Source organism: Cupressus sempervirens, chromosome 1 (assembly GCF_028749045.1).
Source record: "Cupressus sempervirens isolate cs-2001-9-10 chromosome 1, ASM2874904v1, whole genome shotgun sequence".
Taxonomy (NCBI): Eukaryota; Viridiplantae; Streptophyta; class Pinopsida; order Cupressales; family Cupressaceae; genus Cupressus; species Cupressus sempervirens.
In genome coordinates, this window is record NC_143118.1 from 89701050 (window position 1) to 89845228 (window position 144179).

Here is a 144179-nt window from a genome sequence, read left to right on the forward strand (position 1 = left end):
TAACTTAGAAATAATTTTCCTATGTTAACCAAGCGAACTCAATTAACACTGCATATTTACAAAGTTTCTATGGTAACCAAGTGAGCTCGATCGACATTGGTTCTATCCAACATTTTCTTCATTAATCAAGTGAGATCAGTTAACATTCAACTTCTACACAATTTCCTTTAATGACTAAGTGAACTTGGTAGACACAGTCTTCTAAACTTTGCAAACACTAGAATGCTTGGTAGACATAGGAAATTGTCTTCATGGCCCAAGTGAGCTCAGTATACACTAACTTGCAATGATATGACATTTCGTGTAACATCAAAGATAATACACAATTAATCAATTTTTTTCAACAATCTCCCTCTTTGGCATTGATGCCAACAAAAAATGTCATAATACAATGAAATTTTAGAGGGGTAAAAGCACAAACCAGTGTCACCTTTTATAAAGAAATGTGATATCAGAATGTGACAATTCAACATTAGTGACAAAAAAATAGTATTTGTGTTTAAAATATGAAGATGATGTAAACTGATGAAATGTGTAGAATTGGATGAATTTTATGCCTATAATTTTTATAGTTTTTTTGAGTAGGAATTTATTCATTTTATTTTATTTTGAAGTCCTTTTTTTAACTGTAAAAAATATAGGGTGTAGTTCCCATCAAACAAGTATATGCAAATCATGTTTTTTGTTCTGATTTAAAAATATCTTATAGATGACATGTATAGCTAGTGCACAAAAAAAGAAATAATTATTTTTGATGTATATTTTCTTTGTTATAAGTACTCAAGTTTGACCTTATCAGAATCCAACAGTTTTTTCCTCCTATCAAAAATTTCTTATCAAATCTATACCTTCTTGAAAAAAAATTACATGTTCGTGAAGATGATTCTCCCCTCTAGAGATAAATATAATTTTTTAATTTTTTTGATATGATTTACTATTTTTTTCATTTTTGAGTGAGCATCTTTTGAAATGTTGAAATATCGAATTATAATACTTTGAGATTATAAAAAATTATAACTAATCAAAACACTCAAAAACTTATATAATGATGATATTGAATCTGAGATCTATAAAAGGGTATTTTTAGTTTTTGAAAAAAAATGAGTTTTGATAGAGAAATGAGATTTAACCAAAACAAGTTTTGGTATCACAAATGGTGACACAGATCTATGCTTTTACCCAGAGAAAGAGTAAAGTAATAAACATATCCTTATTTTAATTCTAATTCTCATTCATAAGAACTCCCTCTATGATGCAGGGAGGGTAGAGAATAACTAGGGCAAAGGGCACACCCAACAATCCAAACCAACCTTGCAGAGTTAACACAACAAAAATAAACACACAAAGAGGACGACACCATAGAGAGAGAGAGAGAACAATATTCTTTTATTGATTCATCAAATAATCAGCATATGTGCCCAGCTATAAGGCCTTCTAGGTTACAGCCAAATATAATATGCATTCAAGATCTAAGATCCAACATCAAATTTGTAGCTCTAGACCCATATGCAAAAAAACTATCTAAACTTTCACATTCTACTTTAACTCTTCTCCATTTTGCCTAACTCTAAGCATAAATACTCTATTTATACTTGCCAAAACAACTTATAGATCATTCTAGAATGTTATATAATAGCAAGGCTGACCCAATAATGGTCTGGACAAATCCCAAAACAAGATCTTAACATAAATTTCATGAACACAATAAATCCTACAAGTTAGCCCACACAAAAAATATAGAAATCACATCCAAATTCTGACATTTGTCATAAATAGCATAACTCAGCACATGAAGGATCACTCGGCACATGAAGAGTCACTTGGCATACACTAGGTAGCTTGGCACATGAAGAGCAGCTTGACACACACACTGTTGAACTCAACACACACTACAATGATGAGATAACACATGAACCTGAGTGTTAACATGATGTGGGATAACCTTAACTCAGCTTAAACTACAAAATTACTAGTGCTTAGTAATTGCTGCTACCCAACAATGTCTGAAACTCATTAGTAACTGGCAGAGTGGGCATAAAATGAATAGGATAACACATCAACCCAGGATGCTCCTGCATCAGACAACTAGGCCAGAAAGAAATGATTCTCCTAAATCATTGAAATGTCGCAACCTAAGCTAAATCCAAATCCAATTGAGAAATCCATGTAGCATCTTCAATTAGTCTATTTTTCTAGGTCACCAAATATTCATAGTAGTCCTTTCCTCTTGTGTTTTTTCCAATTCTCTGATCTAATATTTATTCAACCTGTTCAATCTACTTCTTAGGATAATCATCAAATACAACAACTTCATCATTTTACTCATGATACTTATATAGATCAGCAACATTGAATATAGAAGAGATATCCATGTCAATAAGTAACTGAACTACAGAAGCATTTCCACTATCAAACTTATTCAAGATCTTACAATGTCCAAACTTCTTCATCTTCAACTTATTATATGTTCCAATCAGGAATCTTCCTTTCTTTAAATGAACCATCACCTCATCAAAAACTTCAAAAACATGATATCTTCTAGACTTATCAACATTCTCCTTGTACTTATAATTACTTTGTTTCAACTTTACCTTCACTTCCTTATGCAAAGACTCCATGAAATTAGAAAATTCTTCTCCTGTAGCACTTCTCTTCTCTTCACAAGAAACATCTCTTAAATTTGATACTCTTTTAGGCTTCATTCTAGTAACAATCTCAAAAGGTGTCTTTCCTATACTTCTATTCATAGAATTATTATATGCAAACTCAGCTTGTGCTAATATCATCTCCCAATTATGTGTTTCATCTTCAACTAAGCATCTCAACAAATTACCTAAGATTTTATTCACAACCTCTCTCTATCCATTATTCTATGGATGGAATGTAGAACTAAACTTCAGCTCGGAACCTATCTTCAACAAAGTTCTCCAAAAATAACTAAAAAACTTACTATCTCTATCAGAATAATACTTCTTGGTAATCCATGTAATCTAACAACCTCTTTGAAGAAAAGTTCAGCAACATGCTCAGCATCTGATGTCTTCTTACATGGTATAAAATGAGCCATTTTAGAAAATCTATCCACAACAACAAGTATAGAATCATACCCCTTTGCTATTTTAGGCAATCCAAGAACAAAGTTCATAATAATGTCACTACAAGGTTTCTCAAGAATAGAAATAGGTGTATACAATCCACTATTTTGACTTACTCCTTTTGAAACTTGACAAACTCCACAACTCTTCACAAATTTATGCACATCCTTATACATCTATGGTCAATAATAGTTCTCTTTTAGCAAAATCAATGTCTTATCAATTTCAAAATGTCCATCCAATCCACCACTATGCTTTTCTTTAATCAAATTCAACCTCATAGAATTCCTAGGGATACACAACTAAACACCTTTAAACAACATACCTTTTTGAATGAAATATTCATCATACTTACTGATGTGATCTGTTAGATTTGGTGTTCTACACTCTTTCCACACCTCAGAAAAATTAGGATCAACATCATACAACTCTTTCATTTCATCAAAACCAAGAACGTCAACCTTCATTTTAGTTAGTAAAGATCTTCTACTCAATGCATTAGCAACTCAGTTAGTAACTCATTTTAGTTAGTAAAGAACATCTTCTACTCAATGCACTAATATTCTTTATAAACTTCTTGTAGAAACTAGCCAAACCATGAAATGATCTTACCTCACCCACATTCTTATGTGTAGGCTATTCCAATATTGCTTTAACCTTTTCTAGATCCATCCTTAAACCATCAACTGAAATAACAAATCCCAAATGCACAATCTCCTCTTGCATAAAAGACCACTTTTTTAGATTAATCAGCAACTTTTCCTCTTTCAATCTCTGTAATACTTGCCTAACATGCTCAAGATGTTCTTCCTTTTCTTGTTGAATATTAGAATATCATCCAAATAAAAAATCACAAACTTACCCAAGAATCATTTTAGAACTTCATTCATCAACCTTATGAAAGTAATAGGTATATTAATCAAACCAAAACGCATAACCAACCATTCATACCATTAGAATTGGTAATCTTTCCTTGGTTGTATTTATTAAATGGGATAAACCAAGGTATCCCTTATGTTGTTTTTCCTCTAGTCCACATGTGAGGACAAGTCTATTTTGTAATTCCTTTATTAAGGAAAATAGTTATTCCTCCTTAAGAGGATTATGACACTTGTTATGCACACACTTATGAATGTGGCAATCATTCACATGGGAGTTACAAATAACTCCTCCTCTCATTCTCTACACACAATCACGATGTAGTTCATGTAATGAGCATTATGGCTCCCCATTGTCTCCTTCTCTCTCATTCTTCATTCTTAGGCATTTGCATCATTCATATAATTCACAAGGGGTTTTCTTTGCTTTTCCCTTTCAAAATCCTTGTCTCCTCTTTTGTGTTAATCTTGGGAAGTTCTTATAAATGATGGTAATTACATTTTTCAAAAACTCTCTTAGATTAATTTATAATTCTTTAATTTTAGTTCATTTCGATTTTATTATTTCTAACACATACAAACCATCTTTTATCTTGAAAGTAGTCTTCCATTCATCACCTTCTCTAATTATGATCTAATGATAGCCACTCTTCAAATCAATCTTGGTAAAATATTTTGCTCCACTCAAACAATCCATTATGTCATACATCCTCAGCATAGGAAACTTATATTTCACTATGATCATGTTAATAGTTCTGGAATTAGTAGACATTCTCCATTCTCCATTCTTTTTAGGTTCTAATATAGCAAGTACAACATGTGGACTCAAACGTTCTCTGATTAAACCCTTCTACAGCAACTCATGCACTTGCCTATTAAAATCTTCATTCTCTATATGTGTCAATCTACATGGTGCTTTGTTTGGCAAACTAGATCTAGGAATTAGATCCATACAAATACTTATACTTCTCTCTAGCGGTAAACCATCAAGAATATCCTTAGCAACAATATCGTTATACTGATTCAACAATTTCTTAATTTTCTCTAGTACTTAGCTACCGCTATCTGCTGCTCAGCCATTACTACCAACACTTGATCCTCTAAGAACTACAACAAAATATACTTGATTCTTCTTCACTTCTTTTACAAATTGTTTCCCATTAACCATGCAAACTTTTCTTGTAATACAACTAACCTCATCTAGACTTTCAATCAATGTTAACAATATTTTCTTCTTCCCATTCACCCAAAGAATATATTGATTCAATCTTCCATCATGTACAACATATCTATAATATTTTCAAGGTCTACCTAAAAAAATATGACAACAATCCATAGGCATAATATCACACAATACTTCATCAAAGTAATGCCCACTATTGAACTTCACGACACATTGTTCACTTACCAATATCTTATGCTCATCTTTGATACATGAAACATGATAGGGTTTGGGATGCTTCACCCTCTGCAATTGCAACTTTGTAACCAACTCTTTTGATGCCAAATTTGTAAAATGTTCACTATTAATGATCACCTTGCAACATTTTCCAGCCATCTTACATCTAGTCTTGAAAAGAATTCTTTTGAGAATAGGTTCCTCATTGCTTCCCTTATTACATAAGGTTCTTCTCACCATTATATTTTCTCCAACCTCAAGTCCACTTGGTGAACTCTCAATGTCCTATTGAATCAAAACATTTCTATTATTGTGCCCACTTTTAGATGATCTGCATTCAAAGGAATGATGCCCTTCTTTACCACATCTAAAAAAATTACCACAAAAACCACCTCTAGAATAAGAATTACCTCTTCCTTGGTAAGAACCAGTACTTCCTCAATATAAACTACCACTTTCAACTTGGTCTTGTCTTTATTATCATTCTTTTATTCAAATTTTCCTTTATCTTGTACAAAACTTTTAGATCTACCACCTTCACCATAAGATCTACCTCTGCCTCTCTAGAATCTAACACCTCTACCTGTTTGTCTTTGTTCATTATTCTTTGTCAAGATCTACTCAACTTTCAAGCCATATCTATATGCTTCTTCCACACTTTCCAACTTCACAAAACTTATTTCATCTTGATTTTTTGATCATAACCCATTTATGTACCTTGTAATTTTCTCAAGTTCATCATCCACATGTCTAGATTTGATGTCCAATCTATAGAATTCCTCAATATACTCTTTCATATTCATGTATGTATACTTCAAATTTTGCATCTTCCTCAACAAGCTAATTTGGTAATCAATAAGAAAGAATTTGTTCTTTACCTTGCTCACCATTTTCATCCAAGTCTTGATCTTCTCCTCTCCTCTCCTTTGTCTGTCTGTTTGCAAATGCTCCCACCACTTCAATGCATGACCTTTGAGCCTAGTAACTGCAATCTTCACCTTCCTATTATCAGGAATGTTTTCATACTCAAATGACTTCTCCATATTAGAGATCCAATCCAACATGGCATTGGTATCCAACTTTCCATTATATGGAACAACTTCTACAGTAGGCTTCAAGTGTGCCCTAGACAATACTCTTAGCAATCTTTCCTCATCTTGATCTTCTTCTAGTTTTAGATTAGGGTTTCATGCTACCACTTCATCATCACTCACATCCTTAAGATGCACTCCTCTCCTTTGGGCTATCTCCACAGTATCTAATCTGGCTATAATTTGTCTCAATTCATCTAGTATAGCATTGTCTGCATTTTGTCTACCACAAACAATCTTTACAAATATTGTTACTACAATATCATAACCCTTTACAAGTTATAGGTCAAATCCATAGATCTGCCACCCTACAACCAAATCCAAATTAGAGTTTTACATGATCCAATCTCCATAAGGATGAACCTCTAGCTCTGATGCCACCTAATGTAAGGAGGGCAGAGAATAACTAGGTCCAAGGGAACACCTAGCAATCCAAACCAACCTTGCAGAGTTAACACAATAGTAGAAAACACACAAAGTGAATAGTGTCATAGAGAGAGAACAATATTCTTTTATTTATTCATTAAATAAGTAGCATACATGCCCAACTATAAGGCCTTTTGGGTTATGGCAAGATACAATATGCATTTAGGATCTAAGATCGTTCATCAAATTCACAACTCTAGACCTATATGTAACGAACTATTTGAACTCTTCTCCAATCTACTAATTTTAAGCATAAATACTTTATTTATATTTGCCAAAATGGCTTATAGATCATTCTACAACATTACATAATGGCTAGTCCAACCCAATAATGGTTTGGACAAATCCCAAGACAAGATCTTAACATAAATGTCATGAAAGAAATAAATCCCACAAGTTGGCCCACATAGAAAATGTACAAATCACATCCAAATGCTAACAACTGGCATAAATAGGATAACTCAATACATGAAGGGTCACTTGGAACATGAAGAGTCACTTGGCATACACTAGGTAACTTGGCACATATAGAGCAGCTCGAAACATACACTATTAAACTCAACACACACTATAGAGATGGGATAACATGCAAACCGGAGTGTTAACATGATGTGGGATAACCTAAACTTAGTTTAAACTACAAAATTATTGGTGCTCGATAGTTGTTGCAACTTGGCAATGTCTAAAACTTGGCAACAACTGGTGAAATGGGAAAAAAAGAGCAAGATGACACATCAACTTAGGATGCTCCTACATCACTCTATTAGTGTGAACTCCATCTACCTTCAATTTCACCCTCTATCAAGAAAACTCTATTTTCAACATCTTCTTCTAATAGCAAACTTTCCTTCTTTTATATCTAACCAAGTTCTCCTTATTTAATATCTCCCTCTTTGTCATTTCTTGAAGTGATAAATTTTTTGTGAGATATGATAGAAAAATTCTCCCTCCTTGACATATCATGCCAAAGATAATATATAGTGAATATCAATGTACCTCATGTACTGATTCATTTGTAATGTGTCTTGTCAATAGTGCATCAACTTGTCTAATCTTCAACATGCTTATGTTGATGCATTACTAAACTACATTTAGTGAGCTTGAGATAGGGGAATGACCCCTAACTTACCTCTTTGATACAAAAATGCATCCTTAGGTAATGGTTTAGTAAATATATCTACAATTTTCTCTTTAGTATTCACATATTCCAATCTTGCCTCTTTATCTTGTACCAATTCTCTCAAAAAATGATATTTTATAGAAATGTGCTTGGTTTTGTTATGCATCATAGGATTCTCTGATATATTAATTACACTAGTGTTATCATAGAAGATAACCATAGGATCATTGATCTCTATTTTCATATCTGCCAATAGTTTCTTGAACTAAACAACATTGAAACAATTACCTATTATTGCCACATATTCTTCCTCTATTGTGGACTAAGAAATACAATTCTTTCTCTTTCTTGTCCAAGATACTAGTCTCTTACCAAGAAAGAATGCTCCACCACTTGTGCTCTTTTTGTCATCAACACTTCTTTCCCAATCAACATCTATGAATGCTTTCAAATCCAAATTGCCTCCTTTTTTGTACCATAATCTAGTCTTTAGTACCTTTTAGATATCTCATGATTCTTTTGATTATGATCATGTGATTTTCTTTGGGATTTGTTGAGAATCTTGCTACCATACCAACTACTAATGCAATATAAGGCCGTGTGTGTACTACATGTTACAAATTTGCAATTATTGATCTATATGTGGTTTGATCTATCTCTTTGGAATCATCATTTTTGGAAAGCTTATGTCTAGTAGACATAGGTGTTCTAGTAGGTTTTGAATCTTCCATTACAAACTTTTTTAGTATGTCCATGATATATTTTGATTGAGTAATGTAGATACCATCTTTCTTCTATTGGATCTACAATCCAACAAAGAATTTTATCTCTCCAAACATGGACATCTCAAATTCTTTACTCATATCTACTAAAAATTCCTTGCATAATTCATCATTTCCTACAAATAAAGTGCCATCCACAAAGATTTTTGCCAACACAATTTTTTTGTCTCATCCTTCTTTGATATACAGACTATTGTTATCATTTTTCTTCGACAACAAATTTTTTTCAAGTCTTTCTTAAGTCTTTCATAGTAAGCTCTGGGAGCTTTCTTGAGACCATACAATGCTTTGTGTAATTTGTAGACCATATCCTCTTTTCTTGGATCTGCAAAACCTTCAGGTTTTTCTTTGTAGACTTCCTCATCAAGAATTCCATTCAAGAATGTAGATTTTACATCCATTTGATAAACTTAAAATCCTCTATGTTCTACATATGCTATTAAAGTACTAACACTTTCTAATCTTGTAATAGGAGGAAAAGTCTCACCATAATCAATACCTTCTTCTTGAGAATAACCTTTACAAACTAGCCTTGCTTTGTTTCTTGAAACTTTTTCATCATTCAACTTATTTATGAATACCCACTTTGTGCCAATTACATTATTATCCTTGGGTTTAGTAACAAGAGTCCATGTTTTATTCTTTTCTATTTGTTCTATTTCTTCATTTATAGTGTTATTCCAACTTTCATTATCCAAATTGTCTTTAACATTTCTAGGTTCAAATTCAGCAAGCAAACATGTACCTTTCAATTTATTTATTGTCATTGTTCTATCTAACCTATCTCCAATGATCTGATCAAGTACATGGTGCTTTCTAACATATCTTGCTACCATAGGCACTTTGGATTTAGAAAATGTTCCACTTGTTGAAAATAGATTGATACAAGTATGATAAATGTGTTTCAATAATTATTTTTTCACTGATGTCAAACCTGCTACTTGCTAGTAAGATAATTGCTTATATGATTTAAGTACTATCATTTGTTTGATTAATGAAGAGGATTTGATCAAATGAGGTAACAATAGCACCTAGAGGAAAGGTTTAGTTATCATATGAAAAGGAGTACAAGAATTAGTTAAGACAATGATATTATAGTGCATTGATAATCTACTTAAGGTTGCAAAGGTTGGTTACACTGAGTAAGATTAGAAAAATAAGCTATAAGAAGTTTTTCTACCAATCTTGACCGAGTGGACAATAGGTGTCAAGAAAAGTTAATGCAAGGTAAGAAAAAAGTTATTTGAAGCTAAGAAAAGTAAATTTTAATGTAAGCCAAGTGAAATAGTGTAAGATGAGTAAAGTTTAGTTGATGGTGAGCACTAGTAAACTTTAGTTTTTGCTAACTGTTTTTTATAGTGGATGTCGAACAATGTAGTATGTGTCGAGCATCAAAAAGAAATTAATGTCAAGTGTAAGCATTATGAGAAACATCAAGAATTTGACGAATCTAAGCTAACAAGTTTCATTTCTTGGATTGTGTGAACCATGTGAAAGATAAGATTGATGAGCTAGTGGTACATAATTCAAGATGAACCATTTTGAGGAGAACTCAAAGAGGATTGAAGAAGAAGTTTCTAGAAGGGAAAGAAATGAAATGAGGGGTAGATTCATTAAATCCTACCTAAACTAACCTAACCCTAAAAAGAATGATGGAGGATGAATGAAAAAAAATCTTAATTCTCTATTTATAGAGATGCCTATTCATAAGCAAGGGTTGTCATGTGCAAGAACCTAAGGAAGACAAAGAGTCTAAGGTATTTTCTTTATTCAAAAACCTAAGAGAAGATACTACATTGGCAAACAAAGCAAGAAGGCTTAAGGGTATGGATGCTTGAAGGGTGAACAAGCTATCAGATTTAAAAAGTGTGAAATACAAGCATAATGGAGGACTAAAACAAAGATCTATAACCTACAAATGAAGTTTTAAGTTGTTGTCATATCAAGCTTTACTATTACTATCTAATCATTGTATCATTCTAAGGTAAATTTTTTGGATTAAGGTTGACCTAATAGTCATTTGTAAATCCTTTAACTGGGTGACATTCCAAGTGAATGATCTAAAGTACTCTAACAAGACTCACTCCTAACAGGGTTATTGAAATCCTTTAACTAGGTCACATTTAATAGTATGCATTGTAACCTTTAATAGGGTTGGCCTTTCATAGGGAATCACTTCAAAAGAGTGGGAATGAGTAGCATGTTACTAGTGGTTTTTTCCCAAATTGGGTTTCCACATTAAATAATTTTGTCAAATGTGTTATTGAGTCTATTATGTTTCATGACTATATTTCTGCAAATTGATTTGATGGTAACATACAAGTTTATGTGATTGCATAATCTAATGGATGCATGCATGATGAAAATGTTTTACAAATAAGGGTTCACTAAGCTATGAAAAGTTTTAATTTTACATTTGGACCTTGGATAACTAATTCACTCCCCACCTGCCCCTCTCAATTATTCTAAAGAATTCCAACACCACTAACCTCTTTATGAGCTTCTATATTAAGATCAAGTCCATCTATCTGTGACTCAGGTCCATCAAACTTGATTTGCTCTAGTGATAGCTTGGTAGCTTCTAACTATGACTTAGGTCCTTTAGATTGAGACTCGAGTTACATTTGTTACAACTCAATAGCTTTTGGAGATTCTGGGAACTTGGGAGGTGAGGCCTCTTAACTTCTAGATACATTAGGCAATTTATTAGGTTCATAATAAACTTTTTGTAATCCTCAAGTTCTTTGTTGCTTTCTTCTTCACTCTTTCTACATCAATTTTGACATGTGCACTTTCTTTAATCTTATGAATAGTTAGATTCAAACACTTGTATTCTTTACTTTGCTAGAAGTATCCTAGAAATATGCCTTCATCATATTTGATATCAAATTTACCTTTCCTAGATTCCTTCAAGTTATAACATTTGCTACCAAATACTTTTAAGTAACTTACATCGCGCTTGTAGCCATACCGTATTTCATAAGGAGTTTGATTTGATTATTTCTTCAACTATACTTTATTAAAGGTATGCACTATAGTACTGATTGCTTCCTTCCAATATTTGATTGCAACAATCTTTTCTATCATTAAGGTTCTTACACAATCCATGATGGATCTATTCCTTCTTTCAACTATACCATTCTTTTGAGGTGTCCCAGAGGATTAAACTTGCCTCTTAATTCATTTTTCAATACAAAATTTATTAAATTCATTTAAAATGAATTCACCACCTCTATCTGATCTCAAACATTTTAGCTTCTTTCTAGTTTCTTTCTCCACTCTTGCTAGATACCATTTAAACTTCTGAAAAGCTTCAGATTTTTCTTTTAAATCAATCACAGTCATCATTCTAGAATAATCATCAACAAATAAAATAAAATACTTATCTCCACTATAACTCTCTATTCCTATAGGTCTACATAAGTTGTTATGAACTAGCTCCAAAAGTTCTTCTAACTGATAGTTTCTACTTTTGAAACTTGTGTTTCCCATCTTACCAATTTGACAATTCTTGGATAGACCCATATCAAGTTTCCTCAGCCTAGGAATACCTCTTACTCTTCTATTTTTTTATTATCTTCACTATATTATCAAAGTTCACATGACACATCCTATTATACCATAACCAACTTTCTTCTACTTGAGCAATAAAACATGAACTTTCACTAAGATCTAGGTAGAATATCTTACCTTCTATTTGTTTGCTAGACCCAACTAGATTTCTTTTTCCATCTAATAGTTTGGCCTTCCCATTCATGAATTCCACCTTGAGTCCAATATTATTCAATTGTGCCACACATAGTAGATTTTTTTTTAGTTCCTCAACCCAATAAGCATTGTCACATCTAAGTACATTGGTTAGTGAGATACAACCTTTTCCTTTTATGCAACAAGGTTCATTATTTCCAAATCTCACACTACCACCATCATAATGTTCCATGTGTTCAAACTTTATTTTATCACCACTCATATGATGTGAGTAGCCACTATCAATAATCCATGTATCATTTTTGTTAACATGATAGATAAGTGCCATTTTATCTCCTTCATCATCAGATTCATCTTTTACACCAATATATACCATTTCATCATCTTCACTACTATCTAAATCTCTAGCTATGAAACAAGATTTCTTACCTTTGTCCTAGTAGTCCTTGAAGTTCTTAAAATCCTTCTTTCCTTTATTCTTCTTCTTCTTCTTTTCATCTTTTTCTTCTCTATTTGCGCACCTAGTAGCAATGTGTCCAACTTCTTCACAAGAGAAATAGATTAAAGGAATTTTACCTTTATACTTTCCTTTGCCTTTGGGATACCTTCTTGCAAGTAATGCTTAAATGGCTTCAAGCTCATTGTCAAAACTATCTTCCTCTTCACTTTCATATTTTTTTCTATTAGACATTTTAGCTTTCTTCTTAAGTGATACCTTGGCTTCAAATGCAAACTCAAGATTTCTAGAACTAGGAATGCAATTATCATAGATATCTAGTTCAAATAATGTCAACCTTCCAACTAGTGCATCAAAATTTATTTTTTTATTTGGATCACATCTCATCTCTTGAATAGTAGATGCTCTAATTGTATACATAGGAAGAAGATTTTTGAGTACCTTTCTTATCATTGTTACATCATCAATTGTATTCCAAAGGCTTTTATAGCATTGATAGTGGCTTTGATTCTATCAACATATTTTGCAATGTTTTCATCCTCTCTCATTTTCATCTAGTCAAACTAGCCTCTCAACCTTTCTACCTTAGACCATTTTACATTGTCATTACCTCCATAGATATCCTTTAGTTTGGTCCACATTTCATGAGTAGTAGTACATCCTTTGACTTCATCAAATTCAAAATAGTTAAGAGTTGATGATATATCAATCATCATAATATTATGACTTTCCTTTTCAACAATTTCTTCTACAATCATTGTACCAATAGGGGCTTTGTAAGTAGTATTTCAGTTTTTCAAACCTAAATCACAGATGGTTGCTAGATGCAATTTCATAAGTTCATGCCATGCTACAAAGTTTTCTCTGTTCAACTTGGGAATCTATCTTTTGTGAGACATCTGGATCTTTAGCTTAGATCCTTGAAACCTTTTCTACAAGCGGCAAAAGCTCTAATACCAACTATTGGAAATATAAGAGGAGTAACTAAGAGGGAAGGGGTGAATTAGTTACCACTAAAATAAATCCCAAATTCCTTCGATGTCAATACAAATCAAAACTCTGATTAAAATATATTCTGTTGTAACTCGAAAAACACACATGCACTCAATTTACACTAGAAAATGTTGTAACTTGGTAAACACTAAAATAACTTGATAACTAATTAACATAAAAATATTTAATATATTATTTATGATTAGCCTTATTTAACTTAGTTACAAATACATAAAATAAATTGACATAGTGCAAATCAAGGAGAATCTCCAAAGGACATGTCCTAGCCCATAGCAATATAACCACATAGCGAGAACACAATAGCAAGAAGCAATAGTGTAAGATCTAATACCAAATTAGAGTAATTTATTCATAAAATATATTTGGTTACATATAATATGCCTAGTTGTAAGGCCTTCCGAGTTAGGGCCAAATACAAAAAACAATTAAAAAGAAAAATTCTACAAGATCCAACTTACAAACCAATTTCAGCTAGTTCAGATACACAACTAGATAAGAAAACCTAAAAGAATCCACACTTGTACCTGTAGGTCCACCAAGAGATGCTCTATTTCCTAAGTTGTAGCTCTAGCTCTTCAAATTTGCATCTATCCTTCATTCCATCCCAACTCAGTCACAATCCTATTGTAAACTACCTCACATTTAGTGCTCTATCTACAGACTTAGGAAAACTCGCCTTTCAGCTCCTCTCCATACTCCAAGATGGATAATCATCACCAAAAGTTGACCTCCAACTTAAATGTCCATTAATTGATATTTGAGAAAAATTGCTATCTCCTAGCTCTAATTGAATTAGAACTCATGCTTTGAACTAAAGGTAGAATTTTAGGTCCTATAGAACAACTTAAATGTGAAAAGTCTAATTCATTAAGGATAAGTGCATACCCATCCCAAAACTCAAGCATAGAAAACTATCACGTAGAACTTTCAAAAATTGATACTCTAGGAGAAATTCCATATCTCCTATCTTATGAGGAATTAGAACTTACACCTTGGATCATAGATATTAATCTAGGACCTCTTTAATCTCTAAAATGTTTAGCATCTCATTCATTGTGAAAAATTAGTTACACGGTCTACAATAGGCACCCAAAAACTAGGAAAACATAGTTCCAACAACAAAGTAAAAATAGTTCAAACTTCAACTCAATCCATCCAATCTCTATTCAATCATGAGGAAAGGTTCTCCAATGTGTTTCCAAAACATCCCTAACCATGAGAAGTGTTACACCACCAATATACAATCTTGATGTTCCTACATCAGACTCCCCAAGTAAATAGAAAAGTATGTCCCATACTTTGATGCCCAAAGAAAGATCCACAACCTACTTCATATTTACCAAAGGCTTCCACTTTGTCAAAGTCAATAGAACCAATATGTACATCAACCATCTATGCTTCATCCACTGAAACATCAAAATCAAATACATATCAACAACGCAATCAGCATGCTCACACCCAAGAACAAACTGAACATAAGGCTTTATCAGCAAACCCTCATCCACATCAATAACAGCATACTCCATATCAGTATTAATATGTAACTTCTCAGAGATATATGCCAAACTCAAAACACCAGCAATCTCATTTCTCACAAAAAGATTCTCTACACTACATAACTCACCACTAGTAGCAACCAGATCATACACAACCAAGTGCTCTATAGTTTTTATGTCAGACGCAGCCAACTGATCATGAAAACCAACCTTTGTCCTAGCATCAACAAGGATAGGAATATCTTCATCAAAAACCTCCAAGTACTCTACAAGTTTTGTATCAAACTTCACAAATAGATCAAAAAAACCAACCTCTTCCACCTTGACCTTGCTATGCCATCGTCTCTCACAAACAAGTCTCTTAACTAGCCAAACAACTCTCTTCCGAATTGGTAGACTCCAGCTCCACAATCATCTATGAAATGCCTTACTCATCCTATACTTATCTTGATTAGCCAAATTAATTTCAAACTAAGAAACCACCTTCTTATTTTGATTAGCCAAACTAGCTTCAACATGAGAAAACATCTTAGAAAACCTCCTTTCTAGCACACCATAGAGATTTACAATCATCTTAAGGTCCAATCCTCTTAGAGATATCTTCCAAGATATTTGAAAACCCTTTATAAAAAATCCTTCCCACACTCCTTGTAACAACATTGAATTATTTACAAGTCAGATCTTAACCTACCACCTCACATGAACAATCAAGAACCACATTACAGTCCAAGACCATAGATCTACAATCCACAAACTCTCTATGATCATGGCTCAACAAGATTAGTCTTCCATCTTTGCATCCATCAATCCATCTACAAGCCCTCTACAATTGCAAGTTAGAACCATGATCTACCACTTTGCAACCAAGAGATCTAGGACTTCAGAAATAAAATCTACCAGTAGATTAAAAACAAATCAAAACTACTTCTCCAAACTAAGTCTTGGTGCAAACTGCTTCAACTTTGGTGATCTATCTACATGCTTAGGAACAACCTTCACTTTGATACCATCTGACATAGTACAAAATAGAAGATAATCCCAAAAGGAGATATCCTAGCCCCCGGCAATATAACCATAGAGTGAAAACACAATAGCAAGAAGCAACAATGTAAAATATGATACCAAATTACAATAATTTATCCATAAAATATAACTGATTACATATAATATGCTTGGCTCTAAGGCGTTCTAAGTTAAAGCCAAATACAAACAAGAATTACAAAACTAGTTCTACAAGATCCAACATACAAACCAATCTAAGTTAGTCCAAATACATAAATGGATAAGAACACCAAGAAGAATCCACACTTGCACTCATAAGTCTACCAAGAGATCCTCTAGATCCTAAACCATAGCTCTAGCTATTCAAATTCTCATCTATCCTTCATTCCATCCCAACTCAATCACAATCCTACTATAAAATGCCTCACATTCGGTGCTCTACCCACAGACTCAAGAAAACTCACTCTTCAGCTACTCCCCATACTCGAAGATGAATAATAATCATCAAAAGACTTCACCACAAGCCCTACTTATACCAATCTAAGACACAAGTCAGCCACAACAAAAATTAAATACCCATACATAAATTAAATACCAAAAGTCAGCCTCCAATAGAAATTAAATGTCTAGAAATTGATATTCAAGAAAAATTGTGATATCTCCTAGCTCCAATTGAATTAGAACTCATGCTTTGAACTAAAGGTATAACTTTGGGTCCTATACAACCCATAAAATTTAAAAAGGCTGATTCATTAATGATAAGTGCACATCCATCCCAATAGTTAAGAATAAAAAACTATCTCATTGAACTGCCCAAATTTGATACTTGGGATATCTCCTAACTCATGAAGAATTAGTACTTTCATCTTGTATCATAGATAGTACTCTAGCTTTTCTTCAATTCCTAAAATTTTCAGCCTCTCATTAATCATGAAAAATTAATTACATAGTCTACAACAGGTACACAAAAACTAGAAAAACATAATTCCAGCAAGAAGTTAAAAATAGTTCAAACTTTAACTCAACCCATTTGATCTCTATGCAATCATGAGGAAAGGTTATCCAATGTGTCTCCAACACATCCCTAACCATGAGAAGCCTCACATCACCAAAATCCAATCTTGATGCTTCTACATCAGAAATATCATGAATATAAGTGACACCAAGATTTAACGTGGAAACCCAATTTGAGAAAACCCACCAATTGCAACTAGTTACTAATTTTCATTCTTCTAAAGTGATCCCTATTAGGAGCCGACCCTATTAAAGTTTACAAAAAAAACTATTAGGTGTGACCCTATTATAAGGATTTTATCACTCTGTTAGGAGTGACCTTGTTAGAGGTCGTTAGACACTTCAATCTAGAAATGTCACCTTGTTACATGATTTAAAAATATTTTTTAAGCCAACTTGGTTAAGAGATTTAGATCACCGATACAATGGTCAAAAATTAACAATGAGATGACCCAATTTTTGATGCAACTATATTGTTGATTAAATATATCAATTCTAGCTCTTATACTTGATCATTCTGATCAATTGTGTCTTTGCAGATCAACAAGGATATTTTGCTAATCCTTCCAATTCACTTACTCTAAGAATCATCAAATCTTCTAATACATTCCATGCATTCAATCCTCAACTTGACCTTATATATATCTTACACATTGTCAAGTTGGCTTGAATAAAAATTAGAACACTTAATATTCATCTCCCTAGTTGGCTAGAACCAACAATTAAATCAATTGAACTCAATATGCCAAAACAAGATAATCCTTTGTTAGCCAACCATGCTCAGTAGACACTATCTCATAAATGATTTTCCTATGTAATCAAGTAAACTTGGTTAACATTGCTTATTCACAAAGTTCCTATGGTAACCAAGTGAGCTTGGTTAACACTAGTTCCATCCAACATTTTCTAAATTAGCCGAGTGAACTCAATAGACATAGTCTTCTAATCTTGGAAAACACTAGAATTCTTAGCAAACACAAGAAACTATCTTCTTGGCCCAAGTGGCTTTGTCATACGCTAACTATAAATGATATGATATTTTGCGTAACATCAAAGACAATACATAATTAATCAATTATTTTCAACAACAAGATGGACATATGAAGATTACTAAGAAGATTGTGTAGAGGGTAACAAAATATCCAACCCTAGATAGGCACAAAACCATGAGAAGTGAAGCAAAAGAGGTTATTGAGAAAAACACAAGAGAAGTGTGGAACAAGAGAGGAATGACAATTGATACCATCATAGATCCCCTAATTGTTATTTTAGTAATATTATTTCACACAAATTCTTTCAACCAACTAGGTTGAATAGTGTGTCTTTTATGGTTGTTGATGTAGGATACAAGATATTAAAACAAGATCATACTTATGACCTTGTTGAGCTATAGTTGTAACAATTATGAGAAAACTTGGGTGCCATAAGAAAAATGAATAGTGTGCAATGAAAGTTTGGATCAATACTTGTATGTATATTTTTATATGTGCAAAACATGTTTCCTTCCTTTGGTAAAGTAGCTTGGAAAAAAAACAAATCTATTACAGTACAAATAGGTGAATTCATTTAGAAAATGGGAGATAATTTTGATTCTATTATGACTAGTTACTTTAAGGACTTTAACAAGTCAATGAGACAAAGACACAAGATTCTAGTGGCACTAGTTGAGAAACACTTTAATGATGTTTTCTTTCTAGTTGATATTGATTTCACATATGTATAGGTTGTAGTTCCAAGGGTAATATGGTTAAGAACTCTAGGATATGAGATTAATGTGGATGAGGCATCTACAACAATTAAAAAAGAAGTAGATACTAAGGCTACTACTTTTGGTAATTATGATGTTGCAAAATCAAAGATAACTATGGACTTGAAGACAACATCAATAATAAAAAAGAAGAACAAAATTATCAAGAAGCTTAAAGAAAAATTATGTGAAGGAGAAATGGAAGATGAAGAAGAGGAAGACAATGAAAATGACGAGGAAGAAGATGTTCCTACTCAAGCACCACTGGCTCTAACCCAAGGTCAAGGAGAAGATCAAGGTGAAGAGGTAGCTAAGCTTGAAGAAGGTGCCAAGGGAGAAGAAGATAGTAAAGCACCTATAGCCACAAAGAAGAAGAAGAAGAGGAAAGCTAAAGGTCTAGTAGTTAGCAAACCAAAGGTTTTAAAACCTAAGACTATAGTACCGACTACCAAAACCAGCACAAAAACTACTACTAAGAAAGCTCAAGAAGTGGCAAAGCCAAAAGAAATAAAGGCTAGGAAAGCTATACAAGTTTATGAGTGTGAGAAAAGACAAAGGAGAAATTACATTTCTCTAGCTACATTAGATGAGGAGAGGACATAAGCTGATGAAAATATCCAATTCCAAGTGGTAAGTCATAAACTTTCTTCTGATTTAGATAATCTATGTGAAAATATGAAGAATAATGTAGATTTGAGTGGATTTTCACATATTTTATTTGATAATCTTGGAAAGTTAGACATCGATAAGGTAGAAAAGTTAGTATATGCCTCCAATTGAGATTTCCAACTCTCTACCAAATATGATCAACAACTAAATATGAGCAACAAATAGAAAAGATTATACTAGATATACATATTGTGAGTGCCAGTCCACAACAAATGAAAAAAGAAGACACTAAAAATATCAAGATCAAGGATTTTTTTGACAATGTGACTTATAACATCAATCACCTAATAGAGGAGGATATGAAAGAAATATTTGTAGACACCACCACAAAGGCACAACTATGTAGTCATCTTATATTGGTGAGTGTAGAGGAACTTAAGAAGGCAGAGAAGACACATACAGAGGTGAAAACAAAAGATATAAAAATCCCCTGAATTCACTATGGTAAAACCTACATTACCCCTTGTAGCGTATCAAAGAAAAGAGATATCCATGGAAAACATTAGCAAATTGGTGTACACTATGTCAGTACCATAAGTTGCTACCAATACATAGATTAGTACAAAAGTTCAAGGTGCAATTGAAATTAAAAGACAAGAAGAGAAGAGGACTAAAGAGTTAGACTTATTTACAAATCCTATGGAGAAATTAACAATACAAACACAAGTTTCTTTGTGATGTGAATATCAGGATTTAACTATGTGATTTTGAGTCAAACTCGATGACCCATGTTTCATGAGTAGTGATTCAACATGAATCCATCTCTCATGACAATAAATGGAACACTTAGCACTCATTGGATCTAGGTGATGCTCACAGGGGTGAAGCACCGGGACTTCCCGGGAGGTCACCCATCCCAGTACTACTCCAGCCTGAGCGCGCTTAACTATAGAGTTTCCTCCACAGTTAAACCCAAAGTTTGCAACCCCATTTGCCAACTATTGCCACTCTTCTAAGTCAAGCACTTCATAAGCCAAGTATAGAAGCTACTCCACTATAGTCAACAAGGCCTAGTCCTAGTATATATAAGGTAGATGAGGTTACATCATTTGGTGATGTCAACTTGGATGAAGTGATTGTTTTACCAAATTTTGACCTTGCAACACTCACTATTGAACAAATGAGCATACTACAAGATGCACTTGCAAAGAAAAAGCATCAACGACTACTCATAAGGGAGCATAGGTAGAAGCAAGCATTGCAAGACATCAAGGATATATTTCTTGATGCATTCAACCTGCCAACACCTAAAGAAGACAAGTGTAAGAATTTGGCTTAGGCCAGAATTCACCCAAGAACTAAAGAACTCAACACAAGCACACAGTAGAACAAAATAGATAGAGCATGATTAGAATGACGATATTCATTCAATAACTAGATTTAGAGTACACTAGGAGTGCCTGAATATAAAGGCCTCAGGAGAGCTTCTAGAATGCATAGAAGTTAGCATCATGATATGTCATACAACCAAGGACATGTCCACCAAATATGGGTTATACTCCATTGAGCATGGGATTAAGTGTTTTGATGTGAGGATGAGCCTACAATGATGTAGCACACAAATTAGTAGTGTAGACAACATGTGCTAAATGAGGAGTGATGATGACTGTGTTGTCATTGTGACAACTCAGTGAATGATGCATACTCCTATGTTGTAGACACCATGTGCATAATTAGAGTTGCGTAACTCAATGAGAGTTCACAAACTCCTAAGTGTCTCACTAAAATAATAATAAAATAATGCAAAATAATTAAATAATGAATTAACCTAAGTAAAAGTTAAGTAAGTGTAATAAGTAAATACTTATTTACACCAACACCCCCCCTTAAGTGTAACTTAGGGGAATGCCCTTAAGATTATGAAATCTATGATGAAATGCAGCATGGGTCTTGGCTACTAGGCCATGTTAGGTACTCATGTACATAATGATATGAAATATCTCATAAAGTGGGGAAAGAGGGAAAACCTCATGGGAAAAACCCTCCCCCAAAAAGAGAGATAAATAAGGATGAATGGATGGATGGAGTAATCAAGACCCCCCCATTATGACATACATCCAATATATACATAAGAGAATGATGAAAAGAGGTAGAAAGACAAGATGGGCTCTCCCCCCCAAAGAAGAATGTCAAATAGTGACTACTCTGATGAAGAAGCTGATCGAAGACTACAAAATGGTGTTCCCCCCCTTAGGAAGAAACAATGCCAAGGATACAAATGAGATGCTTCTGCTATGTGTGGAAAGAATCCCATGGATAAGTGATGTCTCTAAAACCTGCTCAACTGACTGAAGAACCTATTCCAAAGAATTATTTGACTCTGGAACTCATGAAGAACCCTATTGCAACTGCTAATCATAAGTATCCACAATCACTTTGACCTATGAGGATTGATCATGTAGAGAATGAACAAGGGAGTCAGATGGAACCCTCATGACAACTAAAGAAAGTATTTCTGCATTAATAAGAAGAGGCAGATCATGAATACTATCCCCCAAATCTGTCACTGAACTTGTATCTGGAAGACTGAATGTACTAAGCTGTTTTGGACCTATTAGTATGGCGATGTATGCATGTGGACTGAACTGATGAAGTCACCTCTCACTGTATCTGTCAATAGAACTCCACATGTCTGAAGTTGTTGAAGCACTATCTCTGAAATCACTATTAGTATCCACATTGTATGATGTGTGAAGAGGAGTAGAGGACAAGCTGGGTGAACTTTCCTCAAAATGTACATCCTTCTCCAAAAATATCTGATGTGTCTCAGGATCTAGAAGTCTATATGCCTTCACAACATCTTCATAACCAATGAAAGTACAAGGCCGAGATGACTGTGCCTTGCATCCCTTGGAAAATTTTTTTGCCCATGTAGGACAACCAAAGACTCTAAAGTGTGTCACAATAGGTTTTTTGTCGCACCATGCCTCAAAAAGAGTTTTTCCATTTAAGGCTGGATGAGGAGAACGATTAAGAATGTGAGTGGCACTAGAGATTGCTTCGACTTCTAATGATGGATCGAGAGACTTGGCATGAATCATGCAACTTGCCATAGACTTAAGAGTTTGAATCCTCAAAGTTGTAACATCTATCTTATGTGGACTGAATGTTGAAGGAGTTTGAAGATCAATGCCATCATGTCTGCAAAAGTCCTTAAGTCTTTTGTTCACATCCATGTTTCCATTTTCCATGTGGAGTACTTTGATGGCTTTCTTGGATTTTCATTCTACATGAGTCTTGAAGTCTAGAAACTTTTCCAACACTGCATTCTTGTTATGCAGAAAGTAGACCCAAGTGAACCTTGAAAAGTCATCAACTAAGGTGAGTATGTAGCGACCTTGGCTAAATGCAAAAGGACCTGCTAATACCATGTGAACCATTTATAGAATACATGTTGCTCTTGAAGACTTCCCTCTTTGTAACTTCCCCTCTAAAGGCATATCCACTGAATCTGTTGAGCACTCACCCTTAGATAAGTTGATTTGAGGTAGACCTTTCACCATGTGGTATGTGCAAAGTTGTTCAAGATAGTGATAGTGAAGATGACCATACCGCTCATCCCATAATAGCATGTTTGAATTTGATTGAGTTAACAAGGCCTTTGAAGGAGTCTTGGGTACAAAATGAGAGAAAGATTACAACCTCTTGTGATCATTCACTTTCCCTATTGCAACCAAGGAATTGTCTTGAAGACTGTGCACTTTTAATGAGTCAAGAAGGAACTCAACTCTATGTCCATCTCCAAAGTGAGTGACTTGGTAGATTGATAGGAGATTTGAACTTAGGTTTGGAACATAGAGAACCTCTTGAAACTCTCCATTTTCCATCTCCACATTTCCTTTTCCTTCAACTTCCATTTTGCTATTATTCCCCATGAAGATGTGTGGTACCTTGGACTGATTCAATGAAGAAAAATCCTCCTTTGAAGAACCCATATGATATGAGGCACCTGCGTCAAATATCCATTCTTTTGAAGAGTTTACATTTTCCATGAATGCTTGCCCTTTGCCCTTTGAATCTGAAGAAGATCCCTTCTCCTTGTAAGCATTAGGCAATGGAACATTATGTTTCTTCATGATGTTCATTAATTCATCAATCTTTTTAAGATAGCACTCATGGTCTTCATGACCTGATTTCTTCCAATAAGCGCACTTCTTCTTCTCCTTATTGTTGTTGTCCCCTTTCTTTTTGGAATTCAAGGACTTGCCTTGTTGATTAGATTGTGGTGTTGTCTTTTCCACATCCTCAGATTTATCTTTCTTCCACTTTTTCTTATCCTTTCCTTTATTTGAAGATTGTGTAGCTGAATTTTGAGAACCCTCATTGGCCACCAATGCTTTGGACTGAGGTGATTTGAGAATCCCCATTGATTTCAACTTCTTTTCTTCATCATCCAATAGTTTAGCATATTCATCAAAAGTGACTTTCTTGTAGGCAGACCCTAAGGTAGTCTTTGATGTGTTAAAAGAAGATACAAATGTGGAATATTTTGATGGCAGCTTGTTATGGATGAGATAGATTAGTCTATCATCTTTGATAGAACTCCCACAATCAGTAAGGTTTGTCCTTATTTTACTCACCTTAATGATGAAGTCTTGTGTTGAGTCATATGACTTGGGATCTAAGGAAACAAGCTCATCTTCTATTTTGAACACATCTTCTTCAAACACTTTATCATATAGGCTTTCGAGGGTATCCCAAGCTTCCTTGGATGTAGTACATTTCTTGATTTGATACATGATCTTATCATCTACCCCCAAACATATATCACCTAGGGCTTTCCTATCCATGGCTACCCCATTTGAAATATCACTTGCAAACACATTATCACCTGCTAGTTTAGGAAGAGTGCCATCTACATATTGTGGAACTCCATTATGCATTAAGTGATACAACATTTTGATTGACCATGAAGCATAGTTATGAGGAGTTAATTTAGGAAACTTAAAGTTTCCCATAATGCAGAAAATGAAAGAAAAGTGCAGAAAAGAGAGAACACAACACCAAGAACACCCCCCCTTTTCACTAAATCAAGAAACCCCCCCAAAATAGATGCTTTGGGCACTTTATCAGTAGTGCAATTACAATGGGCCACTTTCCTATTTTGGCCTTTGTGAACTTCTAATTTTTCTTGTTACAACCTCTTAATAGAGTACAAATTTGAAACTTTACAAAGTGCTACAATTCTGAAGCATTACAAAGAAAAGAAAGGTCCTGTTGTCGAAAGTGACACTTTTGTCCACACAATACTACAATCTAATGCTAGATCTGGAAATTAGATGAAAAATAAACCACTTTCAAAAAAAATGGAACCTGTTTTTAACTCTAGATGTGACCATACAAAGCATTTGAAGTTGCAAAATGCAAGATTATCTAGGTATAGTCACAAAAAAATGCAATTTCTAAACAATTTGTGCATGAAAACCAAAGAATAGCTACACCACTAAAAAATTTAGAATATTTTACCCAATTTCAAAAAAAATTGCACCTAAATTGGAGTCTGAATGTGTGAGTTATGGCCTCTTTAAGTCGGACTACAAAAACTAAAATCAATCTGGAGAGGTGTTGCATCATCAAAAGATGGGGTTAAATTTGATAGTGATACGACCATCATAGAAATTCTAATTTGGCATGTTTTGACATCTAGATGGGCATAAATTTTAGGACACTAAATTAATGATGTTAGCATCCCATTGGCCCACTGGATGATGTGGTAGCTGATGTGTAATCCATACTATATGGATCATATGGTATGTACGAAAAAATCTGCATGGCAGAGTGGCTTGGATTTGATGTGGCACTGACTGGACTCCTGTCGTACTACTGATTGGGTCACTTTATCAACTATTATGGGGAGGGTCAGACCATTGAATTTGTGTCATGTGTCTGTGAATTTCCATAGTGGCTGTTAGCATGGATAGGGGCCACTTGGGTAGGAGGGAATCATTCAAAAGACGTCACATGTTAGAGCTATGTTTGTGCCATGTGTCTGTAGTTAAAGCATAGAATTTATACAGCGACTGTCGAGAATTACTTGCGGGTTGCCAGAAGATTTTGTGCAACGCTGGATTGCCAAAGTTTTATCCCACATTCATGGGGACACCAGATTATAGACTATTTAAAGGACAGTCTCCAGCATGCATAAAGCAAATGGTCACTGGTGAGATAACATGACCGAAAGTTCTTTCCGTCTGGATGTTTGAGTTGCTAGTGATGGAATTTGCTCGCTGAAAATTGTGTGTGTTGCCAAAATTCACAAAGTGGAATGTGTAGCCCATTCCTTAGTCAAATTTTGTAGAGGTTTAGGCTGTGTGTTGAGACTTAACCTAAATTTAATGAAGATACCCTACGACTTAATAAAATATATCCAGCAAAAAGTACATAGCTGAGCCAGGGTGTCACTGCCCAGTTCGGCCAAATCTTTTTCTCTGATTCTAAAAATATTTCATAAATGAAAATTCGAAAAAAATAATAAAAATTGAAAAGATTAAATAATTTAGATCCGAAAAACAAATCAATTATATTTGAAAATAATCATACCCAAACTGCAAATCGAGGCCTCCGAGTTTTGATTTGCAAAACAATTTTGCCTCACGATCAACTTTCACCCAATATAGCCAAATTTATAATTGATCTTCACCAAATTGATGCTCTGGATGCAACGGTGAGGTCAGATCTAGCTCTAGATGCTCTCAATTTTTGTGGACCCTCTGGAATCATGTCGAGGTGCTGAAGAATGAACAGTCTCAAATGGCTATGTGATGAGAATCTCCCTTAGCTCTGATACCATGTAAGAATTTGGCTTAGGCCAGAAATCACCCAAGAACTAAAGAACTCAACACAAGCACACAGTAGACCAAAATAGATAGAGCATGATTAGAATGATGATATTCATTCAATAACTATATTCAGAGTACACTAGGAGTGCCTGAATATAAAGGCCTTAGGAGAGCTTCTAGAATGCATAGAAGTTAGCATCATGATATGTCATACAACCAGGCACATGTCCACTAGATATGGGTTATTCTACATTGAGCACAAGATTAAGTGCATTGATGTGAGGATAAGCTTACAATGATGTAGCACACAAATCAGTGGTGTAGACAACATGTGCTAAATGAGGACTGCTGATAACTGTGTTTTCATCATGACAACTCAGTGAATGATGCATACTCCTGTGTTGTAGACACCATGTGCATAATTAGAGTTGCGTAACTCAATGAGAGTTCACAAACTCCTAAGTGTCTCACTAAAATAATAATAAAATAATGCAAAATAATTAAATAATGCATTAACCTAAGTAAAACTTAAGTAAGTGTAATAAGTAAATACTTATTTACACCAACAACAAGACTATCATGGAGTAGTTAGTAAACATTGTAGAACATTTCAATGATGGAGACCTAGATTCCAATGTAAAATTACTTGAATGGTTTGAGAGAAAATTTCAAGGAAAGTTAAATGAAAAGATATCAAGTGTTATTACACTTAGTCAAGTTGAGTTAGCAACCAAGATTGATAGTGTAACAAAAGTCTTAGAGAATATTTTCTCACTTTACACAAAGTTGTGTGATACAAATCTATTCACACAAGAAGTGCAACACCATATTGATAATTTGGAGGGAGATATGAAGCTACCAGGTGCAACTCTACCTCATTATCTAGCTCAGAGTTAGAAGCACTTCAAGAATTTGATGAATTCCCAAGGTCAGTTAGCAACTCTGCATGCTCAAGATGCAAATATTCAAGCTACACTGATCAACATATAATCCATGTTGACCACCCACATGGAAATACTTTACAAGGAGCTAGCCTTTGTAGAGACATTAATGTAGAAAGATCTCCATCTTTCTACACTTGAAGGCTTAGTTCATATTATTGCTAAGTTAGTCATCCAAATCAAATCATTAGAGGCAATTTTTGATAACTTGTATGGAGCTCTAAAGATAATACTTGAGCTCCATAAAACTTTATTAGACAAACACACTATAAGTGTACAACCCATGACATAAGTGTCAAAAGGGGGAGAATGCATGATAAGGGAACAAAGTTAGCAAGTCATCATATGCAGAATCTACTTAGAAGGATTATTTAGTTTTCACTTCATAATGGATCAATCCGCATAGGGGGATTTATTAAATTTTGAGGTATGACGAATGAGTCATAAGTTTTTGCAAAGTTTTTGAAGTTTTGAAATTTTGTATGTAAATGGATATTATCTAGGTATGCTTAAAAGGCTAAGTTTATTCATGCATGAAAAATTATTTTTCTACTTATGTCAAAGGGGAGATTGTTAATCTTGGATTGGTTTTGACACATGAGTGACAATATACTTAAGTCATTTACTTAGTTCATGCCAAACAAGTAATATATGTCAAGCATAACTTGTCAGATAGTATATGTCAAGTGAGAGATATTCTGTAAGTGTTGAGTAACTAGTAAGTGCCGAATCATTCAAGTGCCAAGTAGATAGCAAGTGTTGAGTCATTCAGATGTCAAGTGATTAATGGATGTCGAGTCATTTAGAGGTTAAGCTATAGCATTGAAGTTACAATTAATGCCAAGCATCAGGGATTTCACGTGCCGAGTAATACAGTTTTGACATAATTATTTTTAATGGCACAAACTACTGTGTAAATAATTTTAAAGTCAACTTGAGGATTGTTTTGTGATCCTAGATGATAAGGAAAAATATTTATTGTGAATCCCTATGCAGTTCATGTAGCCAATCAAAAAAAGGGAACAACTAAGTAGAAACATAGATGAATCACAATTTTTGATTCATACCTAACCCTGAGTCACTTAGGTCTTCTTAAGGAGGACTAATCCTAAAAAAAATTGTGTGTGGAAGGAGAAAAGAGAGAAGTTTTCATACACAAATAGAGCATTCATGGTGGCTAAGGAGTTGTGAATTGAGATACATTACAAAATCAATTAGAGGAGAATAGAGGAAAGGAATTAGAAGATAGCAAAGATAAATATGATCAGTAAGGATCAAGTACACATCAAAAAAGAGGCAATCTATCATCTAGCAATAGAGTGTTAACCAAAAGATCATTATTCAAACATTCTAATAGGTGAATCAGTTAAATCTCTTAACAGATTAGACTTAACAAGTTGTTGTAAATCCTTTAATAGGGTGCATAATTCATTGTAAGTTAAAGTGCTTTTACTAGGCACACTTCTAACAAGGTGTTGAAATGCTTTAATAGGGTAAGATCTAACAATCTTGTAAGACTTTAATAGGGTAGATCTTTCACATGGTAGATCATGTTTTATGATCAGACATTGTAACCTTCATTGGATACACTTTATTATTGTAGTAGTGGAGATTTATGGGTGTCATCCCCACCCCAATTTTATCTTCTCCTTGGAGGGTTTTTGGGTAACCAAATATCTTGTGTCATACATGTGTTGAATGTTTATTTACTTTCATACTATGGATGTATATGCTTAATTTGGTATTTTAGTTTTCATGCATAGATTGTGAGATGGATGTGTGGTGAATAATTTTAAGGTCAAAGTTTTAAGTATGATTCACAACCCCAAACCCCCCCTTCCCCGCACACCTAAGAGTTTACTATCCTATTGTATTTCCAACAAATATTCCAAACTTTAATGCACTCTCTTTCTCACATTTAATCTAACATATTCTCAAACTATTGGTGCCTCTTATTTAGCATTGGTTCCTCCATGGAAGTACATAAATCCTCTTAAAACATTCTTATTAAAATTACCATAGAATTTAGTTCAACATGCTTATTATATTTAGTTTTAAATCAAGTCACAATTGGTGATATTTCTCATGTTGCTACTCTCTTATCTTCTTTATTTTTTCATTATTGTTATATTATTTTATATGGTTCTTAGGTACCTTGGTATACTCACATCCTTTTAATCACTCTCATTTTAGTTATATTATTTATATTTTCTATATTTATTTATTTTAAAACACATTTGGTATAGAAGTGCACACTATTTTTCTACTATATTTATCAATGACTATTTGTGGAAGCTAAAAGATCTACATAGGGATTGACCATTTTTTTAAACCTTCTTAGAAGTTCCAAAAATTATGTTGTTGTCACGTATGTAGATAAATTATAACCAAGATATTAGATCCTTAAGAATTTTTAGATATCTTACTTTCCTTATAATTTTATTATTTTAACATAAAAATTTAGACAAATTAAATCTTATTATTTTTTGGTTCTTTATCGTGTAAGACATTATTAGTAATTTCTTGGTTATAGTCTCTTGTTGGGTAACAAATTTCGATAGCTAAATTTGATTACATAATTTATTAATCATATTTAGTCATCTTCTAAGGAATCGATTAATTATTTAATAGTTAGTTAATTTATGACATCCCCTAGTTAATTAATTCAATTAGTTGACTATAGTCCAATTAATAACTAAATGACAACCTATAGTCAAATTTATTAATTAAACCCTTATTCTCATATTAAACTAAATGATTGCACAAACCTATTTAGTTTAATTCCATTTTTCCCATTTAATTGAATAAATTAATTAATCAACCCCTCAAACCTTAGCTTAAACCCTTAACCAATCCTAATCCAGAGGCTCTATCCACACCCAACTCATTCACCCATACTAATCCATCTCATTAACTAATTAAACCCACCCATCCACTTGCATTTTCCTAATAAACTCACATGCCTCCTAATCCAACCTAAGTCCACCCTCATGTCATATCACTCACATCCCTAACCAATTGAATTAAGTATTTCTAAGCCAAACCTATGTTTGCCCTCATGTCACATCATTAACATCCCTAACCAATTGAATTATTGTTAGCATGAATGTTGATACTATGGGGGAGCATTGCAAAACATTGATATGATGTATTCATTACTATGTTTCTCATTGATGACAACATAGTAATAAGTTTTTAAAAGACTAACAAAGCAACAAAGTGTTATTTTTGTATTGAGAACATTATATTATTTATCTAATGATGCATATTTAATAGCATATACTACAATGTGTATTTTTTACAAGGGTAAGAACACAGAACCTAAATTGACAATGTACAGAAGATATAATTGATTCACAGAGAACCATATGGAAACAGAGTATAAGGAAAGTAGTTCCTATTTTATGATTGCTATAATTCATTGCAATTATAGTGAAGGCTTGCACAATAAATTGGAGATAGTACACTAATCATTCATGTTGTTAGAGAGTGTGTGTGTACAAAAATCACACGTGTGAAATTTTTTGTATAACTATGAGCCGACAACATTAATTCAATTTGTATTTCATTTAATTAACATATGGAAAGCTGACTCAAGGATTTATCATTCAGCATAGTATAAAGGAAAGATGTTTTCCATTTTTTACATATAGTGAGTAGAGAAGACTTTAGAATTTTTGAGCATCAAAGCGATACAAAAGCAGAGTAACCCACCTATGTGCGTAAGTGGCCTTAAGGGTTATTGTTACTGAATAAAGAGTTCTAGATCTAATTTTGTGATTTGAAAGTGAATGAGTTTGATGTACTAGATATAAAAAGAAGTAAAAGCTTGTTGCATATCTATTATTCTGAAAGGAATAGTATTGAGGTCAATTAGATAGTGGGTTTGTTGATCTAATCTTGAAGGGGTTGGAATCTCCTAATAGGGATTCAAAGTCTCCTAACATGGACTCTTTGTACTAAATGTTTTAATAGACTCCTAACAGGGTCCATCCTCTAACAAGGAATATGTATATTAGTACATCATCTTGTGGGCATCATTCCCACTAAGGTTTTCCCTCTAATCAAGGGTTTCCCTAGTCAACATATCTATTGTAATTGTTTATGTGCATCCCTTTATCATTGTTATTTACTTTGGTCAAATAGTCAAAGATTGTTTAAGAGGATAAATGTTTTAAATTTTCATATAACTAATTCACCCACCCCTCTTAGTTATATCAGTGGACTATTGTTTCTAACAATTGGTATTAGAGCCTCAGGTCCTTAAAGAAAAAGTTTAACAACTTTTGGAGATCCATGGCGAACATGTTCAGAAAGAAAAGTCTAAGATCTGATGGCACCAATTATGATAGCTGAAAGGATAAAATGAAGACTCATCTTTTGTGCATGGGTCCAGGATATTGGCCTATAACCAAGGCATCTAAAAATATTGGGGAAGAAGAAAATCTTGAAAGTTGTACTGAGGAGCAGAGAGAAGTATTCATGTGCAACATCAGGACAAGAGAAGCAATATTGTTAGCTCTACCTGAAAGTGAGTATAGTCAGGTAAAAAAACTCAAAACATCTCATGAAATTTGGAAAAAGTTAGAAGCTAATTATGAGCATGATACACATGCAAATAGAGTTAGATTAAAAAATTTGAATTGCACATTCAAAGATGATAGAATGATGAAAGATGAATCTATAAGAAGCTATATTGGCATAATATCTCATATTGCTATAGGAATCACATCTCATGGTGGAAAGAAATATGATGATGAAGTAATATGGAAGATCTTGAAAAGTCTAACGCCACCTTTCAAGACAATAACAAAGATGATTCAAGTGATGATACCCTGTACTACTAATTTCACCAAAGAAAAATTGCTTGGTAGATTGGAAGCTACAAAATTTGATCTAAAACAATCTAGAGAATTGGGAAAATTTGAGACAGCTTTTAGTACATTAAATATTAAACCTAGTCTAGCAAGGAACACAAAAGTAGAAGGAAACATTGCTAGCAAAAGAAAGTTTGTTGAGGAAAAGATTCAGGAAGGAGTGCCTCTATTTCTGGAAAGAGAAAAAGATGGTAAGAATATCTTTAAATGTTGCACATGTAATGAATATGGTCATTTTGCATCTAAGTGTCCTAAAAGAGAAAGGAAATATGTGGGAAGATTCAAATCTAGAAGACCTAGAAATTTTTTATATGCTAATGAAGAAGAAGAAGAAGAATCTGATCAAAACAAAAGTGAAGATAAACTAGGATTCATAGCTATAAAGGAGGATGATCTTGATAGATAAATGAGAGAAGAAAGTGTGTTGATTTCACAAGTTGAAAGGAAAGATTGGATCATTAATAGTTGTTGTACACATCACATGGCTCGTGATATGAGAAAATTTTGTCAAATTCAGAAGCCATGATGGAGGAATTGTCAGAGTTGGGAACAATGTAGCCTATCACATTATAGGAATTGGATCTATCACACTTGACCAGTAAAACAAATACTAATGATGTTTATTTTGTTGATTGATGGAGGAGCATCAAGTTTGAATTTTGGTGGAGCTATGATTTTTATGGTTAGGGATGTGTTGGAGTCACATTCAGACACCTTTCCTCATGATTGGATAGAGATTGGATGGATTGAAATGAAGTTGGAGCAATTTTTTTCCTTGCTACTGGAATTGCATTTTTATGGTTTCTAGGTTCTTGTTGTAGAGAATGCAACTAATTATCCTTAATGAATGAGAGGCTACACACTTCAAGGATTGAGGAGAGCCTAGAGTACTATCTATGATCTAGAGTGTAAGTTCTAACTCTTTATAGGTAGGGAGATATGGAAATTCTCCTATAGTATCAAGTTTTTGTAGACTGTGTGACAGGTTTCTATGCATGACTTTCAGATTGGATGCACACTTTTTCTTGGTGAATCAGCCCTTGTGCATTTAGTTGTTTTTAGAGGTCCTAGATTTCCACCTACAGTTTGACAAACAAGTTCTAATTCAATTGAAGCTAGGAGATATCACAAATTTACTTGGATATCAATTTTTAGACATTTAATTATTGTTGTAGGCTGACTTGTAGCATTTAATTTATGTATTTGTATTTAATTTGTGTTATGGGCTGAATTGTGGCTTAGATTGGTATAATTAAGGGTTGTGGTGGAGTATTTAGTGATTCATTCATGATGGAATGATTCATGGGAGTAGCTAAAGGGAAATTTTTTTGAGTTTATGGACAAAGCATCAAATGTGACGTATTTTATAGTAGGATTGTGATTGAGTTGTGAATGTGTTGATAGAATGCCAAATGTGAGGTAGTTTACAATTGGATCTTGGATCTTGGAGAAGAGCTAGGGATGTGGCTAGAGAACAAGGAGGTTGCTTGGTGGGCTTGCGAGCACAAATTTTAATTTCCTTGGTGCTTTCTACCATATTATTGTTATGTTATAGATCTGGGCTAGCTGGGATGGTTTTTAGGTTGGATCTTAAGGGATCTTATATAACTATTTTTAAAATTTTTTATTTGTATTTGGCCCTAACCTAGAAGGCCTTGCAGTTGATCATATTGCATGTAATTAGTTATCTATCTGTGAATCAAGAATTGTAATTTGGTATCAAATCTTGTATTATTATTTCTTCTTGTTTGTGTTTCTATTGTGTAGTTATATAGCTAAAGGCTACAACATCTCCTTTGGGGATACTCGTGCCTTGCGCTATGTCAAGTGGTATCAAAGCATAGTTTCTCTTGAGCATGTCGACAGATCACTGAAGTTATGGTAGTTTTTACTAGGACTTGGGTTGGAGAAGTAGATCAAAGTTGATCTTGAATTGTTTGTGGATTTCTTTCTAGAGTCCTAGATCTCTTGGTTGTAAGGTGGAAGATTATGGTTCTAACTTGCAATTATAGAAGGCTTGTAGATGGATTGATGGGTGCAAAGATGGAAGATTGATTTTATTAAGGCATGATTGTTTATGGATTGTAGATCTATGTCCTGGACTTGAGATGTGGTTCTTGATTGTTCATGTGAGGTTGTAGGTTACGATCTGACTTACAAACAATTCAAGGTTTTCAAAAGGAATGTGGGAAGGATTTTTTGTAGGGGGTTTACAAAGATCTTTGGAGATGGATTCAAGAGGATTGGACACTGAGATGATTGTGAATCTCCATGATGTGGTGGAGAGGAAGTTTTCTGAGATGTCTACTCAGTTTGAAGCTAGCTTGGCTAATTAAGTTAAGGATGGGGTGAGGAAGGAATTCCATAGACATTTGTGGAGTTGTGATGTAGAGCTCTCTGTATTTATCTTCAAGGAATCTTAGTTCAACTCAAGGGATTCAAAATAGGCTGGTACACCCTCAAGGAACCAAGAACATCTCAAATATTACAACAAAGAACCCTGACATTATACACCAATAAAGACAACATCTTCACTCACACAATCAGATTGCTATGTCTGATTGCATTGTTCATAACATTAGTTCTAAATATCTCCTTGAAAAAATATTTGGAGGAGTTGTTCCAAATTAGTAGTTCTAAAATATATCAAAATCTAAGACCAATCCAATAAGCAGATTATAAATTACATACTCTGAACCAAGACCCATTTTCTCTGTCATAAACCAGAAACAAAACTGGTAACCCTTCCTAGGTCATCACATAACGTTCATAAGATAAATTCAAATAACCCCAAACTAATTCCACATCATCCATTTGTGAGTCTAGTTTCCAAATCTGTAAGCCATTTATTTTTCCCATCCATATATAATTTTTCAAGCACAAATCCCTGCCTTCATCTTGAATGGATATCTTTAAAAACCAGTTTCCACTAAAATGCTCATAACTTTCACAAATTTAAATTAAAATGATCCAGACCAGTTGGAAATGAAAGGTAGTTCACATATATTTCTAATGAATATAATTAGATATCTTGAGTCTCCAAAATATGTCTGTATCACATGCTGTAACATGACTGTATTCAGCGAATCTCAAATCTGCAAACATCCACTTTCACCAAAATACCCATAATTTATTCATTTCTTCATAAAATTGAACCAAACCAAAAGCATGAGAAGAAGGATTCATCATAATATATATCCATTACTATATTACATGGTTTCCAGGCTGTACATGGCCGTACAAGGCCTGGAAACTATTCTGAAACTTTAAAAAAGCAATCAAAATCACAACAATAAAATGCATCAAAAATGTATCAAAGTATTTTCTCAATTCCAAATTGATTTGGTTCGACCATACAATGGTTTTTATATCCATTTGACAGTTATTAACCTTCCTAACTACGCCAAAGACCAACCATATACACCCTCAAGGAACCAAGAACATCTCAAAGATTACAACAAAGAACCCTGACATTATACACCAATAAAGACAACATCTTCACTCACACAATCAAATTGCTATGTCTGATTGAATTGTTCATAACGTCAGTTCTAAATATCTCCTTGAAAAACCCTTTGGAGGAGTTGTTCCAAATTAGTAATTCTAAAACATATCAAAATCTGAGACCAATCCAATAAGCAGATTATAAATTACATACTCTGAACCAAGACCCATTTTCTCTGTCATAAACCAGAAACAAAACTGGTAACCCTTCCTAGGTCATCACATAACGTTCATAAGATAAATTCAAATAACCCCAAACCAATTCCACATCATCCATTTGTGAGTCTAGTTTCCAAATCTGTAAGCCATTTATTTTTTCTATTCATATATAATTTTTCAAGCACAAATCCCTGCCTTCATCTTGAATGGATATCTTTAAAAACTAGTTTCCACTAAAATGCTCATAACTTTCACAAATTTAAATTAAAATGATCTAGACTAGTTGGAAATGAAAGGTAGATCACATATCTTTCCAATGAATATAATTAGAGATCTTGAGTCTCCAAAATATGTTCGCATCACACGCTGTAACATGACTATATTCAGTGAATCTCAAATCTGCAAACATCCACTTTCACCAAAATACCCATAACTTATTCATTTCTTCATAAAATTGAACCAAACTAAAAGCATAAGAAGAAGGATTCATCATACTATATATCCATTACTATATTACATGGTTTCCAGGCTGTACAAGGCCTACAAGGCCTAGAAACTATTCTAAAACTTTAAAAAACCAATCAAAACCACAACAATAAAATGCACCAAAAATGTATCAAAGTATTTTCTCTTCTCTAAATTGATTTGGTTTGACCCCAAAGACCAACCATATACCTTTTTACATCATTTTTCTATTATTAACAACTTTCTCAAAGTTGCATTTTACAACTTTTTATGCAACTTTTACATTTTTGACAAAAAATGGCTTCATAGCCTTTACAACTTGACCCAAATACAATACAAATGACTCAAATGACTTTATATGGATGTCAATAGATCCATTCACCAATTAAATAAACATTTTTACATTATTTATCATATTAAGACCTCCTTTGACAACTTATTACAAATGGCTTCTCTAGCTTTTATATCTTTGTCTTCTTGAAATTTAGGTGCCTCTGCACCAAGTTGGAGTCTACCAATCTAAAAGAGAGTTTTTTGGCCAATTAAGAGACTTTTTTGTGAGAGAAGATGGCATGGCAAGGTCGAGGTGGAAGAGTTTTGCTTTGTTGATCAGATTGTAGAGTCCTATAAAAAACTTGTAGAGCAGCTAGAGGTTATTGTTGAAGATAGTCCTAACCTTATTGATGCTAGTACAAAGGTATATTTTCATGATTAGTTAGTTGAGTCTGACATGGAAATTGCAAAGCACTTCCTCATGGATGATCTAGTTGCTATTGGTGGTGACTTGTATGTTGTAGAGCATCTTGTTGTGATATTGAGATTGCTAGTGTTGAGATTTTGGCATATGTTGTTGCTGATGTGGGTTTTTTTTCTATTGATGTGGAGTTTGTTGTTGTTGGTGTGGATTTACTAGTTATTGATGTGAATGAGGATTTGTTGATGAAGCATTATGTTTAGTTTGTTCTTGGGTGTGAGCTTGTTGATTGATTTTTTGATATGTATTTGATTCTTATGTTTCAATGGATGGATCATAGATGGTTGGTTTTCAAATTTTTTCTATTGAATTTGACAAAGTGGAAGCCTTTGTTAAAGATGAAGTTGGTTGCAGATCTTTCTTTGAGCATCAAAGTGTGGGACACACTTTTCTATTTACCTGGGGAGTCTGATGCAGGAGCATCAAGTTTGGATTTTGGTGGAGCTATGCTTTTAAAGGTTAGGGATGTGTTGTAGTCACATTGGGGAACCTTTCCTCATAATTTGATAGAGATTGGATGGATTGAGTTGGAGTTGGAGTAGTTTTTTTTCTTGCTATTGGAATTGCATTTTTCTGGTTTCTAGGTGCCTATTATAGAGCATGTAACTAATAATCCTTAATGAATTAGAGGCTATGAACTCTAGGAATTGAAGAGAGCATAGAATAATAGTTATGGTCTAGAGATAAAGTTCTAACTCTTTATAGGTTGGGAGATATAGCAATTCTACTATGGTATCAATTTTGGGTAGACCGTGCAATAGGTTTTTGTGCATGACTTTTTGATTGGATGCACACTTTTTCTTGGTGAATAAGCCCTTGCACATTTAATTATTTATAGAGGACCAATATTTATACCTACAGTTTGAAGCATGAGTTCTAATTCAATAAGATCTAGGAGATATCATGATTTTACTCAGATATCAATTTCTAGATATTTAATTATTGTTGTAGGCTAACTTGTGGCTTATATAGGTATAAGTAAGTGTTGTGGTGGAGTTTTTAGTGATTAATTCATGATGTAATGATTCATGGGAGTAGCTAAAGGGTGATTTTTTCTAACTCTATGGATGAAGCACCGAATGTGAGGCAATTTATAGCAGGATTGTGATGGAGTTGTGAATCTGTGGATAGAGCACTAAATGTGAGATAGTCTACACTTGGATCTTGGATATTGGAGAAGAGCTAGGGCTAAAACTAGAGAACAAGGAGGTTTCTTGGTTGGCTTGCAAGCACATTTTTATATTTCCTTGGTGGTTTCTTCCAGATTGTTGTTATGTTATAGATCTGGGCTAGCTGGGATAGTGTTTGGGCTGGATCTTGAGAGATCTTGTAGAACTAATTTTTTAATTTTCTATTTATATTTGGCCCTAACTGAAAAGGCCTTATAGTTAGGCATATTGCATGTAATAAGTTATCTATCTATGAATCAAGGATTGTAATTTGGTATTAGGTCTTGCAATATTGTTTCTTCTTGTTTGTGTTTCCACTACGTGGTTATATAATTGGGGGCTAGGACATCTCCTTTGGGGATACTCCTACCTTGCACTACATCATTGATGGACTAAAACATAACTTGTTAAGTGTTGGATAGCTTATGTACAAAGGTTACCAATTACAATTTGGCAATTACACATGCATCATCAAGGACAAGAAAGGAAAATTACTTGGTACTGGCATAAGAACCAGAGGTATATTTCAATTAAACACCATTGAAATAACATGTTTAGTAGCTAAAGTCGACAATAGTTAGTTATGGGATAGAAGATTTTGTCACATAAACTTTGATAACATTATGAAAGCTAGTAATACACTTGTTGTGAGAGATTTACCTAAGATTGCTAAGCCTGCTGACATTATTTGTAAGGAATGTATCTTGGCTAAGTAGAAGACAATTTAATTTCCTATCAAGTAGTTTGGTACTACATTAAAGCTAGAATTGGTTCATACAAATTTGAGTGGTTTTGCAAGAACAAGAGTATTTTATGGAGAGAGGTATTTTATGATATTTGTTGATGATTTTACCAAAATGATGTGAGTAGCTTTTCTTAAAGAAAAATAGAGGCTGTTTGTGTAAATAAGTATTTACTATTTACACTTTACTTATGTTTACTTAGGTTAATGCATTATTTTACTATATTGCATTATTCTATTATTTATTTAGGTGAGACACTTAGGAGTTTGTGTATTCTCATGAGTTTTCATGTTGACAACATAGAAGTACGCAACTTTAATTTAGCATGTGGTGTCTACAACATTGGAGTTTGCATCATTCACTAAGATTTCATGTAGAAAAAATGGGTATTCACTCCCATTTTAGCACATGTTGCCTACAAAATAAATTTTCATGCTACACCTTTGTAGGCTTATCCTCTCATCATTGCACTTACTCCTATGCTTAATGAAGGATGTGCCTAGTTTTATGACTTATCATGTTGTTGAATTATATGCATTTTAGAAGCTCTCCAGAGGCCCTTATATATAGGCACTCCTAGTGTACTTTCACATGGAAAATTGAATGAATATATCATCATTCTGATCATACTCTCTCTTTGGTCTATAGTTGTGCTTGTATTTGAGTTCCTTGGTCTTGGGAGAACTCTAGCCTAAGGAAAATTCCTACAAAGTCATTTGAGAAAATTATGATATTCAAGAACAAAGTAGAGAATGAATCTGGAGTTAAAATTAAGATCTTAAGATCTAATAAAGGAGGAGAATTTACTTCTAAGGAATTCAATATCTATTGCAAAGAACATGGAATCAATAAATAGCTATCTTCACCTCATTCACCTAAGTAGAATGAGATTGTTGGAAGAAGAAATCGATCAATTGTTGAAACAACAAGAGCTATGTTGTTCGAGAATGATGTGCCAGAATTTTTGGAGAGAAGAAGTCAATACAATAGTATACACACTAAATAGACTATAGATTAGAAAAGTTATGGAGAAAACACCTTATGAGTTATGGTTTAGTTGCTCACCATTAGTCAAATATTTTAGAATATTTAGAAACAAATGCTACAATAAAAGAGATGATGATATTGGTAAGTTTGATCCAAGGAGCAACGAAGGCATGTTTCTTGGCTTTTCATTAAAAAGTAAAGCTTATAGATATTTCAACTATAGAACAAAAACTATAGTAGAGTGCACAAATGTGAGATAGATGAAAAATTTGGCACTAAGAGAAGATGATGGATCTTCTAGAATTTCCACCTTCTACAATATCTACAACCTTCTAGAATTTCTCTCTATCTCCATATTGTTGCATTTTTGGTTGTGAGTTGGTACGGGTGGTGTGGCCCATCATCAACTCTGATGAACATAATTATTCTAGGATGATCAATACATGCAATGAATTATTTCTCAAAACTAACAATGACTTGAAAAATAATGTGCAAATTGAAGAAGTAAGAGAAGAATAGAGAATAGTACTTGAAATAAGAGTTGAAGAAACAAATCCAACCCCAAATAAGAATATGATAAGAAATCATCCTACTACTTAGATAATAGGAAGTAAAGAAAAAGGAGTAATGAAAAGAAGTAGAATCAATGAAGAACTATGCCTAATATCTCAAGTAGAACCAAAGAGTGCAGATGAAGCAATCAAGCATGATCATTGGATTAAAGAAATGAAGGAAGAACTTCAAAAAATAATTAAAAATGACACATGGGAATTAGTTTCTAGACCCAAGGACAAAAATGTGATTGGCACCAAGTGGGTATTCAGAAACAAAATGAATGAACAAGGAGAAGTAATAAGAAACAAAGCAAAACTAGTATGCAAAGGCTACTCTTAGCAAGAAGGAATTGACTATGAGGAAACATATGCACCTATAGCAAGAATGGAAGTAGTCAAAATGTTCTTGGCATATGCAAAAAATAAAAATTTTAAGGTATATTAGATGGATGTCAAGTTAGCATTCTTGAATAAAAAAACTTGAAGAAGAAGTTGATATTGAGCAACTAGAAGGTTTTCCTTTGAGAGTTGAGAAGGATATGGTTTTCAAATTAAAGAAAACTTGTAGGGATAAAAGAAAGCACCTAGAACTTGGTATGCAAGGTTGGATAAATATCTAGCAAAACTTGGATTCGCTAAGGGAACAACAGATAGCAACTTGTACTTGAAAGAAATAGAAAATGGTTTGTTGATAATCATTGTATTTGTTCATGACATAATTTTTGGAGGAAATTATGAAGCCAGTAAAAAATTCTCAGAAGATATGAAGAATCAATTTGAGATGAGCATGATAGGAGAAATGAAATTTTTCTTAGGATTGCAAATTGTTCAAAACAAAGAAAGTATCTTTATTTCTCAGACTAAGTATTTGAAAGATTTGTTGAAAATATTTGGACTAAAAAATTATAAACATATTGCAACTCCTATGGTAACTGGTCAAAAGTTATCAAGCAAGGATGAGACACCTGCTTTTGAACAAAAGAAGCACATATCTATGATTGGAGGATTGTAGTATCTAACTCATAGTAGACCAAATATAGCTAATATGGTTGGAATTGTGGCAAGATTTCAAGCTGCTTCTAAAGAATATCACTCTACAACTATAAAAAGGATATTCAGATATCTATAAGGGACATCTAGTTATGGCATTTGGTATGAAAAAAGTAATGATTTTACTTTTTGTACTTATACTAATGTTGATTGAGCTAGAGGTATGGATAATAGAAAAAAACACCAGTGGAGGAGCATTTTTTCTTGGTGCAAGACTAGTTTCTTGGCTCAGCAAGAAACAAGATTGTACTTCACAAAGTACTATAGAGGCAGAATGTGTTGTAGCAGAAAACAACTATAATCAAGTTATATGGATGAAGTAGATGATGAAGGACATTGGAATTATATTCAAAGAACCTATTATTATTTACTATGAAAACACAAGTGTAGTAAACATGTCTAAGAATCTTGTTTTTCATTCTAAGACTAAGTACATCTCTATAAAGTACCATGTGTTGAGACAAAAAGTTTCAAAGAAAGAAATTAGACTTGAATATATTAATACTAAGGAATAGATTGTAGACATTTTCACAAAGGCCTTACCAAAAGACACATTTTAGTATCTAAGAGGTATGCTTGGGGTTATGCCCCTTTCTACTTCTAAATAGAAGATGCAAAAGTGCATCTGTCCAAGGTACATAGCACCATTGTTAGACTAGACTGAATGTTGATGCTTCCTCAATGGGGGAGTATCTATGATGAATAGAGTCAGCAAAGGACTCTTGGTAATTGGTAATTAGTATGCAACAATGTCTTTAGACACTTGAGTTTTTTGGATGTTTATTCAAAAGTTGTAAAGCCATAGAATGGCTTGTGGTTATGCTGATAAATTATTGTATGTCAAAAAACTAAACCATTTTTGTATTATCTTTGACATTGATGTCAATGGGGGAGTAAGTGACATGAAAAACATTCTATGTAGTTCAATTGAGAAGAAAGCAAAACATGATGGTATTTTTAGAACTTAGATGTTTTTCATCTATATTGCCATCAATGCCAAAGGGGGAGATTATTTGGATGAATATTGATGCTATGGGGGAGCATTGCAAATAATAAGTTTTTGAAAGACTAACAGAGTAGCAGACTATAATTTTTGTATTAAGAACATTATATTACTTATCTAATGATGTGTAGTTACCAACACATACTATAGTGTATATTTGTTACAAGGGTAAGTGCACAAAACCCTAATCAACATTGTAGAGAAGATATGATTGATTCATAGAGAACCATATGTAAATAGAGTATTAGGAAAGAAGTTCTTATTGTATGATTACTATAGTTCATTACAATTGTAGTGAAGGGTTGTGTGGTTAACTAGAGATAGTATATTGACCATTGATGACATCAAAGAGTACACATGTATTGAAGTTGCTTGTGTGAAATTTTGTATATAATTGTGTGCCAACAACACTAATTAAATCTATATTTCATTTAATTAACATATGCAAAGCTGAATCAAGGATTTATTATTGAGCATGGTATAAAGGAAAGATGTTTTATGTGTTTTACATATAGTGAGTAAAGAAGATTTATAAATTACTAAGCAGCAAAGTGATTAAAAAGTAGAGTAACCCACCTATGCATGTAAGTGACCTTAAGGGTTATTATTACTAAGTATAGAGTTCTAGATCTAATTGCATGACTTTAAGGTGAAGGAGTCTAATGTACTAGATAGAGGAAGAAGTAAAAGCTTGTTACACATCTATTATTCTGAAAGGAATAGTACCAAGATCAATTGGATAGTGTGTTCATTGATCTTATCCTGAAGCTTTTTGGATAGTGGGTTCACCTGCCTTTCACAACTCCTAATAGGGTTGGAATCTCCTAACAAGGATTCAAAGTCTCCTAATAGACACTCTTTGTACTAAATATTGTAATAGACTCCTAACAGTGTCCATCCTCTAACAAGGAATATTTATATTAGTACATCATCTTATGGGCATCATTCCCACCATGGTTTTCCCTCTGATCAAGGGTTTCCCTAGTCAACATATTTGGTGTAATTGTTTATGTGCATCTCTTTATGATTTTTTTTTACTTTGGTTAAATGGTCAAGATTGTTTAAGAGGATAAATGTGTTAAATTATCATGTAACTGATTCACTCCCCCCTCTTAGTTATATTGGTTGATAGTTGTTTCTAACATTAATGTCAACCTTAAATTCCCCTAGCGCATCTCTTGCATACTTATCCCTCTAATAACTCACTTGTCCTATCATATTCCCCAAAATAGTCATATTCCCTCCAAAATTCCCCTCTCCTCACGCTCACTTCCCTCTTGATAATTGTCATCACCTAATTGGTTGCAAGGAAGCACAACCCATGTGCTTCCCTCTCCTTGCATCCTAGTCCTCACTCGCCTTTTTCCTGTTAGCATGAATTCTTATGGTATTCCTTTGGGGGAGTATCCTAATAATTAGTTAGCATATGGCATAACTAGCATATTGCATTCATGACTCTATTTTTCATTGATTATAACATACTATGGTTTCTCTGAAGATTGAAATAGTAGTAGATAGTGATCATGGTTATATGGAAAAAAATTTGATGTTCAGGAGATGCATAGTTAAGGACATGTTCCACACTCTATCTTGATAATAAGGTTAAGTGTGTGTAACACAATTTGAAGAATTATAGAAGATATATGTAATTTACAAAGAGGAATACAAAGACAGGGTACATGAAACACAATTTTTGATGTTTACATTGTATCTGCTAACAAAGAGATTTTTTAGGATATGTGAATTTACACAGTGACAAAGGACAATCTAATGATGATTTTAGTAAGTGCCCAAGTGTTGAATTGTACATGTAAAAAATTTTATATACTGTGAGTCAAAAATGCTATTTGATTACAAAATAATTATTTATCTTATTATGGTTCTTTTTTAATTAATTGGGAAAGCCTCAAGGCTAACTCAAGGAATTATTTTGAGGACATGGTATAGAGGACAGATGTTTTCCTTGTTAAGACAAGTCTGAGATATGAATGTGATCAAGGAAGGTAAACAAGAGTGGAGTGTTTGGTAAATATGAATAAGTGATCCAAGTGATTATTGGATGCATAATTGGTGATTTGGTATCAAGATCAGAAGGAGCATAAGTCTGGTTGAAGGGATAGAGGAATAGAAAGGAGAAGTACTATTCATTTCTATTATTCTACAAAGAATAATATAGAGATAATTTGGATAGTGGGTTCAATGGTCTTTCACTTGAAGATGTTTGGACAGTGGGTCCATATGCCTTCTACAACTCCTAATAAGGTTGGCACAAGTCCTAACTGGGTCAGAATCTCTTTAAAGGGATTCAAAGTCTCCTAATAGGGACTCATATGTACTAAATTTTTTCATAGAATCCTAAAAGGGGCCATCCTATAAAAGAATATCTATATTAGTATAGCATATTTTGGGTACCATCCTCACCAAGGTTTTCCCTCTAATCGAGGGTTCTCCTAGTTAACATATCAAGTGTTATTGTGCATGAGTACCTTGTTATGGTTTTAAATTATATTCCTCATATGGTTAAGATCTAATAAGGTTAATGATATTGATAATAATTATATAACTAATTCACCCCCTCCCCCCTCTTAGTTTTATTGGTAGACTATATATTCTAACAATTAGTGTTAGAGTATCAAATCCTTGAAGAGAAAGCTTAATAACTTTGGGAGATCAATGGCAAGTCACTTCAGAAAAGAAATTCCTAAGTTAGATAGAGGAAATTTTGACACTTAGAAGATAGATATTCTTGGTGAGTTATTAAAAGTGTGTAAAGAACAAAGCATCAAGTTTCCTGATCCAAAACCTTTTTGTTGAATATAAAAGAACAAAAGCACAGGTATAGACAAACTAGATCTAAAGAAGATAAGGAGATCAAAGAAGCTATTGATCTTTTTATGAAAAGGGAGCCAGAAGATATGAAAATATACATTTGTTGGACATGTAAAGAGTTTGGTCATTTTTTCTCTAGATTTTGTAAGAGAATAAGAAAATCTAGAAAGAATTATCTATCAGATGAAGATGAAGAATTTAAAGTAAGTATGGAAAGATTCTTGAATGAGATTGATGATAAAAATAATCAGCCTGAATTGGTTAAAAACAAGAAGTAATAGAAGAGATATCTTTAGTAACTATTATTGATGATGAGGAAGAAGAAAATCCTAAAGTTATTAGAGAAAATATAAACTTTTTCTTTGAGGCTAACAATGACTTGTAGATTGATGTGCAAATTCTTGAGCAAAGAGGAGAATGGAGATCTGAACCTAGAGATGAGATAAGAGTTGAGTTATCAACTCCTAACTTTGATAAGAACCTAACAAAGAATCACCCTCTAGAGAAGACAATTGGAATCAAAGACAAAAGAGTAATGACAAAAAATAGAGAAAATGAAGAATTATGTTTAATTTCTCAAGTTGAACCTAAGAGTGCAGATGAGGCATGCAAGGATGATCATTGGATTCAAGAAATAAAAGAATTTAGAACATGAAGAATGACACATAGGAATTAGTTCCTATGCCTAAAGATAGGAACATTATAGGAACAAAATGGGTATTGAGAAACAAGAAGAATGAACAAGGTGAAGTTATAAGAAACAAAGCTAGACTTGTATGCAAAGGATATTCATAGCAAGAAGGAATATAGTATGGGGAGAGTTTGAAGAAGAGGTATAAATTGAGAAACTTGAAGATTTCCCTATAATAGAAGAAAAAGAAATGGTATGAAGATTGAAGAAAGATCTATATGGTCTAAAGAAAGCACCAAGAATATGGTATGCAAGGTGTTGGTGTTTGAAACTACTGAACAACAAAATGCCCAATACCAACATGATAATACTCATATAATCTAAGGATTAGCCAATTGCTATTAACAATTACATAAGCACACCATTTGGACCCAACTTCAACAAAACAAAGGATGGTTTCCTACTCTTTAGGTTTTGTAAAATCAAGGTGGGTATACCTGTATGCGTGAATATGTGGTCTCTGCTAACACACACACTTCAACATAGTCTTTATTTGTGGATTCATCTCGGAATGAACATTGGATTGTTCATTCAAAAATCAACCAGCAAGGCGACCTGTTGCCTTCTATCTAAAAGGAATTTCTTGTTTGATATCCTCATATTTGAGGTGTTAAGCAACCAGACCCTCTACGAATGAAGGATTTGAAAGAAAATGTGACTAATCTATATGAGCATGTAGATTAATCTAGAATGGAGTATGCACCTTTAATCTAAAAACATGTAAAAGAAAGCTATGCTAAAATGTATGCATATTATGCTAAATGAGATTAAACTAGAAAATAAATATCTTATGAAAGTAAGGAGCTCAAGTGTATGCACAATCCAATAGTAATCCGATGCAAATTCTCATTCAACCTCCTCTCCCAAAATGAAGAGATGAGGTTCTATTAAATAAACTTTCCTAGAATCCATCAATGGTTGAGATCGATTTCAATCAATGGTCAGGATTAAAGGTGAAGTTTAGTCATAAAGGAAGATTCCCAAATTAAAGGGAGTTAACTGATTTGATTTGAGTAGAATAAGGAGTTAACTGATTTAATTTGAGTAGAATAAGGAGTAAACTAATTTAATTTGAGTAGAATAAGGAGTTAATTGATTTAATTTGAGTAGAATAAGGATTTAACTAATTTAATTCCTTTTTGATCAATAGTGAACTGGGAATTTCCCTTTTTGAACTGAAGAAGGATTTTGGAGAGATATTTAATTTAATAAAATGAGATATGCTCTCATAAATATATTTCCTATTTAACTAAATAATTTCATTTAATTAATTAGAGACACTTTCTTATTTAATTATATAGCTATATTTAATTAATTAGGAATTACTCCTATTTAATTAAATAACTTTGTTTAATTAATTAAAGAATAGCCTTCCATTTAATTAAATAATTTTCTTTAATTAATTAGAAATACCTTTCCCATTTAATTAATCAAGATAGGCATATTTATTAAATTAAATAAATTTAATCCCATAATACATTAGCCTTAGGAGATAATTTAATTTAATAAAGTATAAATACTTTTAAATTAAATTATAATTAAATCAAGTAGGTTTAATGCGACTAATATGAGTACGTACTATAGGAATTAAATAAGAAATGTGATGAATGCAAATTAGGGTCTTTTGCATCAGAAAATTAAGTCAAGTAGTGAGTTAGATCAAGAATGTGTCTAATGAAATAGAACTTTAGCAACGATCAAAATAGACTAGAATTGGTATCATGGTAATGAGCCAATTTTGGGGTATTACATTTTGCCCCTCTTTGAATGAATGTGCAAGCAACATGTTCAATTCAAAGAAAATCAGAAAGTATGATGCGCAGATCAAAAAAAAAGATTGGTTCTGAAATTGATACTATAGAGAACAATTGATGAGCTTTTAAGGACTATCTCTAGAATAGAGCTTAATCCCAATCAATCCAAGTAGAATACCAGATACCTAAATTGAAATAGATAAGCTTTTAAGGATCATCTCCAGCACGAAGCTTAATCCTGAGGATCTAGGTAGAACACCTAGATACCTAAGTTGAAACAGACAAGCTTTTAAGGATCATCTCCAACACGAAGCTTAATCCTAAGGGATCCAGATAGAACACCTAGACACCTAAGTTGATAAGATCTAATTATGAGTCACACAATCATCCCCAGAATGAGGCTTGATCCTTAGGAGTTGGGGTTTAGACTGTCTCGATACGTGTCCATCAGACTCAAATCAGAAATGTTATAAGATGTGATCAAATGATGAAAAGATGAAGTAGATGACAAGGATACCAGAAAAAGGGGGACAAGATGCCCTGAGTAATGAGATGCCCCAAGTGAGAAGGACATAAAATGGGAACCAGATGCCCCAAGCAATGAGACTCAAAATGAGTTGAAATTTAGTTCAATGATGTAATCAATCTGCCTCTGCAGGAGCAAAATTGAAAGATGACATACCAGAAGTATGATGTAAGGAGAGTGATGAAAGATACAAAAGAAATCTAAGGTTTAGTAGAATATACAAGAGATTAGAATGATCAGAAGAAATATAAAGAGATTAGAATGATCAGAAGAAATATAAAGAGAACATAACGATCTTGAAGAAATATGAAGAGATCAGAACAATCTAAAGAAATTTGGAGAGATCAGAATGATCTAAAGAAATATGAAGAGATCAGAACAATCTGAAGAAATATAAAGCCATCAGAATGATCTGAAGAAATATAAAGAGATCAGAATGATCTGAAGGAATATGAAGAGATCAGAATGATCAAAAGAAATTTTGAGGTTGATCCAAAGTGATTTCGAGATCCAAAAGACCAAGTTTGATTTGAAAAGATTCCAAGAATTGCAAAGTATCAGAAAGATTTGGATTGCACAAAAAAATTTAAAATGCATTTTGAGCCACTTAAGTGCGTCAGATTTCGAATTCGATCTCGCAAAATGGGTTCAGAGCAACCAAAGTAGCCAAGAGGGTGATTAATCAATCATTTGTGTAGTTCATGAAAGAACGTGATACTTTGAAGAGATCAGTAATCCCTCATCAGAGAAGGTGAAAGTAGATTTGCAATTGAATCACATGCTTATGCAAGTGAAGTATGTAATGCAAGACTATGTTAAATGCAACCCTAGGTCTGGTTACCAAGCCTCAATATTTAATCATCACCGGATATAAAATAAAACTCATATGTTATACAATTCCCACTAACATTGCAATCATGGAAATATGAATATAACATACATTATTGGTTTGTCGGGATTAAATGTTAGCATTCAAGGAACAAGAAGCTAGAATGACCAAAACATTTGTCCCTTTTAATGTAGCAAGTTAACATAAGTATTAGAGCATAAATGCTAGGATGACCTGAATGTTGCTTGCATGACAGGCACACCAAACACATGGGAGATCCCTCTTATGCTAAGTATTCAGTATTCATTCTATCCACAATGACCCTTGCGTTCGTAACCTAAGACAAAAGTGCGCTAGATATACTCGCAGTGACTCATATGTTCACTTAGCAGGACGAGTATTAGTATTTACTGTAGCATGAAGAGTTTACTCCAATAAAAAAGGAGAAGAACCAATATTATTGGTGTATTGATATAAAAGGAGTCGAGGTACACACGGCCATACAATATGAGATGGAGGCTCTTATAGTGGACACCCCTCTTATTGGAATAAATTAACTTATTAGAACTAAACTACAAACAAAAAGAAAAGAAAAGATCATGCCCTCGGTCATTACTTATCTAGTCAAAGATGATATCATCGAGTTGCTCGAGGAGATACGATAAAGAAAAAAACAAAGAAAACATAGAAAAAGCCCAGCATATCCAAACAAGTATATCATTTTTTAGTTCATTTTTTGGATTTATGTCAAGTGTCAGTGTCCAGAACATGTTTGAAAGAAATCTCTTCAATAGGGTGATGACAGTAGGCAGACGCAATTAGAATTACTAGTGACTGAGGTCAAAGAGGAATCTTCACAATGAAGAACCTAAGAAGGATTGAGCGATAGTAGGTAGACACAACCAAGATGACTGGTGACTGACGCAAGAGAGATCTTCCATAAAGGAATATGGAGACATAACCTAAGCAATGGTAGGCAGACATAGCTGAAACAACTAATGACCATTGCGAAAGAGATTCTATGAGGAGAATCTCAAAAAAGTGACACTTGTGACAGTAGGCAGACATAGTGAGGATCACTGGTGACCATCATGAAGGAGATTGTATGAGGAGAATCTCAAAAAGAGAGTGACATTGGTGACAGTAGGCAGACACAATGAGGACCAATGGTGATTGTCACGAAGGAGATTCTATGAGGAGAATCTCAAAAAGAGAGTGACACTGGTGATTGTAGGTAGATGCAGTGAGGATGACTAGTGACTATCGTGAAGGAGATTCTATGAGGAGAATCTCAAAAAGAGAGTGACACTGGCAATAGTAGGCAGAAGTAGTGAGGACCACTGGTGACTATCACAAAGGAGATTCTATGAGGAGAATCTCAAAAGGAGTGACACTAGCGACAGTAGGTAAACACAGTGAGAACCAATGGTGATTGTCGTAAAGGAGATTCTATAAGGAGAATCTCAAAAATAGTGGCACTAGCAATAGTAGGAAAACATAATGAGAACCACTTGTGACTGTCGCAAAGGAGATTCTATGAGGAGAATCTCGAAAAGAGCGACACTAAGGGGGGATGCCCCCGAGTTGTGACAAGACTCAATCCATGGATACATGAGCAGAAAGCAAGAAAAGCAAGAAAGTGAAATCATGAAAGTGATTGTATAGAGAGCCTAAAGGTGCATTGCAAGATGGGGCATTGGGAACAAGAGGCACCTGTTTACTAGGTTTTCACCTTCTTGGCAAGATTCTCTTTTTTTCCTACCATGATGCCTATTTCTAGGTTTTCACCAATGGCACTTTTTTTTATTTTTTTGTATTTTCTTTTTTATTTTATTTTTTTAATGCATTTTTTATTTTTTCAATTTTTTTGGTGTTACCAAGGCACCTATTGCTAGGTTTTCACCAAGGTAACAATTTTTTTTAGGACTTTTTGCAATTTTTAGATATTTTCAAAATTTTAGAACTTTGTTAGAGATTACTAGCTCTTAAGAAGGATTACCTTGATTTTGTTCTAGTGTCTAGCAAGGTGCAAAACAATATGTAGTAGCAAGCTAGTGGATAAGTGGAGATGGATAGGCAAGGATTATGAAGTGTTGAATGTTACCCTCAAGGAAAGCCTTCACAACATTACCCAAGCCAAGGAAAAGGATATAACAATATAAGCTCATGGTGTAATGAAGGGTATCATGTAAGTAATCCAATAAAATGACCATGTCAACAGATTGCTAAAAACTGAGTTTTCTTCTTTCTTTCATTGATCAAGACCAAAGGGTTAACTAAATAGGACAGAAAAGTTTGTTATGGAGGTTATGAGTGAATGATTTGAGGAATGAGGACATCTAAAGGATAAGCAAGATCATGATAGGATGTCATCGATGGAAGAATTATGCATGACGCCTATTTACTAGGTTTTCATCATGGTACTTGTCCAAGGTGCCACAAGAAGTGGTTTTTACCATAGGAAGGATTTTATTTTCTTTACTTTTGCTACGAAGGCGCCTGTTTCCAGGTTTTCACCAAGGCATGTTTTTTTTCTTTTTTCTTTTTCAATTTTTAGAGTTTTTGGAAAGAATTCAAGCCTTCTTCAATTTTAATAGTGCTCCTATTGGAAGGATAAATTATGATAAGGCAAGGCCATAGCAAGGTATACTCAAAGATGCTGATAGGGTAATGGAAGGGAGATAGTAGAGAAGATATATGGAGGCTAAGGTTTTAGGATATGGATGAGATAACTGGGATGGAAGGATAAAAGGTGGAGGAGAGAAGGTGGAGTTGATAGGGTATTGAAAGGGATGTGCAAGGGTAGAAGAAAAAGTGGGCAAGATCAACATTGACACACAGCTTGAAGGGTAGTGGAATGATGGAGGAAATATGAATGAAATAGTTTGAGGTTTAGATGTATGAGGTGGTAGAATAATTTTGGAGGGAGATGGAGTGGAAGGCTTTGAAACCTTTTTATTAAGATGTTGGGAAGAAAATGGAGTGAAAGGATTTGGAAGCTTGAATTTCAACTTTGATTTGTTTTCAATATTCAAGTCCTTCAAAAGAGACTTGGGTATCCATATAGCTTTTGATTTTTCATTAGATGCTTCGGAATGCATTTCTTCAATAACAAATTTAAGAACCCATACTTTCTTTGGTTGAGCTCTTTGAATAGTGGACCTTTGCAGTCTCTTTTTTGTTTTTTTCTTGATATTCACATGTCAATTAGAGGAGACATAGTGAACTTTTGAGGATGGATTCATGCATTTGTGTTTGAGTTGATCATAAAAATTAATTCCAAAGGACTTGGGACTTGTGGATGAATGAGGCCAATATGACTAGTTTAGATGTAAAGGTGAATCTGAAGAGTTCAAGTATGTGTATCTTTGTTGATCTTGCGGTAGGGTAGGATTAATGTATAATGAGCTAAGAGTGGAAGTAGGAGATGGAGGAACATAAGGTCCCAAAATAGATAGAAGGTTTGAAGGTTTTAGCTTAGATGGGCAGGGACTAAGGATAGATTTAGAAGATGTGAATGGACCATGAGTATGGATATCAGCATCTTTAGAGTGAACAATATGATCAAAGCCATCAATAGATTTATGAGTAACTGTTATAGCAGAAATACCTTTGACAGGAGTATTTAAAGCTTGAGCATAGTTTGGAAGTAAATGTAGTGAGGTAGAACAAGAGAGTGAGCAAACACTTTTCTCTTCAAAAGGAATTTTAGGTAACATAGGAAAAGTATCCTTCTCTTGGTCTTTTATAATCTCCTTAAGGATGGTGGAAGGAATATCTTGATCTTTCTTAGTAGAGGTGCATGACATGGGAGATGGAGGACTATGTGGCTCTTGAGATGGAGGCACGAGATATTGGAAGACTTGAAAGGGGATGAAGGAGTCTTGGTCTTGATCGACACTTGTTTCTTCATCATTTAAGTGGTCCTCTTGGCATGAAACCAAATCCAAGGATGAGGGAGTATCTGAATCTATATTCAAATATGTTTCTAGAGTCTCCATAACAATCTCTTGAAGGGACAATGGAGGAATAGTTGGATTGGGGATAATAGGAGGAGCAACACATGGAAGTTTCCAATCTTTGGTTTAAGTAGTATGGGAGAGGTTTGCAGCTAAGTCAAGATTAGCTTGAGTTTCCTTTAGAGGCTGCCTTTGAGGGTACACATAGTCAATTAGGGGAGTAGTTAGTTCTTTTGGTGAATATGTGTTGGAAAGATTGGACAATTTAGAAGGTGGATGTATGTTGGAAGAAGTAGAAGTTGCATTTGAACCATTGCTAGACATGGTTTCATGATGTTGATCCTTCTTGAGAGTAGAATCTTTAGTAGCTAAGAGCTTAGATTTTTAAATTATGCCTTTGTCAAAGAGATCTTGGATCTTGTTTTTTAGCTCCTTACAATGTGAAGTTTTATGTAAATTATGTCTATGATAGACACAATACTTACTCATAAAGGAAACTCCCACCAAAGTGACCTTAGGTAAAATAATGAGTTTCTTTTGAAGAAGTTATTCCAAGGTTAATTCATAAGATCCTGCCAAAGGGGTGAAATCACACTTTGGTTTAGGTTCCCAAAGTTTTTCTTCAAAGATACTTCTAGATTTCTTAGGTGTTTGTGAAATGTTCTCAGATATGTTGGATTCGAGATCACAAGAATGTGATTTTTCGTAGTCATAGAAGGAAGGGAAAATTTCTCTCAAGGAGAATTTGTTCGATGATGTGTTTTCCTCTTCTTTTAGTCTGTGAAGTTGAGAACTCATTGATTGAATTTGTTGCTTCATGTTTGCAATAAGTAGTTTTTCTTCCTCACTAGGAATATTGGATTTAACATAGTTGTTGTTAGCCATTTTGATGTACTATGTTTCAAGTAGTGATAGCCAAGTTTTAGAACATAAGTCAAGTTGCCACACTCATAGATAATGACAAAAAGAAAAATCTTAGACAAGGACCACACTAGAACGTAGTCTCAGAAAAGTAAGATAAGAGTGCAGTATACTAAGGTATGAATAGTCTAATTTGAAGGCTAGAATAGCCAAAGATTATGACTATCATGACACAAAGTACAACAAGCACTAAAGGACAAGAGCAATATAACTGAGAGACAAGAAAAGTTAAATTATGGATCGCAAGTCATTAGCTAAGCAGGATGCCACTATTTGGGACTATTTACAAACACAGAGTGACAAATGGATGCAAAAAAGGGTAGCGTACAGGCCACAGATAGCTAAAACAGAGCAAAAAATGGAAATGCTGACACAAGATCTCGTGCGAGAAACCTTTACTAGCCACATGAAGAAGTTTTTCAAGCCATGCAAAGAAGTTTTACAACTCATGCAAAAGTCAGTAATAGTGTTTTAATTTCATGCAAAGAAGATCACAGGGTCGTGTGAAGACTCATGACAGAATTTTAATATCGCGTGAGGACAAAATGATTTCACGTGAGGACCAAATGATTTCACACAAGACTAAAAAAATTTTCACACAAGAAGGCAAACCAGACCAAATTCAAAATAGCAACTGATTTTGGCAAGATTTCTAGAATTTTTAGACAAATTGGGCAGATTTTTGAGGCAAGTTCAATTTAATATACAGCGAGGTTGACCTTGCAAGACGTTTGGACAGTGCTTTTAGTTTGAAATTTTTTAGTTCGTTTTAAATGACAAGTATGTAGTCAAAATCAACTCGTTGTTTTTGTAAATTTGATCATTTTAGTAAGCAAGTAGATAAATAGGCACGTAGAATAGCAAGTAGGTGATATCAAGCATGTCTGAAAATAATGAGCAAGGGCAAAAGCAACCTTGTGCATGAACAATCAAGTGACTTAGTTTGTGCTAATCCCTAGGAGAGCTATTTGTGTATGTTTTCAAAGAGTTTTGCAATCATGCATACATTCCTAAAAAGTGAAAAGTTTGGCCTCTCTAAGGTTTTTAGTAATGTTTTAACTCTACAACTTTTATGACTCACTGGGGTGACCTCCAATCCTGATGCACTGAGGTTTCAACACAGTCTGAGAACTTAATCTTCAAGAGCTGCTGCGGAGATCTGACAACCCACAATGAACCACACCCATGGAGATTTCTTCCATAAGGACATTTATATAGCAGTTGTCACTACCATGTAAAAAATGGCTATTACCGCTCGAGGTTCTGTCAACGCAATTCTCCCCATAAAGGGATTGTCTGCTGTGGTTAACCCTCTCCAATGGTGACTGACTCACAATAGTGTACCACAAGGGGACTTAGCTTCCAGATTCAAGGTTTTGACACCTTTTCACTTTTAGCCCAATCAAAGAAAATAGATTAATCCGACATGCTAAACTAAGAGTATCTCTTAAAGATCTATGATATCAACTCCCAGTGATCTATCAACCTCTTCAAAGAAAGGATGCCTCAATCAACAAGTTGAAGATTCATCTATCTGTGAGATGCTAAAAGTATCCTCCCCACCTACAAGGAATCTGTCATAGAGAGGAGTTTCACTAGGAACCCACTCTCTCAAGATCCATGAATAGTATTCATGGGGGTCTAATTACTATGTGTGTACAAATGTTAATTCCCAAAAGAAAATCTATCCAAAAGCAATCAAAGAGCACAAGGAGGTACACTTAATGCTTTAACTAATGTGAGGTGAGTCCAAAGATGTGGAACATTTAACCCCTCACACAAGCCAAAATGAGTCCACAACTCAGAAACTAGTGAGTTCTAAAAAGCATAAAAGGGTTTCCTAGTGGAGCATTTAATGCTTCTTTCTTGTAGACCCCTCCCCTTTAACGTGGTACTGATCTTGCAACCACAAGGTGGAACGAGGGGCCGGCGGATTAGCGAGTCCAATAACCCAAGATAGCTAATTAGATCTATCACTAGTAACTAAGCTTTCTAGATGAAACTAATAGAGATCACAACCTAGTATCAAATTATGCAGGTGTTGTATAATGAAAACATGGAAGGAAACACACACAAGCTTGACACGAGAGATGTTCATTTTAGGCCCAAATGAAGTGTTATCAGTCAAAGAGAATTACCTGGTAATCCTCGCAATGCACTTAGTAGATGTTTTACCTATTTTTTGCAATTTTATCACGCCTTTCCAATTGTCCCGCAATCCCCTTTTAGGTTGTTCCAAAAAATCAGAAAAACCAAAATGAAGATGCTTCAGAGAAAACACGTTAGTGAAAATAGAAGCTTAACTATGGGAAAATCAAAAATTAACTTTTTTTGTTCTTTTTAATACCCATAAAAAAGCTTAGAAAATGCTAAAACCTATGAAAACATCAAAAGTCAAAATTCATTTTATAATCTCTTTCTTTTTCTCTTTTTCTTTTTTTCTTTAAAAAAAATAAATAAATCTGAAAACAATGGTTGAGCTACAAGAAATCCAGAGATACAGAAACAAAAACAGATCAGATAAGCTGAAGATTGAAAATGCTCAAAAACAAAGCTATTGTTACAAGATCTCGTGCAAAAGCTTGCACAATGTCATGCGAAGAAATAGGTTTTGTGCAAAATTATTTCAGGCTCGCGCAAAATTATTTTATGGCCTACGCGAAAAAATAGGTGTCGCGCAAAGCTTTGCATGCTCAAGAACTTTCTCACGTGACACGCAAAGAATCTTCATGCGAAGATTCAGAATCCTCACGTGAAAATAAACGGTCTCATGCGAAGATTCTCGATTTTGTATAGAATAGTACGAACAGAAAACACGAAAATGATTAAAAAAATGTAGAAAGAGGCCAGAAAATTTGATTTTCTGGCCCCATGGTGGGTGCCAAAAATGTATGCATGAATATGTGACCTCTGCTAACACACACACTTCAACACAGTATTTATTTGTGGATTCATCCCAGAATGAACATTGGATTGTTCATCTGAAAATCAGCCGACAAGGCGACCTGTTTTCTTCTATCTAAAGGGAATTGCTTGTTAGATATCCTCAGATTTGAGGTGTTAAGCAACCAGACCCTCTACGAACGAAGGATTTGAAAAAAAATGTGACTAATCTATATGAGAATGCAGATTAATCTAGAATGGAGTATGCACGTTTAATCTAAAAACATGTAAAAAAAAGCTATGCTTAAATGTATGCATATTATGCTAAATGAGATTAAACTAGAAAATGAATATCTTATGAAAGTAAGGAGCTCAAATGAATGCACAATCCAAAAGCAATTCAATGCAAATTCTCATTCAACCTCCTCTCCCAAAATAAAGAGATGAGGGTCTCTTAAATAGATTTTCTTGGAATCCATCAATGGTTGAGATCGATTTCAATCAACGGTCAAGATTAAAAGTGAAGTTCAGACATAAAGGAAGATTCCCAAATTAAAGGGAGTTAAGTGATTTAATTTGAGTAGAATAAGGAGTTAACTGAATTAATTTGAGTAGAATAAGGAGTTAACTTATTTAATTCCTTTTTGATTAACAGTGAACTTGGAATTTCCCTTTTTGAACTGAAGAAGGATTTTGGAGAGATACTTAATTTAATAAAATGAGATATGCTCTCATAAATATTTTTCTATTTAATTAAATAATTTAATTTAATTAATTAGAGACACTTTCTTATTTAATTAAATAACTATATTTAATTAATTAGGAATTAATCCTATTTAATTAAATAACTATATTTAATTAATTAGGAATTAATCCTATTTAATTAAATAACTTTGTTTAATTAATTAAATAATAGCCTTCCATTTAATTAAATAATTACATTTAATTAATCAAGATAGGCGTATTTATTAAATTAAATAAATTTAATCCCATAGTACATTAGGCTTAGGAGATAATTTAATTTAATAAAGTATAAATACTTTTAAATTAAATTATAGTTAAATCAAGTAGGCTTAATGCGACTAATATGAGTATGTACTATAGGAATTAAATAAGAAATGTGATGAATGAATATTAGGGTCTTCTGCATCTGACAATTAAGTATGTGTCTAATGAAATAGAACTTTAGCAATGATCAAAATAGAACAGAATTGGTATCATGGCAATGAGCCAATTTTGGGGTATTACAATACATAGGGATGATTCTAATGCAAACTATTGTATGAAAATTATCTTAGTTTCATTCTTATTCTCATCTTCTACCCTTAGGCACATACATAGTTTACCAATTTCCTTAATACTTACAAGTTTATATGCATCCCTCATAAATAGATCTAGTCATAATTCTACTAGACTTTACAAGTATTTCTAGAAATAATAGCTACCTAAGACTAAGAAACTAAATGTAAATGAGTGATGACCAGCGATATAACCTTGAACAAAATGGAATGAAAATAACTTTGAAATTATAATTTTTTTGATATGTAAAAGTATAATTTACTCTCAACCACCTTTGATTTATATGACCAGTGCCTTATCCATGGGGGCAAAGAGTCAACTATTAGCAGGGGATCTTCTTCACTTGTAATTGAATTTATCAACTGTAATCACTTATTTCCATTCTTATGAGAAATCCTTTTCATAACCTCATGAATTCTACTAATCTATTGAAGCATTTACATAATCCATTGAATTAAAAGCAACAATATGACCAATAAATAGCCCATTCAGACTACATTCAATCAAATAAACATTATTCAAATGATCTCAAAATTAATAAACTCGTGAAATGGAGATAGAAAATGGTGACATCGATATGGTGCAAATACCCTTCTGTATTATCCTTTTTGCTGACTAATACAATGACCAATAGAAACTCAATGATATGCCCAAAAATTCATACTGATTTTGTCATTTTTATCTGTCATTAGAAAGTACATAATTGGAAGTAAACTCAAAAAACAACTACATATGACTGGACCGACTGTAATTTCTTGAAAATTGCAAACATACAAAAGTTTAAACCCTTTCTCTAGCCCTGAGATCTCACTTCTATAATGTGAGATGCAACAAGCTTTAGGAAAAAATAATTGACAACAGTCTTTTACAAAGAATCTTTACAGGCAGCTATTCCAAAAAGAAAAAATTGTATGTAATAGAAAACTTAAATGTCATTACATTCTTTTGGTAGGCCCCATTTCTATTACATTTCTTGGAATGATGAAGCCTTATGATTTTATCCTCTAGTTATTCTAAATCTTCAAAATAAGTGGCTATGAGGCTTGAAATTGATGTGTCCTCTTCAGTTACTTGCAAGTCTACTTTAACTTGGGGGTTTTCCTTTCTTTCATCATCAACACTTAAAGTAACAAGTACTCTTGCATCTTCCTCTGCCTCATCATCTTCTTTCATCAATTCTGTTGACATAAATTCTTTCTTCCACTCATTGTAAATAGTGTCATTAGGCCAATCAAAATTTAGGACATCCCTTTGTACAGTTATTAAAGAATTTCCAATAGCTTCTATATCAGAAAAATCATTTTTGATGCCATTGTAAAAATACTGCACTTTAACCAATTCCTCATTGGTCATTTCCCATAATAAATGCCCTATTTCATTTATTACATTATTTAATCTTTGACAAAATAATTCATCCATCCCCTTTTTCCTATCTTCCTTTTCCTTTACTTTTTCAATAGTTTTGAGAGCACTAGGAAATAAATAAAAAAATTTAGCTATGTACTTTGAGAAACAAATTGTCACTCTTATATAGAAAGAATCGTATTTGTCATAAAAATTTTCTAGCTTATATAACAAGTCAAAATCCTCTCTATCAGGTGACAAGTTAGCTGGATAACAGATACATACATGAGGGTAATATCATTGTTCCTCTTAGTCCATTTCTATATAATAAGCTTGATTTTTTCTTCACTTCCTTTCAATTCATCCCTGATGCCTAAAATCCTTGCCAACTGGTGAAAAAATGTTGGCCATTGTATCCTATCCATTAGATACATTACACTCTATCTGATCTTTTCCTCATACTGGTTATTTAATTCTACATATAGTGCATACAACTTTTTCTTTTCCTCTTCAAAATTAGCTACAGTGTAGAACTGAGGCCTTTCTAGGCTATTTGGTATCTCAATAATTGTAGTTGAATTAAAAGGCTCAATAGGTGGCCTTGGGTATTAAAATCCTAGGTCTGCTTGATTCTCCTACTTTTCGTTTCCTTAGTTGTTTATCCATTTGAGATATTTTATATTCGAATGATTGTATCTATTTACCCCTATCCTCATATGCTTTTAAAACCTCCTCAAATCTAGCATTGGGTTGGGAAAACCTATCCTCTTCCTGACCAGACACCACACTACCAAATTTCAACATTTTTTAAGCTGTTCCAATAATTTGCTTGTTGCCAACCTCACCAGCCCTGAACACTGTTAATGCTCCAATATGATTTGTAGTAGAGATTTCCTGCATTCTGGTTTTGTCTCTCTTCTCAATTGACCAAATTACTAGGGCCTGGTGGTCATCACTGAATTTGACTCCTCTATGAGCCTATAGTACCTCTTCTTCAGTCTTATATTATAAATCTTTTTTTTTCCTATTGAATCAAAAACCATTGCATTAACTATGTCTCATTCTAGTAAAATTGGGACCCTTGATTGTTTAATTATTTTCCTTTTGACCTCAGGTGTTAATTGGGAAAAATCATTCAAAAACTTAGATTTTACCTCTTCCTTTATAAGAGAGTTTGATTTATTAGGTCACTTTTCTTTTATATTTTCATGTGCTCTTTCAAAATTCTCTATATTTAATCTCCACAAGAATTGTGCAAAGGCTCTAGATTTCACAAAATTTTCATCATTAATAAACCTCTCTGAATCTTGGACCACTATAGGATCTATCTCCTTAGCTTAATAGTCAACAACAATAACATCTAAGGAGGGTGTAGGAGGCTCTTGTGGTTCCCCAACCCCTAGGTTTGTGGTAGTAACAATAACATCCCCTTTTCCACCAATTTGTCTCAACTGATCCCTTAAAGATGCCTCATCATCTATTTGAATTGGGGCTTGGCTTGGGGAGTATTGTTCTACTTGAGAGGAGGATCCCTATTCCAATTTCTTCCTCTTTAGGCCACTAGCTAGAGATGGAGTTTTTTGTCTTGGTCTTTGCTAAAGGTGAGCCTGTTCTACACTCTGCACCATTACATAACCTACCCTTTCCTACAAAGTATATTGTCTAGGAGCTACTATGTTTCCATGGTTTATCCTTCTCTGTATCTCAATAGCCCTATCTAGATAGGCCTTGACATATGCAGCCTTCTTTTCATTCATTATTTGTATTATTATAGCAAAATTGTTCATCAATGCTTGCATCTTGGCTCCCCAATATTTCTTATCTTTTAGAGGATCATTATTAGAATCAAAAGCATATATGAATTCCAATGTTTTACTATACACTATCCATTTTTCTTTCCTTAATTCTTATTCTTGTAAAGAAAAAACATTTATGATAATATCCTCAGGAAAGTATACCTGTTGTACCATGTGAGGAGCTTTTTTGCTTTCTCTTAAGAGGTCATAAGACCCTTCTAGATTAATATATTGTGCATGGGACTCTACCATGTTATACTTATCCAATAATAAGCTAAGGTATTCCCATCCTTTTCTTACAAAGATAAAATCATGTACTACATTGACAACTGGGAAAAAGGTACCTTTCTTGGGCAAATCTCTTTGATCAATAGTACCAATCTGCCACAACAACTCTGCTTTCCCTATCTTTAGAGGCACATGGAATGGTAGCACATGAGGCTTCCTAAAAAAGAAATTTACTCTTATTACTATAGAAAAATTATATGGGATTATATACCCCAAATTATGACTAACAAAAAGCCCTTTTGCATGGTCCTTAGGTATGACCAGTTCAAGCAGTGCTTGAGGAATCCTAGGGTTGTCTTCTCTTAAGATCAATCTAAGCTTTGATGAAAAATATCTATCAAACCCTAGAAAATTGGCATCTCTAGCCTTTGAGGTCATGTCAACACTCCACAATTGGACTAGATTCTTCTCTCCATCTTTTGTTACTTATAGATCCATGCCTTTAGAGAAGTAGGTAACTCCTTTATACAAACATACATGCATGAGCAGTGAATACCAATAGAATGGTTTTTTTACTTTCCCGTATGCTATCCCCACCAAACCATTGTGAATTTCCCATGTAGGAAAAGTGGTAAAATCTAGAATAGTGTTCATCCAAAATTGAACAGTCTGAGCCATGATAAGAACAATGGTATCTAGGATTTGTTCAGCTTCATCCATCCTAAAAATCTTATAGAGAGAGAAATATAATGCTTGAGACCTGATACTAAAATGTCTCCTTAATAATGGGTTTGGGGTACTATTAGTAATCACAAACAATGTACCAATCCTGGTAGCATGTTCTTGCAATGGCCCTATCCTTAAGTAGATCCTTTGTGCATCATACCTTGCTTGAAGCTCATCCATATCAATAATTTCATGCATAGCGTGGTTAGGGTTGAGGTTGAAAACCTCACTAATCAGTTCAGGGAAAACCTTAAAAAGATTTACTCTAGCATGATTCTTTACCCACCCCATGATAGGATCATACTTCTTGGCTAGATCAGTCAATAGATAACTTTCAAAGAAAATTGTAGGGACTGTTAACTTCCCAATGTCAAATTCCCAGATATTGCTCATGGGGGTATCTAATTTTCATTCTAAGAACCACTTTTTAAACAATTCTAAACCTCCCATAGATATCTACACATCTCTTACCTAATTTCCCCTATCATAGAAAACCTTAGCTACAACTACCCTAGGGTTCTTAAGAATTAGCTCTCTCCCCTTCATGATTCCATTGAAAAATAGTGGGAATTGTTCAAGAAAATCATCATGTACAACACTTTTTGGGTAATCAGTTTACCCAAAGAATTCCTTTTGTGGAGGCATTTTCTAAGATTTAAAATTTTACCACACCAAATTCTTGCTATTCAGAAGTTTCAAAGCACTTACCCATGAAGTTCCACTTCTTTCTATGAAATTTTCATTGCAATCACTAGATTTCTCTACAAAATTTTGTGCCCTAGCTCTAGAAACTCTCTACACTCTGATAACCTTTTGCAATTCATTAGATTTCTCTACAAAATTTTGTGCCCTAGGTCCATAAATTCTCTATGCTCTAACAAGATTTTTCAATTCTGTGGTTCAATAATGGTGAAATCGTGAATTATATTTGAGCATTAAAATCACACAAATGAGCTGTGAACCATACTAACTTCCACTAGCCATTATTCTCAAGTTGCATCCAAATTTCAATCTTATCTATCAATTTTCACCAAATCATATGGCTTTAATTCTCACCACATGTCACATTACCACTTACCTACATTGCTTAAATTTCTTGCATCTTGAAATTGTGGGCAAGCGTCATCTGTTGATCAAGACAAGATCAACAATCACACAAATTTATAATTGAATAAGGCCCAATTAGTTGTGCTTGTCCAATAGAAAGTCTTTATGTGAATTTGTGCCTCCTAAAAAACTTCCATCCAAGTGGGTCCCATATTTACTTCTAAGAAAGTGGTCTCTAACATCACACTTGCCACGCATCAAGTTGGCGCTTTCCTGCATTACTTAACCTATGAGCATTTTCATAAAGTAGGAATGCACCAACCATTGATCCTGGAAAGATCAATAGTGACACAACTCAAACCTTTTAAATATTCTGAGATCAGGGTACTGACATCACCACAAACTTATTTGTGCATGGTGCATACCTGCTTTGCTTAAACTTCCTTCAAGTTTCTAATGCGAGGAAGTGCTCTTTGTCGATCAAATAAAGATAAATGATAGGTCTGAATCTTGTTCCTCTATGCTCCAATAACCCATTTTGACCAATGAAATAAGTCCTTTTAATCCAGCTCATCTAACAAATCTAACTACATCATTTAATGTTTAAGTTTCTACACTCATAAAAGTTAGTACTTCCCACTAAGCACGTGTCAGATAGTATGGCATGACTTAACATTATCCCTAGATCTTGGCCCCACTATGACATGCAATGTAAGGGCACATACCCACATTTATTATTTCTTGAATAGTTTATTAATGCAAGCATGCACTAGCCATTGATCCTACACAATTCAACAATCAAAAAGCTTCCAACCTTTTTGACTGACAAATCATTTTACTGGCCTAACTGGCATTACACATTAGTCTCCCCTTATAGCCTGGCACAACATAGCACATACCTTTCATGCTTGGACCCACCTTGCTACATGTGATCATAGTGTTTTCCCACATTATTTAAAAATTGAGCAACTTCATAATGTGGTTAAGCGCTGACCATAGATCTTACATAGATCAATGATCGTGAAATCATGCATATTTATAACATTGAGTCAATTGGAATAACCAATGAAATATGTCCTTTTAGTCCAACTCACCTAACAACTGCCATGGAAGACATACCACTATCACCATCTAAAGAGGCAAGCCCATGATGCTACATGTCGCAATAGCGCATGCCCACATTACTTAAGATTCTTGCATTTTCTTCATGCGGGCAAGTGCCATATGTTGATTAAGACAACATCAATGGTGCCTCAAAACTTGTAGCGTACTGAGATTTTAATGTCAGCAAGGACTACGTGTCATTAAGGAACATGTCCACTTTTTTTAAAGACCTTGCAATTCATTTTTGTGGGGATGTGTCATTCGTTGATCTATGAGGGATCAATGGTTGGGCCAAAAAGGTATTGCAAATGATAGTTTTTAATAAAATTCCTCGAGCAAACTATGAACAAAGCAATATTAATAAATTTCTATCAAATTTTAATGAGATCATCCTTGTGTAAAACCATCCTTAGGATAAATGCATCCTGCCTAAAATTTTGGAAAAACACTTTCAAAAGGATTTTCAAAAACTAGGGTAAAATAAGATAAGGCATTAGGGTTTTTTACACACTTAGGGTTTTTCAAAGACTGTTTTGATGAAAAACCTTGATAATTTAATAGAACTCAAACAAAACAGAGACTCAGACATGATTAGGGTAACCTAAGAATCTGAAAAATTATAAGGAACAAAAATCCTAATCTATATGACTTAAATGATTTTTCACTAAACTTTTAAAATTTCTCTACACTGTGAAAAATTAGACCAATAAGGGTTCTATCTAGGGATGATAGACTACTTGAGTCTATGCAAGAATTTAGAATCTTTGGAAGAGCAGACCACATACTTGTTTTAGGAATGACAATTCTTCACAAAGCACAAAACAGAACAATAGAACAGGGAACCAAACTATACAAGGATATTTATAGGGATTTACAAAAATATACAAAATGTACAAGGGTAGAAGGAAACCCAAAAACTAATATTCATGAAAAAAATATACTTTAAGAAAATTACCTCTTCAGCAATTGTCCATGAATTGGAAATTCAAGAATATCTCTAGTCAAATCCTTTAGAAAATATGAATCTTCTCCATTTGTATCACAAATTTTATATGGGCCACACAAGATTGGGTTAAATTTACCATGTTTTCCTTTACCTTCCATTCTAGCATTCCACATCAATACCATGTCACCTATTTCAAATTTCCTCTCCATGGTCCTTTTGTCATATAAGTGATTCATATGTGATTGTAACTTGGCATTCTGAATAGAAGACTCTCTCCTTGCTTCTTCTAATTGCAAAATATCATCCATTCTAAGTTGCATCTCATCAATGATATCATCTTCATAGAGTTGAACAAATTTATAGATCTCCTTTAGGTAATTATGTGCGAGTCTAGCCTATATACCATAGACCAAGTCAAATGGAGCACATCCAATAGCCTTTTTCACAATAACCCTATCAGCCCAAAGAGCTAATGGAAATTTCAAATCCCAAGCCTTCTTATTTTCTCCTAAAATCCTCTTGATGATCTTCAATATACTCTTATTGCTTGATTCTACCTGACCATTCCCTTGGGGATAATAGGGTGATGATGTGTACTCTGTAATGCCATACTTCTTACAAAAAAATTATATTTCTTTGATCTGAAACACATTGCATTATTAGTTACAATCTTCTGTGGGCATCCAAATCTGGTCACAATATTATTTAGAATTAAATTAATCATCACCTTACTTGTTGTATTCTTAGTTGGAATTGTGTTAACCCACTTAGTCAAGTAATTAGTGGCCACCAAGATCCAAGAATGCCCACCACTAGACCTATTTGAGATCTCACCAATGAAATCAACCCCCCATTATTAAAATGGTGCTTGTACTTCAATAGGTCTTAATGGTAGATTCCCAAAAATATTTAACTTTCCATTAAACCTTTGACAAGCATCACAAACCTTTACAAACTCATGAGTATCTTTGAAAAGTGTTGGCCACCAAAAACCAGCCCTAAGAATTTTATGAGTAGTGGTTTTAGCAATATAAGGACCACGACATAAACCTTCATGCATATCTTTAAAAATCCTTTTAGATTCAATTTCATCTACACACTTCAAAAGTACCCCTTCCATATTTCTCCACCATAATTGTCCTTGCACTATAACATACCTTATGGCCTGTAACCTCAAAGATCTTTCCTAGTTATTTTTAAACTATGATGGAGACTTCATGTTTTGTAAATAATAAATCACATCTTTGTACCAGTTAGAAGTATCCATATCACAAAGATTATCCCTACAACTATCATCAATTTGATTAATTTGGTTTGCCTCTAAATTGGCTTCTATCATCAATTTGGCCAAACCTTGACCCCCAACTAATTTGGTAATCTTAATAACAATGTTAAACTCTTGTATCCTATTAATCCATCTACATCTCTTGCCAAATACCTCTTGCTATGAAAAAATATCCTTCATAGCAGTAGTAGGAACAAAAGCAATAATAGTAGCTCCCATTAAGTAACACCTAAAAGCCTTGATTCCTTTCACTAGTGTATATGCCTACTTTTCATTTATATCATATCTGAGTTCTACTACCTACAAGGATTTTTCTAAAAAATGCAATGGGCCACTCATAACCTTCCTCATTTTTCTATAAAAATACTGCAACAACAGTATGAAATGAGGCAAATGAAAATATATGCATTGATTTATCATAATTTGGAGCTTTGAGAATATGGGCATCTTTAATAGCTTGCTTAATATTCTAGAATGCAATGCTAGGTTCACCATCCCATTTTATCTCAAATCCTTTTTTTAGCATCCTTGATATAGGCCTACTAATCTTTGTAAGATTAGTCACAAATCTCCTAAGAAATTTGATCTATCCAAAGAATGACTCAATGCCTTTACCACTTTTTAGTTTATGAATTTTTTCTATTGCTTCTACCCTTTCAGGGTCAATCCTCACTCCATGCTTACCAACTAGATGTCCTAAACAACTTTCCTTCAATAACACCAAAATTTCATTTCCTTGGATTTAAATAAATACCATAATTAAGGGCTCTAATAAATACCTTTTCCAAATGTATGCAATGATCATTTTCACCCTTGGAATAAGTAGTGAGGTCATCCTGATACACAACCAGAAATTTATCAATAATATTAGCAAAAGCCACATCCATAGCCCTTTAAAAAGTACCCCTAGCATTAGTAAACACAAAAGGAATGCTAACATAAAAATAAGTACCCCATGGAGTAGTAAAAGCAGTCTTAAATTGTTCTAATTCTTTAACAACCACTTGATTATAACTTGAAAATCCATCCACCATAGACATAAGCTCTGAACCAGTGACCCTTTGCAACATAGCTTCCATATTTGACAATCCATAATTATCCTTTAATGAAGATATATTAAGATTCCTAAAGTCAACACATAACCTTATATCTCCATTTTTCTTCCTAATAGAAACTAAATTGGATACCCAAGAAGAATGTCTAATAGGCTTTATGATTCCTGCATCTCTCAGTTTGATTAGTTCCTCTTGCATTTTTGGGAGCCACAGTTGGATTTATTGGCCTTTGTTTCTACCTAAAAGTTTTAGCATTTGGCTTCAAAGGGATCTCATGCTGAAAAAGATCTTCCCTATAGGCTTTTAGGTCATGTAAACATGTGTCTATATTTCCTTAGCAGGTCTATCAGATCTTTCCTAATTTTTGGAGGCAATTTCTTACCAATATATACTTTTTTAGGTGTTTCCTGAGTTCCCAAGTTTACCTCCTCTAGATATTTGGCATTTTATTCACTAGTATTCATCTGTGACCTATCTTGGTTTTCAAAAATTGTTTCTAAAACAACTAGAACCTTTGGGATTTTGTTTGTCTTCAATTGCCCAACTTCCTACCCAAAAACAATATCTTTTCCATTTACATTCTCTACATAGGCTACACTATCAATTTCTTGTCCTAACAACATATTCTCACAATTCAAAAATCTTATAATATCCTTATCATCTTCAAATACTTGCCAATTTTGAACATTATTAAGAATAGAGGGCCTAGTTTGGATCTCAATTTTAGACAAACTAGCAAATGTGATATCATCGAGCTTTATTGCTATATTTGCTAGTAAGTCTACCATCTTATTATTAGTCCTATCTTTCAAAATTATCCCAAATGCATCAAAACATTCAATCATATCCCACACAAAATTTATATACTACTTTAATCTCTTGTTCTTTGACACATAAGCATTTCTTACTTGGTATATAACTAACTCAGAATCTCCTATAACAGTAAACACTTTATCCCATGCTTATGAGCTAGTCTAAGGCCTAATAGTAAAGCCTCATACTTTGCTATATTATTGGTACATGGGAAGCTTAAAGTAAAGAAAACTTTGCATGTTACCCCTGCTAGAGATATCAACAAAATACCTACAACAGATCCATCCTTGTAGCATGCACCGTCAAAAAACATAGTCCATAGATCACCTTTGTCAGTTTTTATGTTAGCTTCTATTTCGATCTAAGACTAATGCTTAGATTTCTTTATAGTCAAAACCTCAGCTCAGAATGTATTAATATTTGTATCCACAAAATTTGTCATATTGTCCTCTACATCTTCTTCTATCATGTATATACTCTTAGGCTCCCTATTTACTTTTATCAAATTCCCTTCAATGTTAAAAGTAGAAAATGACAAATCACACTATAAACTCCCTCCCATAGTATCACTCCACTTTCTAGATAACAACATGCCATACTGAGGTGAAATATCAACAACCACCACACTCATAGTAAGCTCTTTGTCAGGACAAGTGGTTAGTCAATATGGTAAAGAATTAATAGTACCTATGACTATCACTTCCCTTTTATCCATAGCACATCTTCCTTGAGTAGTATCTACCTTCAAGCCTAATTCCTTCATTATTTCAAAAGGCATCACATTATTGGAAGCACTAGAGTCAACCATAAAAAAAATTTAATGTTTTACCATTTACTAAAATACTTAAGAAAAATGGCTCAACATTTCCCAAACATTGATTTATAGAATTATCCAAAAACATCTAAGGAATTTCAGACACAACTACTTCAGCTTCTTTGTCCCTTACCTTTTCTTTACTACTCTCCTTGGGACTATGATTTTTATTACACTCATGTTTCACCTTTATACTAGTATTTCCTAACCATGCTAAAGTTTTATTTCTATGTTCAGGGATCCTCAACAATTTAGACAAAGGGACTTTGACAGTGATTTGTGATAACACTGTAGTCATATCTATAGAAGAATCTAATGTGCTATCAATGACAATACTCCTTTTATCATGATGCTTATCAAAATTATTTACAACACCTTGGTAATTCTTGTCACTTGTAGTGATTGCTTTTGGTACCTTCTCATCTAACTTCTTTGGAGTATTATTTAGGAACTCACAAACCTTGAAATTATTCTCCTTCTTTGGTTCTCATTTTTTATTTGTAATTTTAACCTTCTAAGTTGTGATATGTTTAGGCTTCACAGCTTCCCCTTTTTTAGGATTAACTCCCTTTATAAACATACTAGCCACCTTGTCATTACCCTCCTTTTGGGCCATGTTTCTAGTATGTACTTGATCTATCATGTTTGTAGTAATTTGATCAACCTCTTCCCTAGAGGGATTCCTTAATGTGACCTCTTCTTTGGCACTTACCATATTACACACATTATCTTCAACATCACTCTCATTAGAGAATACTTGATATTGCACTTTATTTTGAAACTGCCTTTGCTCATTTACATCTCTATCATAATCCTCACAATTAGAATAATCATAATGTGACTCAAACATGATACACCCTACATCCTCATTATTTTCTTCATGTTCTTGACATTTTTCTACTACATTCTAATTGCCAGGGAAAGACAAGGCTACTGCACAAGATTCAGGGGCATGGGGTAATTGACATACAAAACACCATATAGGTTTAGCAGTGAATTTATGATCATCTAATAAATTTATAGAGTTTTTAGATAAGGGATCAAGGGTGACCTTATTATTAGTATTCTTGGGGCGAGGGATATTAGGCTGACCACCTTTCCAAGTGGTAGTATAAGTGAAATTTTGCAACCTATTCTGTCTATTCAAGTTTGACTGGTAAGGGACCCTATTTTTAGTGGGATTCCTATCATTTTTCATCTGAGGGATATTTAGATTCTTTATAGCATTTAGAACTTGACTTATCTCACTAGGCTCTTGCTTTTTTCCATGTCCACCCTTGTTATCCTCCTTTTTGTTTCCCTTATTTCCAAACAATGTAGGGTCATCTCTCTTATTTTCTAGCCTTCCTGAAATACTCAAAATGTTTTCTACATTTATAGCAATTTTGAAAGCATCTCTTAAAGTATTAGGTTCTTTATCCCTAAGTTGGTATGCAATTTTGTCATCAAAAGAATTCAAATAAGTAATCAAATAGATCTTGTCATTAATTCTCATGGCTTGCATGAGCTTGTACATTCCTTTTTGGAACCTATTATTAAATTTAGTGACAGATTCATTAGGTAACCTCTTAATATTACTGAGTTCACTTAGGATATAGCTTTGATTTTGCTTGTCACCATATTGCTCTTTGAAATAGTACTCAATATCCTTCCAATCAACAATAGATAATTCAAGAATTCTCTTGAACCATTCTCTAGCATCTTGATTTAGTGATTGAATAAACAATTTCATAATGACATCTTCAACTTCAACCTCATAATCACTCATCATATCAAGAAAACTCCTCAAATGGTCTTCACAAGTGATCGCATTGTTTCCAAAAAATTTAGGCAACCTTTTTCTTATTTCTTGTGGGATGAGGTTAGGGTAACTAGGGATTCCATCAAAACATATCTACCTATAACCTTCTAATTAGACAGGTCTTCTTTGTAAATAAATCTAAGGATGATGGTTAATATCTTTCATAGTGTTACCCACAGTATTACTAGTGCTAGCGTCACCAACAGATTTGCTAAGATCTACTATATGTGAAAATGAGGATAAGAAAGGAATAGGTGCCTTAGTAGTATTTTGATTTGTATCATTAGATGCACCATCATCTTTGGGCATAACTAAAGATTTCCTCCTAGCATTCTCTAAGAATTTGATTTTGTTGTTTATCTCAGCTATGGCTGCTTAATTTTCTGCAATCTCCAATCTCTTAACCAAAGCATCATTTTCTTTACTTTTCTTCTCCAACTCAATATCAGAAAGTGACATGGAATCATGGATTTGGACAATCTTTTCTGGTTCATTAATCTTAACCCCAATCTCCTTTTGTTTCCCCTTATCTTTAGCCTCAATAGCATGCCCTATATCTTTTACTTTGTTGTTGTTAGCTTCTAGAGCACTATAGTTTTTAATCTATTGTATTATAGGTCCTTCTAAGTTCATATTTTGAGTTTGCAATAGCTTTTGTTCTTGTATTTTAACCTATTCAACTTGACCTATAATCTCTGGTTGTCATGCATTAGCTGCTATTTTATTTTTCTTCTTTAGGGTAGCAATTCTCCTAAGTAATGTCTACTTTTCTTCAAAGGCTTTTGTAATATTTTCCTCCCTTTCCTTTTGCAATTTCTTATTTATGGCTTCTTGCTCAACAACCTACATTCTCAAGACTTCAATCTCATCAAGATCTGCGAAAGTAAACTTAGAAGTAGCAATTTTTTCATCATTGAAACTCTCAGGATTTAAATGCTTTGGTGCTACTTCTCCTTGAGAATAGTCAAATAGGCAAGGGTTCATACTTCATTGAAAAATATTATTCCTATTCCTTTTGTCTAAACTCAGTGAATTGTGCAGCTCTATAGTTTCTTGGCATATTACATTGGGTATGCTAAAAAAGTCATCACTAGAGAGTCCAGGATGGGATCTAGAACATTGGCAGGATGATTCCATTTCCTTAGCAAAAAAATGAACACTCTCTCCCATTATTTCTTGCTCTTGGGGATGGTCTTCCCTATGAATCTGAGATCTTTTTATAGCCCAATTCTGCTTCCCCTAGGAGGGAGATAAATTTGTAATTTTATTCTCGGGTTTGCCCTCACATTTTCCCATGTGTTCCTTTTATTTTACATGATTTTGAGACAACAAATATCTAAATAATGACATTGGTTAAAACCTTATGAGTTGCCACGCTCACTATCAGCATGGGAATTTTTTTTGGATAGATCACAATTGTTTCACTGATATTCACAGATAAGATGCAAATAACCCACAAGACCTACAAAAAAGTTCTCATAAAATGCCTACCTCAGACTCTACCCAAGGGAAACATAGATCTTAAATGATACACTAGTTTATGACACATAAAGTGCTATTCCCCAATAGAGTCACCATTTTGTTGGTGTTTGAAACTACTGAACAAGAAAATGCTCAATACCAACATGATAATACTCATATAATCTAAGGATTAGCCTATTCCTATTAACAATTACATAAGCACACCATTTGGACCCAACTTCAACAAAACCAAGGATGGTTTCATACTCTTTAGTTTCTACAAAACTAAGGTGGGTATATGTAGAGATGATTCTAATGCAAACTATTGTATGAAAATTATATTAGTTTCATTTTGATTCTCATCTTCTACCCTTAGGCACATACATAGTTTACCAATTTCCTTAATACTTACAAGTTTACATGCATCCCTCATAAATAGATCTGGTCATAATTCTCCTAGAGTTTACAAGCATTTCTAGAAATATTAGATACCTAAGACTCAAAAACTAAATGTAAATGAGTGGTGACCAGCAATATAACCTTGAACAAAATGGAATGAAAATGACTTTGAAATTATAATTCTTTTGACATGTAGAAGTAGAATTTACTCTCAACCACCTTTGATTTAGATGACCAGTGCCTTATCCATGGGGGCAAAGAGTCAACTATTAGCAAGAGATCTTGTTCAGTTAACTTGTAATTGAATTCATCAACTATAATCACCTATTTCCATTCTTATGAGATATCCTTTTCATAAACTCATGAATTCTACCGATCTATTGAAGCATTTACATAATCCATTGAATTAAAATCAACAATATGACCAATACACAACCCATTCATACTACATTCAATCAAAAGAACATTATTCAAATGATCTCAAAATTAATAAATTCATGAAATGGTGACACAGATCTGGTGTAAATACCCTTTTGTATTATCCTTTTTGCTAACTAATACAACGACCAATAGAAACTCAATGAGACACCCAAAAATTCATACTGATTCTATCATTTTTATCTATCATCAAAAAGTACATAATTGGAAGAAAACTCAAAAAATAACTACATATGATTGGATCGATTGCACTTTCTTGAAAATTGCAAACATACAAAAGTTTGGATCCTTTCTCTAGCCCTAGGATCTCACTTATATAATGTGAGATGCTACAAGATTTAGGAAAAGAGAACTAATAGTTGTCTTTTACAAAGAATCTTTATAGGTAGCCATCACAAAAAGACAAAAATATGTGTAACAGAAAACTTAAACGTCATTACATTCTTTTGGTAGGCCCCATTTTTATTACATTTCTTAGAACAATGAAGCCTTATGATTTGATTCTCTAATTATCCTAAATGTTTAGAAAAAGTGGCTATCAGGCTTGAAAGTGATGTGTCCTCTTTAGTTCCTAGCAAGTTTACTTTAACTTGGGGGTTTCCCATATCTTCATCATCAACAATTAAAGTAATAGTTACTCATGCATCTTCCTCTATTTTGTCATCTTCTTCCATCAATTCTATTGACATAAATTGTTCCTTCTACTCATTGTAAACAATGTCGTCGGGCTAATCAAAATTTAGGACATCCCTTTGTATAGTTATTATAGAATTTCCAATAGCTTCTATTTTAGAAAAATATTTTCTGATGGCATTGTAAAACAACTGCACTTTAACCAATTCCTCATTGGTCATTGCCCATAATAAATGCCCCCTTTCATTTATTACATTATTTAATCTTTGACAAAATAATTCATCCAACTTCTTTTTCCACTCTTCCTTTTCCTTTAGTTTTTCAATAGTTTTGAGAGCACTAGGAAATAAATCAAAATTTTCAACTATGTACTTTGAGAAAAAAACTGTCACTCTTATTTGGAAAGAATCCTGTTTGTCATCAAAAAAATTTAGCTTATTTAACAAGCCAAAAATTCTCTCTATCTAATGACAGGTTAGTTGGATGAAAAATTCATACACGAGGGTAATATTATTGTTCCTCTTAGTCCATTTCTATATAATAAGCTTCATTTTTTGTTCACTTCTTTTCAATTCATACCTAATTGCTACAATCCTTGCCAACTGGTCAAAAAATGTTGGCCATTCTACCCTATCCATTAGATACATTACACTTTGTCTTATCTTTTCCTCATATTGGTTATTTAATTCTACATGTAGTGCATACAACTTATTCTTTTCCTCTTCAAAATCATTTGTAGTGTAGAATTGAGGACTTTCTGGGGTGTCTGGAATATCAATAATTGGAATTGACTTAAAAATCTCAATAGGTTGCCTAGGATATACAATCCTAGGTTTGCTTGATTCTCCTACTTTTCTTTTCCCTAGTTGTTTCTCCATTTGAGATATTTGATTTTCTAATGATTGTATTTGTTTAGCCCTATCCTCATATGCTTTTAAAACCTCCTCAAATCTAGCATTGAGTTGAGCAAACCTATCTTCTTCCTAAAAAGACACCACACTACCAAATTTTAATATTTCTAAAGCCATTCCAATAATTTTCTTGCTGCCAACCTCACTAGCCTTAAACAATATTAATGCACCATATGCTCTGTAGTAGAGATTACCTGCATTTTGGTTTTGTCCCTCTTCTCAATTGACCAAATTACCAAGGCCTTGTGGTCATCACTGAATTTGACTCCTCTATGAACCTATAGTACCTCTTCTTCAGTCTTATATTATACATCTTTTTGTTTCCTTATTGAATAAAAAACCATTGCATTAACTATTTCCCATTCTAGTAAAATTAGGACCCCTGACTATTTGATTATTTTATTTCTAGCCTTAGGTGTAAACTAGGCAAAATCATTCAAAAATTTAGATTTTACCTCTTCCTTTTTAACAAAGTATGATTTATCAAGTTTCTCTACTTTTATATTTTCACATGCTCTTTCAAAATTCCCTATATTTAATCTCCATAAGAATTGTGCAAAGGCTCTAGATTTCACAAAATTTTCATCATTAATAAACCTCTCAAAAGCTTGACCCACTATAGGATCCATCTTCTTACCTTGATAGTCAGCAAGAGTAAGGTCCAAGGAGGGTGTAGGAGGCTCTTGTGGTTCCCCAATCTCCAAGTCTGTGGTAGTAACAATAACATCCCCTTCTCCACCAATTTGTCTCAACTGATCCCTCAAAAATGCCTCGTAATCTATTTGAACTGGGGTTCTGCTTGGGGAGTATATTTCTGTATGAGAGGAGGCTCCTTGTTCCAATTTTTGCCCCTTTGGGGCACTGGTTGTAGATGGATTTTCTAGTCTTGGTCTTTGTCGAAAGGGAGCCTATTGTACACTTTGCACCATTACCTACACTGCCCTTTTCTACAAAGTATATTGTCCAAGAGCTACTATGTTGTTGTTGTTTATCCTCCTTTATATCTCTGCAACCCTATCTGGATAGGTCTTGACATAAGTAGTCATCTTTTCATTCATTTTTTGTATTATTATAGCAAAAAAATTCATCAATGCTTGCATCTTGGCTCCCAAATATTTCTTATCTTTTAGAGGGTCATAATTAGAATTAAAAGAGTTGGTGAATTCTAATATTTTACTCTACACTATGCATTGTTCTTTCCTTAATTCTAATTCCTATAAAGAGAAAACATTTCTAATAATATCCTCAGGAAAGTATACCTATTATACCATGCGAGAAACTTTTTCCCTTTCTCTTAAGAGGTCATAAAATCCTTCTAGATCAATAAATTGTGCATGGGACTTTGCCATGTTATACTTATCCAAAAAAAAGCTGAGGTATTTCCATCCTTTTCTTACATGGAAAAAATCATGTACTACAATGACAACTAGGAAAAAGGTACCTTTCTTGGGAAAATCTCTTTCATCAATAGTACCAATCTACCACAACAACTCTACTATCCCTATTTTTAGAGGCACGTGGAATGGTAGCACATGAGGCTTCCTCAAAAAGCCATATACTCTTATTACTATAGAAACATTATATGAGATTATATCCCCCCAATTATGACTAACCAAAATCCCTTTTGCATGGTCCTTAGGTCTGACTAGTTCAAGTAGTGCTTGAGGAATCCTAGGGCTATCTCCTCTCAAGAGAAATCTAAGCCTTGATGCAAAATATCTATCAAACCTTACAAAATTGGCATTTCTAGCCTCTGAGGTCATGTCAACACTCCACAATTGGACTAGATTCTTCTCTCCATCTTTGGTTACTTCCAACTCCATGCCCTTGGAGAAGTGGGTAACTCACTTATATAGACATACATTCATGAGCAGTGAATACCAACACAATGGTTTTCTTAATTTCCCTTGTGCTATCTGCACCAAACCATTGTGAATTTTCCATGCAAGAAAAGTGGCAAAATTTAGAATAGTGCTCATCCTAAATTGAAAAGTCTGAGCCATGATAAGAACAATAGAACTTGGGATTTGTTCAACCTCATCCATCTCAAAAAACTTGTATAGAGAAATATAATGCTTCAGCCTTGATATTGAAATGCATCTTTAATAATGGCTCAAGAGTATTGGTAGTAATCACAGACAATATACCAATTTTGGCAGCATGTTCTTGCAATGGCCCTATCATTAAGTAGATCCTTTGTGCATCGTACCTTGCTTTAAGGTCATCCATATCAATGATTTCATGCATGGCATGGTTAGGGTTGAGGTTGAAAACCTCACTAATCAATTTAGGTAAAACCCTAAAATGATTTACTCCAGCATGATTCTTTACCTAGCCCATGATAGGATCATACTTCTTGGCTAGATCAGTCAATAGATCACTACCAAAGAAAACTGTAGGGACTGTTAACTTCCCAATGTTGAATTCCTAGACATTACTCATGGGGGTATCTAATTTTCATTTTGAGAACCACTTTTTGAACAATTCTAAACCTCCCATAGATACCTGGGCATCTCTTACCTAATTTTGCCTATCATAGAAACCCTCGACTACAAATACCCTGGGGTTCTTACAAATCAACTCTCTCCGCTTAGTGATTTCATTGATAGACAGTGGGAATTGTTCAAGGAAATCATCATGTACAACCCTTTTTAGGTAATCAATTTTCCTAGAGAATTACTTTTGCGAAGGTATTTTCTAAGATTTAAAATTTTACCACACCAAATTCTTCCTATTCAGAAGTTTTAGAGCATTTACCCACGAAGTTTTGCTTCTTTCTGTGAAATTTTTGTTGCAATTCACTGGATTTCTTTGCAAAAAATTTGTGCCCTAGATCTAGAAATTCTCTATACTCTAATAAGATTTTGCAATTCCGTCACTCAATAATGGTGAGATTGTGAATTATATTCGAGCTTCGAAATCACACGAATGATCTCTGAACCATATTAACTTCCAATAGTTGTTATTCTCAAGTTGCATCCAAATTTAAATCTTATCCATCATTTTTCACCAGATCAAATAGCTTTAATTCAAAAAAGAAAGGAGCTTAATGGCTTTAAAAATGTGGCCACATGTCACATTACCGCTTGCCCACATTGCTTAAATTTCTTGCATCTTGAAATTGCAGGCAAGCACCATCCGTTGATCAAGACAAGATCAATGATCATACAAATTTATAATTGAATAAGGCCTAGTGATCTGTACTTGTCCAAAAGAAATTCTTTATGTGAATCCATGCCTCCTAAAAAAATTCCATGCAAGTGGGTCCCATATTTACTTCTAAGAAAGTGGTCTCTAACATCACACTTGCCACACATCAGTCTAGCACTTTCCTGCATTGTTTAACCTCTGAGCATTTTCATAAAGTGGGCATGCACCAACCGTTAATCCTGGAAAGATCAATGGTGACACAGCTCAAACCTTTTAAACATTCTAAGATGGAGGTACTAACATCACCATAGACATGTGTCCACATGGCACATACCTAATTTTCTTAAACTTCCTTCAGGTTCCTAATGCGGGCAAGTGCCCTTCATCGATGAAATCAAGATCGATGGTAGGTTTGAATCTTTTTCCTCTATGGTCCAATCACCCATTCTAACCAATGAAATAAGTCATTTTAATCTAGCTCATTTGACAAATTTGACTATACCATTTAATGTTTAAGTTTCTATGCCCATAACAATAAGCACTTCCAGCTAAGCACATGTGTCAGACAACATGACATGACTTAGCATTCTCCCTAGATCTTGGCCCCACTATGACACACAATGCAAGGGCACATACTAGAAATTCTTATTTCTCTATTAGTTTCATAATGTGGGCATGTGTTGGCCATTGATCCTACATAGATCAACGATCGCAAAGCTTCCAACCTTTTTGACTGACAAATCATTTTGCTGGCCTAACTAGCATTACACATCAGCCTCCCCTTATAGCCTTGCACAATGTAGAACATACCTTTCATGCTTGGTCCCATATTGCTACATGTCATCATAGCACTTTCCCACATTATTTAAAAATCAAGCAACTTCATAATGCAAGTAAGTGTTGATTGTGGACCTTACACTAATCAATGATAGTGAAATCATGCATATTTATAACATCAAGTCAACTAGAATAACCAATTAAATATGTCCTTTTAGTCCAAATCACCTCACAAATACAATGGAAGAAATACTAATGTCACCTTTTCAAGAGGCGGGCCCATGATGCTACGTGTCACAATGGCACATGCCCACATTGCTTAAGATTCTTGCATTTTCTTCATATGGGCAAGTGCAATCCATTAATTAAGACAAGATCAATGGTGCCTCAAAACTTATGGTGCACTGATATTTTAACATCAGCAAGGGCTATGATTCATTAAGGTGCATGCCCACTTTGTTTAAAGACCTTGCAATTCATTTTTGTGGGGATGTGTCATTCGTTGATCTGTGAGGGATCAATGGCTGGGTCAAAATGGTATTGCAAATGATAGTTTTTAATAAAATACATCAAGAAAACTGCAAACAAAGCAATATTAATAAATTTCTATCAAAATTTAATGAGATCATCCTTGCATAAACCCATCCTTAGGGTAAATGTGTCCCACCTAAATTTTTGAAAAAACACTTTCAAAAGGATTTTCAAAAATTAGGGTAAAATAAGATAAGGCATTAGGGTTTTTTGCACACTTAGGATTTTTCAAAGACTGTGTTGATGACAAACCTTGAGAATTTAATAGAACTCAAACAACAAAAAAAACTAGGACATGATTAGGGTAACCTAAGAATTTCAAAAATTATAAGGAATGAAAGCCCTAATCTATATGACTTAAATGATTTTTCACTAAAATTTTAAAATTTCTCAACATTGTGAGAAATCAAACCAACACAAGGTTGGACAAGTATTTGGCAAATCTTTGATTTCCTAAAGGTACTGTAGATAGTAACTTGTGCATGAAACAAATTAAGAATGGTTTGTTGATAATAGTAATATTTATTGATGACATAATCTTTGAAGGTAATGATGAAGCAAGTGATAAGTTTTCTAAAGAAATGAAGAATGAATTTCTTATGAGTATGATAGGAAAGATGAAGTTCTTTCTAGGTTTGCAGATTGTTGATGCAAGAGCATCTTGGGTATAAGGGCAATCTTGCATCACCCAAAAATATTTTATCTTCAGTATTTTCTATTTTAATAAGGACTAGTAGATAGGGAGGTTGCTATATCTAGGAGCTTACTATTTTTAGTAAGTTTTTCATACAAGCCTAGAATATTCTTATTTTCTACAGGAAGGTTCATTTTAGAGTTGTAAGCCTACCATAAAAATCTTGTTGCTCAAGCATTAGTATCAGACAAGTTATTATGGATTTTCAATAGAAAAATTTGCAAAAAAATCTTTAGGCTCACCATTGGAGGCCTTAGAGTGCTCTAATGAGGTCTGAAAACTTGATGAAAGGGTGCTAGCATTGTTTTGTGCCTATAGATTAGGATTTGAGGGTGAAAGCACAAACTTTTGTCACCATTTGTGATATTTGGAGGGGTTACTGCTAAAATAGTTTCGGCTATAACGGTTATGGTAGAACAAGTTTTGGTTGTACATACGTGGCAAGTTTCCCCGTCGATGTGGCATGCACAGTTATGACCAAAACACTTCCAGCCAAAACGGTTTCGGCTGTAACACCCAAGTTTCAAATGACTCAAAATATCATAAAAATAGCCAAAAAGTGATTGACAATAATTTTATATGCTAGGGGGTTACAGCCAAAACCCTTTCGGCTGAAACAGTTATGGCCAAAATAGTTTCGGCCGGAACTACCTATGTGGCATCGTAGGTGGTAGCCACACAAGCAAAAATAAGAACTTTTGCAAACTTCTCACTTTGAAGGCCAATTTGACTTACTAAATTGAAGTTTTTTTTAAAACTAAAAATATAGTTTTGTAGGTCTCAGAGTCAAGATTATGATTATATAATTTTTTTAAAATTTTCATTATGGATAATATGTTATAATTTGAAAATAGTACAAGTAGGTATTTTAAGATTCAAGAAGATGTCTATTCAAAAATAAGAAAAAAAATAGTAAACCATGTTCAAAAATTATTATTTTTTAATGTTGCACTAGAGGAGAGAGTCTTCTTCAAGAATATGTAATTTGTTTTAAAAAATATGTAGATTTGATGGAAAAAGTTTGACGAGAGAAAAAAAACTATCAATTTCTAATAACTTTGACTTTGACCAGTTATAACTTTAAAAATATTAACTGAATTTCAATTTTTCTTTTTTGGTGCACTATATATACATGTTGACTCTAACATATTCCAAAATTAGACCAAAATATTAAAATTTTCATATATTTGTTTGATGGAAAAAAAACTCTATATTTTCAGCATTTAAAAATAAATAAAAAATAGAGAAAATTTTCACTCAATTTTTTCAAAAAAATTTCAAACATAAACTTCATCTAATTTTACACATTTCATTAGTTTACATCATCTTCAAATTCTAAGCACAAATTCCACTTTTATGTCATTAACGTTGAAGACTTTAAATTCTGATATCACTTCTCCTTGATAAAAGGTCACACAGGTTTGTGCTTTTACCCTTGATGTTTCTGAAAAGTGGTTATAATAGCCAATCAGAGCATCAGTTTGTGAGTTATGGCCTTTCTAATTTAGGCTATAGTAATTTCTAAAATAATTTTTCAAAGATGCATTTGGCCGACTCTATATGTTTTGCTAGGGTTTGTCGGCCCTAGGTATTATGTTTGAGCATCTAGAACTTTCTCGGGCAGCATAAAACTGCCTATTTGAGAAAGGCATAAACATTGTCTAGAAAAGTTCTAGGTGATAGTTTGCAACTTGTCTTGCAAATTATTGTATTGAGGGCATCATTGTGGGTTAGCATATTGTACTTATGAATTATATAATTTAGCATTTGTGGCACAAATAAGAAGTCCATATTTTGTTCTCACATTTGTTGTTGTTTCTTTGTTTCTATTATGAGTTTATGGTATTAAGGGGAGCACCCTGCACTAAGTGATACTAGAGCTAGAGTTCTTGAGTGTGAAAAAATTGTTAATTGTGAGGTAGTTTGCACCAGGACTATGGTTTGGACTGAGTGTGTAGATAGATTAGTAATTGTGAGGTAGTTTGCACTAGGATTTTAGAAGAAGTGCAAAAATGCCTCTATAAAGAGAGCATGGCGGAAGACCTATAGGTGTTACACTTGAGGGTTTTTGAGCCTCCAAAGGAAAATGCAAGCATTAGAAGAAAAAATGTGAAGATGAATAAATCTTCCTATTAGAGATGAAAGTGAGGATGAGAATGAAGTAGAAGAAAATGCCGAAGTAAATGTAGTTCTAAACCTAGAGGAAGAAAGGCTTTTTAGGGCCATCTCCAAGATTGGAAAAAGGTCTAAGCTTGAAGTTCCCACATTTTTGGGAAATCTTAATCTAGAGGAGCTGACTGATTGGATCAATGAACTAGAGGAGTGCTTTGAATATGAAGGTATTGAAGATCTTGATAGGGTCAAGTTTGTAAAGGCAAAACTGAAGGGACATGTAAAGATTTGGTGGCAGGAGGTTCAGTCGGAGAAAAATAGAAAGGGAAAGGATAAAATCACCAAGTGGGATTAGATGAAAGACAAACTAAAGTGACAATTCATTCTTATGGATTATGAGTTTGATTTATTGAAGAAGATACAAGGGTTGAAGGTAGTGTGAAAATTTGTTCAAGAGTATATCGAAGAGTTCTATTGAGTTCTCATTAGAACTGGCTATGCAAAAGCTAATAAGGAGAAAGTTGTCTATTATCTTAATGGTTTAAGGCCTAGCATTCAAGATGAGCTAACTCTAGTTTGAATGAGAGATATCGAGGAGGCATACTAGTTTTTCCTAAGAGTTGAGGAGAAACTAAGCAAGAAGTTTCACAATAAGAATAGTAGAAGAGGTCATAGTGGAAAATCTGATGGACAATCCTATGGTGGTCATAATGATAATCAAAGGAACAAGGATGAAGCTAGAAGTATTAGTCATAACTAGAGGGGAAATAATTCCAATCATTTCCATGATCAAAACATTAGAGATTAGAGAGGAAGAGGCAAAGGACAAAGATATTGAAGAGGAGGCTTTCATGGGAAATGTTTTCACTATAGAGAAGAAGGGCATAGAGCATTTGGATGTACCCAATGCCAAGGAAGGATAGATCATAGAACAAAAGGCCATGCTAGAGCTACACATGTTGATGAAGATGCCATATCCTCACATTTTGAAGATGTTAAAAGAGGAGAAGTCCTAGTTAACCCAAGAGTCCTACTGAGTGGTGAGAATGAACCTAAGCAAAGAAGGAGCTTGTTTTGCATAAGGTTCAAATGTAAAGATAATTGTTGTGATGTGATCATTGATGGTGGAAGTACTAACAATATAGTGTTAGAAATGATTGTCACCAAGTTGAAGCTGAAGAGGTAGAAACACCCATTTTCATACCATATTTCTTGGGTGTAAGATGACCACAAGGTCATGGACAATGAGCAGTGCTTAGTGAAGCTCAAAATTAGAAGCTACCAAGATGAGGCACTATGAAATATCATACCTATGGACATATGTCATATATTTTTGGGTAGTCCATGGTAGTTTGGCAAGCATGTTGTACAAAAAAGCTGAGCAAATACCTAAACTCTAACTAAGGATGGAGTGAAACATAAGTTGAAGCCATTGAAGGGAAAAGAAGAAAAGGTGTGCAATGTTGTTAGAATATCTCTTGTTGATGGAAAAGAATTTCTTAAAGGTATGAACCATGAGCATATGTGTTTTGCTATTATTCCTAAAGATAGTAAAGAAGAAGTAGAGGAGGTACCTGCAGAAGTTGTAGATATGTTGGGAGATTTTTCTAATATTGTATCAGATAATGTAACATAAGGATTATCCCTAATGAAGAAGATTAGTCACAAGATGGATTTGGTTCTAGGAGCCAGTTTTCCAAAAAAGACAATGCATAGGATGACACCAACAGAAGGTGAAGAGTTGAATAGGCAAGTTCATTAGTTGTTGTAGAACGGGTTGATTTGAGAGACTCTAAGCCCATGTGTTGTACTAGAAGTGTTAGCACAAAAGAAGAATGGAGAATGGAGGATGTGAAAAAATTCTCATGCTATCAAAAATATCACCATCAAGTATAGCTTTCCTTTGCTAAGTATGGATGATATTATGGACTATTTGAGAAGAGCTAAGTAATTCACAAAGATAGATCTGAAGATTGGGTAGCATCAAATTCGTATTAGAGAAGGAGATGAGTGGGAGGCTACTTTCAATTCAAGGGAAGGACTATATGAGTGGTTAGTCATGCCTTTTGGGCTAACCAATGCACTAAGCACTTTCATGAGGCTCATGACTAGGGTACTGAAGGAGTTTCTAGGTAAGTTTATCATTGTTTACCTAGATGATATTTTGATCTTTATTAAGACATTGGAGGAGCATTTGATTCATATTCAAATGGTGTTTAATAAGTTGAGGGAATAAAAGTTGTTGATAAATCTAAAGAAGTGTAGTTTTGTAAAGGAGTTGGTGTAACTAGGATTTGTATTCTTAGTAGAAGGTCTAAAAATGGACCCAGAGAAAGTGAAGGCTATCCTCGAATGGCCTTCTCAAAGGAATGCAATAGAGGTAAGATCTTTTCATGGACTGGCTACATTTTATAGAAAGTACATAAGATGTTTTAGCTGTATTTGTGGACCCTTGATTGAAACAATGAGAGGAGATAGGAAAGCATTTAAGTCGACTCTAGGAGTAGATAAGAGTTTCAATCTGTTGAAATAGAAAGTTACTCAGTAGCCTATTTTAGCACTTCTTGATTTTAACAAGGTGTTTCAAGTAGACTGTGATGCTAGTGGTACTACAATAGGAGTTTTTTTGAGCTAAGAAGGTAGACCTATTGCTTATTTTAGTGAGAAGTCAAATTATGCAAAAAGAAAATATTTTGTTTATGATCAAGAATTTTATTATATAGTGCAAGCATTGAAGAAGTGGAGATACTAGCTTCTTCCTAAGGAGTTTGTTTTGTATACTAATCATCAAGCTTTGTAATATTTGAATAGTCAAGGAAAATTGAATCAAAGGTATTTAAAATGCATTGAGTTTTTGCAGAGTTATACATTTTTTTTGAAACACAGAAGTGAGAAGTTTAACAAAGTCACAGATGCTCTTAGTAAAAGACAACTTCTACTAACAAAAATGTAGATAGAGGTGGTTGGGTTCAAGAAAATCAGTACTTTGTGTCTAGATGATCCTAATTTTGGTGAAGTATGTAAGGCTTGTATAGAACCTATTAAACTTGATAGGACAAAGTGGTTAGATTTCATAATCTAGGATCTTATATTGTTCAAGGAAGCCAATTGTGCATTCCTAGAAGTTCAATGAGAGAGAATCTCATCAAGGAGAAGCATAGTGGAGGATTAGTTGGACATTTTAGCAGAGATAAAACTATATCTTTGGTTACTAAAAATTATTACTGGCCACAGTTACAGCAAGATGTGACAAAGTTTGTACAAAGTTTTTGAGTATGTTAGATGGTGAAAGGAGTGATGCAGAATGCAGGGTTTTATCAACCATTACCTATACCAGAGAAACCCTGGGAGGATGTTAGCATGGATTTTGTTCTTAGATTATCAAGGACATAGTGTGGACTTGATTCTATTTTTTTGGCGGTTGATAGGTTTTCAAAGATAACACATTTTATTCCTTGCAAGAAGACTAGTGATGTGTTTCATGTATCAGAGTTGTTTTTCAAAAAAGTGGTGATATTATATGGTTTTCCAAAGAGTATAGTTTCAGATAGAGTGGCCAAATTTGTTGGGTATTTCTAGCATACATTATGGAAGAAGTTAAAGATAGATTTGAAGTTTAGTTAATCACATTATTGATAGACTGATGGATAGACAAAAGTTGTGAATCATAGTTTGGGAAACTTGCTAAGATGCTTGGTTGGGGATAAACCAAAAGGATGGGATATGATATTACCACAGATGAAATTTTCATATAATAATTTTGTCAACTAGAGTACTGGTAAATCACCATTCTAGATTGTATATGGGAGTAGCCCCAGAAATACTTCTAAATTGATGTAGTTGGATAAAGGTGAGATAAGTAGTGTTGAAGCATAAGATTTTGCTAAACATTTGAAGAACATCCATGAGGAGGTGAGGAAGCACATCATAAAAATGAATACATAGTATAAGGCTAAGGTATATGTGTAAAGGAGATATAATGAATTTCAGGTTGGAGACGAAGTCATGGTTCATTTGAGAAAGGAGCATTTTCCACATTTAATAAGTTGAAGAGAAATAAGTTTGGACCATGCAAGATAGTGAAAATGCATGATTCTAGAAATTCATATGAAGTGGAGTTTCCTACTGCATTGAATATTTCACCAATATATAATATTTATTATTTGATCGAGTATTATGAAGGAGTTGACAAAGATGAAATTGTAGAAGTGTAGTGGAGCATTCTAGAAGCCAGTTTGGCTACAAAGGAGATTGAGGACATACTAGACAGTCATGTTGGAAAAAGTACCAAAAACAAAACCTATGAGAAATATCTGGTCAAATGGAAAGGGAAACTAGCTAAGGATTCATCATGGCTAGCAAAGGAGGAGGTTAACTATCTTGGTTTTCCTCTAAACACCTGAGATATGATGGGATCATTTCTCAAACTACCCTAGGTGTCTGAGGTAGGAACATCCTAGGTGTAAGAGAAATCTTGCATCACCCAAAAGTATTTTATTTTCAATCTTTTCTATTTTAATAAGGACTAATAGATAGGGAGTCTGCTATTTTTGGGATCTTTCTATTTTAGTAAGTTTTTCATACAAGCCTGGAATGTTCTCATTTTCTATAAGAAGGTTCATTTTAGAGTTGTAAACCTACCATAAAAATCTCATTTCTCAAGCATTAGTATTAGAGAAATTATTGCAGATTTTCAGTTGAAAATTTGTAAAAAAATCTTTAGGCTCACCATTGGAGGTCTTAGACAACCTAGATGAGGTCTAAAAACTTGATAGAAGGGTGATAGCATGGTTCCAAGCCTGTAGATTAGGAGCTGGAATTTTTGAAAAGTGGATATAATAGCCAATCAGAGCAACAGTTCGTGAGTTATGGCCTTTCAAAGTTGGGCTACCAAAATTTCTAAAATAATTTGTCAAATATGTATTTGGCTGACTCTATATGTTATGTTAGGCTATATTGGCCCTAGGTATTAAGTTTGAGCATCTAGAATCCTCTTGGATGGCATAAAACTACCAATTTAAGAAAGGCCCAAACATTGTCTAGGATAGCTTTGGGTGATAGTTCACAACTTGTCTTGCAAATTATTGTATTGAAGGTGCCCATATGGGTTAGCATATTGTACTTATGAATTTTGTAATTTTACATTTACAAAAAAAATAAGAAGTCAATATTTTTTTCTCATAATTGTTTTTGTTTCTTTATTTTTGTTATGAGTTTATGGTATTAAGGGAGCACCCTATATTAATTATGCACAATTGTGATGGCATTTTCATCTCACAAGCTAAGTATTTGAAAGACTTGTTGAAAATTTTTGGCTTAGAAAATTGTAAGCATGTTGGTACACTAATGATAATTGATCATAAGGTATTTGACAAGGATGAAACACCTATAGTTGATCAAAAGAAATACAAATCCATGATTGGAGGTTTGCAGTGTCTGACTCACACTAGACTAGATATAGAAAATTTAGTTGGGATTGTAGCTAGATTTTAAGCTGATCCTAAGGAGTATCATTATGTAGCAATAAAGAGTATATCTATATATTTGAAGGGAACATTTGATTATGGGATATGGAATGATAGATCACATGATTTCAATCTATGTTTTTATACTAATGTGGATTGGGCAAGTAGTATGGATGACAGAAAAAGTACCAATGGTTGAGCATTCTTTTTTTGGAGGAAGATTGGTTTCTTGGATAAAAAATAAATAAGATTGTATTTCTCTAAGCACAACTGAGGTAAATTATGTAGTAGGAGAGAACAATTGTAATCAAGTCATGTGGTTGAAGCAAATGCTAAAAGATATTGTGATAGAATTTTCAGAACCTGTTATCATATATTTTGATAACACAAGTACAATAAGTATGTCTAAGAATCTTGTATTTCATTCTAAGACTAAGAATATACCTATTAAGTATCATGTTTTGAGAGAGAAGGTTGTAGAGAAAAATATCAAATTAGAGTATGGTAGTACTAAAGATCAGATTGTAGATATCTTTATAGAGCCCTTTCCTAAAGATACATTTGAGTACTTGAGAGGTTTTTCTTGGGGTTATGTCCCTACCTACTTTAGAGTAGATGATGTAGAGATTGCATTAGTCCAGTGGTATAAAGCACTATTGTTTGACTATACTAAATGTTGATCCTTCCTATATGGGGGAGCATCTATGATGAGAAAAGTCACTAAGGACTCTTTGTAATTGGTCTTGAAAAATGTCTTTGGATACTCAAACTAGTTGAAGACTTGTAGTAGATGATTGAAATAATAAAATTTTTTTTATTGATGTCAATGGGAGAGATATGTACAAGAAAAACATCTAAGTATGGGGGAGAGAAGCATGACAACTCCTAGGTATGAATGGGGGATAAGTGTGTATGAGAAACATAATCTAGATGAATGAAGGAGAGATAATTAAATCTCTACTAGGGAGATTTAGATATACCACATAAAGACTTATCATATATGGGCGACAAGCTAAGATTTGTTTATCATGTGAATAACTAATGCCAATCCTAAGAGATGTAGAATAGAGAAGTGTTCCAGAGGTTTTTTAGATTTGATTGATGAAGAGCATTTGAAAAGATTAGAAAAACAACAACAATAGTAGTAAAGTGTTGTTTAGTATTATTCAAAACTAGATGTTTGTCATCTATCTTTCCATAAATGCCAAAGGGGGAGATTGTTAGCATCAATGTTGATGGTATTCCTTTGGGGGAGTATCCTAAGCATTGGTGATCATGTGGCATAACTAACATGTTGCATTCATGAATGTATTTTGCACTGATGACAATATAGTATAGTTTCTATGAAGACTAGTAGAGTAGTAGACAAAGATCATGGTCATATGAACATAGGTTTGATGTTTAGGTGATGTGCAATTAAGGACATGTTCCACACTATGTCCTAATAGTGAGGTTAAGTGTGTGTAACATAAGTTAAATAATCATGAAGGTATACACATTTTTTTCTTTGATGAAACTCTTCCTTATATTAAAAAAAATACAATAAAGTTACATATTCACAAAATAAAGGGGCTAGGGGAAATAGGATCACCCCACAAGTTCGTATAGCCAAAGGCTAGATATCAACTATCCATCAAAAAAAAAACTTCATAAAAAATCCTCAAGCTGCCAACACAGCACCAGCTGAAGGAGGAGGATCCTTGTCATCAAAGCCCCACTCAAGGGTGGGGTGAGTAGATGGCTCAAGGGGAGCCCATTCATCATCAGAAATAGTAGCATTATCTTCATCTTTCTCTCCTTCGGACCTAGGAGGAGAAATGGCTAAGTACAACCGGGGAAACACCCACTTGGGTCTAGGTGTGTAGAGGACCAACTGGTAGCAGGAACAATAGGAGGAACCATTGGAGACCACCCCAAGCTAGACCTCCAAGGAGGAAAGGAAAAGTAGTGCTGACCACAAAATCCTCTAGAAGAGTGGTGCTAACTGAAAGCACCACAACTGGGAGAGCAGTGTAGCTAAGAGTAAGGTGTGTGAGAGCTATGAGCGGAACTGCTACATCCTCAACAATCACCATGACAAGGCATATAATCATCAAAGGCCAAATCTAGTAGAACATGAGCTACTATATAGGGGGCATTTCCCTAATGATCCAAAAGTTCCTATAGGTGATCCACTTCCAAAGCCACTTTATCTATTTGTACTTGGATATGCAACATGACATTGTTATAAATACATGCTTTAGCATAGATAGCAACATTAATGTCAAGTGTTTTGTTAGCATAAATAACTACATTTTGATCTTTCCAAATGGTAAATAAGATCTCCACTCTAAAAGCATGCCATATCTAGGAGTACTTGAAGGGTATTTGAGTGTTGGCACCCACAACAACCATATGCCAAGAGCAAGGTTCTCGAAAAAGGGGCAAAAGAGATCATGGATCCATTGCTAGTAACACTAATCTCATCTACAGAACCAAAACATGTGTAAAAAAGTCTTTGGTTGACTATAGAAAAGGCAATAGGGGTCAGGAACACTTAGGTGTTGTAGTCAAGGGCCCAAAGGCAAGGACTAGAAAATAATACACCAAGTGACATGCACAATTTTAGGCTTAATAATGGCTTTCCACATAGTGGAGAACTTATGACTCCAAGTATGGTGAGAAGATTGAAAATACCATTATTGATTGAGAACTTCAACCATGTATAGGTAAGGAACTAGCCATCATAGCCTAGCCTAGTCCTATAGCTGGTTAATGGGGTGTCTAGATACCACTTCCAGTGTTTCTACCAAGGGTGAGAGGATTGAATGCCCACTTTATGGAAAAAATGTGGAGGCACCATAGAAACTAGAAGATTAAAAGTCTGTTGATCTGGACGAGTGAGCCAGAATTGCACTTTCATATCCTCCCATGACCATAAGCTCATAGTAACTCTAGAGAAAATATCTTTAGGGGTTCTTATGCCACATTTAGAAAAATGTAGAGCACTAGCCCCATGCACCTTAGCTAGGGGAACACCTTGGATAGAAAATAATGGTGACCACCAAAGATGATGTTGGTTCATGGAGAGCCCATCTCTAAACCCATTACCAATTTAGTGAAGTCAGGTCTTAACTACTTCCCAAGATTTCCAAATACTCTTGGCAACAAAAGTTCCCTAAGTCTACATAGGTTCAGTGGTGACAAGAAGGATCTGAAAACCAATTCACTTCTAGGTTGGCCGATGAATCAAAAAGCCCAAAGAAATGCAATGTCTTAAGAAAATATTTGAGGCTTCACTGTTGGAAAGAGCTCGAATCACCCATTTGGCACAAAAAGTAGTACCTTGGTTCTAGGTGGACAGCAAGCCTAGGCCACTAGACTTTTTTGGAAAATAATAAAAACCCTAAGCAACTCTATGAAAGCCCTAGTGAGAAGCATCTGATGCCCAAAGGAAATTATGTAATATGTGCTCAAGTTTGAGATAAGAGGCCTTTGAAGGAGCCCAATAGGAGGAATAGTAAACATGGGTGTCAGCCAACACCTTGGAACAAATCTAGAATTTTCCCACAAGGGAGAGAGGTTTGGTGATCCAATACTCTAGCTTCTTCTCTATTCATGCAAGAAGTGCATTCTAGAGCTCGATGATTAAGGCTTGGAAGCCACAAGAGATGCCTAAAAAGTGAAAAAATTCACCATCTTGAATGAATTTCCATTGATATTTCCCAAGAGAAGCAGGATGGGGAAGGGAAGACTACCTGTAGCAAAGGGTTTTTGCCACTGAAAAGTAGGTCCTGAATCAAGACAGAATGTGTCAAGACATTGCAAAGTGCAAGCACATTCTCTTCATCCTCAATGAGAGTGAGGAATGATTCATCTATGAAATGGACATTCACAAGCCAATTAGGGGAATCCAAGAGGGAAACACTGTAGACCCTCCCTTGTGAGATGGAATTTGCGAGCAAAAAGCCAAAACCTTTAGCTACCAACAGATATAAAGAGGGTGTCAGTGCAAAACCTTATTGAATTGAATGATAAAGCCCAAAAGCTTGAGATTGCTAGTAATTAATGGAGATGCAAGTAGAGGCATCCCCAAAAAGTACCTGGACTAACTACAAAAAAGTAGGGCCAAACCCAAGCACCTGAAGCATTGCAAGGATGAAAGGCCACTCAATACGATCATAAGCATTGGCAAAATCTATCTTTAGAAAGATGGCCTATTTCTTGGAATGTTGAGCCGATTCCATCCCTTCCTACATAGAAATTATATTGTCCAGGATAATGGAATTGGATAAAAACCCGTCTGTTCAGGGAAAATGATCTGAGGAAGAAGATGATAGATTTTAAGAGAGAGAGCCTTGGTAATGATCTTGTAAGAGACATTCAACAAAGTGATTGGCCTCCAATTGCATATATCTTCAGGGTCACACACCTTAGGTATGAATTTGATATTCCCCTTGCTAATAATATTGCTTAGAGAGTGAGAATTATAGGCCTCAAGGTAAACCTTATGCAGGTCTAGTCAAATATCATCCCAAAAGGTTTTATAAAATTCACAAGGGAAACCATCACAACAAGGTGCCTTATTGTTTGCCATAGAGAAGACAACTTCCTTGAGGTCCGATAAAGTAAGATTTTTCTCATAGAATGAATATTTTTCTGGAGTGAGTCTTTTAGGAGTGACATCCAAAGAAACCTACAAGGCTTGATTCAAGGCTTTTGAAGGACCCTATGCCATGAAAACTTTTTCATAGTGGTGAACAAAATCTTGGAGAATGTCAAGAAGCTCACAGAAGGAGTGTGGAGCCTCCAAAATTTGTTTGATCCCCACAATAGAATGGTGAGCCATCAATGCATTAAAAAATTCCTTGGAAGCTTGATCTCCAACCTCTAGCTAGTGAAGGCATGCCTTGAGTTAAGCTCCCTGAGTAGTATAATTGTTTGCAACCTACTTCTAGTGGTGAAGGTTGGCAAGCTGAACCTAAAGATCTATGTCAAATGGATTCATGGTAAGAGCTTTAGTAGCTGTATAAAGATCTTTAGTAGTGTCTACATAGGATCTCTTGTGATAAGTGGCAAACTACCTCACAATATGGGTGATGGCATCATTCCACCACTAAATCCACCTAGAGGAGGAGTGGGACCTAGGTTAAAGATTCCAAGTTTGTAAAACATGAGTGATGGTGGGAAAATGTGACAGCACTAAAATAATAAGGTAAAACTAAGTTTTACAATTACAAGGAGTAGAATGCTAGCAAATGGAGAAGTGGATAGGAAAATGGTTAGAAAGAGTCATGTCAGGGAGTGGAGTGATAGGTAGCAGACTTGTGTGAGAAAAAGAAAAAAGGACTGAGTAGAAATCATAGCATGGCCCAACCTTTTAAGAACCCTATAAGATCCCTCTTGAAAGTTGGACCATGTGTATCAGATGCCATTAGTCCGATGGTGATGAACATTGGGATCAAAAAGACCTAGCTTGTTCTGCATGTAAAACTAGGCTTCTTGCTCTCTAGCTAACCATCAAAAAGGTAGAAGGCCCACTTTATCAATAGCTAGCTCAACCATATTGAAATCTCCATAGAATATTGAGGTGGAAAGGAAAAAAGAATTAGCTAGCCACCTCCACAAGTGTGAGCATTCAACTGCATCATTAGGGGCATAGACATTGACAATGCCAAAAGAATGATTTTGAAAAGATTGCAAAATTCAAACAAATTTCTGCATGGGGTCAAAACCATGGGAAATAGAAAAAGGAAAAATACTAGGGGAGAGGACAATTGCTACACCACCTTGATAAGATTCATGCTAAGAACAAAAACTAACACCATCTAGCCATATTACACAGCAGGCTAAGTTGAGAAGAACCTTGAGACTTTGACTTCTTGCAATAATAGAACATCAATATTGACAAGCCTACACTTTGTATCATGAACAGAATATTTTCTAGGGAGATCTATTAGCCCCGACACATTCTATGAGATAAAATTCATTATAAACTATCTTTCATATTCTCCTCATCCCCAAGCAAGGAAATGTTGTTATGTAAGTAAGTAGAGGAGACAAAGTACATGAAAAGTAGTTTATGTTGTTTGCATTATATCTCCTAACATAGATATAATTAGGATATGTGAGGTTATACTATGATAGAGGACAGTATGATGATGATGTCAATAAGTGCACAATTCTTCAAGTCACATGTGTGAGGAGCTATATTGACTATGAGCTAACAATGCTATGTGATTACAAAATACTTGACTACCTTATTGTGGTCCTATTATAATTAATTGGGAAAGCCTCAAGGTCAACTCAAGGAATTTTTTTGAGGACATCATATAAAGGAAAGATGTTTTCCTTGTTAAGACAAGCATAAAATGCAAATTTGATCAAGGAAATGTGAACAAGGGAAACGTATTTGGTAAATGCAAGTGAGTAATCCAAAGGATTATTGGATGTGTAGTTAGTGATTTGGTATCAAGATCAAAAGAAGTAGAATTTTGGTTAAAAGGAAAGAGAAAGGGAAAGGATAATTACAATTCATTTCTATTATTCTACAAGGAATAATATAGAGATCATTTGGATAGTTGGTTCATTCCTCTTTCCCTGAAGCTATTTCAATAGTGGGTCCATCTATCTTCTACAACTCCTAACAAGGTTGGAATCTCTTAATAGAGATTCAAAGTATCCTAACAAGGATAGATATCTATTAAATCTTTCCATAGACTCCTAATAGGGTCCATCCTCTAAAAATTAATATCTATATTAGTACATCATCTTGTGGGTACCATCCCCACTGGTGTTTTCCCTCTAATCAAGGGTTTCCCCAGTTAACATATCTAATGTTGTTGTGCATGAGTACCTTTTTGTGGTTTTTGATTGTATTTCTCATATGGTTAAGATCTAATAAGGTTGATAATTTTGATAATAATTATATAACTGATTCACTCCCCCTCCCCCCTCTTAGTTATATTGGTGGACTATATATTCTAGTATTTGCAAGGTTGTCTATTGGACCTTCATTTCACTTCCCCTTGTCTTATAAATTGGATACTTCACCTCTTTAGTTTCATCCACCTTCATATACAAACTTAGAATTATAATTTGAGAGCTCAATACTATCAAATTACCATTATTATGACCATTTTCCTCCATAAATTTACACTTGAAACCATCACTCATATTCATTTTTGAATCAACATTCATCCATTTAAAACTTGAGCACATTTAAGTAAGCATACCATCTATTTGGACACATCTAAACATCGAGGGGATATTTTGAGAGCTTATCATACTTGGTTTTGCATTCTCTTTCATGTTTCCTTTATATTTTTATATATGTTGCTTTGTCTTGTTTTGTTGAATACTTAGTTTACTTTGTGTTCAGTTACATCACATTTCATGAAATACGTTTTGGAATGCCTAGTGGAACCCTGAAATTGGGTTCTTCTCCCATCCTTTTGTTATTTTTATATTCAAAACTATAAGGAAACCTGTAAAAAGATATAACTATTTCCATACAACCCATAATAAATCTAAAATAAATATGTAATTAAAATCCACATGCAATAGAATAGACAACATACCCAACAAAATGTGAGACAAGATATACCCCAAGAAACTCTCATTTGTGGGAAAATAATTCATCACCATGTAGTTTTCAACAAAATACCATTGCAATACAACCATGGAATCCTTCAAATCCATATCCATAACCAAAAAAATCATGTGAGCAAGCAAGATCTGCACATGCCATGCTTTCAACCTTCACAACTACTCCCTTGGCTAATTTGTCAAGCCTTGTCTTGCTTGACTTTTCTTTTTTCCATTTTCCCTTCTCATACAACAAATACCCTTGTGATTTCTTATATAGTACCAAGTCCCTCAAAAACCACCAAGTGGTATTACATAAACCATGTTCCACTGAACCCATTGACCTCATATTTAATATTGGACATTTAATTCATTTTCCCAATATTAAATAAGTACATCAAATATTATCACAACATTACAATACAACACATCAAGCATATCCTATGGGAATATCTACATGTTGCCCATTCATCTAGGTGCTCCTAGTTCTATTATTGTGCAATGTGTGCAACACCCATTATCTCAACACTATCTTACTTTTTGTATGTATTGCATAGGGTCAATTTGTAGTGACATAAGTGAACAAAAAATAATCCCTCCCATCACATCAACCATCATGGGTCACTATACACCGAGTGTTCCATCCTAGTACCCACAAAAAAATCAAAGTATCTAGCATCTCAAACATGAATGATCCCACCTTCTATTATGCCACTACCACTGGACATACATAGATACCATCCAAAGAGAAAGCCTCCCAACATGTCACATAAGAATAATAAAATCATGCACCAGCTAAAATTTCAAGCACAAACACCTAATCAAAAGGTAATCACATGTATCTATAGTTGTCAAAATTCATAGCTAAAATAGCATGCACAACAAGTACAAAACCCATCCAACTATCCATACCTCTAAAGGTGTAACAAGTTATTCTCACATAATCAACATAGAAATTTTTAACCTGCAATAAAAAGTCTCAAGATAAATACCTACCACATATATACCAAGAAGCTCCCACTACAAAAGATAATGTCAAATATGTAACCAATCCACTCACAATATCTCATAGAAGTGAAACCATGTCGTATTAAGGACATTTGCAACATATAAACCAATAACCTACAAGAAAAAATATCATAACAAGTCTCTAATGCTCTCTCATGCTCCCCACAACCAAGAAAAGAAAGAGATAAAGGAATAACAATGCCATCTCTCACATGACATACATGAACACAAACTAGTGATCAAAGTGTCCAACCAATCTCAAATCTAATGTAACTAAAAATGAACATCCATGAAAGTAACCAAGACCAAAGAGAAACCATGAAAATTATAAGTTGTATAATTTCCTTCAACACACACATCTAGACATAAATTGTGGCAAGTAAGATATCCTCCATAAAACCCCAACCAAGAAGCCACAACAACACCTAGGAGAATGTACCAAGTTGTAGTGCCAAAAATATGACACCCTATTATTCTTTTAAAATTTCTTATAGTGTGCACATGCTATGGCCTAGGCTCCACAAGCTAGAGGCTTGTGGAGCCCAGGGGCATGCACGTGCTATGTAAAATATGATAAAAGGCCTACAAACCTATGGCCCATATCATTTTTTCCAATTTCTATTGTTGGTTTCCTTCTCTACCCCTGGTAGCACATACATATTTTGTAGAAGGTGAAATTTTTTGCTGCTCTCCTCCTCAAAATTCCTTCTTGTCACTAGAGATCAAGATTGGGTTAATCAAGTATGTCTTCTAACCTTTTTTTTTCATTGTTTTGTATGTTTTAGCATTGTTTTGTATATTTTTTAAGTTTTTCTTCAAGCTTGTTTAGTTTTTTAAAATGTAATTAGTTTCTTCTTGATAAATATGAATAATCAACCACAAAATCCCAAGAATGATCAACAAAATCCTCCACAAGATCAAAATGAAATCCACCATGAGGAAGAGCAAAAACCTCAACAAACTCCACCGATTGAAAGACCTCCTCCTACAACCCAAGATAATATAATGAATGAAAGAGAAGAAGGGAAAACATAATTAGAAGCAATCATTGGTAGGTTAAAAGCTTTCAAGAAAACTCATCCTATGAGAGCACAATTTACATCCTCAATTGAGTCCATTGTGAGCCAAGTAGCTTCTTTTAGTGGTCAGTAGAATATTTGGCATGTTAAGAGAGAAGAAAAAAGAAGATATTACACAAAACAAAAGATGACATGTGCATTGTCTAAAAATCCAAGAGAGGAAGAAACTATTTAAAATATAGCTAAAAGTTTCCCCATCCACTGGTGCATCCATGATGAAATTAGAAATAACTTTTGGGATAGATATTGTATGGTCTTTATTGCCCCTCTCTATAATAATCACAAGGTTCCAATTTATTTCTTAAGGAAATTGTATCGTGAATTTGTCCTTGGGGAGATCTCAATTTGATTAAGAGCATCAAAAAACCAAAAAATAATCAAAGATATTGATGATTCAATCTTCAATTAATCAGTGAAATAGTTGAAAAGAGGCAAATACAACTTGTTTTCTTCCTCTAACAAACAACTTCAATATTGTCCTAAGTTTTACAATTTCCAAGAATTGAGTCATTTGACCAACTAAAACTCAAAAAAAAAATTTATGGAAATTATAAAGTTTGTAGATAAATATAGTAATTATCACCTCACCAAATATTAAGATCTAAGGACCCCATTTGATTCCTCAAAAAATTATTGTTTCAGACTACAAATTCTGGTCCATATCCTTGTCATAATTCAAAAGTAAAACACCAAACCCTGCTTAGGGCATCCCATATCTTTATCAAAAAAAATCCAAATGATACCAAAAAAATTACATGTGGAAAAATTATGAATATAGTTTAATAATATGTAAGACATTTATTTTTTCCAGTCATAAATAGTCTTTCAAGTACAAATCACTGCCTGCAACTCCAATGGAGATCTTTAAAAAACCAATTTCCACTAAAATATGTGTAACCTTCACAAATCTGCATAAAACTAACTCAAACCAAAAGGAAATGCAAGATAATTGATGTAAATTTCCAATTAATATTATTAGAGGTCTTGAGTCTCCAAAATTTGTCCATACTACATGCTGCAACATGACTAGATTCAAGGAATCTCAAATTTGCAAATACCCACTTTCACCAAAACGTTCATAACTTATTCATTTTTTAATAAAATTGAACCAAAAAAAAAGAATGAGAATGATAATTCATCATTATATCTATAAATTACTATAATACATAGTTTCCATACAGTATAGGGCTGTACAAGGCCTATAGACAACACTAAAACTAAAAGCCCAATCAAAACAACAATAGAATGCACCAAAAATGTATCAAAATATTTCCACATCTCAAATCTGATTTGGTTCGACCATAAAATTTTATTTATTTCTATTTTTCAATTATAATCCTTCCTAACTACCCCCAATACCAACCATCTACCTTTTTACATCATTTTTGTAATGTTAGCAACTTTCTCAATGTTGCATTTTACAACTTTTTCTACAACTTTTACATTTTTGACAAAATGACTTCAAAACTTTGTCAAAACTCTCTATACATATCCAAATGGAATATTTAAGACCTTTTATAATTATTTCACCCTTCCATGGGTTCATTAAAAAAATTTGACCATGTAAACCTAAACATGACCTATTTGACAACTTGAGCAATATTGTGCACATGTTTACATTTCTTGTCAACACTGTTAGTGTAAATAATTATTATTTACACTTTACTTAAGTTTACTTGGGATAAATGCATTATTTTATTATTTATTAGGTTAGATAATAGGAGTATGAATACTCATATGATTTTTCATGTTGACAACACAAGAGTTAGCAACTCTATTTCAGCACATGGTGTCTACAACACTAGAGTTTGCATAATTAACTGAGTTGTCATGTAGACAACATAGTTATTCACACTCTAATTAAGCACATGGTGTCTACAACATTATTTTATGTGACACACCTATGTAGGCTTATCTTCTCATCATCTCACTAACTCTTTTTCTCAGTGGAGGATAATCCACTCTTGGTGGACATGTGCTTAGCTGTGAACCTTATCATTTTGATAACTCCTAGTCATTCAAGAGGCCTTTATATACAAGCATTTCTAGTGTACTTGCACATCAATTATCTATCATTGAATGGTATAATATCCAAATATAATCAAATATTCATTCTCATATTGCTATGATCGTACATTATTTGCTCCATATTTTGCTAGTCTTGTGCTTCTTAATCTTGGCATTATTTTTCCCTAAGAAAAATTCTTTCATGGTATCATAGCTATACCAAATTCTTACATGGTATTAGAGCCATAGGAGCATCATTTCATAGCCATTGGAGATCATTCTTGCTTCACCTCTCAAAGGGCCACCAATTCAAATCTAGTGAATCTATAGTCATTGGGAGCATCTAGAGACAAAGAAGACTTTTCCATTACGTCCAGAGCATCGATTCAATAAATTTTGACTATAAATTCACCTACCCTAGGCAATAGTCAAAATTAAGGTTTTTTTTTTTTGAAAACCACCATCTAAAGGCCTAATTTGCAGAATTTGGTATGATCTATTAGATCTATGAATTTATTTTTCAGATCTGTCATTTTATTTTCTCTACATTTATTGTATTTTTCATATTATATTTTTGAAAAAAAAAAAAAAAATCCCTACTAGGCCTCCAGAGAATATTTTTTGCAGGGGTTGTGTGATCAAATCCTAACTCCCGCAATAGGAATTTCATCATAATTTAGTAGCATATTCTATCAATTTTGGTGTTCATTACATAACTAGTGGTTGCATCCATATAGTTTGGTGGCATCAACTATATCACCAGTGGCATTTATTCCATGGGCGGCTGACCACAACACACCAGAAACTGGCACAACAAATATCACTGTGGCTTCAAATCCAATATTCATTGGTGGTTTTTTTTTTTAAACATATCAAAATAACACATAAAGTACATGTGAGACTAAAGTCCCACACTACTCCCACCAGTGTTTCATTCCAGTGAACCTCCATGTTGGCTATTGAAAAATTGACGTTGTTTTCCCCCCATCAGTGACCAATTTCAATTTGACCCAACCCCAGCCGTGGCATTCATCTTCAATGATCAGTGACATCAATGATCCCATTGGCCCAACCCTTGTTGTGGCTTCCCCTCTGATGTACACTTTAGCTTCCATGTGGTTCCCTATCATGGGTCATCCCTATTACGAGACCTCCAACTCAGTGCTTGCATCGCCATGTCAACTACCCTTGGTGACATGTAGTGCAAACACATGGATCTGCCACATCATCAGCCATATAGGGCTCCACATTAGCACCACCAAGTCAAATTGCCAAATAAGTAGTGACATCATTCGTGATGTCAATAACCATACCCAATCATACAAATTTGTATACTGACATCACTTGTCACGTCAACCAAGGAGGCCTTTTCACTGATGTCAACCAATAACTATCTTAAATTTGACAGTCATTAAACTATGATTAGCAGGCTAGATTACACTATTGCAATGGCCATTTGGACATCAAATTTAACCTTGTAGTTTGTTGATTAGACCCCTCTCCACATTTAGTTTTGATTTGACAATCTGACTTTAGGAGGCCATATCTTAGTCATCTAGACTCCAAATCAAGTGTAATTTTTTAAATTTTGGCTAGAATTTCTTGAATTTTTCAATGGTGCTATTATTTTCTAGTTTTGGTGAATGCATTTGTCATAAATTTCAATTTTTTATGACTATACCTTTCCAATCCTACATTTTGCAACTTCAAACACTCCATATGGGCTCATCTAGACTCCAAAATAGGTTCTTTGTTTTTGAAAGTGAATAATTTTTCATCTACTTTCTAGATCTGCAATCAGATTATAGGCTTGTGTGGACAAAAATACCACTTTCAAAAATAGGACCTTTCTTTGTGTTGTATTGCTTCAAAATTATTGTATTTCAAAGCTACATTCTAAAGTTCTAGATTTGAACTATGAGAGAAGGTTGTAAATAGAAAAATCAAAAGTCCACTCTTATCCATTTTGGCAAGTGGCCTATTGTAAATGCACTAAGTATAAAGTGCCAAAATCATGCATTGGGGGTGTTGATTTATTGTTTTTGCATATTGGGGGGTACATACATTGATTGATCTCATGGAGTTTTGTTTCACATGTTAGTTTGGTATAAGACTAAGGTTGACAAAGAGGAACTATTAGAAATGGAGAGCCTTGATAATTGATCATCTAGGAAGAGAGCATAAGGAAGTATTTCCTTATCTATCTTCCAAAGAACTTCTCTTTGATGATCATCTACCTTTTAAAATAATTTTTGATGTCATTTTTTTCAATATCAATGCTTATTGCCTTAATGTCATTGGAAAGGCAATTAAACCTTATGACATTTGGATGACTCTTTAGAAAGCATATGGAGATCATACAATTCCTCCATTTTCAGAGGACATTCTACCTCCAGTCACTCTAGTATTGGTACCTTCAACTCTAGTTGAGATCCCACCTCCTAATGCTCGTATTGCTTCTACTAATCTAGTTCTAGCAACAAATGCTTCTGACTCAGTGTAGTAGGAATTACCATGTCTTCCTACTTCAACTTCATGGGATGACTTCCTTCTAGACATTGTCAAGCTATTTGTGGAGTCTTACATTGAAGATTTGGGACACATCATCGATAACATAAATCTTCTCTTTGTTGAGAAGACTTCTTCACTTATTACGAGGGCACACTCTGACCCTCAACCACTTAAGTTGTCTTTCGAGACTAATATGATTGTGGACACTTCTTTACAATAGGTGGAGAAGCACTCTTTCACTTTAAAGGAGACATATCTATATTTGGAGATTGTATGTCAGTTTCCTTAGACATCTTATTTTCTAATGATTCTTCTGACTAGTTGGGGTTCATTCTCTACTACAACTATGGCACCATTTCTTCCTACAAGGAGGAACTTCATTCAACTTTCATGGTGCAACTTCTTCAGTTATCAAGGAGCTTCTATCATGGGTATGCATACATCATTACAAGGAGGTGAGATTGCTTCTCTTCCTACATCTTCCTATCAGGATGCTTCATCTTCTTTGGAGGTTAATTCGGTTTCATACATGGACATGTTACCTTGTTTGCCACCTTCTTTTGGGCATCCACCAGATTGGTTCATGGCATCTATATTCATCAAGCACTTGTTGACATATGAGTAGAATTTAGAGGTAGCATCCACACCATACTACATATGGATCCATCTTCCATCTTTCTATCCATAGTGGAAAGCATATTTGCACCTATACTTGGTGTTTCTTCTTCCTCAAGGGAGAAATTTTATTTGTCAATATTGGATTTTCTTTTGTCTTCAAGCACTCATCATTACGAGATTCTTCACTAAGGGAGATATTTCATGGAGGTTTTCTCTATTGTCTATGCATGATGTATGTCATAATGGGGGAGTGGTCTTGATTACTCCATCCATACATGCATCTTTCTTTATTGTACTTATCTCTCTTTTTGGTGGAGGCTTTTTCCCATGAGGTTTTCCCTCTTTCTCTATCTTTAGAGAGACTGTATTGCATTTCATAGAATTGTATGTATAGCATTGCATTTGTAACTAGGACCCATTATGCATTTCATCATAGCTTTTGTGAGCTTAAGTGCATTCCCCTATGTTGCACTTAAGGGCGGGTGTTAGTATAAATAATTATTATTTACACTTTACTTAAGTTTACTTAGGATAAATGCATTATTTTATTATTTATTAGGTTAGACACCTAGGAGTATGTGTACTCATATGAATTTTCATGTTGAAACCACAAAAGTTACTTACTCTATTTTAGCACATGGTGTCTACAACACTAGAGTATGCATAATTAACTGAGTTTCCATGTAGACAACATAGTTATTCACACTCTAATTAAGCTCATGGTGTCTAAAACATTATTCTACATGACACACCTGTGTAGGTTTATCCTCTCATTATCACACTAACTCATGTGCTCAATGGAGAATAATCTACTCTTGATGTACATGTGCTTAGTTGTGAGGCTTATCATTTTGATAACTCAGTCATTCTAGAGGCCTTTATATATAGACACTTCTAGTGTACTTGTACATCAATTATGTCAATTATCTATCATTGAATGGTCTGATATCCAAAGATAATCAGATATTCATTCTCATATTGTTATGATCATAAATTATTTTGTCCATATTATGCTAGTCTTGTCCTTCTTGATCTTGGTGTTATTTTTCCCTAAGAAAAATTCTTTCATGGTATCATAGCTATACCAAATTCTTACAAACACCTTTACAAATGGATTCAAAATGAATCAATACATCATATAATCGACTCTAAATGACTCAAAAACCTTATATATCTCATAGTGACCTCTAGGATTAGGTGTTTCTACACCATACTACTAGCCTTGAAAATTTTCCAAGTCTCTTGGAAAGGTGTGGCATAACTTGCAAAAAATTATAACAAAAATCTTCATCTTTACCTTCATTTTCCTTTTCCTCCACATGCCTTTATCACCATCATCTTTTTCCCTTAAGGACACAAGACTATCCTCAAAATTATCTTCTCAAATACTCCTATTAGTAGAGTATTAATAGGTGCAACTTCCATGGTTCCTTATTATTTAGACTTCCTACTTCAAACTCACCCTTGTGCCTCACCTAGGATTCCTCCTCTTTGCCTCTCTCCCTAATCTCTTTGCAATCAAATGGACCACTCCTTGGCTCTAGACCTTCTCATGGCCCTTAAAATATTTTCAATATCAATACACCCTACCAAACCTTCACATGCAACAAGATGGATGAGCACTTGCAACCAAAAATCATTAATAAAATAAATACCAAATCTCCAAGATCCTGGTGTGGATTGCCTCCCTTGGCGCTCTACCCACACACTCAAGATCTTGAAGCTCTAATACCACTTTGATGTAGAGCATCTTACAAACCAAATATTCATCTAAGATATTGATGATCCAATATTCATTTAATCATTTAAATAACTGAAAATAGGAAAATTACACTTGTTTGCTTCCTTTAAGAAACATCTTCAATTATACTATCCCAAGTTTTACAATTTCCAAGAATTGAGTCATTTGACCCACTAAATATCAAAACCAAAAGTTCTAAAAAAAATAATGCTTTCATATAACTATAGTAACTATAACTTCACCAAATATTCAGATCTAATTATTCCATTTGATTCCTTAAACAATTATTGTTTCAGACTATAAATTTTGGTCCATATCCCTATCATAATTTAGAAGTAAAACACCAAACCCTGCCTGGGGCATCCCATATCTTTATCAAAAAAAATCTAAATGATACCAAAAAAATTCCATGTAAGAATATTATGAATTTAATTTTATAATATTTAAGCCATTTATTTTTTCCAATCATAAATAATTTTTCGAGCACAAATCATTTCCTACAACTCCAATGTAGACCTTTGAAAACTAGTTTCCACTAAAATATGAATAACCTTCACAAATCTACATAAAACCAACTCAAACCAAAATTAAATGAAAGATAATGCACATAAATTTTCAATTAATATTACTAGAGGTCTTGAGTCTCCAAAAAAAAATTTTACTACATGCTGCAACATGACTATATTCAAGGAATCTCAAATTTGCAAATACCCACTTTCACCAAAATGTGCATAACTTATTCATTTATTTATAAAACTAAACCAAACCAAAAGAATGAGAAGTATAATTAATCATTATATCTATACATTATTATATTACATAGTTTCCATGTAGTATAGGGTTGTACAAGGCTTGGAAACACCACTAAAACTAAACGCCCAATCAAAACAACAACAATAGAATGCAACAAAAATGTATCAAAATATTTCCCCATCTCAAATCTGATTTGATTCAACCATGCAATGTTATTTATATCTATTTTATAATTATAAACCTTCATTACCACCTCCAAGACCAACCATCTACCTTTTTACATCATTTTTGTAATGTTAGCAACTTTCTCAATGTTGCATTTTAGAACATTTTATGCAACTTTTACATTTTTGAAAAAATGACTTCAAAACTTTGTCAAACCTCTCTATACATATTCAAATGGAATATTTAAGATATTTTATAATTTTTTTACCCTTCCATGGTTCTTTTACACAAATTTGACCATGTGAACCTAAACATGACCTATTTGACAACCTGAGCAATATTGTGCACATGCTTACATTTCTTGTCAGCACATGTACAAATGGATTCAAAATGAATCAATACATCATATAATTGACTTTAAATATGTCAAAAACCTTATATATCTCATAGTGACCTCTAAAATTAGGTGTTCCTATGCCACAATTGTTTTGACATGTTAGATTCTCAGGGTAGAGGTGGGGCGTCGTTGTTTGAGAGTGTTGGAAATATTAAATATATGATAGGTTACTGAGAGGGGAGGGGTGAATTAGTAACCTTAAATTCTTCTTTTGAATTAGACACAAACCAATCTATGCTAATGTATGTATTAATACTAAAATTTAAAACATTCATCGAAAAAAAGAACACAATATTTTGGTGAAACAGAAACCTTCCAAATAGAAAGTAAAACTAGGGTGGGGATGATACCCACAAATCTTCAATACTGCAGCATAAAGTTGGCCGGTTAAGGCTTACATTGACTACTTCTGGTGATCTACCCTGTTAGGAGCACAAAGGACTGCTAGGTCCACCTTGTTAGAGGATTTACAAACATACAATGAAGTATGTACTCTATTAGCAGATTTATATGAAGACTGTTAAGTCTACCTTGTTAGAGGATTTAGAAAATTGATTCACCTATTAAGATGAAGTAGTGGATCTGCTTACAACTTATTGTTGATAAGATCCTTTTCGCACTAATCACCTCTTGTGATAGATATAACTTTTTTGCCTTTGTATTGACTTTTTTGTGTTCCTTGAACTGCTGCTGATAATCTTTCGCATATACTTCTCATTACTTCACTCTCTCTTCATACATGTAATATCTTACAATACACCTTACATATATACCTTTCAAATTTACAAATCTACAAGGTCAACCAAAACATAAGTGAAAATATACATTACAAAGTTGACCCAATAGTAAATAACTTGGGTTCACTAAACTGACTCGGTGACCTTCTGATACATGGCATTCACTGCATTACTCAGCATCATCATGCACTCAGTAGAAGTGAAGGCTTGCCCCATACTAATTACTTGATGTAGTTCTAAACTCAGTGACCATTTGTGGCTTAGTAGATGTAATGTCACTTGGTAGATACTAAGTTTACCTTGCTTCAATCAGTAAACACTAATTCTCCCAATGCTTGGTTTACACACAATCTGCATGACACAAGCTTGCTACATGATAGACATTGTGAAGCTCGGAAGACACAGTTGATCTTCATATTGTCTATATTCACTCGGTAGCCACTATTTTCTTAGTGTAAACTACTAAACTCTTCAAAGCTTGGTTAATATTGGAATGCTCGGTGAGAGTAGAGAATTAAGTGTTGAGTTTGGTAGCTATACTAATATGGATAAGTGTTGTCACTAATGGAAATACTAACTTAATGCCAAAAATCTCCCCCTTTGGCATTAGTGACAAAACACTTATAAGCCAAAACATATGTACATAGACTGACTCACTAAGTTTTGGTTTTTCAAAATTGATCTTTGTAAAGCTACTGCATATACATTTCTACATATATCTCCCTGATGACATATCATGTATATACAAAGATACTTATGTACATAGCTATGCATGCTGACTCTATTAAGTACTATCTCCCCCTTTCACTTATACTAATATTTCTCCTTATAGAATTTCCCTTTTTGCTAGAGCTAATAATCTCTCCCCCTTTTTGATAGTAATACCAAAGGGCTACGTGTACTACCTATATAGTTACACCAAAATGAGAGAGAAATTATTGATGTACATTAAGAATGAGGGTGAATGAAGTTTCCCAATTCTTTTGTAAAATTTTGCAGGTAGAGAGAGTAATCTTCACTTCTATTGATAATTTGATCATGTGGTCAGCCACTAAGAAGTTTTGATCCTGAACCAATGTCTTGCAATGAGCAATATGTTTCTGCATTGTATCCATATTTGGCAAGATCATGTTGTAAATATCAATCAAGGTTGCTCTTATTCTTGCTTCTTCTCTCAGAAGTTTTGCCTATTTTGCTAGATATTTCACCTTAGTGTGATGAGAGGAGTTGCCGGCAACTTTCATGCACTAGATTTCATGTCAGCATCAATGTTATTTAGCTTCTCCTTAATTTCATTGGTAAAACCTGACATATCACAAAGTTTTGGAAAAAATGATGCTGCATTATTAAAAGAATTTTCAAAATTGTCCAAAAATGTGGAGAACTCCACTTGTTTGATTGCAATCTACTGAGCAATATGCTCTAGCACTTTGGTATCAAACTTCCTTTTATCCTTTTCAATTAGTTTCTCTTGTTCAGAGGAGTCCTCATTATATTTTTGTATAGTCTCTTCTAACTAAATCAAAATATGTTGAGTGGAATCCACTTCAATACCTATAGCATCTATAATTATATTCTTGGCATTTTTAATTATTTTGTACTCCTTATCCCTTTCAAACCTTAGCAACTTCTACGTATCTTTCTTCTCTATGAGTTGACTAGATAATCTCATTTCTTTAATAGTAGTAGTCTTATAGTCAATCTTAGGTATTATTATCTCTGTGTCTAAGTCAATGTCTTCTTCAATTTCATTTCCAGTGATCAGAAGTTTCAATGGTTGCCTTGGTTTTACTTCAATGATGACTAGTTTGACCTTTGGAACAGACACAATAGTAGAGATAGGAGGGGTAGTAGTGAAAAATGGAATAGGGCTTAAGGATTGAATGCCAATAGAAGCACTAACTAGACCAAAAGCTGAAACACTTCTCTAAAATGGTTCCACACTCAGTAAAATACTTATAGAAGTGTCTGAACTAATTGGAATTGAAGTAGATGTAGACAATGCAAATGAAAACAAAATTGTAGTGCTTACTGGAATTGATGAAGACAAAATTGTAGAACTGATTGATGCACAAAATGAAGATGCAAATATAGAGGGAGCTAACTCAATAGCTGAAAAGGTAATAGTCAGCTATGTAGATGAAGTGTTTGATACTTCTATTGTAGGCACTTGGAGCTGGGAGGTAACTAGTGAAGATTGAACAATTGATATTGTTGTTGTGATCACAATTTCACTAGTAGAAGCTATCTCCATAGATGTGATAGTGTGTGGTGGAGTGTGAGGAAGAGATGCAATAGCTTCTTTTACAATTCTAACTGGATCATCTTCATCATCCTCTTCCTCCTTGTTTTCATCCATTTCTTCTATTTCCTCCTTCTCTTCTTCCTTTTCCTTCATTAGAGCATGTAATTCACCTTTAGTAACTGTGATGGAAGGAGTGTTGTCATCATCATCATTGTCATCATCATTACTATCATCATCTTGAATTATAATAGTTTCTTTTGATGGCTTGTTGTGATGATATACATCTCTCTAGATGTTTGAGGCATTCTTAACTACTGATTCTATGTTATTCATTAATATAAAGCATGAGTTGAGCTTTAGAATCATTCTGTCTTCATGTTGTTTCATTGCCTTCTTTACTTCAGCATTAGTTACATTAGGTACTAACTATTTGAGCTATTGTTCAAAGATGTCTTTAATATTTTACACCATGTTCTCCCATCCGACTTGAATTTTCGCAAAAAGATCTGCATGGATTTGAGGTTACATCTAAGCAGGGGAGTATTTCCAAATACCCATTTTCTCCATGATGAAGTCCTCAATCTCTTTCTGCTCAGCTAGAGACCGAGTCTCATACTTGAGAACTTTGAAGTTACATATTCCTGCTCCAGCTCTTAGCTATTTCATCCTTTCCTCAAATTTAGGTGGAAAGGGAATGAATACTAGTTCACTTTTACCTTTCCTACTTCTCCTAGAGAATACTGTAGTAGGCTTCTTCTAAGGTTTAGTGATAATCACTCTACCTTTCTTTCTTGTTGGTTCCTCTTTCTCCTTTTCTTCTTTTTCGCCTTCATCAAATTCCTCTTCTTCATCCTCACCCTTGCCCTTAGTAAAAATTAGAGGACCTTTAGCTTTCTTCATTTTTATAAACCTCTTCTTGACTCTGCTGATAGCTTGAGGAATCTTGATACTGAGTTCTATCCTCTTCTTAGCTTCCTCAAAAGTGCCAAATGCAGGAAGATTTAGATTGGCTGGCTCATTTATTAAAGCCTCAATGATGTCTCTAGCTTCATCAATGTTAATTTCATAAGGCAATGGTTTTACCCATGCCACTCTTGGTATGACTGCTTGGATGTAGACTTCGTCATAATACACCATGAATCATATGTCATCCTTGTAGTCTTCCACAAGCTTGGGTGGGATTCAGAATTTGGTATTCATTTTCTCTTTGAATGCCTCAAAGTAATTATCCAACACCCTTTCAAAGTTTTCACCCATTTCTTCAATAAATTCATTTATCTGATAAAGAACAGGGATGTCTTTTCTCCATATAACTGTGCCCTTAGATGGAAAGAATTTTTGAACATAAAAGAATAAACAGGTAAGAAATGAATCAAACTTGAAGGAATTTTTCTTGGAAGTCTTCACACTTTCAATGTTTTTGTTCAATTGCTTCACAAGTATATCTAACAAATAAAATTCAAGGTTCTTCTTTATAACCTTGTATGCAAGGTCAACTGCCTCACAAGGAATGTTGTTTGATCGACTCAAGCTATAGATTTTATGTGCAATGATATGAATGTTGAACCTAAGCTCTATGTCAGTGACATTGTTTAGTTTCAAACCTCTACCATCCCATTCAGCTATCGCTTTCTTCTGTAGTTCCTCCCAACCTAGGGTTTTGGTTGATTTTTCCTTGCTTAGTATTGGAAAACTCATAACCTTGTGTATTATCTTCTTTGTAATCAGAATGGGTTGTTCCAACCATAATTGACGATTCTGTAACTAACTCAATATGTATCTTATCCACTTCACTTGGAAATTTTGAGGCATGTGAGAGATATGAGTTAATCCTTTGACTTCCAAATATTTATGCTTGGGTTTCAAAACTCCATCAACACACATTTCAGCTAGGGCAGTATCCATTTCTAGTTTCCCTAATTCTTGAACAAAAAATTTAAAGTGAGTTCAAATGTTGTTAATTAGGAGTACCTTGGGAGGGATTTGTGATTGAGCTCCATATGGATCAAGTGACTCAATAACGATCGGAATGACCTTGAAGTTTGGTGCTTTCCATTTGAGACCTTTAACTAGCATTTCAAAACCCTTCTTTGGTTTAGTGCTACTTCCAGTGGTAGACACCATCGCTACTTAGTAGATGATGAAATTCGTGAAGATCTTGTTGCTGAATCACTCGAAAACACTATAATGCTCTTTCAAATTGCTATGTTCTTTGAATGTTGTGGATGTGATGAACAATGAATTTGAAATTGCCCCTTTTGTTGAGAAATTTTCATAAATGCTTGGTGCCATTATGATATAGTGTGTAACAAATTTTCATCCACTGACCTAACTTAGCAAGAGTATCAACTCAGCAAACAAACCAAATTTCTTTTATTCCTGACCTCACTCGGTAAGGTCTACAACCAACTTACCTTGGTGGATTCTAATGTAGCTTGGCGAGGGATAACCTTTTTGTCATTCCTAGTGTATCTGAAATACAAATTGGATCATTTGCATTCCTCATATTTCTTGGAACTACTTATGATTTTCTTGCTGAGTATAGCTCCTACTCATTCTTAGGTATTTAGTTTTAGGGGATGGACTCACCCACTTCTTGAGTGACTTTGCTACCATGATTTGAGCTTGTATCATCAGTACATTTAAGAATCCATTACTACCTCATTTGTTTCCTTATATTGTTAGCCCTTGCTTTCTTTTCATCTTCAACTTTGCCTATATTCATGCAACTTTTAGATATATGACCAAGTTCAATGCATGTGTGACACCTTATAGAAATGTCCTTCTTCCTTAGGTGATGCCTTGCAAAATTTATACCAATGTATCCATATTATCCACAATAATGACATCTACACTAGGTATTGTAGTCCCATCCAAATATTGCCTTTACAAGTTGTTAAACTAGATTGAATGATTTGGATCTACATTGAGATGCCTTGTGACCATGTTTTTAGCATTTGTGACAATTACCTTCAAATTTTGGTTTCTCCTTGCATTCATTGGCTTTGTGACCATGCTGATTATAGCTGTAGCATTTTCCATTGAATTTTCTTTTTCCATTGCTCCAAAATTTGTTTGATGAATGACCAATTTTCCAACAATGATTGCATGAGGGTTTTAGATTCCTTTTTGCACCTTTCTTGGAAGATTCATCTTGTTCTTCATTATATCCAAGTCTTGCTTTACCTTTTTGCTTATGAAGATTCTACTCATTTTGCTGAATTAGTTGATTCATGTCTTCTTGTGATTCCAACATGCTTTCATTCATTTATTTTTCAGTATTTAGGTCATTCTTTAATTTTTCCACAATTTTCTTTTCACATCTTAGTTATCTCAATATTATTTCATTAATTTCCCTTCGATAATTTAGATCATTTCTCATTCTTTCATTCTGTGCTTTGAGAGTCCTAATTTCTTCATTTTCTCCAGTGATTTGATCAATGAGGTCTTCATGCTGATTGGATTGATTTAGTTCTTCATTTTTTTTTTCCTCCAAGTCTTCATTTGCCTTATTCCTTTGTTCCACAAATTCAAATAGCTTGATTGATTTGATTTCTTGTTCTCTTTTGAGTTTTCTTACTTCTTCCTGTAGAGAACCATTCTTTGTTAGGAGTTCCTTGATTGCCTCATTAGCTTCGTCTGAGCTACTTGATGGTAAAAGGTCTTCAATCTTTTCTTCAACATACTGATGGTCATTCATCTATCTTGCAAGTTCCTTCCTTCTTTTTAGGGATTGGGAAAGATGCTCCTTTGCTTCTTTGAGTTGAGCTATGGCCATCTCTAGATCTAACTTTTCATTTTCAATTGCCTTGTCAAGTCTAAATATCTCCATTTCTCTTTTAGATCTTTCCTCAAGCTACCAAACTTTTATCCTGAGAACCACACTACTCTGATACCAATTGTTGGAAATATTCAATATATGATAGGTTACTAAGAGGGGAGGGGTGAATCAATAACCTTAAATTCTTCTTTTGAATTAGTCACAAACGAATCTATGCTACTATACATATTAATATTGAAAGTTAAAACATTCATCACAGAAAAGAACATAATATTTTGGTGACCCAGAAACCTTCCAAATAGAAAGTAAAACTGGGGTGGGGATGATACCCACAAAACTTCAATACTGTAGCATAAAGTTGGCTAATTAAGGCTTACATTGACCACTTTTGGTGATCTACCCTATTAGGAGCACAAATTATTGCTAGGTCCACCTTGTTAGATGATTTACAAACATACAATGAAGTATGTACTCTGTTAGGAGATTTATACAAAGACTGTTAAGTCTACCTTGTTAGAGGATTTAGAAAGTTGATTCACCTGTTAAGATGAAGCAGTGGATCTACTTACAACTGATTGCTAATAAGATCCTTTTTGCACTAATCACCTCTTGTGATAGATATAACTTTTATGCCTCTGTATTGACTTTGTTGTGTTCCTTGAACTGCTGATAACCTTTCGCATATACTTCTCATTACTTTTCTATCTCTTCATACATGTGATATCTTACAATACACATTACATATATATCTTTCAAATTTACAAATCTGCAAGGTTACCGAAAACATAAGTAAACAAATACATTACAAAGTCAGCCCAATAGTAAATAACTCAGGTTCACTGAACTAACTTTGTGACCTTAGTATACATGGTGTTCAATGCATTACTCGGCATCATCATGCACTTGGTAGAAGTGAAGGCTCGATCCATACTAATCACTCGATGTATTTCTAAACTTAGTGACCATTGGTGACTTGGTAGAAGTAGTGTCACTTGGTAGATACTGTGTTTACCTTCCTTCACTCGATAAACACCAATTCTCCCAATGCTTAGTTTACACAGAATCTGCATGACACAAGCTTGCTACTCAATAGACATTGTGAAGCTTGTTAAACACTACTGATCTTCATATTACTTGTATTCGCTCAGTAGCCACAATCTATTTAGTGTAAACTATTGAACTCTTAAAAGCTTGGTTAATACTACAATGCTCAGTGAGAGTAGAGAATTAAGTGTTGAGCTCAGTAGCTATACTGATATGTATAAGTGTTGTCACTAATGGAAATACTAACTTAATGCCAACAGAGAGGTCGAGGGCATATAGTGACCCTAATGTAGTTAGGGTACTTATTTTTAAACCACATGGTGAGCATGTCATTATTCCATTAGTTGTAAAGGAATATGTAGAGACTAGTACTCTAGGTACTATCAATTCTTTGACACAAACCCTCATTCATTTTGTCAGTCCATTAGTTGAGGAGGAGCCTTCTTTAGATTGTGATCACATGTGCATGTAATGTGGATCCTTATGTATGTCTTACAATCATGTTGGAGACATTGTGGATAATGGGGCTAGTTACTAATGACTTCCAAAGTGAGATATTTGGCATTGACACATAGGATCATTAGAATTATAATAAACTAATTTGATCATATTTTGTATGTACAAAGAATGACTAATAAATTAGCATGTCTTGCAATTGTTCAAAATTCAAGGTAAGAGTGTTGATGGCCCTAGTATAGATTACCTGGCCCAATTTTATGTCTCATTAATGATTCAAAATGTATGTATCTATTTAATCATTTCAATTAATATATATTTATTAAGTAATCATATGAGGGATTGACAAAATTTATACATGTGCATTAGTTCCCTATTGGACCATTGACATTCACAAGGGACTCTGAGCCTAGGCATGATACGAACTTTCTAGAAGTACATTTTTTTCATGTTAATTTAATTCATTTGACTATATTATATTCTTTTAAAAAAATTATTATATTATATGATTTACAATTGTTGATGTTGGATAGTCCTCCTCATCTTTGTCAATCCATCAATCATGAAGTTGCTACCATGATGGCTAGTTTAGAGAAATTGACTAAGGTATGCAAGAGGTTTCATAGTTTTAGATGTTATTTATAATAATTAGAATTGAAATTTCAAATGGTATTTATAAGTATGATTGAGTGATTGTATTGATTCAAATGTTGTAGGGCCCTATTACTCCCGATCATCTATGAGCCTTTGAGGTGGATGAACAGAGTGACTATTTGATGGTGGTAAGAAAGTAATTTATTTTGTGTGTGCATATGTTTGATTTCAATGTAAATAATTATTGATTCATTTATACTTTTTTTTTTATCAGCTCCAATTATAGAGGAGCCTAAACAAGAGGATGAGTGAGCATGTGAGGAAGGCCCCTTCATCCACATCATCTCCCTCCATGAAACAACTGAAGACCTTGAGGGAATTTAATTCATTTGACTATATTATATTCTATTAAAAAAATTATTATATTATATGATTTACAATTTTTGATGTTGGATAGTCCTCCTCATCTTTGTCAATCCATCAATCATGAAGTTCCTACCATGATGGCTAGTTTAGAGCCATTGACTAAGGTATGTAAGAGGTTTCATAGTTTTAGATGTTATTTATAATAATTATAATTGAAATTTCAAATGGTATTTATAAGTATGATTGAGTGATTGTATTGATTCAAATGTTGTAGGGCCTTGTTACTCCCGATCATCTGTGAGCCTTTGAGGTGGATGTATAGAGTGACTATTTGATGGTGGTAAGAAAGTAATTTATTTTGTGTGTGCATATATTTAATTTCAATGTAAATAATTATTGATTCATTTATACTTTTTTTTTTATCAGCTCCAATTATAGAGGAGCCTAAATAAGAGGACGAGTGAGCATGTGAGGAATGCCCCTTCATCCACATCATCTCCCTCCATGCAACAACTGAAGACCTCAAGGGATTTTTTTCCTTCTCCTTCTGGGAAGGAGAAGATTTAGGGATGGACACATGTTTTGGAATTAGTGGACATATATCTTTGATTTTATGTTAGTGGACATATTCAACATACATTTGATGTATACATGACATTATATATTTGATGCATGACATTATTAGACTTACAACTTTGATACATCAATTTTTTCATGTACGACATTATTGGTTATCATAATATATATCATGTTTTTCTTTTTTACATTTTAAGTATTTCATGTATTTTATTTTAATGTAATTTGCATCCAAATAAAGGGTAGGAATCATTATAATAAGCTTTAATAGTATCTTTCAACAAGTGAATAAGGATATGATATTAATTTGTATTTAGATTGTACAAGTTATGAGTACTTTTGGTTATGAGTATCTTATTTGGAGTTTTTGTTGGGATAAAAATTAGTGAAATTTGAATTTTTATTATTGTTATACAATTAACATTGAAATTTGAATCTTGAGTTGGTTGCATTATGTAAATGTATAAGCTTGAATCTTTCTGTCATCATAAACATGTCAAGAGTTTATATATGCTTTATCTTCACAACACGAAAAGACTTGAAATAAACTTTTTAATTTATTCATGGAATTTTATTAAGACTATGGTTTAATCAACCACTCAAAGCTAATAGAGTAGACAATTCAATCCCAAAATGAAGGGTTAGAGAGATTCACCAATTGGCAACTTTGTATTGGTCAACACTACAAGTTCAAGCATCACCTGAGATGGGGCCACAAAATTAAAATGGAATAAAAACTCAAAAAAAGAGGGAGAGGTTATTGTAGGTATTGACAACATGATTTTGTAGCATGCAACATTATATCCATACCTTACACAAGCTCCAAGATATGGCCCATCAAAGATCACTTCCCTATGGTTCTAGTGACTCTCAAGGTCAATTGTGTTTAGTGTGTCCAAGAATATTAGAGAGGTCAACAAGATAAAATGATATTGGGACTAGGGTTTACCTAGACACTTAGAGCTAATGGAGTAGATAGTTTGATCCCATGATGAAGCGTTAGAGAGATTCACTAGTTGATGACTTTGTACTAGCCAATACTACAAGTTTCAGCATTACGCAAGATGGGGCCACAAAATCAAAATGGAAGAAAATATCCAAAAGAGATAGAGGCTATTGTAGGTGTTAACAACATCACCCTATAGCACCTAACATTGCATCCATACCTCACACAAGCTCTGAAATATACCCTATCAGAGATCGCTTCCATATGGCATTTAGTGACTTTTAGGGTCAATTCTATTTGGTGTGCCCAAGAACATTCAAGTAGTCAATGGGATGGAATGTTCTTGGGACTAAGGTTAACCTAGCCATTTAGAGCTAACAGAGTAGACATTTTGATCCTATGATGAAGGGTTAAAGAGATTTACCAATTGGTGACTTTGTACTGGCAAACGCTACATATTTCAATATCACTCAAGATGGGGCAAAAAAATCAAAATGCTACCAAATCTCAAAAGAGAGAGAGAGGTTATTGTAGGTGTCAAAAACATGATCCTTTAGCACCCAACATTTCATCCATACCTCACATGAGCTTCGGGATATGCCTAGTCAAAGATCACTGCCCTATGGCATTTAGTGACTCTTAGGGTCAATTCCATCTGATGCGCTCGAGAACATTTGAGTGGTCAATAGGATAGGAAAAGGAAGTAATAGAGAAGAAATTTGTAGTTAAAAATGAAATATAAATTGAAGATCAAATAATCTAAAAAAAAATTGTGAGATTGGATCTAGTTTTAGAAAAGTCAACAAATTTTTCAACTAGACAATAATGGATCTAATTTAATATAAGTCAACAAATATTTCAAGTAGACAATAATATTCATATATTTGTCTTAATGATATTAATTTTTATATACAACTTAGCTCTAAAAGGTACTGGTAGGAAAAGGATAATAGAGAAAACCTTTGGTGTTATCCAAAAAAGATATGAAATATAAATATTACATCAAATATTTTTAATTATATTCAATCTAATGAACTAGCTAGATCTACTCTATATTTTATGTCTCAAGTATTACCTAACGGTCTGACTCATGAACCTTCCGAAGATTCTTATTATTTTTTTTTCCTCCATATTTGATCAAGTGGACATTTGATGTGACAATAAGGTTTGAATAATGAAGAATCTTCCTCTTTGTTTGCCAATCCTAGAATAACCACAAGTTAGGGTTCTTCATAGAATATTTTCTAAGCCATGTACTAGTTACAAACACTATACCTATATGGTACTCTAAACCATCACCATCTATAACCAAGTGATCCCCAAAAAAATTGGCCTAGACACAAAGACACAAATAATAATCTCTCCCTTATTCATTTTCTTCATGTGTAATAACAACAAAAACATCACCTATACTGCTAAATGTACATAATGTGCTCATTACTTCAAAAAATACTTAGGTAAAAATTATAAAGTTACATATTGAATACATACATACATACATACATACATACATACATACATACATACATATATATATATATATATATTACTAGGTTGTACTAGATCAAACAAGTGGTCAAAGTCGATGGATAAATCCATCTCTACTATTTCCATTTTTGTAGTTTAATTCTTCATGAGCTAAGTCTATTTTGATGCATGCACTTGCACCATCGTGCTCTCCCTTTCCATGACCAACCTCTATGAAGTTCCCCATATATTGAATTCTAGACAACATGCGCATCCTGCTCAACCATTAGAACATCCATGCATTCTTGAATTGAGATGTGCATTTTTTTGAAACAATAATGTGCTAGTGATATGGTATGCCCAAATAGTTGAAAAAAACCATGTACAAACTTCATAGAATGTGATCAATAATCACTAATGTAAAAATGGTACCCCCTCAATATCTTTGTATCATCCTCTATACTTATAGGTGAATGCATGAATGTTATCTAAACAAATATGGAAACCTGTTGAGATGTATAATACTTTTATTACACCTCATTTGTGGTTGTAGTTTGCAGTTCTCTTCAAAGTCTACAACCAAAACAATGGTATCTAGTGGAAATGTATCCTTACACAACTTGAATTGGAAATCCACCATCTAGATCTATGTGTATGCCTTGGATACTTGTAAATAATATTTTCATGAAAAATAGTTATGAACTTGTACATTGGAATCTTTTCAATGACTAAATCACCTCATTTACCCTATTTCCCATCTTTTAGAGCATATGTCACTGTCTTATGTTTTTCAAAATCACTATTTTATTTCCAATTACATGTGTAATATCCATATGTTCAAAAGTTGATAAAATTTGCAAAGAACCACAAAATAAGCATGTACCATCCAAGCATGACAACTACTAAAATTGTTGGTTGTCCCCTATTTCACATAAAATGTTGTGCATATAAATTCCCTTTAAGACCTAGGTGGCACATTTATGTCACAATTAATCCTACAAAACATGTTAGAATGAAAGTTGATGATATTACATTTGGGTAGTATCCTAAGTATTGAAGATTATTGATATGTTGCATACATTACTATACTTGTCATTGATGTCAACATAGTAGTAATTATACAACGAGAAGAATACCAGTCACTAATCTTAGTATGCATAAAAGCTAAGGAAGTTTTAGATGATGCACAGTGGAGGACATGTTCCTAAGGTTGTCTTAATGATGTGTTTAAGAGGACTAAGTCTGAGTCAATGGTGTACGAAAGTTACACTTAATTTACTAGAAGCAGTGCAGAAACAAAGTACTAGAAAATAGAGTTTTGATGATCTATTGCTATCTTTCATCTGAGTTGTAATGAAGAGATTGTAGTCACATAGTGATAGAAGCTAGTTGTATAATGATACTAGCATGTGTACTATACATGGTTTCACATGTGTGAAGTTTTGTATAGACTATGAGCTAACAGTGTTATTGTAAATATTAATTAATCTTATTTTAATTAATTGGGAAAGCGTCAAGGACAACTCAAGGAATTATTATGAAGGTACAGTATAAAGGAATTGTTTTTTCCTTTCTTGTGATGAGAACTTGCATTATAGGATCAAGTGGAATGTGAAGTATTAGTGCACAATACAAAAAGGAGCAGAATTCTTACTAAATGCATATAAGTGATCCAAGGGATCATTATATGTGTAGTATGAGATCTAGTTACAAGTTCTAAAAGAACAAAATTCAAGTTGACAAGACAAAGATAGAGGAAGGAAATACATTTTAGTTCTATTACTCTTCGAGGAATAATACAAAGATCATTTGGACAGTGGGTTCTTTGATCTTAACCTTGAAGCTATTTGGGCAGTGGATCCAATTGTCTTCCACAACTCCTAACAAGGTGGTACAACACCTGATAGGTTTGAAATCTCCTAACAGGGATTCAAGGTCTCCTAATAGGGACTCATATGTACTGAATGTTGTAACAAACTCCTAATAGGGTCTAACATCTAACAAGAAATATTTATATTAGTTCATTATCTTGTGAATACCGTTCCCACTAGGGTTTTCCCTCTGATCAAGGGTTTCCCTAGTTAACATATCTAGTGTTAATTGTGTATGAGTATCTTGTTGTGGTTTTAGCTAACATTTTTCATACGGTTAAGATTGTTTAAATTTAATGATTACGATAGTTATATAACTGATTCACAACCCCCCTCCCCCGCCAAGTTATATCAATGGACTATATATTCTAACAATTAGTATCAGAGCCTCAGGTCCTCGAAGATAAGGCCTAATAGCTTTGGGATATCAATGATGAATATGTTTAAGAAGGATAGTTGGAAGGAAAAGATGAAGACTCGTCTATTGTACATGGGTCCAGGATATTGGCTTTTGATTAAAGCTAAGAAGGAAATTGTTGAAGAATCAAAGCTAGAGGAATGTAGTGCGTGAGAAAGATATTTGTTCATGTGCAACATGAGAGCTAGAGAAGCCCTACTATTAGCTCTTCCAGAGAATGAATACAATTAGGTAAAGACTATTCAAAATTCTCATGAAATTTGGAAATCATTAGAATTTTCTTTAGGAGGTTACATATGATCATGGAAAAAATCAAATTACCAAATTGGATTTGTGCATTTCAAGATGCTAAGACGATGGAAGATGAATTCATAAGAAGTTTTGTTGGTAGAATATCACAAATTTTTGAAACTATTTAATCTCTTGGTGGAACTAAATAAGATGATGAGGTTATATGGAAGATCTTGAAAATTTTATCACCACCATTCAAGAAAATAGCTCAGATGATTCAGCTAGTAATGCCCTGCACCAAGGATTTCACAAAGGAAGCATTTCTTAGAAGATTAGAATCTCTTAATGAGATAAGATTTCCAAATCCATTATAGTTATTGTATGAGTTTTTGGATTAGATTGTGTAAGGATTTTTTTTTCATCAACATTTCGAATCACACTACACGATCTGCCATCAGGATGAAAGAACAAGAGGTGTAAAACAATGTAAATTACAAATTTAGCACAGGCTCACCAAAAAAAGGAGACCAAGAGGAGAGGGATTGCACATATCCCAAAGCAAGAAAAATAATAAAATTAAGACTAAAATAGGGGGGGGAGACTAAACCAATGATATCAACATTCATACAAAATAAAAAGCACAAAAGGAATAAAAAAAAGTTAATAAATAGGAAATGATAAACTAAACTAAAAACTAAAGTGAGGGGTGGGTTGGGGGGGGGAACTAACTAGGAAGGAATGAAAGAAATTCAATCCAAACCAGTGCATAACATATATATAACATATACTTGTATTGATATATGTATACAAGTATCTATTATATATACATATATATAGCAGATACTTGTATACATATATCAATACAAGTATATGTTTTTGAAATTAAAAGCGACCAAAAGCAAGGGGGTTGGCCCATATACAATCAAAAAGATAGTAACCAGCACATTACCAGCCAGCAACACCAATAGTCACAAAATTAACTAAGCAAAGGTCCAAAAGTTTGCAACCACCAACAAAGACCAGCAACTAAGCTAAAACCAAAAAGGAGACAAACTAACTACTAGATTTCCACACCATCTAAAAATGTACCCAAGCCAACCCAAGTCTTAATTACAGTTGATAACCAGCAAAACCAATACTGTTAGTAAAGTAATAAAAGTCTTTGGATCCAAAGATCCCAGTAACTGATAAGAACATAGAAAAACTTAGTTTTCCTTTTTCACCTTCCCCTTTGCATGTAGTAGGATCTAGGCCCAACCATCAACAAGAAACTTGAAGAGCAACTTATGATCCTCCATGTCCAAGCCCTTGTCCTCCTTTTCCTATGCCAGCAATTGAAGGGTTGTTTTCGTAGCATGGGTAACTTTAAGGCCAAATTTGGAGAAGGTGAAGAACACCTCTTCCAAAGCTTTGACCCTTCTTTCCAGATGCATGTATCACTTGTCCATCACCTCGATCCTATCTTTAGCCCTCACGTCTCCCTTTGTAGCAACCTCCTTCATTTTCTACACTTGTGATTTATCCTGCAAAACCTGTGGGTTAGAGGAAACCTTCAAATTATCCTTACCAAGGGATGAAATGGTTATGGGGGAATTATCTTTCTTGTTGTTCTCTTCACAAAAGGTAATAGGTTTGAGGGAGAAGCTGGTAGACACATGGGTGGTCTCCGTTTTCCCCACTTTTCCATCAAATGCTTGCATTTGAGTATCATCCACCGACTTGTTCCTAGAGTTAAAAATTTTCTCCCCCTCCTAATTACCATCATCCTTCATGGAGTTAGAAATATCTTCCTCCTCCCTTCTATCACTATTGTTTCCAGATCTATCTTCTTCAACCTCCTCCACTAGGTATCTAATGGACTTCTGTTTGCACCTAACCTGTGAATGGGCAAGCCTACTAGACCTCCTTCTAGGTTTACCCCCATTATCCTCCCCTAAATCCTCTCCAACAACCTCCACTAATTTTTCAATTTTAATCTTCTTTTTTCCCTTTTTTTCTAAGGCTATGTCATATTTTTTCTTTTTCTTAGTTTCCTTACTAGGGGATGGCCTAGGGGTGTACATTTTCATCCCTATACTTGAGTTCAAAGGGGAGTTCTAACCATGGTGTGGGTTTTCCGCAACCACCTCTCTGGGGGGACACAAGGCAAGGTGAAACTGATAAAGGCAAAAAATTAAGCCTTGATGAATTATGGTAAAATTTAAACCTTTACTCTTTTTTTCCCTAACATTAGCAACCATGTCTTCAAGAGAGTGCAAAGAAAAAAAGGATAAGAAATGAAGTCCCTATTTTTGAAATGATTCAACAAAAGAAAATGGTAGTAATAGCATACACCAGACCTACCCTCTAGCATCATATACCTCATAAGGACCAAGCACACATCATCCTACGGAGCAGGTAACTTATCTCTTTTAAACCCACCTCTATAATGAATCGACACCTCATCCTCTACAAAAAAGCTATTCATGCTAGCCTTGTTAGTAATTTTGGTAACTTTCCTCCATTTTTTTCCCTTCATGGAGAGGCCAGTCGCCATGGTGATTACTTCCTCTGTGACTTGGAAGGTGATACCATCGATGATAACCTTCCTATCATACTAGCTATTCACAAACTAGTGCACGCAATTCTCATCATATCTATCCATCGACATCATGTAGGGAAAAAAAACCCCTTCCTTCAGTAAAAACAAGGTAACCATTTTGTCCTTAAAGTTCTCAATTTTCATTGGCTCCAACCAATTCAAGTCCCCCCCAATTTCAATTTCTCCAATTTCTAACTCCCCTTCTTTAGAAATATGCATTTGAACTTTTTTGGCTTCAATCTTTCTGTGACTACTCTACTTCTTAACTCTTTCGAAAAGATGAAAATAAAAAGTGCAGACCCATGTTTGATGAGCTCCAAAATCCCATACCGAGTTAATATGGGATTTGTGGATGTGAAAAATCATAATTTTCTCACCCTGATGATTTCTAACACCCCTATTAATAATATCTTTCGTACTTCCCTTTGGAGAGAAATTTAAAACTCGCAACAGGTTTCCATAACTATGAAAAGACATTTTTATTGATTGATAATCACTCTGCTTACCATTTTTATGGCCATGTCTGTCCTTTATTTCCAAAATGAAATACTTTAATTTAGTGACTAAAATCAATGTCTTGCCAAATTTGGCCTTACTATTAAAGTTTATAGACATCATCTTGAATTTTTCCACCTCTTTCCTTAGATATCAACACCCTTAAATCTTTGTTGAGATCAGCTAAATTCTCCCAACATGTGATTTCCATTGCATTAAACCCCATGATAGCCACCGCATCTACCACCTGATTGCCCTCCCTGTAGATGTGCTATAGGTGGGCCATTTTCATTTCATTCAAGATTTTCTTAATATCCAAGATGATATTTCTAATCTTCCATACCGATCTAGCCTCCCCCTTAACCAAATCAATCACTAATTTGGAGTCCTCTTCTATTGTTAACTCCATAATTTATCTTTCCCTAGAAATTTGAAGACCCCATAATATACTGCTACCATTCCCCACCTTACCCGCATATACCAAAAGCACATCACCATTCCTATCCCGTAGCACTCCTCCAAACGCTCCAAATCCTCCTTTTGCAGCACCATCAAAGTCCAATTTATACTATGCAATGATGGGAGGTCTCCATTTTTTCTAATGTCTCCTCCTCCTAGCTAAGTTATCAAAAATGAAGAAATCCTCTTGACAACCCCAATTTTTAGCCACCAGGCCTTCAAGTCTACCTGGCTCCTCCTTTGGCATTTTACATTTAGCCACTCTTAAATTTTCCTTTAACAATTTATTCATTATCCCAAAAACCACTTCCACTGTCTTACTTTCCTCCCTAAATATCCTATTATTTCTTTCTTTCCATATGTGCCAGCAAACATATGGTGGAATAATATTCCATAAAAAAAACTAGTCTTGGGTGGTAAAAGGGGCTATCCCAGCACTCCACAAACTGGCCCAAGTTATCCTTCATAACCTGAGCCACACCAAATATTTCCCAAAACTTAGTCTAGATCCCTAAAGCAAATTGACATTCTATGGAAAGGTGGGAAATACTTTCTTCCTTTTCCTTACATAGAAAACAACGGTTTGTTATATAAAACCCCCTTTTTTTCAAATTATCAAGTGTTAAAATTTTGCCATGCTATGCCATTCACCAAAAGAAATTGATTTTAGGAATAAGGTTAGTAATCCATACCTTATGCCACATAATTGGGCTAGGATCCTTACTGAAGATTAAAGTATATGCAAATTTTATAGTGAAGTTCCCATTTGGGGTTAAGTCCCAAGCTATAATATCCTCCTGAGGTAGTAAGGGGAGTCTCTATTCTTTTATCAATTCTTCCAATTCCTTTAAGATAACAACATCCTCATGTGAGCAGCCCTCCTTATGAACCTTCTTCCACCTCCTCCCCTAATCAATATAGTCCCCAACTTTTCCCCCCTATATCCTCTTTGAGAAGTTCCATTAAACCACTATATTTACTCAAGGCCAATGGTTTCCCATCCATCCACCTATCTTCCCAAAATCTAATATTGAAGCCATTCCCCACAATCCACCTCAATTCTTCTTTCAAAAAAGCTCTATTCCTAACAATATTTTGCAAAATCTTTGAACCTCCAAGGAGGCCATTATTATATAGGTTCCACCTAAAGGAGGTGTTACACAAATATTTAGCATTCATGATATTTCCCCATCCTATGTTTCCTTCTGCCAGTCTCCAACCAATTTTTTTGAGGAGAGCTTTATTAAGATCCTTCAACCTTCTAACCCCTAACCCCCCCTTAAAATGTGGTCTACACACCTCCTCCCAATTTACTAGACTCAATCTATTTTTCTCCTCTGTCCCTAACCACAGGAAATTCGTTTGAATTCTCTCAGTTTTTTCTACCATGTTTTCGTTGATTTTGAAAATGGATAAGAAGTAGATAGGGATTCCCTGAAGAGTAGTAGTGAGCAATTGTATTTCTAGCATTACTTAATATCTTTCCTTTCCAACCTGTAAGCTTCCTCTAACTTCTCTCCACAATCATGTTCTAGAATTCATTAGTTACTTCCTTAGTAGTAAGGGGAAGACCTAGATAAGTGTCTAGGAGGCAAGCGGATTGGCAATCCAAGATTTTCCTAATCCTTCTTTGAAGCAAGGCTTCAATGTTAAAGAAATATTTCTTACTCTTATTGTAATTCAACCACTACCCTGAGCTTTCTTCATAATTGTGTAAAATCATCTTCCAAGCTTCTGCCTCCATAAGTGAAGATTCCCCAAATAGGAAGGTATCATCCACAAACTATTGTATAGCCTCAGTTTCAGCATTAGTAGCTAGTTTAACACCTTTAATACGGCCCATATTAACTAATTTAATTAAAGAGCTTCCTAAAACTTCAGCTATCATAATAAAAAGATAAGGAGAAAGTGGGTCACCATGTCTTAAGCCTTTCTTTGCATTCAAGTTATCCCAAGGGGAACCATTTAGTAGGACAAAATATTCTACTAAGCCCACCATCGTCATGATCAAGTTAATGATCCTATTCTTTCTAGCACATCATGAAGGAAGTCCCAATTGACCTTATCATATGCTTTGGAAATGTCCAACTTGAATGCCATCCCAGGTTACCTATTCTTTTCCATTGAATGGATAACCTCATGGGTGGTTATAGCCGCATCCAGTATCTGTCTTCCTGGCATAAATCCCTTTTGAGGACTTCAAATGATTCTTTCCAAGAAAGGCTTTAATCTATTCACTAAAACCTTGGCAAAGATCTTATAAATAGTATTACATAAATTTATAGGTCTAAATTCAAGCAAGTTCAGAGGATTTGAATTTTTTTTAACTAAGGTAATAAAGGTCTTATTTATTATCCTTAGTAGTTTACCTATTCTAAAAAAATCCCTAGTGGCCCAAATCACATCTGATTTAACCACCTCCAAGAAATGCTTGAAAATTGCCAGAGGGAATCGATTCGATCCCGGGGCCTTAAAGGATTTCAAAGAAAACATAGCCCTTTTCACTTCCACTTGTGTGATATTACCAAGGATTAGACTATTTTTCTCTTCTCCAAGAATCCTTGGGAATTAATTAATCAAACTTCTCTTGATAATTGGGTTCCCAGTAAAGTTGTCTTTCTCAAGCACTTTACTAAAGTTTTCTACCACATGTTTACCCATCTCCTCCTGCTCTTTCAAAACCATTTCCCCTACATCATTCAATCTTGATATAGTGTTTCTTCTTTTGTGGTTGGATGCCAACCTGTGAAAAAAAGTAGTATTTTTATCCCCTTCCTTTAGCCATTAGATTCTAGATCTTTGTTTCTAGAAGATTTCCTCCCTTTGAAGGATCTCTTTCCACTTCTTTCTATACCTCCCTTCTTCCTCCATATTCTCCTCAAAATTATTCCCTTCTACAATGACACCTTAGAGTTTTTTGAGCTTTTCCTCCACTTCACCTCTAATTTTAAATAAGTCACCAAATGAACTTTTAGCTTAGGCTCTGACATTCCTTCAAATATTATCAAGTTTCTGAGTAAGCCTGTACATCATAGAACCATCTATCGTTATGTTCCACTAATCCTAAATTCTTTCTCTAAATTTTGGGTCAGACTCCCACATTATTTCATATCTGAAAGGTTTCTTTCCCCCTTTAAAACCATCCTCCCAATGGAATAAAAGGGGGAAGTGGTCTAAAACTATTTTGGTGAGGTTCTTAAGACAGGAATTACCCATTTTGCTCCAATTCCCTAACACTAATAGTCTATCTAGCTTATCCTAGATAAGATCCTCTCCTTTCTTGTTGTTAGTCTAAGTATATGGGTTTCCTTGCAACTCCACATCCATCAAATCCAACTTCCTCATGAATTCATTAAGGACTTGCAAGCTCTCTGGACATTCTTTGTTACCACCCATATTTTTTGAATGGTAAAGGGGAGTATTGAAATCACCCATACACATCCATTTCTCTTCCTTCATAGTTTTTGTAATCCTATTCAGCTTATCATATGTTTCCTTCCTCCGAATTCTACTATCAAAGTCATAGATATTGATCAGCCTCCAACAATGACTATTAGATTGGAAATAGTTGATAATGATTTTTTTTTCGTCCAGACCTCATACCCCTTCATGGAGTTTAGGTTCCACATGGTGGAAATACCCCTCGAGGCTCCATCTACATCCATAAGTAAGTACCCAGCCCCCAGCTAGATATAACTTGCTATTTTAACAAAACTTGCACTAGACATTTTTGTTTCTTGTATTAGCACATAGTCAATTTTTCCCTAAGAAATAATTTTTTTGAGTGCATATTTCTTTTGGGGATTATTTAATCCTCTCATATTCTAGGAAAGGAATTTCATTTCTTACCTTTTGTTACTGTCTCTAGTGTAAGTTTCTTACCACTAGCCACATCCCTAGTAGTTTTCTTTGTCCTAGTTACTCTACTCGATGGTCTTCTAGCTATCCTTGAGGCACCTATATCTAGTTTTCTCCCCCCCACCTCCTCTTCTTCTTCTACACTTCTCATTCTCCATTATCCTCATCCTGAGGCAAAGAAGGGCTCATCTCCTTATCCATGTTATCAATACTTGTCAGTAATTTTGCAGCTATCTCAGCTTGAGAAGCTTTAACCATCCTCAAATGGGTGCAAACTATCTCCCTATTTTCACATCCCTTGGAAGGTTTTATCAACTAGGAATCCCCAACCTATGTTGATGAGGAGCCCAAGTGAAAGTGGGATACCCCCATTTCCTTGGAAGGGGTATCCTACTGGCCATCCCCTTTTTGAGTTGTTGAGGAACTTGGGAGAGAGTGGGATACCTCAATTTCCCCTTCTTCCAATAATGCCTCCTCCAAAAACCTCACCTTAGGTAAGTATAGAAGATCCTCCAGATCTCTTTTGCAAGGGTATTCATCTGAGTCCTTCTTATCCTCCATAGCAACCCTACCCCCAAGAATCAAACCATTTTCCTAAGTGGGAAGCATAGTGGAGAAAGCCTTAGAGGAATATATATATATATATATATATATATATATATATATATATATATATATATATATATATATATATATATATATATATATGTATGAGAAAGTACACAAATTAATGTACAACTATAACCACAAATATATAAATGTGTGTGTGTGTGTGTGTGTGAATACTAACCTACATATGCATTAATGCAAATGTGTGAGAATGGGAGAATACAAATAAATAAGAGAACAATAAAAATAAAGAGGAAATAGAATCAGTAAAAAAGAAAAAGGAAGAATTCCATCATAAGAACCTAGGAGGAAAGTGCAACAAAAAAGGGAAAAAAAATGAGGAAGGGGGCATGAAAAATCCAACTAAGAGGACCCAAAAGCCGAAGTAACAACAAGAACCTAAATAAAGACAAGAAAAAGGAAAAAAGAAGAAAAAGAGGAAGGGGAGAAAAAACCACACCACCCACAACAAGATGAACAAAAAAAAGACATGAAAGAATGAGGAAAAGAGAGAAAGAAACATAATGACACTAAAGATGTTGCCAACCTGGGGAAAGGGGGTGAGGCACCTAAGGAGAGGAGAAGGGGAGAGAGGACAAGAACAAAGGTGAGTGGGAGCAACCAATGAAGAAGGAATGGGGAGAGAAAGAGAATAACCATCACATCGAGGATGTTTTTCCCTAGAGATCAACATAGGATGCCATGAGGGGTTGAGAAGCCATCCATCATCATGATTGAGGTTGATGGGGTGGTTATTAATTTCAACAACTTCTTTGAGCTTCCTTTTAAAATAGTTGTCCTCATTGGAAATGATTTCCATGTTCTCCAAACATATGTGATGTTTGGTAGGAAAAGAATGTTTAACTAGTACGAATTTGTAGACCCTATTATGCCTGATGTTCTCCACATGCTCTTTTATATGAGTGTGGAAGGAGTGGCCTGTTTCACCAATATAGGGTGTGCTACATGAGCAGATCACTTTGTAGATTCCTAAGTTAGAATACATACCTCTAGGGTTTTCGATTGGTGGGACACGATTCCTAATCTTGGAGAGGGGTTGTAAAGCTACATGCAAACCATTTTTAGACAAGATCTTGGCAATTTTTTGGGAAATGCCTTCCACAAAAGGGAGGGAGGCATGCTAAAAATGAGGGGGGAGAAGAGAAGGGTTAGGACTCAAGGAGGCAAGGTGGAGGGACCTAGCTTGGTTGAGGGCCCTAGAAATTTTCCTCGGAGAGTATCCATTAAGCCTAAAGACCTGGCAAAGATGGTTGAGCTCAAGGTTTAGATGATCATTATCACAAATCCTATGGGATCTCAAAGCCAAGGTCTTAAGAGTGCTAGTTTTGTGGCTAGGATGGTGATGGGAGGATGGGTGTAAGTACAGGTTAGTATGGGTGGCCTTTCTAAACATCCAATGACCAAGGGAGCCATGTGGCTTCTTGGTGAGCAAAAAATCAAGGAAAGGAAATTGGTTGCTAGACTCAAGCTCTTTGGTGAATGAAATACAAGTTGTCAAGTTGTTGATGTTTTGGTGGAACTCTTCTAGTTTGTCTAGCATCTAAGGCTAGCAAACATTTGTATCATCTACATATCTTTTTTGCTATTTAGGTTGAAGAGGGAATGAATGAAGGGTGACCTCTTCAAAATTCTCCATATAAAGGTTGGCAATGACAAGGGAGAGAGGGGAGCCCATGGAAACTCCATCAACTTTCTCATAGATGACCCCTTGGAAGGAGAAAAAGGTTGACTTGAGGCAAAGATCAACCAAACTAGCAATATCTGCATTAGTCTTGCACTTCACGATTTCAATGAAATTAGGGATAGGGACCTTTTTGAAGAGAGAGACCACGTCAAAACTCACCAGGACATCATTGTTTTGTACATGTGTGTCCTTAATGAATTGGAGAAAGTAGGTTGAGTCTTTAACAAAGGAGTCAAAATTTTCAAAATTTCCTATGAATAGAGAGATTAACTTGGCTAGATGAGTAGCCAAGGGATACGTGGGGGAGCCTATGGTGTCAACTATAGGCCTAAGCAAGATTCCCCCCTTATGGATTTTTGGGACCCCATAGTTATGAGGAGTGACTTCCTTGGAGGGAACCAACCTTTTCTTAATGTCATCATCAAAGGACAAGGTCAAGACACTCACTTTGACTTTTTTCAAGATTTGACCACATGGGTTGTGAGATAAGGTCGTATAGCTCTATGAGTGAGAGAGAAGGTCTAGCATCTTGGAGACATAGTCTTGCCTATTCATAATGACGATGGCATTTCCCTTTCTAGCTTTGATGATTTCTAGGTCATAATGACACAAAAAACTTTTGAAAGCAAGAAACTTGACCTTGGGGATATTGCTCCTTGGCAGTTTGGCATGTCTGAGGGTGACTGCAAAATCTTGCCTGATTACTTCCGTAACATCATTCAAGAGAGTGCAGATGGCATTCTCAATTTCAATGAGGAAGTCAACCCCATGGCATGACAAGAGGTGCCACCATGAAATTGAGACCTCACTTCAAAAAGTTGAAAGAGTGGGGGTCAAAGGTGGCATTGGATAAGTTGACAACCAATTTTCTCTCCCAACTAGACATAAGATTGGAAGTGACAAGAGAGTCAAGGTGACATTAGAGAGGAAAAGGCTTGAGAGAGGACAAATTGAGAAGAAAAAGTAATGAAGACCCCATAGTGGGAGATGGCATGGTTGGAAGAGCATCCTTAGTCCCCACCCTCCTAATCCTAATCAATGGGGATGTGGGGCCTGAAGGAGAAACATGGGTGTAGGAAGAAACACTAGGGAGGCCATCACTTATGAAGTTCATAGCTGCCCCTAACATCACAAGATTATGGATGACAAGTTGACAAGAATTGGGGTTCACATCATCAAAAGACAAAAGATGAGGAGCAATGACTAGAGGGGCTTGAGGTGTAACTACCATTTGAGAGACTTCAAGAGTTCCATTAATGAAAAATGCAGAGGGTACACCGAAAGAAGGTGTATCTGCAACATTCGGAGAAGAGCCATTGGAAGAAACTGATCATTGAGGATCTTTAGTCTATGAGGGGGAGCCAAGCAGATCCACATATAAAGGAATGTTAAGAGGTTGAGATTCCAAGGGCTCTACATCTTTGAGATTAGTAATTTTGCATGGAGACTCCAAACTCTGCAATGATCTAGACTCTGCAAGTCTTCTTACTATAGTACCCATAGGAAAGGGTTTTTGAGGTCAATTCTACAATGTAGGGGCCCTTTGAGTAGCAGAGGTGGACACCTGGTAAGTGAGATACAAGCTAGATGGTTGGTGCTTGATACCAGCTATTGGATGTCTAGTCTGGACTAGATGTCTAGTATGCTGGATACATGCTCTGAGTTGACATATCATTTCAAGCATGAGAATTGATTAGTTGGTGTTGCATAAAACCAAACAAGTTAGAGGGGGATCCCAAGGAAGCAAGAGGAGTGGAGATCCCATGAGAGCAAAGGAACTTGTGAGCTAGCCTCTCAAACTTCATTTTTTATCTAGTGATGCAAACTTTTTGATACCCCAATGCTTTGGCATGAGTCGATGGATCAGGACACAAAGAGGATGCAAGCTCAAGATGGAGGGGGAGTAACCTGGTGTGCAGAATATTGATTGTTCTCCTCATTGACTGGATAACAGATCTAAGGAGAGTGAGACTCACGTGAAAGAAGATATGCCTAGTATACACACTCTATAGGTGGTGACTAATGCTGATAAAAGAGGGGATGAGCTGAGAGTCATGACATCTTTTGAGGAAAGTAAAATTTGCAACTTTTTTCATCAATTTAATCCTTAACATCTCTAGATTTCTGAACTTGAAACAAATTTCCCTCCCATGAAGGGTATCTATTAATGTGATTAGATTTCCACAATCCATGATAGTTATGGTATGAGTTTCTAGATTAGATTGTGTAATGATTTTTTTTTCCATCAACATTTCGAATCACACTACATGATCCATCATCAGGATGAGAGAGCAAGAGATGTAAAACAACGTAAGTTGTAGATTTAGCACAAGCTCATCAAATGAAGGAGATCAAAAGGAGAGGGATTGCACACATCCCAAACAAAGAAAAATAATAAAATTAAGATTAAAATGGGGGGACGACTAAACCAATGATATCAACATTCATGCAAAATAAAAGCACAAAAGGAAGAAAAAAAAGTTAATAAATAGGAAATGATAAACTAAACTAAAAAATAAAGTGAGGGGTGGGGGGGTGGGGGGGGAGGGGAACTAACCAGGAAGGCACCACACAAATGCAAGTGATAAGGTTAATAGAAGGGGAGAAAAAAGGAAAGAACGAAAGAAATACAATCCAAACCAGCGCATAGCATATATATATATATATATATATATATATATATATATATATATATATATATATATGAGAATGTATACAAATTAATGTACAACTATAACCATAAAATATAAGGAGAGGAGAAGGGGAGAGAGGAAAAGAAAGAAGGTGAGAGGGAGAAACCAAGCAAGAAGGAATGGGAAGAGAAAGAGATTACAATCTCTAGAAGCAGAAATGAGACAGTCTAGAGAATTAGCTAGTGTTGAGATAGCTTTTAGTTATCTAAACGTTTGACCTGATATGTCAAGAAGTACAAGAACAAGAGGACACTTTTCTAGTAATAGAAAATTTGAAGAAGATCCCTTCTTTTGGTAAGAAGAGAGAAAGATGGTAGGAAAATCTATAAGTGTTGGACTTGTGATGAATTTGATCATTTTGCATCTAAATGTCCTAAATGAGAGAAAATGTTTAGAGGAAAATTTAAGCCTAGAAGAGATAAGGATAGAAATTTTTTATATGCTAATGAGGAAAAAGAATATGATGAAAAAGATTAGACTGAAAGTGATGATGAATTGAGATTTGTGGCTATTAAGGAAGATAATCTTGATAGAGAAATTAGAGATGAGAGAGATCTAGTAACCAAAGTTGAGAAGAAATAAAATTGGATAATTGATAGTGAATGTTCACATCACATGACTAATGATATGAACAAATTTCTCAAGTTCAAAAATCATGATGGAGGTATTAATAGAGTTGGTAACAATGGAGCCTATCATATCATAGGGATTAGATCTATTACTCTTGATAGTAAGACAAACATCAATTGATGTTTACTTTTTTGATGGTTTCAAACATAATTTGTTATGTTTTGGATAGTTGGTATACAAGGGATATCATTTACAATTCACAAAGAAAACTTGCATTATCAAGACAAAGATGGTAAGTTGATTGGTACTAGAACTAGATCTGGAGGTAATGAATTTCAGTTGAATCCTACTAAAATAACATGTTTGGTTACAAAGGTTGACAATAATTGGTTTTGACATAGAAGGTTCTATCATATAAACTTTGATAATATTGTGAAGGTTAGTATTACATTTGCAGTGAGAGATCTACCTAAGATTATTAAGCCTACTAATGTTATCTGTAAGGAATGTATTTTGGCTAAGTAGAGGAAAATGTCTTATCCTAGCAAGAAGTTCTCTACCATAGAGAAACTAGAGATTATTCACACAAATATGAGTGGTCTTGCAAGAAATTCAAGATATTTTAGATAGAGTTGAAAATGAATCCAGAGTCAAGATTAAGTGTTTGAGATAAGGAGAGTTCACCTCTAGAGAATTAAACATGTTTTGTGAAGAGAATGAAATCAAAAGATATTTATCTTCACCTAGAATACCTTAATAGAATGGGACTGTTGAAAGAAGGAATAAGTCACTAGAAAAAGTAGTAAGAGTGATGTTGTCTGAGAATGATGTCTCAAAGTCATTTTGGAGATAAGAAGTTAACACTATAGTATATACTCTAAATAGAGTACAGCTTAGAAAAGGTATGAGCAAGACACCTTATGAGCTATGATTTGGTCATTCATCATCAATCAAGTATTTCCTAATATTTGGAAGTAAGTGTTACATAAAGAGAGATTATCATATTGATAAGTTTGATCCTTGAAGTGATGAAGGTATGCTTCTTGGTTACACATTGAAAAGTAAAGCATGTAGATGTTTCAACTATAGAACTAAGACAATAGTTGAGTGCACAAATGTATTTATTGGTGAAAACTTTCGTACTAAAGAGAATATGGTAGATTATAATTCTATTGAAGAAGAGGATAATTCTAGAATTGTTAGATAGAATATTGAAGTTCTTTTTTTAGACTAACAATTACTTGTAGAATGATGTATCTATTGAGCATAGAGAAGAATAGAGATCTAAACCTAGAGAAGAGATAACAGTTGAGATGTCAACTCCTACTTGTAGTAGAAACTTGACAAAGAATTGCCCTCCCGACTAGATAATTGGGTGCAAGAATAAAGGTATAATGATGAGGAATAGAGTGAATGAGGAATTGTGTCTAATTTCTCAAGTGGAACCTAAGAGAATCGATGAGGCATGTAAGGATGATCATTGCATGTAAGTAATCAAAGAAGAACTAGATCAAATTGTGAAGAATGAGACATGGGAATTAGTTCCTAGGCTTAAAGACAAAAATGTTATAGGAACCAAGTGGGTATTCAAAAATAAGATGAATAAGCAAGGATAGGTAGTGAGAAACAAGGCCAGACTTGTTTGCAAAGGTTACTCACAGCAAGAAGGCAAAGGCTATGAAGATGCATATGCACTTGTGGCAAGACTGGAAGAAGTAAGGATGTTCTTAGCTTATTAAACAAACAAGAATTTCAAGTTTTATTAGATGGATGTCAACTTAGTTTTCTGAATGGAGAACTTGAAGAAGAAGTCTACATTGAGCAACCTGATGGATTCCTTCTAACAGAAGATAAAGAATTTGTATGCAGCCTAAAGAAAGCACCATATGGTCTAAGCCAAGCACCTAGAACCTAATATGCAAGGTTGGATAGGTATTTTTCTAAGCTTGGATTTATTAAAGGTACAACATATGGTAATTTTTGTTTGAGAAAAATTAATGATGGTTTATTTATCATTTTAATAAAATTGATGATCATTTAAAGATGGGATATTTATTTCACAAAAAAAGTATCTAAAATATTTTTTGAAAATATTTGGTTTGGAAATTTGCAAACCTATCAATACATCCATGATAATTAGTCACAAATTATCGAGTAAAGATGAAACACTTATAGTTGAGCAAAAGAAGTATAGATATATGATTGGAGGATTGCAATATTTGACTCACATTAGACCAGATATAGCAAATGTCGTTGGAATCATAGAAAGATTTGAAATTAATCTTAAAGAGTATCATTATATAGTAGTAAAGACAATATTCAGATATTTGAAGGGAGCATTTGATTATGGAATTTGGTATGATAGATCAAATGATTTCACCTTGTGGGCATATACTAATGTAGATGAGGTAGGTAGTATAGATGATAGAAAGAGCACCAGTGGTGGAGCATTCTTTCTTGGAGGAAGATTGGTTTCTTGGTTGAGCAAGAAACGTGACTGTATATATGATAGTACACTTAAGCCAAAGTATGTTGTAGTAGAAAATAACTTTAATCAGGTTATGTGGATGAAACATATGATGAAAGATATTGGGATTGAGTTTACAGAGCCTATCATCATTTACTAAGATAACACAAGTATAGTAAGTATGTCTAAGAATCTAGTATTGCATTCTTAAAAAAATCACATATCCATAAAGTATCATGTTTTGAGAGAGAGGGTAGAAAAGAAAGAGATCAATTTGGAGAATGTAAGTACTAAAGATCAGATTGCAGATATCTTTACAAAGCCTTTTCCTAAAGATAATTTTGAGTACCTAAGAGGTATGCTAAGAGTTATGACTCTATCTACTTTAGAGTAGATGATGCAAGGAGTGCATCAGTCTAGTGGTATAAAGCACTATGGTTAGATTGGACTGAATGTTGATGCTTCTTGTATGGGGGAGTATCTAGTATGTACTAATTCATCACAAACTCTTGTTATTTTGGTATTTTGTATTAAATAGTGTCTTTGGACACTTGAGTTGAATAAAAGAGTTGGAAGAAGTAATGTGTACTTGTATTAATACCTTTTAGATTGATGTCAATAGGGGAGAGAAAGTGTTCATAAAAAATATCTCCTATGCAATGGGGAGAGAATATGTATAAGAAGCACATGTTCAGATGTCAATGGGGGAGTATTTTCTCTTTAGGGAGATTTAGAAAGATTCATGTAAGTGCATAGATGAATATGTGAGTGTGCAGAAGAATATGTCAGTGTGTAAAAGGATCTCTATGGGAAACATATGCAATGATAAAAGTATTGTAATTTATTCACCATGAACAACTCATGACCAAAATCCAAAAGATTTAATATTAATGAAGAGGATTTGAAAAGATGAGAGTAGTTGTAGTAGTAGAGTACAGTTCAATATTCTTGGAACTTAGATGTTTTTCATCTATGTTTCCATCAATGCCAATGGGGGAGATTTTTAGCATGAATGTTGATGATAATACATTGGGAGAGTATTGTAAGAACTAAAGAGTAATGATATGTTATATTCATGACTATGTTTGTCATTGATGTCAACATAGCAATAATTTTATTATGACTAGAAGAATAGCAGTCAGTAATCTTAGTATATGCAAAAGTTGAGGAAGTTTTAGATGATGCAATATGGAAAAAATGTTACTAAGGTTTTCTTGATGATTTCATTAAGAGTACTAAGTTTGAGTCGAGAGTGTACAGAAGTTACACTTGATTTACTAGAAATAGTGCAAAAATAGAGTACTGGAAAATAGAGTTCTAATGATCTATCACTTTCTTTCATCTAAGATGCAATGAAGAGATGTGCAGTCACATAGTGAATCATGACAATCATATGATGATTCCAGCATGTGTGCAAGATGTGGTTTCACACGTGTGAAGTTTTGTAGAGACTGTGAGCTGACAGTGCTATTGTAATTGTGAATTAATTAATTATTATTTTAATTAATTGGGAAAAACTTAATGCCAAATCAAGCAATTATTATGAAGATACGATATAGAGGAAAATTATTTTCCTTTCTTATGATGAGAACTTGGATTAGAGGATCAAGTGGAATGTGAAGTATTAGCATGCAGTGTGAAAAGGAGTAGAATGCTTATTGAATGTGTTTAAGCAATCCAAGGGATCTTTGGATGCACAGTATGAGATCTAGTTACCAGATTTGAAGGAGAAGAATTCCAGTTGATAGGATAGAGATAGAGGAAGGAAATACATTTTTATTCTATTATTCTAAAAGGAATTATACAGAGATCATTTGGACAGTGGGTTCTTTGATCTTAACTTGAAGTTGTTTAGGTAGTGGTTCTAGCTATCTTCCACAACTCCTAACAAGGTTGGCACAACTCCTAATAGGGTTGGAATCTCCTAATAGGGATTTGAAGTCTCCTAATAGGGACTCATGTATTGAATGTTGTAATAGACTCCTAACAGGGACTATCATCTTACCATTCCCACTAGAGTTTTCCCTTTGATCAAGGGTTTCCCTTGTCAACATATCTAATTTTAATTGTGTATGAGTATATTGTTGTGGTTTCAACTAACATTACTCATGATTAAGATTGTTTAAAGTTAATTATTATGATAGTTGTATAATTGATTCATCCCCCCACACCCCCCCCCCCCCCCCCCCCCCCCACCACCACTCCTCTAAGATATATCAGTGGACTATATATTCTAGCAAAACAAACTTAGAATACAAAAACACACATATATGCCTAAAAAAATCAAAATGGTTAGAAAATTCAATATGTATCTTAAAACAACAAGTTGTGTGTGTGTGATCTATCTTCACATAAAAAGGTTTACCCATCTCAAAAAATCTTTGACATACTCAAATTTTAGGATACATACCAATAAATGTTGCAAAAAATTGTGTTTGAGTTGAGTCCAAAAAATTTTTCACATGTGGATCATGATTTTGGCTACCAATCCTCCTTCTTAAAATATCTCTTTGATTAGGGGAAACACACGTGTTATTTTTCCAAAAATCTTTAATCAACAATTTCAAAGCTTCAGTAATTTCTTTATCCTTTCGTGGCATTCTACCACTAAATGTCTATAACACATTTTTTGTTGGATCTTCCACTCTCTCACACCTTACTATGGCTCTCCTTAGAATACCTCTAAAAATTTTCAATGTTCTACTTGTCTTTTTCATGAGTCAAGATTTCTTCATTTGGGTACCTACTATTTTTTATATAAGTATGCATCTTGTGCTATTACTATCTTTTGTGCATGATTTAGAACCCACTTTGTCATATGCACTCATTATATTCTTTACAATGTTTTTTTGTTTGAATCATCTATCATTCTTAGCCAAAGAATCTTCATGATGGGCCCGAATTTCAAATTTCTCATCATTTCAACAAATAATTAGCATTGACCTATCACATTTAATTCTTCAAAGAATAACCTCCACATACGATTAACTTTTCTTTAACAAGTACACTTGCTAATCTTATCAACCATTGATTTCAAAATGTTACTATCAATATCAATCAAATATTTTGGTCTTCTAAAAGGAATTCTAGAAGTTGTTATAATCTCTTCTATTCCCTCAACATTTTGAACATCAACATAAGGTTGAGTGAATTGTGTACCTTGAACCGAAAATAATGTACCTTGGCAATAAGATACAAAAGATGCAATATCACCTACTTGATATGCTGATGTTGTTCCTTCAAGATGACATGATGGAGTGTGTACATTGTCAGACCTAGAAATTGGTATCTCTTCAAAATGAGATGATGATATAAGTCCAACATTGGAAGATGGTGTAGCTTCACAATTCAATTATCTTCTTGATTGTAAGAGTCTTATTTATTCTCTTTATATTTCCTATTCTTCCTATTTGTTTCTTTGTATTGGTGGTTTTTCTTCCTCCTTGGAAGACAATTCTTCATTATTGCATTGCAATTTTCTGTCTTCACATAGTAGTTTAATTTTATCTCTTTTAATTGCCAAATCTCTCTCCCTCTCTTCTATAGTTTGAGGTTTTGGTTTCTTCCTTGGCGTGATGATGATTTCCATATGTCAAATTATTCAAACATCTGAATAACTTACAATTTGTAAAGAAAAAATCATTCAAATACATATACAAACTATAATTATTTCAATGAATACACAATAAATATTTAAAAACTTGTAAAATTATAATGAATTATTTGTGCATTTAAATTTCTAACTATTTCCAAATAATAATTCAATTAAACATACAAATTTCAATGAATTCACTATATATTAAACAACTTGTCAAATTATAATAAATATGTCTCTATAGTAACAAATAATATGTAAAAAGGAGTGCACTGAGCTTTTCTATACAAAGAATGTTTCAAAACCCTTCAAATAGTGTATCCAATAATTAAATTGTGTGTTTGCTAACTTCCACCATGAAACCCATTTTTTTCTGAATAATAGAATAGACAATAGACAAAAACATAGAATATGGGTTAGTAGGGACCCAAAATTTCCTTGTAAACATTTGTTGGTGTTTTCATATAGTGCATACACACTATTTGAAAACTCTCTCTCTATCTCTCTCCCACTCTTGTTGTAGCAGGAAACCATATAGATTATGCTACAAGAACTAACATGGTCAACTATGCTATAGGAACAAACAAAGATGAAACAATACTTTAGAATTATGCAACAAGAAGATATAACAAAGATGATACTACAAGAAGTTACAAAAGCTATGAAGGAAGTTGATGTCATGTTTTAGTCTATTTGTTAGTAGGATTAAAATTTATGTGTTTGTAATAAAGTCCTATAGTTTGGTTGCATAAATGGAATAGTGATTCTATAAACTCTCCAATTATAGCCACTTAGGGTAGAATTAATCTTATTTTTGATTTACTCAATTTTATTTTTTAAGTGTTTGTGTGCATTTCAAAGAATAAAGCTAGCTAAGTAATCAATGACTACAAGAAACTTCAAATAGCTAGAAAAGTTGGCATAGATTTTGATTTTCTTGTCAATCCCTCATGATTTGAAAATGGTTTTGGCTTTCTTGTTTTTTGTATTAGCATTTCATCTTCCTAGTCACTGACATGGTAAAGTATTTCAGAATTCATATTCTATAATTGAATATAGAGATCAAGCACGACATAAAAGAATAGAAAGAATTTTGAGTCTTTCTGATTTTTTCATGGGTTTTTAAGTTGAATAGATTCCTTGCTAGAGGATAGACCCTTTTTGGAGTCTATGAAGACATTTAATGCATATGAGTCCCTGTTAGGAGACCTTGAATCCTTTTTAGGAGATTCCAACCTTGTTAGGAGTTGTGGAAGATAGTTGGACCCACTTCTCAAACAACTTCATGGGAAAGACCAATGAACCCATTGTCCAAATGATCTCTATATTATTCCTTGTAGAATAATAGAGATGAAATGTAATTCCTTCCTCTTCTTTTGTCCTTTCAACTAGACCTCTGCTCCTAATATTATAACCAGATCACATAATTTGCATCCAATAATCCCTTGGATCACTTGTCCATGCATTTACCAAACACTTTACTCCTTTTTGCACTTTGTGCTTCATAAAACAATGGATACATATAAACAAGGAAAACATCTTTCATGTATACCATATTTTCATAATAATTCCTTGATTTGGCCTTGAGGCTTTCCCAATTAATTATAATAAGATAATTAATTAATTATAATTACAATATCACTGTTGGCTCATAGTCTATACAAAACTTCATGTGTGCAACAATAGGGCTTGCACAATTGCTGAAATCACCAACATATTATCCTTTGTCACTGCTTGACTATACATCTTCTCATTGTATCTTAGATGTAAGATAGAAAACAAACATTAGGAACTACTTTCCCAATACTCTATCTTTGAACTACTCTCTATAAATTAGGTACAACTTTCATACATCTTTGACTTAGACTCTATATGCTCAACCACATCATTAGTACATTGTGTTGAACATGTCCATAACTACACATCACTAGATAATCAAATCATTGTCTGTACCATTAAGATATATGTCTACTACTTAGCCAGTCTTAACAAAAACCATGTTATGTTGACATCAATGACCAAAAAAGTCATGAATGCAACATGTCAATACTCTTCAATGCTTAGGATACTCCCCCAAAGTAGTATCATCATCATTCATGCTAACAATCTTCCCCTTTGGCATTGATGGCAACATAGATGAAAAACCATCTGATTTCCAAGAATACCAAATAGTGTTCTATTATTGTTGTTGACCAGCATTAATTTTCCACACACTAAAAAATACCTCTATACAACATGTGCATACTCTCAAGTTTTTTTAACAACAATTGTTTACTTCACACTAAAAAATTCACAATAAATAAGGTGCAAATTCCTACTTCCTTACATGAATCTTTCTAAATCTCTCTAAAAAGATTTATCTCCTTCATTCATATAGTTCTTCATGCATACTCTCCCCCATTTCTTCTCCATTTACATCAATGTCAAAGGCCTAAATGTTACAACATACCAATTGTAAATATGTTGCTCCAAGTCTTCAACCAAATTGAGTGTCCAAAGACACTCTTCAAAACCAAATACCAAAAGCTCTTAATAACTCTACTCATCACAGATACTCCCCCATATGGGAATCATCATCATTTGGTCAGAGATAACAATAGTGCTTTGTACAACTAGAATGATGCACTCTTTGCATCATCTACTTAGAAGTAAGTAGGGGCATAACCCCAAGCATACCTTTCAAGTAGTCAAATGTATCTTTACACAAAGGCTTTGTAAAGATATCTACAACGTGATCTTTAGTATTTACATTCTCCAATCTAATCTTCTTTTATGTTTCTTTCTCTCTTAGCACATGATAATAGATATATGCTTAGTCTTAGAATGCAATACAAGATTCTTAAACATAATCACTATACTTGTGTTATCACAATAAATGATAACAAGCTCTTCAAACTTAGTTATGATATCCTTTAGCATCTGCTTCATCCACATAACTTAATTATAGTTATTTGTTGTTGCAATTTACTCTGCCTCAACTGTAGTCTAAGAAATGCAATCTTGTTTCTTACTTAGCCAAGAAACCAATCTTGCTCAAAGAAATAATGCTCCAATGACTGGTGCTCTTTCTATCATTCATATTGCCTTCCCAATCTGCATCAATATATGTATGTGCAAAGTGAAATCACTTGACCTATCATACCAAATTACATACTCAAACGTTCCTTTCAAATATTTTAATATTATCTTTACTACTACAAAATAATACTCCTTTGGATCAGCTTGAAATCTAGCTACAATCCCAAATACATTTGCTATATCTGGTTTGGTGTGAGTCATATATTGTAAACCTCCAATAATGGATCTATACTTCTTCTTCTCTACCATAGGTGTCTCATCTTTGATGGATAAGTTGTAACCAATTATCATAGGTGTACCAACATTTTTACAACTTTCTAATCCAAACCTTTTCAACAAGTCATTCAAGTACTTAGCTTATGAAGAGAAAATACCATCACTATTCTATATAATCTACAATCCTAGGAAAAAATTCATTTCTCCTATCATGCTCATTTCAAACTCATTCTTCATCTCTTCAAAAAACTTATCACTTCCTTCATCATTACCTCCAAAAATGATGTTATCAACAAATATTTCTATTATTAGAAAATCTTTCTCAACTTCTTTCAAATACAAGTTACTATCTCTTATACCTTTAGCAAATCCAAGCTTTACCAAATAATTATCCAACCTTGCATACTAGGCTCTAAGTGCTTGCTTTAGACCATATAGAGCTTTCTTTAGTCTACATACCATGTCTTTGTCTTTTGATAAAGGAAAACCTTTAGGTAGCTCAATACATACCTCTTTGTAAAGTTCTCTATTCAAGAAGGTTGATTTAACATCCATCTAATAAACCTTGAACTTCTTATTTGTTGCATAAGCCAAGAACATCATTATTGCTTCCATTATGACTATAGGTGTATATTTCTCCTCATATTCTATGCCTTCTTGCTATGAATATCCCTTGCATACAGGTCTAGCCTAAAATATCCCTTAGTATAAAGGTCACTAAATCCCAATATTTTACTATGGCAATTCGTCAAATAATTTGCAAACACGCTCTGATACCACTAAACTATCCCCGACAGGATGATTGACTCTTTAAGCACCAAAATCTTAAAACTTCAAGGGTTTGACATTTCATCAAACAGTTGACAAGCAAGGTTGACATTTCATTAAACAGTTAGCTGACTAGCTCTGATACCACTGTAGCGACCCTTACTCTAAGGGTTGTCCAAACGGACTTTGGCAATTTGTTAATTACTCAGTATGCAACCATTAATGTGGGAAGATATAATGATTGTAACAATTTATCAAGTAAATGGGTGAACTAGTGCAGAAAATACCAACAATATTTGGGAAAGAAATTCACTATTATTAGCATTTGATTTTTATAGACTTTAATAGAAATAGCGATTATTGCAATGTGCACACAAAAAGTAGACTAATCACAATAGTTTCTT